This window comes from Loxodonta africana, chromosome 14 (genome assembly GCF_030014295.1).
Source record: "Loxodonta africana isolate mLoxAfr1 chromosome 14, mLoxAfr1.hap2, whole genome shotgun sequence".
NCBI lineage: Eukaryota > Metazoa > Chordata > Mammalia > Proboscidea > Elephantidae > Loxodonta > Loxodonta africana.
This window is the reverse complement of record NC_087355.1, coordinates 32,676,989-32,800,292: the sequence shown is the minus strand read 5'-3', so window position 1 is coordinate 32,800,292 and position 123,304 is coordinate 32,676,989. Positions and strand designations below refer to the sequence as shown.

At 39.1% G+C, this 123,304-nt stretch overlaps 2 protein-coding genes, 1 non-coding gene and 1 pseudogene across 8 annotated transcripts; 3 read left to right on the top strand and 1 right to left on the bottom strand.

The window, feature by feature from the left end:
• Positions 1–11,030: 11,030 nt before the first annotated feature.
• On the top strand, positions 11,031–11,130 carry LOC111750117 (U6 spliceosomal RNA; annotated as a pseudogene).
• Positions 11,131–22,776: 11,646 nt separating this feature from the next.
• On the top strand, positions 22,777–64,265 carry ZFAND1 (zinc finger AN1-type containing 1). Of its 6 annotated transcripts, none has more exons than XR_010317789.1 (9): positions 22,777–22,861; positions 25,990–26,032; positions 26,891–26,930; positions 31,363–31,490; positions 31,579–31,670; positions 32,596–32,717; positions 46,190–46,345; positions 46,440–46,664; positions 64,209–64,265. XR_010317789.1 is itself a non-coding variant. In XM_064267874.1 (9 exons), exons 1-9 carry the CDS (start codon positions 22,807–22,809, stop codon positions 50,516–50,518), a joined length of 816 nt encoding a protein of 271 aa, XP_064123944.1. In that variant the 5' UTR covers positions 22,777–22,806; the 3' UTR covers positions 50,519–50,631. The 6 variants fall into 6 exon arrangements, 3 of the variants coding, with proteins under 3 accessions (XP_064123944.1, XP_064123943.1, XP_064123942.1); XR_010317787.1 differs by lacking the exon at positions 64,209–64,265 and adding an exon at positions 50,228–50,271; XR_010317788.1 differs by lacking the exon at positions 64,209–64,265 and adding an exon at positions 48,570–48,681.
• Positions 59,095–82,702, top strand: IMPA1 (inositol monophosphatase 1). Its single transcript, XM_003408366.4, has 9 exons — positions 59,095–59,127; positions 64,209–64,284; positions 64,903–65,036; positions 66,919–67,023; positions 68,669–68,714; positions 71,093–71,201; positions 72,926–73,034; positions 79,708–79,859; positions 80,719–82,702. Exons 2-9 carry the CDS (start codon positions 64,222–64,224, stop codon positions 80,832–80,834), a joined length of 834 nt encoding a protein of 277 aa, XP_003408414.1. The 5' UTR covers positions 59,095–59,127; positions 64,209–64,221; the 3' UTR covers positions 80,835–82,702.
• A 25,206-nt stretch (positions 82,703–107,908) lies between these two features.
• On the bottom strand, positions 107,909–108,015 carry LOC111750110 (U6 spliceosomal RNA). The gene has a single exon (XR_002785267.1). It is a non-coding gene; the product is annotated as a U6 spliceosomal RNA (small nuclear RNA).
• Between the last annotated feature and the right edge of the window lie 15,289 nt (positions 108,016–123,304).

Here is a 123,304-nt window from a genome sequence, read left to right as displayed (position 1 = left end):
TACAACAGAATGAAACATTGCCCAGTCCTGTGTCATCCTCATAATCGTTGCTATGTTGGAACCCATTATTGCAGCCACTGTGTCAATCCATCCTGTCAGGGGTCTTCCTCTTTTTCAGTGACCCTCTACTTTACCAGGCTTGAAGGTCCTTCTCCAGGGCTGGTTCCTCCTGATAATATGTCTAAAGTACTTGAGAGAAGTTGCTATTCTCACTTCTAAGGACCATTTTGTCTGTAATTCTTCCAAGACAGGTGTGTTCGTTCTTCTGGCAGTCAATGGTATATTCAATATTCTTAGCCAACGCCATAATTCAAAGGCATCAATTCTTCTTTGGCCTTCCTTAGTCATTATCCTGGTTTCTCATGCATATGAGGCTACTGAAAATACCATGGCTTGAGTCAGGTGCACCATAGCCCTCAAAGTGGCATCTTTGCTTTTTAATACTTTAAAGAGGTCTTTTGCGGCAGATTTGCCCAGTGCAATATGTCGTTTGATTTCTTGTCTGCTGCTTCCATGGGTGTTGTTGGTGAATCTAAGTAAAATGAAATTCTTGACAACTTCAATATTGATATAGCCAGCATCAAATTTTGCTGAAGAAACTAAATGTTTTCATAGGAGGCTTATAGGTATTTATCACAGAAACACACACATGTTGATTTATCATTTCTCAGTAACTACAGCCAGAAACCTCATCATTTTCTGCTCGGCCATCCGTACCACTTATGGTCTGTAACATATTTTGCTTGAATTTTCTATGTATTATAAACTATAACAAATACTGTGTTTTGTTATCTAAATATTTTATGAATCTGTTTTGGAACTTATTTTCTTAACTAGATTTTAAGTCTCAAAAAGAAGTAGCACTTATTCTACTATGGTTCCCACTTCTGGTCAGTTTAACCAACCTCTATTGAGTGTATTCTATATATAGTACTGGGAATACAAGTGCAGTCTGTTTATCTCTAATGATGGTAGTAACAGCTTCCATCTTTTGAGCATCTACTATGTGGAAGGCATATTACATGCACTATCAATAATCCTTACAAACACCCTGCAAAGCAGGTATTGTTATTTCTATTTGATATATGAAGAACATGATATTCAATTGGTAACATGGCCAAGTTTGCACAAGAAGTAAAAGGGGAAGAGATCTTTCTGTTTTTTTAAAGCTCTTGATCTTTTCACTGTTCATGTCACCTACTTTCCACTACATGGATTGGTCCAGAAGAGAACCTCATTAAGTATTTATTTAACTAAACAACTTGAGATGAAGAGGTGGTTGTGAGGCGTTAACTTTAAGGGATTCTACAAGCATTATTGAATTCATGGAGGGACACATTGAAAGAGGAATCTCTCCAGTGTACTGAAACATTCCTTTGTGGTTCACTAAACACTAGATTTTGTTGGGAGAGCATGGAACAAATAGAACAGAGGTACTGAAAGTTATGGTGAAGAGTTGCTTATCTATCTACCCATCCATTTATCCATCCATGCATCCATCCATGCATCCATCCATGCATGCATCCGTCCATCTGACCGTCCGTCCATCCGTCCATCCATCCACCCATGTTTTCCATTTGACAGATATTTATTGAGCATCTCTATGTTCCAGGCATTGTGCTAGGTATTGAGAATATGGTTAAGACCAATATAGAGGTGGTTTTGTGTTCCACAACTTGGTGGGGAGGAGACAGAAATTAAACAAGTGATTTCAGAAATAATGGACTTAATAAAGTTCTAATAAGTACTATGGAGAAGGACAGGGAATTATGAGAATATAGAAAATCTGATCTTGTTTTAGAGGTCAAAAAAAGGTGACCTGAAAAAGTGACAGTTAACCTGGAATTTGAATGATGAGTAGGAGTTACCTAGATTTAGAGAAAAGGAAAAAGTATTCCAGGATAAGAAGTCATTCATTCCTTTTTCATTCATCATTTTTTTAAGTACATATTATATATCAACATAGTTCTAGATACTAGAATTTCAGCAATGAACAAAGAAAGGTAAAAGTCCATGTACTTGTGAAGACTACTTTCTATTTAGTGGAAGAGAGACAATTAATTAATTAATTACTGTATGTGGAAACCCTGGTCGCCTAGTGGTTAAGAGCTACGGCTGCTAACCAAAGGGTTGGCAGTTCAAATCCACCAGGCGTTCCTTGGAAACTCTATGGGGGCAGTTCTACTCTGTCCTATAGGGTCGCTATAAGTCAGAATCAACTCGATGGCAACAGGTTTTTTTTTGGTTTGGTTATGTGCTATCTGGAAAAAATAAAGCAGGGAGTGTTTGAGATTTAAAATTTTAAACAATATGTGCAACACTCCTGAGGTTGAAGGATTTGGTTTGAAGGAAGACTAGTATAGCTGAGGCTGGGAGACAGAAGAAGAGAGTGTAATGACATGACCTTTAAAGTAGGCAGAGTCCAGATCATATAACGTCCACACAATATGCTAAGGATCTTGTATGTTATTCTAAGAGCAGATAAGAATCAATCAGAAAATTAAAACAAAAAATCTAGTCATTAACTTATAATGCAGTGGAAAAAACAATCAATGTTACACAATTTATCGTGTGGATCACCTTCAGAAACACAGATGGTGTACAAAGCAAGATATGTTTAAATTAAAAACCATTCTCTTCCATTAATATGTAAACTCAGTAGGGAAAAGATAATACTTGCAAGCAAACAAACCATTCAAATATATATTAGTGTTGCATGCAGCAATGGGATACAGAAAATACATTTTTAAATCAATGATTTAGAAGCTGAAAATAACACATTAATCTTCATTCAATACTCATCCTACAAATGTGGTTTCATAAAGAGTTCTCAGCATCTAGTGTATTTTTCATTTTCTAATCTCAGTTGATCTCAGCTAATAAGGAGGCTGCTGTTCAAAAGAATGATCTTGTTCAGGGTGATTTACCGTGGTTTAAGATGGCAGAGGAAATTGGAAATTTATAGATCTGGTAAAAATACTTAGATGTCAGACTAATTGATACATTTTGGCCACCCCTTGAAATTACATCCATTTTTAGGATGCCAAATGAACTGTTTAAAGCAACAGAAGAAGAATTACCCTTTAAAGATATTGCAAAATCATCAGCAAATAGTTATTTATTAAGCAGCTAAACAAGCATGTACACATTCTTTTCATTAGCGGTTCTGTTTCTTAGAACCAAATATGCATTGTTTGTAATACTCAATCACAATAATGAGCACAGAAGTGGCCATTATGAAAAATAACAATTTCGCAACAATAAAAGTTATACTGCCCTAACTCATAAAGGAGAAATACGGGACCTGTGCCTGAATTTTGTCTTTGAAGCTCTTAATCCATATTTTCTCATATCTCTGTTCATCTCTGATCAGAAAGACGTTAAAGAATCTCAGATTTACCAGGTTTAAGTGTAAAATGTTTTCTATACCAACCACATGATAGATATAAAATGAGATGCAGCCCTCTACTTCAATGTCAGCCTTATTGTATAACCTCCATATACCAAACCCAAAACCAAACCCGGTGCCATCGAGTCGATTCTGACTCATAGCGACTCTATAGGACAGAGTAGAACTGCCCCATAGAGTTTCCAAGGAGCGCCTGGCGGATCTGAACTGCTGACCGTTTGGTTAGCAGCCGTAGCACTTAACCACTACACCACCAGGGTTTCATAACCTCCATAGCTCTTCCCAAAGCTGATTGTTACACCCTCACTTGCCTGAAGAATTACGTTATACCTGAATACAACTGCATGAGATTTTGTACCTAGTCAAAGAACACACACTCTCCTCAAACCAACTCCTTTTCCTCTCAATTAAGGATAATTCCAGCTTTTCTTTACTTGAGCCAAAAACCTTGAGCCATCTTTAGCTCCTCTCTTTTCACCCCACATCCAATCCATCAGTGATCCTATAAGCTCTAACTTCTACAAAAGCCCGACAACCTACCAACATCCTGCTCCAGGCTCTCTCACCTAAATTATCACAGTAGACTTCTAACCGACCTCCTCATAACCATCTTGTCATCACTACAGTCTACCTACAGAGTAGCCAGAGTAAGCCTGGGTCTAAACTTTCCAAGGGCTGCCCACCTCACTCCAATTAAAAGCCAAGGTCTTCACCAGTGTCTTCAAGCCCACTTCCATCCCCACCCAGTACCTCCATGTCCACATATCTTACCATTCATCCCTGGTCCACTCTGCTCCAACCACGTTGACCTTCCCACACAACCATTACTATGATAATATTGGTGATTGTAGTTTTGATGATGGGTTTTTCTTTGCTTCACTCCCTTCCCTATCTCTACCAATTAAGCCTCAAACATTATCAACGCTCATGTTTTTGCATCATCATCCTGTTCCTGTCTTTTAAGTGTACCCCAATTTGCTTCTTTCATGCTTGAAGTGTGAACCAAACACAATATTCCAGGTGTTTTTGACCACTCAAGCAGGGTGAAGCAAACTACCTTATTGATGTTTCATATTCTGAAGATTATATTTTTATTTATGCCAGTTTAGATTATAGCAGCTTTGGGGCAGCTGTATGTCAATGTTGACTTATTCAATCATTGATGCATTGGACAAATATTTTTTGAGACCTTGCCATGTGCAGAACATTGAACAATGAGCTGGTGTAATGGATTGAACTGTGTCCCCCCAAAATATGTGTCAACTTGGTTAGGCCATGTGTGGTTGTCCTCCATTTTGTGATTTTCCTGTGTGTTATAAATCATAATCTTTGGCTGTGGTTAAAAGGATTAGGGTGGGATGTAACACTCTTGCTCAGGTCACATCACTGATGCAATGTAAAGGGAGTTTCCCTGGGGTGTGGCCTGCACCACCTTTTATGTTACAAGAGTTAAAAGAAAAGAGACTCAAGCAGAGAGCTGGGAACTTCATACCACCAAGAAAGCAGCGTAGGGAGCAGAGAGTGTCCTTTGGGCCTGAGGTTCCTGTATTGAGCTGCTCCCAGACCAAGGCAAGACTGATGATAAGGACCTCCCTCCAGAGCTGACAGAGAGAGAAAGCCTTCCCCTGAAGATGATTACCTGAATTTGGACTTCTAGCCTACTAGACTGTGAGAAAATAAATTTCTCCTTGTTAAAGCCATCCACTTGTGGTACTTCTGGTATAGCAGCACTAGATGACTAAGACGGCTGGCAATATAATAGTAAGAGACAATCTTTGTCCTCAAAGGACAGAATGAAGATATTTCCCAATAATCCTGCAAATACAGACTTGCAAACTATGGTAAGTGTTATGAAAATTTCCAGGAAATATGTATTATATTATGTAGGTAGAGTAATGGTCCCCTGAAACCTGTGAATATATCATCTTACATGGCAAAAGAGATTTTTATGTCATTAAATTACAGAACTTGAAATGGGAAGATTATCTTGGATTATCCAAGTCAGCCCAACATAATCACAAGGGAAGTGGGGTGGGGTGGGGGGGTTCAGAGTCAGAAAAGGAGATGTGATGATGGAAGCAGAAGTCAGAGAGAGATGGAGGTAGATTTGAAGATGCTACCCTGCTGGCCTTGAAGATGGAAGAAGCCACAAGCAGGTCCCACAATGCAGGCAGTCTCTAGAAGCTGGAAAAGACAAACATGTGGCTTCTCTCCTAGAGCCTCCAGAAAGAACACAGCCTTGCTGATACCTTCATGTCAGGACTTCTGACTTCTAGATATGTAAGACAATGAATTTGTATTGTTTAAAGCCACCAAGTTTGTAGTTATTTGTTAAAGCTGCAATAGGAAACTAAAACATATAACAGAATCTGATCCAAGTTGAAGCAGGTCCCTAAAGCCTCTTTTGGGTAAGACACTTCTGAGCTGAGAGCTAAAGACAGCAGGAGATAACCAGGCAATTTTGGAAAGAGGAGGAAGTATACCATACTAAGGGGCTGGTCCATGAAGTCGGGAACATAGCTGGTAAGTACAAATAATTAAGAAGTCAGTAGTGAGAGTGAAAAGAAAGAGCAGTTCTAGATACTGGGGAGATGAAGGCAGGAGTTGAGTCACTTATGGCATTATAAACCAGTCTATAAAATGGGGATAAAAGCAGTATTTATCTTTTTATGTAATTTTATTTATTTTTTTATTGAGAATATATACAGCAAAATATACATGAGTTAAACAATCCAGTGACATTGATTACATTCAAGTTATACAACCATTCTCATTCTCCTTTTCTGAGTTTTTCCTCCCCCATTAATATCAACTCACTGCCCTTAAGTTTCCTATTTAAACTTTCCAGTTGTTGTCAGTTTAATCCCATATAGATAGATCTTGAAACAGCACAATGCTCAAGGCAGACATTCTTTTATAGTTAAGCTAAACTATTGTTTGCCTTTAAGGAGACTTCAGGGATATTTTTGGTTTAAGGTTTAAAGATTATCTCAAGGCAATAATTTCAGGAATTCATTTAGCTCCTGTGGCTCCAGAAGGTCTGGATTCCATGAGAATTTGAAATTCTATTCTGCATTTTCCCTCTTTTGATCAGGATTGTTCTATAGAATCTTTGATCAAAATGTTCAGTAATGGTAGCCTTGCCAAACAGAGACTTTCACACCAATGTTCATTGCAGCACTATTCACAATAGGCAAAAGTTGGAAACAATCTAAATGGATAAACAACCTAGATGAATGGTAAACAAAATGTGGTACATATATACGATGGAATATTATACAGCCAGTAGGAGAAATGAAGTCTTGATACATGTAACAATATGGATGGAGCTTGAAGGCATTATGCTGAGTGAAATAAGTCAATCACAAAAGGACAAATACTGTATGACCTCATTTACATAAAAATATCAGAAAAGGCAAATGTAGAGAGACCTAAGTTTATTAGTGGTTACAAAGTTTATTAGTGGGCAGGTGGAAGGGAGAAAGAAGGAGTTGATGGTGAAGGAAAAATCATATTGATTAAGGGTAGAATTGCATAGCTGATTATTGCAATAACTGTCAAAAAGTTTTACACCTGTAAAACGTTGAATTGGCAAAAGTTGTGTGATAGATATACTCACAACAAAGACAAAAGAAAAAAAAAAAAGAGTAGCTGCTGAGGCTATTTATTTTACATCCAAACACTTCATGGGATTTGTTTCCTTCTTTTGGAGGTTTAGGGTCATTTTCATGAGCCATCCCAGTTAATTGGCCTAATAATGTGCGTAGTGCTTCTGTCTTCCCTCCTAGTTCGTTGTGTAGGCCTAGGGTCTTAAAGCTTGCAAGCGGCTATCCAAGGCACAACTGGTCTCTATTCACCTGGAGCAATGGAAGAAAAAGGAGAATCAGGAATAGGAGGATAATATGGAATGTGTCCAATTGCCTCCATGAACAACTGCCTCCTTTGCCGTGAGACAGAAGAGCTGGATGGTGCCCGGCTACTATTAACAGTATATATCACAATGTGGTGTTATGAAAATCAAATTAAATAATCCATTTAAGTGCCTGGCACATAATAAGTACTCAAAGAATTTTAGTTGTTATTATTAAAGTTTGATTTAGAATGTTTTATATCTGATTCACAGCATAGTGAGCAAGATAAACTGATATTCAGAAAAGAGAAATATTTTTATTTGTCATGTAAATTATGGAATATCTCACTTTTTAGTTATTTTATTTATTCCCTATAAATTAGTCAGTTATTACCATGATGATGCTATGTCACAAGCCAACCCAAAACTCAAGGACTCACAACAATAACTATATGCACTCTCACAGACCTGCAGGTATATTGAGATTTGGCTGGGCTAAATTTTTCAGTCATAAATAAAAATTCTGAATGTTATTATTAAGTAATATGATTTCTTTTTTAAAAAGAGTTACCCTAAGGATAACTACAGTGACTAAGTTTATGTTTTTAATCATATCTTTTTATATTACCAGAAAATTCAAGCCAAATTTAATTCCAATTATAACCAGTTAAGAAGTAGAATAGGACATCATTACAACAAACAGATGTCATGAGTAAGATTTTAAAAATCTTACAAAATTGGATGGAGTAAAATTTAATTCCCCAGTGCCATACCTAATTGTACCACACTTTTATCTATTCTTTAGCACATTGCCTTTAAAGAAACATTTTCACTGCAAAATATTTAAAATTTATAGAAAAGTGCATAAACATACAGACAAATTAACAGAGGTGTAAAGAAAACATCTCAGGTCACAAAATAGGACACTGCCAACATCACAGAAGCCTTCCTACCACTCCAGGTATCCCTTCTCAATCAAAAAGCCCTCTTTATTCCCTCCTCAGGTAATCACTCTTCTAAATTTCACGGTAACTATTTTCTTGTTTTCCTTTATATGTACACCATTATGTATAGATCCCTAAACAATGTAATTACTTCTGCCTTTTTGAACTCTATAAATGGAATGGATGATATGTATTCTTTTGTGTTTTGTTTTTCTACACAGCATTGTATTTTTAAGATTCATCAATTAATGTTCATTCATTTTCATTGTGGTAAAATATGCCATTGTTGGACTATACCATAATTTGGTTATCTTTTCTACTATTGATAAGAATTTGGTTTGTTTTCCATCTGGGCTATAACAAGGAGCTCAGCTGTTAGCATTCTTGTATATTTGTCCTGTGTTCATATTCCCTCAGATATGCAGGAATATTATGCTTTCAGACGTTTAAATTGTGATCACATTTTCATTCTAAATTACTTTGTCTCATCAGATATGAAACAAAAATATAAATTACAGTCATTTGTCTCATACATTTTATCGAATGTCTATTATGAGGCCTAATGACATCATAGTAGATTGGAATAATTTACAGTGATGAATAAAACATTCACCAGCCAATAGAGTGCTTATAGCCCAGTAAGGGAGAGGAGAATGCTTAATAATAGTTATAATAAAAGTTAGAAATAATTAAGTTTAATAAAGAGGCACACGTAAAATGTAATGGGAGTCCAGGAGGGGTAACTCCTTTACAGCAGGAGAAATGAGGGCAAGCCCTGGGAGATGAAATTTGAATTTGAACTCAAGGATAAGAGGGAGTTTGATACCGCAAAGACACAGAGGTGAGGAAACCAGGGGCATGTATAGAAAACCTACAGTAATTCAACTTGACCAGTACATAGGAAAATTAAGACTTTTTTTCATTCATTAATTTAATAAATATTTGTTAAGCACCTGAAAAGTAGGCTCAAGGCAATTATAATACAATGGACAACAAAAACAGATATGGCTCCTGCCATCATGGAGCTTACAGCTTAGTGAGTGAGACAAACATTAATCAAAGAAGCATATAAACAAATACGAAATTGAATCTTAGACAAATGTTTTGAAGATAATACAGAGTTACCATAATAACAGCAGGATTTGTCCTAGTCAAGGAGAACAAAGAAGAATTTCCCAAGTAGTGAGAAGTTCAGTGTGGTCTGGAGAGTAGGGAGCCCGAGGAAAAGTGGTTATCGCTCAGGTTAGAGAGAAAAGTTGAGGCCAGACTGAAGAGCTTTACTGGGGAAGTTAAGGAATCCTGTGAATAATAGAGAATCAATGGAAAATCTATTGAATGCTAAATGCTAAAAAAAAACACAGAAATGAAATAGATCAAAAGGGGAGAGAAAAGTATTCCACATGTGCTATTGGGGGCTTAGAGTATGAAGAGGCCTCTGAGAGAGAGTAAGAGAAAGGTTGTTGTTTTTGTTAGTTGCCATCTAGTTTGGGTGGTGTAAATGGTTAAGCATTTGATTACTAGCTGAAAATTGGTGGTTTGAGCCCACCCAGAGAATCCTTGGGAGACAGGCCTGGCAATCTGCTTCTGAAAGTTCACAGCCTTGGAAACTCTATGGAGCATTTCTACTCCACACACTTGGGGTCACCATGAGAGAAAGGAAGGTGGGGCCAAGATACTGAAGGACTTAAATGCTAAACAGAGGCATTCCTACTTAGACTCTTTGAGTTCCTTTTGTTCAGGGACCTTGTCTTATTCAATTCTACATGAGACCAAGAATAGTGTCTAATATATAGTAGATGCTCAAACATTTGCTGAATTGACTTGAGTGAAGACTTAATTATGTAGCTAATAGAAATCACTGAATATTTTTTTGTCGGATAAATGATAATGCCACCTGGTTAGTGATACTAATAAAAGTATGTAACAAGTGCTACTAAAGCAGATGCCTGAAATTCTGGAGGACTAAATACTGCCTGGCATTCAGAGAAACGTTTCCCCATGAAAGGATAACAGAATTATACTCTGAAGGTAGAGTAAGAGAGAGATGGGTTTCTCAAACTTCCCTAATGAAGGAATAATGAATGTGAGGGCACTTGTTAAAATATGTAGCTTCCCAGGACCCATTGCAAACCAAACTCATTTGCTTCAAGTTTATTCTGACTCATAGCAACCCAACAGGACAGTAGAACTGCCCTATAGGTTTCCAAGGCTGTAATCTTTATGGGAGCAGATTGCCACGTTTTTCTCCCACAGAGTGACTGGTAGGTTTGAACCACTGATCTTTTGGTTAGCAGCCAAACACTTGAACCACTGAGCCAGGGCTCATTGGACCCATCCCAAACTGACTAAATCAGAGCCTGAGAGCAGTGTGGGCAGCTGTGCAACTGTATTGCTTAACAAACACTCCACCTGATTCTAATTATGAAAAAAGTTTGGAAAACCCTACTCTAGAGAACATTTGAGGGAAAAGGAAAGGCATATGCAAAAGAATGGCCGTATGAAGGGGCCAGAAGTAATTGTTAAAAAACATGAGAAGTTCAGTGTGGCTGGAGAATAGAGAGCAATAAAGTGGTTATTGCTCAGGGTGGAGAGAAAAGTTGAAGCCGGAATAAAAAGCTTTGTTGGGGAAGTTAAGGAATCTTGTGACTAATGGGGAATTAATGGAAAATCTTATGCAAGGAAGTGAGATTTTGGCAGGGGAGGGCAGAGGAGGAGGGAGAATAACTGGAGGAACTGGGGAGTATACATTTCAGAGACTCTTGGGGGGCAGAATTGACGATGTTTAATGACTACTTCCATGACAGCAGTAAGAGAAAAGAAGTTGAGCTTGCTTTGGCAGCACATACACTAAAATTGGAATGATACAAAGATTAGCATGGCCCCTGTGCAAGGATGACATGCAAATTTGTGAAGTATTCCATATTTTTAAAGGGCCACATAAACCAAAGACTAAATCAGCCTGAGACCAGAAGAACTAGATGGTGCCAGCTACAACCGATGACAGGGAAGACAACAAAGAACCCCTAAGGGAGCAGGAAAGCAGTGGGATGCAGACCCCAAATTCTCATAAAAAGACAAGACTTAATGGTCTGATTGAGACTAGAATGACCCTGGAGGTCATGATCGCCAGACCTTCTGTTAGCCCAAGACAGGAACCATTCCTAAAGCTAACTCTTGAGACAGGGATTGGACTAGACTATGGGATAGACAATGATATTGGTGAAGAATGAGCTTTTTGGATCAAGTAGACACATAAGACTATCTTGGCATCTCCTGTCTAAAGGGGAGATGAGAGGATAGAGAGGGTCAGAAGCTGGCCAAATGGACTCGAAAAAAATAGAGGAGGAAAGGAGTGTGCTGTCTCATTAGGGGGAGAGCAATTAGGAATATATAGCAAGGTGTTTATAAATTTTTTGTATGAGAGTCTGACTTGATTTGTAAGCTTTCACATAAAGCACAACAAAATTTTTTTTTTTTAAAAAGTACAAAATGAATTCAAGGTTTCTAACGAGTTAATGGAAACCCTGGTGGGGTAGTGGTTAAGTGCTATGGCTGCTAACCAAAGGGTCGGCAGTTCGAATCTGCCAGGTGCTCCTTGGAAACTCTATGGAGCAGTTCTACTCTGTCCTATATTGTCACTATGAGTCAGAATCGACTCGATGGCACTGGGTTTAATGTCTTAAACTGCCTTTATTAGGGAGGGAATAATGCTGTAAGAAAGCATTCCATTTTGGACTTAAATTTTATATGACAAATAGACAGCTCCACAATAACAGTAGGAGACTTCAATACACCATTTTAGAGGAAGGACAGAACATGCAGAAAGAAGCTCAGTAAAGACACGGAAGATCTAAATGCCACAATCCACACGTTGATCTCATAGTCATATACAGAACACTCCAGTAAACAGTGGCCAATTAGACTTTCTTTTGCAATGCACATGGAACATTCTGTAGAATGGATGACATATTAGGCCACAAAGCAAGCTTTAACAGAATCCAAAACATCAAACTATTACAAAGCATCTTTTCTGGCCACAAAGCCAAAAAAGTATAAATCGATAACAGAAAAAGCAACAAAAAAAATCAAATACATGGAAACTGAACAACACCTTGCTCGAAAACTACTAGGCCAGCAGAAATCAAAGATGGAATAAAGAAATTCATAGAATCAAATGGCAATGAAAACACATCCTACCAGAACGTTTGGGACACAGCAGAAGCAGTGCTCAGAGGTCAATTTATAGCAATAAATGCACCTACCTAAAAAGAGGAAAGGGTCAAAATCAAAACATTAAACCTACAGTTTGAACAAATAGAGAGTGGCAAAAGAAGTCCTTAGGCACCAGAAGAAAGGAAATAATAAAAATCAGAGCAGAAATAAGAATAGAAAAACAATTGAAAGAGTTAACAAAACCAAAATCTGGTTTTTGGAAAAAATCAACAAACCATTGACCAAACTGATGAATGAAAAACAGGAGAAGAAACAAATAATCTGAATAAGAAATGAGATGGGCAATATCACGATAGATCCAACTGAAATTAAAAGAATCAGAATACTACGAAAAATTGTATGCCAACACATTCGAAAACCTAGAGGAAATGGACAAATTTCTAGAAACACATTACCTACCTAAACTAACAAAAACAGAAGTAGAAAAGCTAAATAAACCTGTAACAAAAGAAGAGACTGAAGAGGTAATTAAAAAACTCCCAATAAAAAAAAAAAGCCCTGGCCCTGATGGCTTCACTGGAGAATTCTATCAAACTTTCAGAGAAGAGTTAACACTACCACTATTAAAAGTATTTCAGGGCATAGAAAGGATGGGATACTCCTGAACACATTCTATGAAGCCAGCATAACCCTGATACCAAAACCAGTAAAGACACCAGAATAAAAGAAAATTACAAACCGATATCCCTCATGAACATAGATGAAAAAATCCTCAACAAAATCCTAGCCAATAGAATTCAACAACATATCAAAAAAATAATTCAGCATGACCAAGTGGGATTCATACCAGGTATGCAGGGATAGTTCAACATTACAAAAACAAACAATGTAATCCATCTCATGAATGAAACAAAAGATAAGAACCACACGATCTTATCAATTGACACAGAAAAGGCATTTGACAAAGTTCAACACCCATTCATGATAAAAACTCTCAGCAAAATAGGAATAGAAGGGAAATCCCTGAACATAATAAAGTGCATTTATACAAAGTCAATAGCCAACATCATTCTAAATGGAGAGAGCCTGAAAGCATTCCCCTGGAGAATGGGAACCAGAGAAGGATGCCCTTTATCACCACTCTTATTCAACATTGTGCTGGAGGTCCTAGCTAGAGAAATTAGGCTAGAAAAAGAAATAAAGGGTATCCAAATTGGTAAGGAAGAAGTAAAGCATTCCTATTTGCAGATGATATGATTTTATACAGAGAAAATCCCAAAAAATCCATGAGAAAGCTACTGGAAGATTTCAGCAAAGTATCAAGTTACAAGATAAACATACAAAATGTGTTGGATTCTTCTACACCAACAAGAGAACTTTGAAGAGGAAATCACCAAATAAATACCATTTATAATAGCTCCCAAGAAGATAAAATACTTAGGAATAAATATAACCAGAGATATAAAAGACCCATACAAAGAAAACTACAAGACACTACTGCAAGGAACCAAAAGAGACCTACATAAGTGGAAAAACATATCTTGCTCATGGATAAGAAGACTCAACATTGTGAAAATGTCAATTCTGCCCAAAGTGATCTATAGATACAATGCAATCCCTATTCAAATTTCAATGACGTTTTTTAATGAGATGGAGAAACAAATCACCAACATCATATGGAAAGGGAAGAGGCCCCAGATAAGTAAGGCATTACTGAAGAAGAACAAAGTGCGAGGCCTCACACTACCTGATTTTAGAACTTATTATACTGCCACAGTGGTCAAAACAGCCTGCTCCTGGCACAAAAGATACACAGGTCGATGGAAGATAATTGAGAATACAGATCTAAATTCATCCACCGATGAGAAGATAATATTTGACAAAGACCCAAAGTCCGTTAAATGAGGAAAAGACCATCTCTTTAAGATATGTTGCTGGCATAACAGGATTTACATCTGCAAAAAAATGAAACAAAACCCATACCTCACAGCATGTACAAAAACTAACTCAAAATGGATCAAAGACCTAAATATAAAATCTAAAACAATGAAAATCATGGAAGAAAAAATTCGGACAACGCTAGGAGCCCTAATACATGGCATAAACAGAATACAAACCATAACTAACAATGAACAAACACCAGAAGAGAAACTAGAAAATTGGGAGCTCCTAAAAATCAAACACTTATGCTCATCAAAAGACTTCACCAAAAGAGTAAAAAGACAACCTACAGACTGGGAAAAAAATTTGACTACGACATATCCAATCAGGGTGAAATCTTTAAAATCTACAAAATACTGCAAAGCCTCAACAACAAAAGACAAAAAAAACAATTAAAAAATGGGCAAAGAATTGAACAGACATTTCAACAAAGAAGACATTGAGGTGGCTAACAGATAGATGAGGAAATGCTCATGACCATTAGCCATTAGAGAAATGCAAACCACAATTACAGTGAGATACCATCTCACCCCAATGAGGCTAGCACTAATCCGAAAACACAAAATAATAAATGTTGGAGAGGTTGTGGAGAGGCTGGAATGGTTACACACTGTTGGTTGGAATGTAAAATGGTACAACCACTTTGGAAATCAATTTGGCTTTCTTAAGAAGCTAGAAATGGGAGTACCATAGGATCTAGCAATTCCATTCCTTGGAATATATCCTAGAGAAATAAGAGCCCTCACACGAATAAATACATGCACACCCATGTTCACTGCAGCACTGTTCACAATAGCAAAAAGATGGAAACAACGTAGGTGCCCATCAACAGATGAATGAATAAACAAATTGTGGTATACACGTACAATGGAATACTACACAATGATAAAAAACAATGATGAATCCTCAAAATGTCTCACAACATGGATGAATCTGGAAGGCATTATGGTGAGTGAAATTAGTTGCAAAAGGACAAATATTGTATGAAACCACTATTATAAGAACTGAAGAAAAAGTTTAAACAGAAGAAAACATTCTTTGATGGTTATGAGGGTGGGGAGGGATTGAGAGGGGAATTCACTAACTAGATTGTTGTTGTTGTTGTTGTTGTTGTTGTTGTTGTTGTTGTTAGGTGCCGTCGAGTTGGTTCCGACTCATAGCGACCCTATGCACAACAGAACGAAACACTGCCTGGTCCTACGCCATCCTTACAAACGTTGTTATGCTTGAGCTCATTGTTGCAGCCACTGTGTCAATCCTCCTCATTGAGGGTCTTCCTCTTTTCGGCCGACCCTGTACTCTGCCAAGCATGATGTCCTTCTGGAGGGACTCATCCCTCCTGACAACATGCCTAAAGTATGTAAGACGCAATCTCGCCATCCTTGCTTCTAAGGAGTATTCTGGCCGCACTTCGTCCAAGACAGATTTGTTCTTTCTTTTGGCAGTCCATGGTATATTCAATATTCTTCGCCAACACCACAATTCAAAGGCGTCAACTCTTCTTCGGTCTTCCTTATTCGTTGTCCAGCTTTCACATGCATATGATGCAATTGAAAATACCATGGCTTGGGTCAGGCGCACCTTAGTCTTCAGGGTGACGTCTTTGCTCTTCAACACTTTGAAGAGGTCCTTTGCAGCAGATTTACCCAATGCAATGTGTCTTTTGATTTCTTGACTGCTGCTTCCATGGCTGTTGATTGTGGATCCAAGTGGAACGAAATCCTTGACAATTTCAATCTTTTCTCCGTTTATCATGATGTTGCTCATTGGCCCAGTTGTGAGGATTTTTGTTTTCTTTATGTTGAGGTGCAGTCTATACTGAAGGCTGTGGTCTTTGATCTTCATTTGTAAGTGCTTCAAGTCCTGTTCACTTTCAGCAAGCAAGGTTGTGTCATCTGCATAACGCAGTTTGTTAATGAGTCTTCCTCCAAACCTGATGCCCCGTTCTCCAGCTTCTTGGATTATTTGTTCATCATGTAGATTAAATAGGTATGGTGAAAGAATACAACCCTGACGCACACCTTTCCTGACTTTAAACCAATCGGTATCCCCTTGTTCTGTCCAAACAACTGCCTTTTGATCTATGTAAAGGTTCCTCATGAACACAATTAAGTGTTCTGGAATTCCCATTCTTTGCCATGTTATCCACAGTTTGTTATGATCCACACAGTCGAATGTCTTTGCATAGTCAATAAAACACAGGTAAACATCCTTCTGGTATTCTCTGCTTTCAGCCAGGATCCATCTGACATCAGCAATGATATCCCTGGTTCCATGTCCTCTTCTGAAACCGGCTTAAATTTCTGGCAGTTCCCTGTTGATATACTGCTGCAGCCGTTTTTGAATGATCTTCAGCAAAATTTTGCTTGCGTGTGATATTAATGGTATTGTTCTATAATTTCCACATTCAGTTGGGTCACCTTTCTTGGGAATAGGCATAAATATGGATCTTTTCCAGTCAATTGGCCAGGAAGCTGTCTTCCATATTTCTTGGCATAGATGAGTGAGCACCTCCAGCGCTTCATCTATTTGTTGAAACATCTAAATTGATATTCCATCAATTCCTGGAGCCTTGTTTTTCACCAATGCCTTCAGAGCAGCTTGGACTTCTACCTTCAGACCCATCAGTTCCTGATCATATGCCACCTCTTGAAATGGTTGAATAGCAACTAATTCTTTTTTGGTATAATGACTCCGTATATTCCTTCCATCTTCTTTTGATGCTTCCTGGGTCATTTAATATTTTCCCCATGGAATCCTTCACTACTGCAACTTGAGCCATGAATTTTTTCTTCAGTTCTTTCAGCTTGAGAAACGCCGAGCATGTTCTTCCCTTTTGGTTTTTCATCTCCAGCTCTTTGCACATGTCATTATAATATTTTACTTTGTCTTCTCAAGAGGCCTTTTGAAATCTTCTGTTCAGCTCTTTTACTTCATCAATTCTTCCTTTTGCTTTAGCTGTTCGATGCTCAAGAGCAAGTTTCAGAGTCTTCTCTGACATCCATCTTGGTCTTTTCTTTCTTTCCTGTCTTTTCAGTGACCTTTACTTTCTTCATGCAAGCTGTCCTTGATGTCATTCCACAGCTCACCTGGTCTTCGCTCATTAGTGTTCAATGCATCAAATCTGTTCTTGAGATGGTCTGTAAATTCAGGTGGGATATACTTAAGGTCATATTTTGGCTCTCATGGACTTGCTCTGATTTTCTTCAGTTTCGGCTTGAACTTGCATACAAGCAATTTATGGTCTGTTCCACAGTCAGCCCCAGCCTTGTTCTGACTGGTGATATTGAGTTTTCCATTGTCTCTTTCCACAGATGTAGTAAATTTGATTTCTGTGTGTTCCATCTGGAGAGGTCCATGTGTATAAAAATGTGTGTAGTCGCTGTTTATGTTGGTGAAAGAAGGTATTTCCAATGAAGAAGTCATTGGTCTTGCGAAATTCTATCATTCGATCTCCGGCATTGTTTCTATTACCAAGGGCATATTTTCCAACTACTGATCCTTCTTCTTTCTTTTCAACTTTCGCATTCCAATCGCCAATAATTATCAATGCATCTTGGTTGCATGTTTGATCAATTTCAGACTGTAGCAGCTGATAAAAATCTATTTCTTCATCTTTGGCCCTAGTAGTTGGTGTGTAAATTTGAATAACAGTCATATTAACTGGTCTTCCTTGTAGGAGTATGGATATTATCCTATCACTGACAGCGTTGTACTTCAGGATAGATCTTGAAACACTCTTTTTGACGATGAATGCAACACCATTCCTCTTCGAGTTGTCATTCCCAGCATAGTAGACTATATGATTGTGCTATTCAAAATGGCCAATACCAGTCCATTTCAGCTCACTAATGCCTAGGATATAGATGTTTGTGTGTTCCATTTCATTTTTGACGATTTCCAATTTTCCTAGATTCATACTTCATACAGTCCAGATTCCAATTATTAATGGATGTTTGTAGCTGTTTCTTCTCATTTCGAGTCATGCCATATGAGCAAATGAAGGTCCCGAAAGCTTTGCTCCATCCACGTCATTAAGGTCGACTCTACTTTGAGGAGGCAGCTCTTCCCCAGTCATCTTTTGAGTGCCTTCCAACCTGGGGGGCTCACCTTCCAGCACTATATCAGACAATGTTCCACTGCTATTCATAAGGTTTTCAGTGGCTAATGCATTTCAGATGTAGACTGCTGGTTCCTTCTTCCTAGTCTGTCTTAGTCTGGAAGCTCAGCTGAAACCTGTCCTCCATGGGTGACCCTGCTGGTATCTGAATACTGGTGGCATAGCTTCCAGCATCACAGCAACACGCAAGCCCCCACAGTAAGACAAGCTGACAGACACGTGGAGGAACTGGATAGTAGATAAGAATTATTTTAGGTGAAGGGAAGCACAACACACAATACAGGTGAAGTCAGCATAACTGGTCTAAACCAAAAGCTATTTCCTGAACACAGCCAAACCCTTTGAGGGACAGAGTAGTAGGGGTGGGGGTCCAGGGACCACGGTTTTGGGGGACATCTAGGTCAACTGGCATAACAAAGTTTATTAAGAAAATGTTCTGCATCCCACTTTGGTGAGTGGGATCTGGGGACAAGCTTACAAGTGGCCATCTAAGATGCATCAATTGGTCCCAATCCACCTGGAGTAAAGAAGGAGAAACACCAAAGATATAAAGAAAATATTAGCCCAAGAGACAAAAGGGCCACATAAACCAGAGACTCCATGAGCCTGAGACTGAAACAGACTACTCAGCCATATCTTGAACAGTACCTGAGCCAATTTTTTTCCCCTCCTTCTTTCTTCTTTCTCTCCTTTCCCTTCCCAGCCCATCCCTGCCTCCACGTAAGATCCTGATGTTAGCTCCCCAAATGGTTAAGTGTTAGCCAATGTTTCCTCTAAGACTGTGGAAAACAAGTGATATTGATCTAAGCCTGTCAAATAAGACGAAGGATGGCACCAGCTACCCCCTGAGCTGATGGCATAATGGCAGGAAAACATCAACATGTTTGAGATACAACCACCAAAACCAAACAGAAGAAAGAGAGCACACATTCCATAAGTTCCTAAAACTTATGGCCCCTTTTCCCTTAAAAACCCGAACGCATCAGTAGTCTGGTGAGACAGACGACTTTAGGAGGAGATCATTCCCCTCTGTCTCCATATACTGGTATATCTAATAAAGCTCTTGCTACCCACCTCACCCCTGTCTCAAGAACTGGGTATTTGCCGCAGGCGGCTCTAACTCATGAAATTGTGGTAACAAGACCAGAAGAACTAGATGGTGCCTGGCTACCACCAATGACTGCCCTGACAGGGAACAAAAGAGAAAGTCCGTGATAGACTAGGAGAAAAGTGTGGTGCAGAACTTAAATTCTAGTAAAAAGACCAGACTTAATGGTCTGACTTAGACTAGAGTAACCCTCGAAAGCATGGCCCACAGCCTCTCTGTTAACCCAGAACTAAAACCGTTCCTGAAACAAACTCTTTGGACAAAGATTAGACTGGACTGTAAAACATTAAAAAAAAAAAAAAACCTTCTACATGCCAAACCACAAATGTATATGTCTAAGAGACAGTTGGAGTTTGGGAGAAACTCGCACGGCTGGAAATACGCATGTGGGAGTTTTTGATGTTGAAGCCATGGGGATTTTACTTACGTTAAGGATAATGGACCAGTGACAAAACTCTGGGGAAACAGACATGCTTAAATAGCATGTAGAAGAGGAATCAGCACAGGAGACTAGAGAGATCAGGGAACTAGTAGCTGTAATCTTGGCTACTCTAATCATCTAATGCTCCTCTCATCCCCAGGCTAACTGAACTGAAAAAATAAAAATATTTCTATTATGCTTGGCCTTATAAAATATATATTTGCCACCTTATCTAGAACATTCCAAGAATTCTTAGTCAAGCTCTCTTGTTGTTAGGTGCTGTCAAGTCAGTTCCGACTCACAGTGACCCTACGTACAACAGAACGAAACACTGCCCAGTCCCGTGCCGTCCTCACGATCATTATGCGTGACCCTTTGGTTGCTGCCACTGCATCAGTCCATCTCATTGAGGGTCTTCCTCTTTTTTGCTGACTCTCCAGGTTACCAAGCGTGATGTCTTTCTCCAGGTACTGGTCCCTCCTAATAACATGTCCTAAGTATGTGAGACAAAGTCTCGCCTTCCTTGCTTCTAAGGAGCATACTGGCTGTACTTCTTCCAAGACAGATTTGCTTGTTCTTTGGGCAGACGATGGTATATTCAATATTCTTCACCAAAACCATAATTCAAAGTAATCAGTTCTTCTTCGGTCTTCCTTATTCATTGTCCAGCTTTTGCATGCATGTGGGGCAACTGAAAATATATCATGGCTTGGGTCGGGTGCACCTTAGTCCTTAAAGTGACATCTTTGCATTTTAACATTTTAAAGAGGTCTTCTGCAGCAGATTTGTCCAATGTAATGCGTCCTTTGCTTTCTTGACTGCTGCTGTCATGGGTGTTGATTGTGGATCCAAGTAACATGAAATCCTAGACATCTTCAATCTTTTCTCTGTTTATCATAATGTTGCTTGTTGGTCCAGTTGTGAGAATTTTTGTTTTCTTTGTTGAGGTGTAATCCATACTGAAGGCTGTAGTCTTTGATTTTCATCAGTAAGTGATTCAAATTCTCTTCGCTTTCAGCAAGCAAGGTTGTCATCTGCATCTCACAGGTTGTTCTTAATGAGTCTTCCTGCAATCCTGATGCCACATTCTTCTTCATATAGTTCAGCTTTTCAAATTATTTGCTCAGCATACAGATTGAACCCTGATGCACACCTTTCCTGATTTTAAGACACAAAGTATCCTCTTGTTCTGTCTGAAGGATTATTTTTGGTCTATGTACAGGTTCCTCATGAGTACAATGAAGTGTTCTGAAATTTCCACTCTTTACAATGTTACCTATAATTTGTTATGATCCACACAGTCAAATGCCTTTGCATAGTCAATAAAACACAGGTAAACATCTTTCTGGTATTCTCTATTTTCAGCCAAGATCCATCTACAAAACCTGATATTGATTGACCCAGTTGACTAAAATAAACACACAAAATCCAGGCAGGCCATGAATTCATAGATTCACGAATATCAGAAGTCTTTTATACTTGGATTTTAGTCCAGGCTCTTCCACTAATGGGGGCAAATCATCTAACTTTGATGAACCTGTTTCCTTGTCTTAAAAAAAGCTAAGGAGGTTGGAATAGCTAGATGACATCTGAGGTTGTTTCCAGACCTAAAACCTTAAGCTTCTCCCAAGAAATTCTGACATGGAAATCTTACATAGATTTTACTCAAGAGAAAATCTTGAAGTAATGATTCTTGTTTCCCAATCCCACCCCTCCCCTTCCTCAATGAATACTGATTTGGGAATACCCAAAATTATATATGAAGTATTAGATACTTCCCCAGTTTTTCTAATGAATACAGTTGATTGTCACTCATCCACTCTGAGGGGAGTCTCCTGTCTTGTCAATGGAATGGCATCCATTTGTACCCCACCTAGACAAGCCTCTCCTCCCTCAGTACCTTTGAAGTGGTTCAGCAAGCAAATGATACTTCCTTACACCCCAGTGGCATCACCATGAGAGTTTTTCAGGTACTTGTGATACATGAGTCCGGGATCTCTAAGCCAAGGAGCCCTGTGTGATTCAGGATGCATTCGGGAACTCAAGATTTAGGAACTTTTTAATATTTTCTATTAACCAAAAAAATTAAATTAACCAAAAAGGAAAAATGAAAGATATCTTTATTCTTTAAAAAGCCTAATAACTCCCTTGAAAGAGGAATTTATTTTAAACTATATAATGAACTAACATTGTTTTAGGGTGAATAAGGAATTAGAAAACTAGTACCCTTCTCTTTCACTTGATTCTTGCAATACTGTTAGTATTACTGTTTGTATTTACTACTGTTAGTAGCTCAGGCTGCTAACCAAAAGGTCGACAGTTCGAATCCACCACCCGGTCCTCGGAAATCCTACGAGGGCAGTTCTCCTCTGTCCTATAGGGTCACTATGAGTTGGATTGATTCCAGGGTAATGGGTTTTGGTTTTTAGTACAGTTAGTATTTTTTTTTTAGTATTACTAATTTACTCTTAGTAAATTAGTATAAAAATTAAACTAATTAAAAAATGAATAAATCCTTCTGGGGCCGTTCCGATTCTGTTCACAGCATGAAGGGAAGAGTGGAACTCGTTTTCCAGAAAGGGGGTTGACTAGGCAACGGGTCTCCCGCTCCAGGAAAAGGACTGCTCCGGCCGACACCCTCTTTGTTCGGCCACTTGGCTTAGTGCCTTCGGCCGGCTTTTCACAGGCTGTTCGCACTCAGCCGAGCCAGGCCACACCTCTGCACCGCCCCCACATGAGGGCTCCGCCCGTTGTCCGCCACAGTCCCAGCAGGCGCCGCGCGGGACGTCGCCGTCACCCCGCCCCTCCAGCTTCGCCCCGCCTCTTACGCCACTGGGGAGATGGCGGAGTTGGACATCGGGCAACACTGTCAGGCGGAGGATTGCCGGCTAAGAGGTGATCGGAGAGTACCCAGCCCCGTCCAGCGGGAAACCGGGGCACCACTCTGCTTCTGCGGAAGGTGGTGGCGCTTGAGGGGAGGCCGCTGGCCCGGGCAGGGTCTGAGTAGCAGGACGGGCATGCCCTTCCTGGGTCTGCCGTGAGATGTGTTGGTGCTTTTTGTGTTCCCCCGAGCCTTTGGAAGAGACTTGTGATCTTTTTGGAATGGTACTATGCATTTCCTGAACACATACTTTGCCACATTAACTTTTAGTGGGTCTTGTCCAGGAAGTCCGTGGAGTGCACACCTGGGTCCTGTAGCGCGCTCCCACTGAGTTGCGCGCGGAGAGGGAGGATGCTTACTTAGGTCGGGGATTGGGAAGGTTTGGCTTCCACTCTAACCCTGCCACTGTGAGCTTGGGAAAGCGCTTCAGTTTCCCAGACTTTTTTATTTGCACCTCAAACTTTTCCACCAGGGCTCCCAGCTCTGTTATTCTTTGATTCTGACCATCATTGAGTCAACAGGCATTTACCGAGCATCTATTCTACGTGTTGAGAATACATAAGGATATAAAATAAGATTTTTTTCTCACAAAAAAGCTTTCAGACCAGTAAGCTGAACTCTAGAAAGCATGGATAATAAGGCAATGGTCTCCCTCCATTGTGCTAGAGACCTTAGGATACACATAACCCAATCTGATAGCCAGTGTTAGTGTGGCACAGGCTTCGGGATGCCATACACCCGGAACAGACAAGTCCCTGAAGGTCTGTGGTGCTAGCATTATAGCCATACACTACTATTCGATCTTTGATACCTGAGTTTGACTCCAAATCTGTGCCATCACATTTACCACATACTATACAGACTGGCAAACAGGTTTCATCTCCCACTGCAGCTTCAGTCATTGATAGCGAGTGCCTGAGTCACTGTGTTGAGAAGGACTCTGAGGTTGAGCCTAAGCTTAGTAGAAGTGCCTTAATTGATTAGTGATACCTCATGCGGATGTGGGCTAAAGGACTGGTGACACAATCCCTCCTGGGCCCTCGTTACTTATCTTGTTGTGGTTGTGTGCCCTGTAGTCAGTTCTGAGTCACAGCAGCCCTATATGACAGAGTAGAACTGCCCATAGAGTTTCCTAGGCTGTCATATTTATGTGAGCAGATCGCTAGGTCTTCTCTTCCACTGAGCAGCTGGTGGGTCCCAAGCACCCACCTTCTGGTTAGTTGCTGAGAGCTAAGTTTAACCATTGTACCACCAGGGCTCCTTTTGTTAGTTATAGCACTCTGTATATGTATCTTTCACCACTGGCTATAAGCATCAGCTATTCAACAGGTAAGAACCTATGTTTCCTTGCAGACCTTTCATATGGAGACTCAGTCAATTGGATTTTGACTGTAAGTTATGCACATCTGGTGTGCCAGATTCCACATAATGAGTCCAGTGAACTTATATTCTTTCTGTGACCTAGTTTATCTTCCTTTCCGACTTGAGGTGTCTCTTAAAGTGTCAATATCTGAGGTGAGGCCAGGCTCTAGGTCTTTTGACTAGTGGAGAGAAGTTACGATTTCAGGTATGTTAAATGGGTGTCCTAAATTACATTTAGCTTCTGGACGGGTAGAGGGATGGTGTCAGATGCCAGGAAACTACCTTGATCATGACTCTTCCTCCTGATTTGCCTCTAACGTTTACTTGGTCACCAAAAACCTCCAAATATCAAGCATGTAAAATTTTTCCAGTTTGAAAGTGATACAAAAGTTTTGCAGAACATCACAATCTTTGTTTGCTTCTCTTATATTGACAAATGTATATATTATCTATTTGTATGAAACAGAAGCTCACAGTATTATGCTTAGGAACAGTAGTGACAGTTCATCAAGCTAACTTTTCAGATGAAGGAAGAACTGTCATCAGTCCCTCTTCTCCCACAAGCAGAATTATCCAGGGGTCCCTTTGGGTTACACTAGGACTTCTTTTCTGTTTTGGGTTAAGATATGCTATATGTTGAGATCTTTTGGGAGCAATTACAGCTTTTCCCAAACTGAGACTGAGCAATGCCTTCTCTTTCCACTTTGTAGAAGAGGTATGATTAGATATATCCAGCCTCACTTCGCTGTATGCTCCAATTTAGTATGAGGCACATTGAAAGCAGCTTAGAGAGTGATTGATTATATCAAGTGGTAATGGGTCAGTTTCCACATCTAGGAATGGATACTTTCGTGTGTTTTCCAGAAGTTCGGTTCTTAGTTGTTGGAGTAGCCCTAAATAGCAAGGAAAGAAACAATACAGGAGTAAATTTTGAGGTATTAATCAATCTGTCTGTTGAATTTCTTTGAAAAATCTCCATCCAGTCACCATGGTATTTTTCTCAGAATTAAGTATACATAAAATGAGTTAGTTGTTGTAATTATGTTTATTAATTATCTTTACTATGTCACTATTCTGACCTTTTACATATGGCTTTTTTGTTTTTTTTACAATTAGCCTGTGAGGTAGGTGTGGCATAAAGCATACTATAAATGTAGTTATATACACAGTATACATCACACAGACACTATGAGCTTATATCTGTGTATATATGTGTGTATTATCTAATAAAGATTTGGCTGTATGTGCATATTTTCACATTTATATGTATATTTATATATCTGCACACACACAGTATAGTGTATAGTATGTCATATATATATGTATATCAAAGCTCTGCTATTAAGTAACTGGCTTAGTGTTCCTAGGTTAGTAAGAAGTGAAATCAGAATTGAAATCCAGGTTTTTTACTCAAAATGCAGGACTTTTGCAGCACATAGTCCTCCAAAACAGTACCTGGTAAATGGGAAATGAAGCAAAACAAAACAAACAGCCTCCACCCCCATCCCCCCCCAAATAAAAACAAACCCTCCAGAACTTTTTTTTTCCTGGTTTAGCGTAGGTACCAGGAGCAACATTTATCTCCTGATAACTCCAATCCGGTTACTTTCTTCTACAGTGTTTGACATCGTGGTGACTTTTGTTTAACTTGCTACAATGGGATATTGATCAAAAAGGAAAGTTTTTCGATAGCAGTAGTTTAGTACTTTAAAATTCTTTTTGCTTAAGAAAACAAAATCACATATTGACCAGCACATATGATATTTTCCCTCAATTTTAGATTTTCTTCCGTTTGTATGTGATGGTTGCTCAGGAATATTTTGGTAAGTTTTTATGCAGAATTTTAGATTAATTTTAATGTTTGTAGTATTGAGGTTTATATCTGAAAAGCAGAATGATTTTAAATAGTTGTTACTTTAGCTCTTGATATTTAGTATTCAGTCCAGTAACCACTTGGAAAAAAAGAAACATAGATGTCATAGTTTCTGATTATTGTTCATATTTGTGGCTCACCTTAAAACTTCCAGGAATGGGCTTATATGTGTGAATTTTATGTTAAAGTTGTATTTGTGTCTTTTAATTACAAGAAAGAGTAATATCCAAATATAACGAATATGATAAACAACTGTTTGGATTATTACTGTTCTTTTAAGTAATAAAATGAAAAGTACCCAGCCTGTGAATTCTTTAAATTGGATGTCGCATGTCATTTGCACACATCACATACATTCCAAGTCTGAGAACTAACCAGGGATTTTGGAAAATGGATTTTCTTTGTGATTAATAGTCATTTAAATTTTTCAAATTTCATTAAGCATTTAATTTATTAAGTAGAGCCATGAAAAATGAATTGTTTTTGGAAGAAATTCAGAAAGATTTTTCAAGTAAGTAAATGTAATGCATATTTATAAATCTTTTATAACTAGAGCACTCCTTTGACATTTTATTATTAATGATCTTTGAGAAATAAAAGGAATCAAAAGATTATTTGTATTTTCAAGCACTTTAAAGTACTTAAGGAAGGGTAATTTAGAGTGATGAATTAATTTTACTCATATTGAAGTTGAACAGTTGTGTTTTAAATTCTTTTGGGACATTAAAATATGTAAAATTACTGTAGCCATCTTTGTTTAAGTATATTACTTGATTGCATTTAAATAATTTTTTTTTAATTATTTAAGCCTTGAACACAGAAGCAGGGAGTCACATAGCTGTTCTGAGGTAAGAATATTTCTCCTATCTAATAAAATGTGTTTGTATTCACGTGAAGCCCTGGTGGCGCAGTGATTGAGAGCTTGGCTGCTAACCAAAAGGTCAGCAATTCAAATCCATGAGCTGCTCCTTGGAAACCCTATGGGGCAGTTCTGCTCTGTCCTGTAGGGCCGCTATGAGTTGTAATCAGCTCCACGGCAACAGGTTTTGTATTCACGTACTTTTATTCAGAATTTGATTAGATTTTAAGCCACTGCACCTGTGGTGCAACGGAGTGGGTTTTCTAACCGTGATTGGGTGGGACTATGCACATAAGGTGCTTGTGGCCCACCAAAGTAATTGGACAGCTTGTTAATAATGCAAATATGTTGCATGGCACCCTTGTGAAGGTGGGACATGCAAATAAGGTATATGGAACCCTAACTAGGGAATTGGTCAGTTTTACCATGCTGGTAAGCATAAAATGAGTCATCCCGGAGGCAGAAAGGGGGGACCTCACTACCACCAAGAGAGAGGAGCTAGTAGTGGAACGTGTTCTTTGGACCTGGGATCCGTGTGCTGAGAACCTCCTAGGCCCAGAAGATAGAGAGAAAGCTGTAATCCCAGATACAGCGAGAAGCAGTGCCAGGGAAATGGCTGCAGCAGAGGCAGCAGAACCAGGAAACTGGCAGAAGATGGTAGATGGGCTTCCCAGCCCACAGAACAAGAAAGCTGAGCACCTTCAAGCAGGAGGTTTGCTGGCAGAGCGGGGTGCCTTAGGCTTACCAACGCAGGGAGCTAGAGAGCTGAGAACTTTTGGGTCAAAGTGTACTGGTGGAGCGGGTGCCTCTAATCACTTATTGGTAAAGCTAAAGAGCTTTATAATACTTGCCTGAGCAGGACAGAGGCTGGACCAAGTTGCTGAGGGTCAGAGAGAGGCCTGTCTGAGGGCATGGCTGAGAAGAGGCTGTCCTGATCGAAGAACTGTATTCTGAGTGGTTCCTCATCCTGAACTGTAACTGTTACTTCCCTAATAAACCCTATAGCTGTGATTATGGTCTTTGAGTTCTGTGTGGCCATTGCAACAAATTATCGAACACAGCAGAGAAGTAGAGAGTGCCATGGAAGGGACGGCTGGTGTCAGAATTGGTAAAAAGGTTAGAAGGGGGAGGTATGTCCGACCCCCGCCTCATGGGACTTGGTCTTCAGCTGTTGATCTTGATTCTTCTTCCCCCTTGTGAAGCTAGAAGGGGTCAGATGCCTCTACTGCCACACCGTTTTTACAGCACCCCAGATTAAAATTTGACATACTAAACTGATTTATGTAAAGAGGCTTTTACTTCATTTATATTATTTTTCTCAGTTTGTTTTAAAGAAAAATTGATCTACTTAGTATTTATAATTTTTTATCTTCATAATTCTTATTTTCATTTTAGCTCAGTTCTATATGAATAGTCTACTTACAGCTTTCATTTATGTATTTGCAAATATCAATGGCATTAACGTCCTCATTACATACTTGCAGTCTTCCTTCACTGTTGTGTGCGTTTTTACTGGTATCTGTGATAGGATTTTGTGGTCGTAAATTGTTCTGGCTCAGTCATCCTCAGGTCACCAGGAACAAACCTGTAGCCTAAAATAATACCCACCCAAATTCTAAAACAAATTGAGACATTAAAAAAGGGCTGGCTACAAGGTAGAAACCAAAGTATCACCTATGTTACTGTTAAAGGATAAGGTGAATGATTGAAGCTTAGTGTAGAGCTAAATGGGTCAGCAAGGGAAATCCAGAGGAGCCCTGGTGGCACAGTAGTTAAGTGCTTGTCTGCTAACCCAAAGGTCGGCAGTTGGAACCCACCAGCTGCTCCACAGGAGAAAGATGTGGCAGTCTGTTTCGGTAAAGATTATATCCTTGAAAACCTTATGGGGCAGTTCTCTGACCTATAGGGTCGCTATGAGTTGGAATCAACTTGATGGCAACGGCTTTTTACGAGTGCTCATCAGTCAAGGAACACTGGTGACACAGTGGATAAAGCGCTTGGCTACTAACTGAAAGGGTGGTTCAAACCCACCAGCCACTCCACAGGAGAAAGGTGTGGCAATCTGCTTCCATAAAGATTGCAGTCTTAGAAACCCAATGGGGCAGTTCTGCTCTGACCTATAAGGTCATTATGAGTTGGAAGTGACTTGATGGCAACGGGTTTTTACCTACCAGTCACAGCAGTGCTTGACTAAGTTAGGCCTCCTCCCTGTGGGCAGCTCAATTCCAAGAGGAAAAAAGGGGAGCTAAGCCTACTCTGCCTAATGTAATTTTCTCAAATTTGACAGATAAGTAGCTCCACTTCCCTTTGGGCAGAGATAGACAGGGAGTTAAAATGAATTCATGCCATTTAGAAAGAAACAGCAGGATTAGAGAAGAAGCATTCGCCACTAATGCTTTTCAGTTGATGTTTATTCATGTCCACCACTGACCAAGCATTGTACCCAACCCATGGCCATTGAGTTGATTCCAGCTCATGGCAACCCTGTAGGACAGAACAGAACTACCTCATAGGGTTTCCAAAGGTGAAATCTTTAAGGAAGCAGACTGCCACATCTTTTTCCCATGGAGCAAGTGGTAGGCTTGAACCACTAACCTATAGGTTAGTAACCAAGAGCGCTTAATCACTACTCCACCAGGGCTGTACCAAGCACTGTACCTAGTATTTTCATATCTGTTCTCTCCATTACAGAAAATTAAAGTTAAATGAGTGTCAGTCAAAATGTCCCTTTGAAGTTTAGGCGAGTTTTTTAAGGAAAACGAAAATTAACATGTTAGTACTATGCAGAATTAAGTGTAAAGAAATACTCATTTAGAGCCACACAGAAAATCTGACTGATATATCCTAAAAAACTTATAAATCATCCCTGTGCTTTCCTTTTTCTTATATTAACTTGACTTCTGTGCATGTCTCTCAGATTATTAGATTTCATTAATTAAATAATGAAATTAAAATTGCTTAGTTTTATACTAGTGGAACAAATTTGGATGCATAGTTAAAAAGTATCTTAGGCTAGGTTCTCTAGGGAAACAAAATCAGTTACGCATATGTATATATATATAGAGAGAGAGAGATTTATATAAAAGAAATTGCTCACGTGGTTTTTAGAGGCTGTACATCCTAAGTCCGTGGGGCAGGAAAGAGGATTCTCATGATTCACATAGCTACATGGGCTGGCAAACCGAAGATCAGCAGCCCGGAGAGCAGGGCTGTAGCAGGTTCTGAAGACTGATGAATCTCAAAATCATCAGGTAAGCTGCTAGCTCAAGTCCCAAGAGCTGGAGGTCAGATGAACGGGAGCCAGCTGCAGGCTCTATAACAAGCAAACGCCCCATCAAGGGGAGCAGGAAGGAACTAGGTGGAGGAGGGCAGAGAGATGAAGGCTGAGGGGGTAGTGAGCTGCCACAGGCCTCACCCCTGCCGGTTTCACTTAGCATGTTTCATCATGGGAGTGATCATGTATCAGATTTCAACAGGGAAGTGATCACAACATTATGCAACTGCCAAAACACTGAGAATCATGGCCCAGCCAAGTTGACACACAATCTTAAGTATCACAGGAAGTTAATTGTAAGATGTAATCAGCCAAAGGGTAGTACCCTTTGGTTGTACTTTTTAAGCAAATATTTCCCTAAATTCACTCAATTCTACAAACCTAGTTACTTAATGATCAGAATAGCCTGGTTTACCTGGGTTCTTTTTTGTTTTTTATCTTATAAAACATCATCTTCCTCTGATACAGTATTTGCTGATAATATAGTATTAAATACATCTTAGAGAATGATACATGGTTATGAAAATGATCTTTAGCCCATGTCAATAAATATGTAATTTTTAAGTGTTTTTAAATATATATTTAACCCCCTACAATAGGAGTCAGCAGTAGATATGACTTGCCATTTGAGGGTTGATGAGGTGATCACCTGAGTGTTATTTTGGGGCACCTTTGCCTCGGACTGTTACAGAACAATATTAAAAATTGTGAAGAATAACTGAATAGTAGTCACTTTAACTTGGCTTAGACGATAAGTAGGAGCCCTGGTAGCACAGTGGTTAAGAACTCAATAGCTAACCAAAAGGTCAGGAGTTCGAAACTACCAACTACTCCTTGGAAACCCTATGGGGCAGTTTTACTCTGTCCTATTTTATAGGATCACTATGGGTCAGAGTCAACTCAGTGGCAATGGTTTTTTTTTTTTTTTTTTTTGGTTTAGAGGATAAATACACTTCAGCAGGGACATTGTGAGAATTTAGAACATTCCGCACAATAAGCATTTCTTGTATAAATGCTTACATTCTATTACATGAGTGTGTTACTTCCTTTAATAAAGAGATTATATGAATGCTGCCTACCAAAATAGATTAATTGGTTTGCTATAAATGTGAAATATAATGCTGTTTCCTCCTTATCATATTTGCAGGTGAATATAATCAGTGAGAGACCGAAAACAGATAAACACACACCTTACCCATGCTCATTCAAGGACTGTACTGAAAAAGAGCTTGTGCCGGTTGTATGTCCTTATTGTGAGAAGAATTTTTGCCTGAGGTGATCACTTAGACCGTTCAAGCCCGGTATATCTGTTTAAGTTGTATGCAAACACATGAACTAATGTTACTCTTCTTGTTCCTCATAGACACCGTCATCAGTCAGATCATGAATGTGAAAAACTGGAAATCTCTAAACCTCGTATGGCTGCCACCCAGAAACTTGTTAAAGACATTATTGGCAAGTACCTAGAAAGCTTGTTTTATTATTTCCTTATTGCTGTATGGAAACCCTGGTGGTGTAGTGGTTAAGTGCACTGGCTGCTAACCAGGAGGTTGGCGGTTCAAATCCACCAGGCGCTCTTTGGAATCTCTATGGGGCAGTTCTACTCTGTCCTATAGAGTCACTATGAGTCGGAATTGACTCGACGGCAGTGGGTTTTGCTTTGTGTTATTGCTGTATACTCTTTTAATTCCAGAGTCTGCTGCTTTTTTCTACTTACCAGTTATGGAAATTGTTGTTAACAACCTCAGTGTTAATAATTTGCCATGGATTTTGATGATATTCAGTGACACTATTTCTCACAAGGCCTATCTGACCAGTAAAACTTTAGAAATTGTATGGAAGTATCCCACCACACAATCTCGTCTGTGGGCCACTTAGATCATCTAGTTAATCATCATGGCTGGAAATGGTATTCATGAGGTTAAGTGGTGCTTTGCATTCTCAAGACTAAACTCAAATCCTAGTCAGCTATCCTATGATTGCTGCTGATAATAGGAGGTACCAGGAAAGAATATGTGTGTAACTTAGAACAGTCTCTTGCCAATGTGTTACTTCAACAGAATTTCATTCTGTATTAAGGATAAAACTTTTATTAATATCTTCCATAACTAAATCTTAAAGTTCTCTGTAGAAATGTTAGTGGTTGCTTTGGATTAAATAGGCTTAAGATGGAAAGAAACATATAACAGTGAGTTTTGCGATATGGGGATTGCTTAGGTGAACTTGGATGGTATTTTTTCATTGATCATATAAATTCAGTACCTGTAAAATGAATGTGATTTCTTTATCTCAATTGCGTGTAACTTGTGGATGCCTCAGGGTTATAATTAATAAGTGTTTTATGATAAAATTCTTATGTGCTTATATGCTTATCTCTTAGATTCCAAGACAGGAGAGATAGTGAGCAAACGACGAAAAGGTGCAAAAAATAGTGAAACAGCTGCAAAAGTTGCATTAATGAAATTGAAGATGCATGCTAATGGGGATAAGTCATTGCCACAGGTTGGTCTTAAAGATTTAGAAAGAAAAAACCCCAAATATAGTTGAAACCGCCTTTTTACTCTTCTCTCCCCTCAGGTAACAGCTAACCTGAATCTGCTATGTATCATTCCTAATATTACATAGTATATATTTGCATAATATAATACATAATTTTGTGAGTTTTTGAACTTTACATTGGTACATTGAAATGGCAGTATACCACATGTGTCCTTCAACTTGCTTTTTTTTCACTTAGTGTTATGTTTGTAACATTTATCTATGCATATACGTTTGGTCTAGGTTATTCATTTTGGTAGTGCCTGTTATTTCATAGTGTGACTGTACCATACAATTTAGATTTTTTTCCTTCCAGTTTTTTGCTATTATAAATGCATCTATGGTGAATAACTTTGTGTATGTGTAGGAGAATTTCTCTAGGGCAGTATCAGTTACATTTTACATGTATACATGTATACACATACATACTTATACATACATAGCACAGTTTCATTAAATAATGTCTAGTCTTACTATGGAGTGCTGGTGGCACAGTGGCTAAGATCTTGGCTACTAACCAGAAAGTTAGCACTTCGAGCCCACCAGCCACTCCTTGGAAACCCTATGGGGCAGTTCTGCTCTGTCCTATAGGGTCGCTGTGAGTTGGAATTGACTTAATGGCAATGGGTTTAGTCTTACTATGGTGTTATATATTCTGATTTTTTTATTCTATTTTAATTCATTTTCTAAAATGCTGATCATAACCCACTACATTGATTTTACAATCCCCAATGGATTGAGACCATCAAAATGAAAAATGCTGCGCTAGGGAATATACCTAGAAATAGAAAAGCTGAGTCATGAGGTTTACTCCTCTTCAACTTTACTATGTATTGTCAGGTTCCTTTTGTCAATGGTTGTCCTGGCTTATCTCTGTCTTGCAGTGTCCAGAAGTTTAAGTGTTTTTTGCCAACATTTCATTGTTACCAATCTGATAGGTATGAAATATCTCACTGCGGTTTACAGTTGAATTTCCTATTACTAGTGAGATTGAGCTACTGTGCATTGTTCATTGGCAGCTTGATTTTCTTGAACTCTTTGTTCATATCCTTTGCCCAGTTTTTCTATTGGGTTGTTTGGCATTTTTAAATAAATTTATAGGATCTTTGTGTGTCCTGAATTCTAATCCTTTTTTGATTAAATGTGTTGTGAAATATCTTCTTCCAGTCTGGCTTATGTCTTTACTTTGTTCTGGAGATCTTTAATGGTACAGACTTTTTAAATTGTAATATACTTAACTCACATTTTTTAGTGATTTCCTTAAGACTTGTACTTTTTTTTATAAGTCATTCACAGAATTTTCTTTTGAAAGTTTTGTTTGCTTAGCTCTATTTCATCTCGAACTTAATTGTTAAGTATGGCCAGAGGTAGGGATTTACCTTTATTTATTTATTTTTTCTGTATAGGTTACCGTTTATTAACATGAGATATTGAAGAGTTCATCCTCTCTCTCTTGATTTGTAACTTGCAGTGACACCTCTGTCATAAATCAAGTTTCTGTGCATTTGCGGAGCCAGTTTGGGGACCTCAATTCAGTTCCTTTGTTCTGCGTGCCTATCTCTGTGTCAGCATCAAACTGTCATAATTATCATAGCTTTGTAATGAGTAGGGCAGGTCCCTCCACCTTATTCTTTGCCTGTGCTTGGCTGTTTACTGTCTCAAAAGTTTTAGGATCACTTTGTCCTTTTCTGTGACATTGCAATTTTGATAGGAATTGTACTGAGTTTAGATTGAGAGACAGTTGACATCTTCAGAATATTGACTCTTCTCATCCTTTTTTATGATCTATCCTTCTGATTTTTCTTGAATTCTTCTTTTATGTCTTTAAATAACGTTCTGTAATGTTATTTTTATACTGCTTCTATTTCATAAACACTGTAGAATTTCTTAGCTTTCTTTTGTTCTTAGGTTTTTCATAGCTTTTGCTGTGAAATGATCTAAATGATACTTTTTTTTTTTTTAACTGCTTTTTCCTAATTGGTTACCAGTGGTTTTTGTATGTTAACTTTATATCTAGCAAACTGACTCTTTTAATAGGTTCCATCATTTGTAGATTTTCTGGGATTATTTTGTACAGTCAGACATATCTTCTGAAAAATGGCAGATTTCTCTTTTTTTTTAATTTCCTTCTTCTCTTCCTCCTTGTTATTGCTATCATTATTGTTATTATTTGGTCCTAGTGTATTGGCTGAGATCTTCAGTACTATGTGAATAATATGAGTAATAGCAGGCATCTTCATCATGTTTCTAACTTTGATGCAAATGTGTCTAAAGTTTTACCGTTAAGCATTATTTGTTAGTTTTGATAGTAGCCTTTATCAGGTTAACAGTGTTTGTTTTCCTAGTTTATTAGGAATTTATATCATGAATGGATATTAAATTTTATTTATTTTTTTAACATATGTACTGAGATGATAATGTGTTTTATTTTTTGATCTGGAACTTAATTGTTAAATATGGCCACAGGTAGGGATTTACCTTTTCTCCCCCCATGTGGATTACCTTTGTCATAATGTTTGTTTTTTTTTTTTGTCAATGTGGGAATTGTATTAATCAGTTTTTCTGTTGTTGAATCATCCATATGTTTCTGGGATAAACCTTACTTAACTGTGTTATATACTTTTTAAAAAATGCACTATAAAATTTATCTGCTGATTGGTATTTAGTGTTGCTTAGTGAGATTAGTTTCAAGATTATACTCATAAAATTAGCTGAGTAACTTTCCTTCTTCTGTACTTTGAGATTGTTGTAGATGATTGTTCTTGAAGGTTGGTAACACTCATTTTTTATAACTTTCTGATCTGTTGTCTTTTTAAGGCAAGAATTTTGAATACCATTCCAGTGTCTCAAATAGTTTATGGTTTGTTTGAATAATCAGTTTCTTCTGAAGTCAATTTTGAATGTACTAAAAATATCTACTTGGTATAAATTTTCATATTGATAGTTCTAAAGTTGTTCATAGTATTCTCTTATGTTCCAAAATCCATTTCATTCATAACATTTTTTACTTTTCTTTGTTTACCCCTTTATTAGTCTTGCTAGAGGTTTGCCTTTATTTATTTATTTATTTATGTTAGTCTTTTCAAAGAACCAACTTTTGGTTTTATTGACCTCTCTGTTGCTTTATTTTTCATTTCATTAATACCTATTCTTATATTATTTTCACTTCTCTGCTTTGTTTAGATTTTCTCTGCTGTTCTTTTACCAGCTTCTCACATTGAATGGTTAACTAATTTATTTTCAGTCTTCCTTTTTTTTTTTAAGTAACATTTATTTTATTTTGGTATAATTTCAAACTTACAGGAAAATACAAGAAGAGTTCAAAGAGCTTTCTTCCATACCCTTTACCCAAATGCACCAAATATTTATATTTTGTCCTATTTGCTTATCATTTGTCGTTCCCTCTCTCTGTGTATATGTGTGTGTGTGCGCGCGTGTGTGTGCCTGCCCTTTGAAAGTTCTATGCATCATTCTCCTCCACCCCTAAATACATCAATGTCTTTTTCCTAAGAACAAAGATCTCTTCTTATAACAATAGTATAATTATCTAAATCAGGAACTTTCATGTTAGCTATTTCACAGTGCGTATTTGACAGCTGTTTCAATAATACACTTCATAGCTATTTATTTTCCCCTCCCCCCCCACCCGGACTGGATCCAATCCAAGTATTAAGTGTTTGATTTTCACGTCTCTTTTGTCTTCTTTTATTAGGAACTGTTTCTTGGTCTTTTTTCATCTTTTATGTCCTTGACATTTTTGATGGGCCCAGATCAGCTTTTTTGTAGCAAGTCCTGCAATTTGGATTTGTCTGGTGTTTCATCATAATTGGATTCAGGTAATGCTTGCTTTGTAGGAATACCACAAAAGTCATATTGTGACCCGCTCGAGTGCATCCTATCACAATTTGCATTTTTTAGTTTGTCCCGTTATTGGTGACGTTACCTTCGATTACGTAGTTAAAGTGGTATCTGCTGGATATCTCTGCTGTAAAGTTGCTGTTTTTCTTCTTGTAATGAAGATGTAATCTATCAGGAGATACTTTGAGACTAGATTTAGTATCTTTTTTGTTTTTTAGGAAATGCATTTAAGCCTGTACATTTTCCAGGAAGTAGTTCAATAGTCCGCTCAAGCTTTGATATTCATTTATTTACTTATCCGTAATAGATCATTTCTAGATATTTTGTTTTTTCCAATTTGATTTCTCTGTAACTCAAGTTATTTAGAAATATATTTTTAAATTTACAAATGTGGATTTTTTTATTACTGTTATTTTTATTAAAAAAAAAACTAATTGGATTGGCATCAGAATCTATATGGTCTCAATAATGTGAAACTTCTTTAGACTTCCTCTGTGGCCTAATTCATGATCAGTTTTTATACATTACATGTGTACTTTAAAAAAAAGGATAATTACTTTTTTCTTTAGTTCTGGGTTCTATGTAGATATTATCTGCCTATAAGCTTGTAGACAGATAATATCTATGTAGAACCCAGCACCAAAGAAATGAATAATTAACGATTGTGATGTAGAAGCAATTTGATTTTGGTCTGCTTTATCTGATAGCTTCTAAGACAGACATATTAAAATCTTCCACTATGACTGTGTTATCATTATTTATTTATTTATTTATTTTTTGTAATTCTAACAGTTTTTCTAGGTAGTAAAATATGAGTATATGAAAGTTCTTTATTGCACTATTTTCTTTATGAATTTCACCTTAAATTCTATTATGAACGATAATGTTTCACTAGCTTTCTTTTGGTGACTGTTGAACAATTATATCTTTTTATTTCATCCCCTTATATTTAGCTTTTCTGTGTCGTTTTGTTTTAGGGTATCTCTTGTAAGCAGCATATAGGTGAACTTTTTTTTTTTTCATCCAGTTTGGTAGTATCTCTCTATTATAGGTGAGCTGAATCCATTCATATTTATTGTGATCACTGATGTATGTGAACTTTTTTCACCTGTCTTGCGTTTTCTGCTCATCGTCCTTTTTCTTTGATTCTGTCTTTATCTTTCCTGTCATCTGTTGTATTGATTGAATGTTCTGTGTTCCCTGTTTGTTGTCCTTCTGGTTTAGAAACCATTGATTATAGTTTTCTTCTTTCAGTGACTATCCTTAATTTTTTTCCTTTTTGAAACTGTCTTTTTTTTTTAATTAACTTTTATTGAGCTTCAAGTGAACGTTTACAAATCAAGTCAGTCTGTCACATATAAGTTTATATACATCTTACTCCTTACTCCCACTTGCTCTCCCCCTAATGAGTCAGCCCTTCCAGTCTCTCCTTTCGTGACAATTTTGCCAGCTTCCAACTCTCTCTATCCTCCCATCCCCCCTCCAGACAGGAGATGCCAACACAGTCTCAAGTGTCCACCTGATATAATTAGCTCACTCTTCTTCAGCATCTCTCTCCTACCCACTGTCCAGTCCCTTTCATGTCTGATGAGTTGTCTTCAGGAATGGTTCCTGTCCTGTGCCAACAGAAGGTTTGGGGACCATGCCCGCCAGGATTCCTCTAGTCACAGTCAGACCATTAAGTATGGTATTTTTATGAGAATTTGGGGTCTGCATCCCACTGATCCTCTGCTCCCTCAGGGGTTCTCTATTGTGCTCCCCGTCAGGGCAGTCAATTTTTCGTAGTAATCTGAAATGATTCTTTTAATCTCATTTGGCTCTGTTGTGATGTGGTCCTTCTCGTTTCTTATTCGGGTTATTTGTTTCCTTTCCTGTATTTCTTTAGTCAGTCTAGCCAATGGTTTATCAATTTTGTTAATTTTTTCAAAGAACCAGCTTTTGGCTTTGTTAATTCTTTCAATTGTTTTTCTGTTCTCTAATTCATTTAGTTCAGCTCTAATTTTTATTATTTGTTTTCTTCTGGTGCCTGATGGATTCTTTTGTTGCTCACTTTCTATTTGTTCAAGTTGTAGGGACAGTTCTCTGATTTTGGCTCTTTCTTCTTTTTGTATGTGTGCATTTATCGATATAAATTGGCCTCTGAGCACTGTTTTTGCTGTGTTCCAGAGGTTTTGATAAGAAGTGTTTTCATTCTCGTTGCATTCTATGAATTTCCTTATTCCCTCCTTGATGTCTTCTATAACCCAGTCTTTTTTCAGGAGGGTATTGTTCAGTTTCCAAGTATTTGATTTCTTTTCCCTAGTTTTTCTGTTATTGATTTCTACTTTAATTGCCTTGTGGTCTGAGAAGATGCTTTGTAATATTTTGATGTTTTGGATTCTGCAAAGGTTTGTTTTATGACCTAATATGTGGTCTATTCTAGAGAACGTTCCATGTGCGCTAGAAAAAAAAGTATACTTTGCAGCAGTTGGGTGGAGAGTTCTGTATAAGTCAATGAGGTCAAGTTGGTTGATTGTTGTAATTAGGTCTTCCGTGTCTCTGTTGAGCTTCTTACTGGATGTCCTGTCCTTCTCCGAAGGTGGTGTGTTGAAGTCTCCTGCTATAACTGTGGAGGTGTCTATCTCACTTTTCAGTTCTGTTAAAATTTGATTTATGTATCTTGCAGCCCTGTCATTGGGTGCATAAATATTTAATATGGTTATATCTTCCTGATCAATTGTCCCTTTTATCATTATGTAGTGTCTGTCTTTATCCTTTGTAGTGGATTTAAGTTTAAAGTCTATTTTGTCAGAAAGTAGTATTGCTACTCCTCTTCTTTTTTGCTTTTTGTTTGCTTGATATATTTTTTTCCATCCTTTGAGTTTTAGTTTGTTTGTGTCTCTAAGTCTAAGGTGTGTCTCTCGTAGGCAGCATATAGACGGATCGTGTTTCTTTATCCAGTCCGAGACTCTCTGTCTCTTTATTGGTGCATTTAGTCCATTTACATTCAGCGTAATTATAGATAAGTAAGTATTTAGTGTTGTCGTTTTGATGCCTTTTTATGTGTGTTGTTGACAATTTCATTTTTCCACTTACTTTTTTGTGCTGAGACGTTTTTCTTAGTAAATTGTGAGATCCTCATTTTCATAGTATTTGACTTTATGTTTGTTGAGTCGTTACGTTTTTCTTGGCTTTTATCTTGAGTTATGGAGTTGTCATACCTCTTTGTGGTTACCTTAATATTTACCCCTATTTTTCTAAGTAAAAACCTAACTTGTATTGTTCTATATCGCCTTGTATCACTCTCCATATGGCAGTTCTATGCCACCTGTATTTAGTCCCTCTTTTTGATTATTGTGATCTTTTACATTTTGACTTCAGTGATTCCCTGTTATGAGCATTTTTTTTTTTAATTAATCTTAGTTTGTTTTTGTGATCTCCCTATTTGAGTTGATATCAGGATGTTCTGTTTTGTGACCTCGTGTTGTGCTGGTATCTGATATTATTGGTTTTCTGACCAAACAATATCCTTTAGTATTTCTTGTAGCTTTGGTTTGGTTTTTGCAAATTCTCTAAACTTGTGTTTATCTGTAAATATCTTAATTTCGCCTTGATATTTCAGAGAGAGTTTTGCTGGATATATGATCCTTGGCTGGCAGTTTTTCCCTTTCAGTGCTCTGTATATGTCGTCCCATTCCCTTCTTGCCTGCATGGTTTCTGCTGAGTAGTCTGAACTTATTCTTATTGATTCTCCCTTGAAGGTGACCTTTCTTTTCTCGCTGGCTGTTTTTAAAATTTTCTCTTTATCTTTGGCTTTGGCAAGTTTGATGATAATATGTCGTGGCGTTTTTCTTTTTGGATCAATCTTAAATGGGGTTCGATGAGCATCTTGGATAGATATCCTTTTGTCTTTCATGATGTCAGGGAAGTTTTCTGTCAGCAGATCTTCAGCTATTTTCTCTGTGTTTTCTGTCCTCCCTCCCTGTTCTGGGACTCCAATCACATGCAAGTTATCCTTCTTGATAGAGTCCCACATGATTCTTAGGGTTTCTTCATTTTTTTTAATTCTTTTATCTGTTTTTTTTTTCAGCTATGTTGATGTTAATTCCCTGGTCCTCCAGATGTCCCAGTCTGCATTCTAATTGCTCGAGTCTGCTTCTCTGACTTCTATTGCGTTGTCTAATTCTGTAATTTTATTGTTAATCTTTTGGATTTCTACATGCTGTCTCTCTATGGATTCTTGCAACTTATTAATTTTTCCACTATGTTCTTGAATAATCTTTTTGAGTTCTTCAACTGTTTTATCAGTGTGTTCCTTGGCTTTTTCTGCAGTTTGCCTTATTTCGTTTCTGATGTCTTTAAGCATTCTGTAAATTAGTTTTTTATATTCTGTATCTGATAATTCCTGGATTATATCTTCATTTGGGAAAGATTTTGATTCTTTTGTTTGGGGGGTTGTAGAAGCTGTCATGGTCTGCTTCTTTATGTGGTTTGATATCGACTGCTGTCTCCGAGCCATCACTGGGAAACTTGTTTTTCCAGAAATTCCGCTAAAAAAAAAAATGCAGTCAGATCCCTATCAGAACTGCCTTTGGTTTTTAGCTGCCACCTTGTTCCCTGTAAGGATGAAAGTCCGAGATTTGGATCATATATGCTTGGCTGTAGCTGGTTCTGTGTTTTTAGTCCAATTAGGGGTGGATTTTTGGTCCCTGGGTTTTTTGTGGTTCCTTTTCTCAGGCCGGGAGAGTGGGTTAGGAAAAGACCAAAAGAAAAAAAAAAAAGAGGAGGGGAAGCAAAGCCACCTCGGAGCCAGAGCTGTTCTCCCTCTGGCTCAGGAAATTCCAATGTCAATGAAGCCACCTGGGGAGGGTGGGGGAGGAATCAGAGAGATGGGAGAGTAGCACCTCGGAATATAGCCAGAGTTGCTTGTCTTGCTTGGAATGACTATTGTATCTGAGATTCCCGTGGGGCGTGTCGCCTATGTGTGTTGGCTGTGTGGAGATTGCCCCCGGGGGTGTGGCCAGCTGAAGCCACGGTCAGATCCTCCGGTGTCAGTCCAAATCCTAGCGTCAAGGTTCCCCTGCCGGGACGCTTTACTCCCGGCTCCAAAATCAGTCGCTGCCTCCCAGGGATTTCTCCTCCCGTGAGCCGCGTCACCGCGCCGCCTCCACGGACCGGCTGGGCCCCCTCCCAGGGTTAGTTCAGGGGAGTAGGGTTGCGCCCCGTGCTTGCGCCGTGACAGCGCCCAGTCAAATACCCGGCGCCAGGGTTCCCCAGCTGGGACGCAGCACTCCCGGTTCCAAAACCAGTCACTGCCTCCCGGGGAGTTCTCCCACCAGCCGCGTCGCCATGCTGCCCACGCAGACCGGCTGGGCCCCCTCCCGGGTTCAGTTCAGGGGGGTAGGGCTGCGCCCCTTGTTTGCGCCGTCACAAGATTTATGAGTTCAGCTCCCCTGGGCCCAGATGCCAGGCGCCAAGGTTACCTGACTGGGACGCTGGCTCCAGGCTCCGAAAACAGTCACTGCTTCCCCGTATTTGTTCGTTTTCCATCTCTAAATCTGTGTTTGTTGTTCAGGGTTCGTAGATTATTATGTATGTGATCGATTCACTTGTTTTTCCGATTCTTTGTTGCAAGAGGGATCTGGGGTAGCATCTACCTAGTCTACCATCTTGGCCCCGCCTCGAAACTCTCTTTTTTTTTTTATGTTTTTTAAAATTTCAAAGGTAGTACATCTTTTTAACAAGTGTAGCTATTAAAAGATGTATAAAGATAAAACAAGCACACCCTCTTGTGCCCCTCCTCCATTGCAGTGGTTCCCAACGGAGGGCAGTTTGTTCCCCAGGGGACATTTGGCAATGTGTAGGAACATTTTTTGGTCGGTACAACTTAGGGTGGACGATACTACTGGTATCTAGTGAGTATAGGCTAGGGATGCTGCTAAACATCCTACAATGTACAGGGCAACCCCCACAGAAAATAATTTTCTGGTCCAAAATGTCAGTGATGCTGAAGTTGAGAAAGCCTACCCTAAAGTATCCAGTTCACATTGGTTTGCAACTCTATTATTAAAGACTAATAGCAAAAACTTCTTCAGCACTTATTGTGTTCCAAGTATGCACATTTAATACATGCTTTTTTTTATGAGGCAAGTACTATTATCTTTATTTTACAAATGAGACACAAAAAGGTTAAGTAACTTGTTAATACCATAGCCAGTAATTGGAGAACTGGGCATTGAAACCAGGCAGTCTGGCTTTGGAGTCCATGTTTTTAACACACTTAACAGTATATCACAAAGCATTCCCCAGTCTGTAGGTTTAACTTTTTCCCTTGTATTTTTAATGTTTGTGTGTCTTTATATCTCATAAAGTAATTAAATATATATAATTATTAATACATAGGTATGCACATACATACATAAACACATGTATTTCTAGGTACTTATCGCTAATATAGAGTCAAAAAATCTTGACTTCTATACATCTTTTTCAGCTACACTACCAAATTTTTTATTAATTACAATTTTTCCCTACTAGTATCAGAGATTTTCTGGTATGTAATCAGATTAGCAAGTAGTGATAGATTTAACTGTTCCAATTATTATATCAATTATTTCATTTTCTTATATTACATTGGATCCCTGATGGTGCAGTGGTTAAGAGGTTGGCTGCTAACCAACAGGACAGCAGTTCGAATCCACCAGCTACTCCTCGGAAACCTTATGCTGCAGTTCTACTCTGTCCTGTAGGGTTGCTATGAGTTAGAATCAGCTCCATGCAACAGGTTTATCCTGCATTACCTAGAATCTCCAATACAATATGTAATAATACTGGTGATAGCAGCTGTGCACTTAAAGTTTTATATATATAGTTAAATATCTATTCTTCTCTCAAAGTCAGTTACTGATATTGTTATCCTCCTGACTAAGTCTATGAGCTTAACCCAATTGAATATCTCCCATCCTATCATCTGTTAAAACATAAAAATTAATTTTTAAGTCAATAGCCACTTAAGTCTACTAGCACAATTTTTTGAGTTTTTCCTTTCCTTAGGGGTTGCTTTTATTTTGCTAAAGTACATTCTTTAATAGTTAAGTAAGGGTCTTCTGTAGTAAATTCTATTAGTCTTTTTTGTCTGAAAATGCCTTTATTTTGCTCTCACCTTTAGCTGGATTCTCTATTAGATCCTTTCAACCCTTTTCATATACTGCTCAGTGGTCTCCGTTGTCTAATGTTGGGTAAATGTCTGCCGTCACTCTTATTCTTGTTGCTTACAGATAATCTTTTTTAGGGACTGTTAAGTTTTTTTTCTTTATCATGATATTTTCAATTTCAGTGCAGTGTTTTTAGGTGTGGATTTATTTTTATATATGCAGTTTAGCACTTGAGGTGCATTTTTAATTTTTACTGGTCGCTTCACTTTTGGAAAATTGTAATCATTTTCTCATTAGCTATTGTTTCTTCATCATTCCCTTTCTTCTAAAATTCCTATTAGACATATTTTTAGGAATCTTAATTTATCCTCTAAGATTCTTAACTGCTTATTCATAATTTCTACCTTTATGTCTCTCATGTATTCTAGGTGACTTCATCAAATCCATCTTCCAATTTGTTAACCCTTTTTGTTGACAATTACAGTAGTTTATCCTCTTTGAGTTTATTTCAGAAACTGTATTTTTTATTTTTTCTAATTGAATCTTTATATCTTTTCTTGTTTCATTTCTACATGGTTTAGTTTCATAATTTCTTGTTCTTTTTTATGGATATTATTTCTTAATTTATCTCATGCATCCTAAATAAACTTTTTTTAGTGCCTTTTTCAATTCAAATATTTTTGTTTCTTGTATAATGAGTTAGCCTTTAATTTGTTAAAAAATTTTTTTTGTCTTGAGTAGGTTTTTTTTTTTTTTTTTTATGTCTCTCACTTCCTCTACTCACTTCTTTCTGTCTAGTAATTTTGCATTTTCTTTCACCTGATCCACCCACCCAGGACCCCCATTCCATGCCAACTAAAAGCCTGATATCGGCAGTTTGAGCTTCTGGTGTACTCAGATTATTGTAGATTCATTTACTGAGCTGGGAGACCTTGGCTTTGGTTACTGTCAGAAGTTATTTATGTGCTTTTCTGTCTCCCTAAATATCTTTTTATATAAGCCATAGCCCAAGTCATCATTCACAGGTAACTCCTTTAGGCACATTTCCTAGAAGACGAGTCCCACAGCAGCCTCTGCTTCCAAGCAGTGAGCCTGACTCAGGGGCTTTATCTTCTTTGTGGTGCTGTTATTTCCCATAAAGCTGAATATCTGGCTACTTCTTTGTCTTTTGGAGCCCTGAAGGCTGTGGCTTTAGCCTGCTTGTCACTGTGAATTTCTGTTCCATTTCCAATCCTCAGGCATTTATCTCTTGAAAGTATTTTTCTTTCTTTTTTTTTATCTTTTTACTTTTCTCTTTTCATATTTATGCTCTCATTATTTTGTTTTTGGAGCAGGTATCACTAGGCCATAGAGTCGGCCCAAACCTTAAACTTCTAATGACTTATTGTTTTTTTTTTTTTAATGTGTTTTAGTAACAAACTTCATTGGTTCTTCAACAAATCTAAATTCTTTACAGCTCATAAAGGAATTGTGTCGAATCTATTATTTCTTAAAATAATTGTGAACTCTCTCCCATAAGGCAGAGATGATATAATTATGCCACAGTTTTTATTGTAGCAGGAATTTATCTGTAAAGCCAACAGTTTTTTTAGAGCAATTTTTAGGAATCAGGGAAGATCAGAGACCAAACACTTTTGCTACTATTCTTTCTTTCCTGCATTCATTAATTTAGCAAGAAAATGCAACATAAGAAAGCAGCTAAGATATGGAATACTAGAGGAACCATCCCTGAATCCCTCTCTTTTGTTGATAAGGTAGTTACCTAATTTTTTTTTTTTTCTTTTTTAGTTTGTTTGTTCACAAAAGTATTCCTGTCTCTAGATACGTAGTCAGGTCTTTCACGCACAAGGAAATTGTTATATGAGTTCAGGAACCCTTTAGTTGCAAGTAACAGAAACTCGATTCTAACTAGCTTAATCAAAATAAGAATTTTTTTCTCATGTGATGAGGAGTGACAGAGATTGATCTAGTCTCAGAGAATGACCAAATTCAGGGATTCAAATAATGTTGAAAGAGTCCATCTATTTTTTTCCTTCCCTGTGTGTTGGACTTATTTTCTCCCATGTAAGACGATGTTTTCCACATTGGTGCAGGGAAGGTGAGGGGCAGTGGGAGACAGCTGCAGGCAACTCAGACAAAAAGAGAGCTCCAATCACACACACACACACACACACACACACTTTGAATTTAAAATCTCAGGAAAAGCCCCTGATTGGCCTAACTTAGGTCACATGCCTGTCTTTGCACAAATCATAGTAGCGGGAGGCTTGGGTCATGTGCCCAAGTGGTGGATGCTGGGATACTGTGATTGGCATTCCCACCAAAAGTCTCGTCATTAGAGACTAATCATTCTCTTACCAGAAGAATAGAGGAAGGAATGTCACCAAATGAAACAGATGTCTATTTCATATATATAATTCATATCTTAACTTTTTATTTTTACAGACAGAAAGAGTTTATTTTCAGGTTTTCTTACCTAAGGGGAGCAAGGAGAAGAGCAAACCAATGTTTTTTTGCCACCGATGGAGCATTGGAAAAGTCATAGACTTTGCTGCTGCTTTAGCCAGCCTTAAAAATGACAATAACAAATCAACAGCTAAGGTAACGGCCTATAATAATTTTTACTCTAAAAGTTATAGGAAATTCTATACAACATGTTTATTTATTACAATAGGATTTATTTTTCTTTTAACAGAAATTAAGGTTATGTCACATTACTTCAGGAGAAGCCTTACCCTTGGATAGTATTTTGGAAACGTGGATTGCTAAGGAGGATTGTCCATTGTATAATGGTGGAAATATTATCTTGGAATATCTGAACGGTGAAGAACAATTTTTGAAAAATGTTGATTCTTACTTGGAATAGTCATTCAAGGATTCAAGCCAGAAATCGCAAGGAGAATTCTATGCACTTGTTTAAGTCAGTTTTTTAAATACAAATCCTATATATTTTATCTTTAAATTTGCTTTTTAATTTATGTCATAATTTATATTATCAATTTTTTAAATTAAACTTAGCTTGAGTTTTTGTGTTTTTAAAGTTTAACTCTGAACTGATATTCATTTATCAGCAAATTCTTATATGTAATCAGATTTTATTAGGTCATGCTGTAGTAACCACAGCAAAGGTGTGTTTTTCATTTGGTTAATGTCAAGTGTTGGATGGCTGTGGCTCTGTTTTATGTCATCTTCACTCCAGGATCTCGGCTGAAGGAACAGCCCCTTTTTGGTTCATTGCCATTTTTATGGCCGAGGGAGCAGGAGACGGTAGACATATGGGTTGGCTCTTAGAAGATACGTGTACCACTGTTACTTTAAACAGATCACATGGCCAAATTTAACATCATAAGGCCAGGAATATGTGAATCGTAGAAACTCATCTCATTCAACCTTCTCAGATTTTGGATGAGGAATCTGAGGCCTAGGAAGGAGAAATGATTTTCTTGGTGTTACCTAACTATTTCAGGGCATTTTTCTGACAAAGAGCCTCCCCCAGTAGAGTTCACCTTTTTGTTTGTGTGAATGTAATACAAGTGAGAAAAAGAATGAGGTAGGCCAGCTTAACTGCAGTCTCTTTATTGATACAAAAGCAAAATACATGCCAAAAGTAACTATATTTTATTAACAATTCAAATTACCGTTCCCGACCAGTATATTTCATCTAGACCCAACAAAATACTGCTATATAAAAGGAAAAGAAATTATTTCTATTCTTTGTCTCTTTTCTTTTGTAATTGTCATGGAGATGTATAGTGGCCTTAGCTTAATGAAAGAACAAACCCATTTGGTCATTTTATTTCTAATCTGCTTTCTCCACATTGTTTTCTTGTGAGGGGTGGAGATGACTTCCAACTCTTACCAGGCACTTACACATTCACACATTAACGTAGTTATGAGAGTACCTATTAAAGCAGGTATTCGTTTCTAATTGTTACGGTGGATACAACGAGGAGATGTATATACGTATAATATAATGCAAAGCAGTGTGACAAGTGCCAGTGAGTGGTACAGATAGTAAGTAAAGCTATGTTACAATAGCACTTTTATCAGAAACTATAAATCCAGAGGTAGAAATGAACCTTAAATACATTTCCATATACCAGAGAGTTTTAATACAAACTATGAGTATCTATCCCAATACCTTGCACTAGTAGGTAAAAAACACATTTCTCATGAATTGAACTAAAGCTAAATGTGTTAGGAAAAAATAACTATGGGGAAGGGACTGAGGGAGAGGAAAAAGCTGACAGGGACTGAGTTAGACCTAGAGAGAATGAAGAAGAGTTCCTTTTAATGATTCGACAGGAAAGAGAGAAGCATGAAGGGAAGGGAACATCCATGGGCGTACCTGTGGTAGGTTAGGGTGAGTCCCAGATAGTGGAGCATGATAGCGTGGAAGAGACACAGGTGCTAACGTCCTCTGAGCCTCTAGGGGCTGGGGCTCCCCTGGAACAGTCTTCTAAAGAAAAGGGGCTGTAGGTGAAAGAGACTATCAGTCCCTCTAGCTTTCCATTTCCAAATTAATCTGAGGTCAGACAACTTCCGCAGGCTTTCTTTTAGGACTTTTAGTTGAGTATACTTCATGAAATTTTAGGATCTCACTGTCCTACCTCACCCCAGTATCTTTCCACCTGCATGTAGAAACTTGAAATTATAAGTAGAAAACCTACAAGTAGAAAAAAAGGGTTTTAATTTTAGATATGTAGTTGAAATAACTAACACTATGACATAAATGAGCTTCAGTTTAAATGTAATTGGCCTGTAGATACATATGAATGATCGATTATCATATTTTTCCCTGAGATTTCTCAATTTTTACCCCCAGATAAGGAGAAGATTTGGAGAACTCGAAGGAAAAAGGTTGCAGACAAAGGAATCTGGGGGAAAAAAAATTTACATACTTCACATACATTTTACATACTTTACATACTTCACTTGGGCAGCAAAAATTTTACGTTAAGATATTTGGTCACAACTGTAAAGATAGCTTTGGTTTCATAAAGTTTTTATGTTTGTTTTTTTTAACCGGGAAAGTTCCCTGGGAATTTAATTGAAATATCACAGAAACAGATTAATTCCATTTCCTTATTCACAACATTGATACAATGTCTTGCTTTTCTTAGTGGAATACATGGAAATAAAACTTACAAAATCTATAGTCTATTGAGTTTGAAAGATTAGTCTGCATAAACACTACAAGTTTTAAAAATTTTCAAGATGAACAATAAAAGTAGCTTTGATAGTTTTTCAAGAGCAAATATTTTATGATCTAAAATACTAAAAACCAAACCCATCGCTGTTGAATCGATTCTGACTCATAACGACCCGATAGGACAGAGTAGAACTGCCCCATAGGGTTTCCAAGGAGCATCTGGTGGATTCGAATTGCCAACCTTTTGGTTAGCAGCCGTAGCACTTAACCACTATGCCACCAGGGTTTCCTAAAATACTTAATACAAGTTAAATATAACATAGATTGTGTTCTGATCACAGGAAGTGTCTGCTGAAATGATCATATGTTCAAGGACTAATGGATCCATGGGCCAAATAGTAGACAGTTGTAACTTTTTTTTTTTTGCTGCTTTGTCTTGGTACCCCTTCCACTTGTTTGGGAAATACATTGTTGTGTGAGTCTGTGGGCTAACATACAAAAAGCCTGATACTTTTTGATCCCTGCAGCTGAGGCACAGCCTATAAACTAAGTTGAGCCGATTGAATGTCCTTGCGTAGAGCTGTGAATAGGGAACAGTGTTACAAAGAAGGAATAAGAGGTTAGAATTAGTCCCAGTGGCTTTCCCTTGCCCTGTGGTGGCAGCACCCAAATGTCTGGCAGCATCAGTCCCTTAACCAGACTGTATCTTATGTTATAGTTCCAGCTGCCCAGGTTCCCAAGCTACCCAAAAACCATCCAGCAAACTATTTTTCTGTTGAAGAAGAACACCAAAAGCTGTTTCAGTGGTACTCTAGAATTGTAGAAAAATTATTCAGCAGCATAAGAATGTTGCCAAAGGCCAGCTGTCTGTGGGCCCTGCAATTTTCTAAGTAATGACGACAAGCCACTGGACTGAGCTCCTAGAGGGTGGAGACCTCATGTAGCTTGGCCACTATGGTATACCCTGCTCCTAGCTCAGTGCTGGACAAACCGATACTCAGCAAATACTTAATTTCGATGTGAATGAACAAAATAGTAACACCTACCTCAATGTGCCTCCTCATCTGTTTTAGATTTTTGAATGCTGATTGCTTTTAGTATAGCTTTTTCTTAGGAAGGGAGAGAATTCAAAAGTGATGACCCCAAGGGTTTAAGTTCAGGTAAATAAGAGACTGTTTTCTCATTGGCAGAAATGAGGAAGTTGGGAGGAAAGATTGCATTTCTGTTGTGATAACTTGAACCTGTTAAATACCAGGGTTTTAAAATATTCGTAAGTACAAGTTAAACAGGTTGTGTCACTTACTAGATTCCTTTGTATTTGTTTAAAAAAGTACAACAGCTCCTCCTACTGAACTTTGATCCAGAAAAACAACTGTTAACCAACTAAGGCAACATCAGAACGCCACTGGAATACCTGTGAGGAGAATGTTCTTTCCGTGTTTTTAAATTCGTTTTGCATATAAGATTTATTTAAGCTTTCAAAATGATTAGAAAACTTTTTACTTTCTTGGTTTTGTTGTTTGTGACTTTGGGAGAAGCAGAGAACTCATTTCTCAGTTTTTTGAACAGAGAAAAGACTGAAATACTACTTTTCACAAAGACTGAAGAAACTATCATTGTAACGTCAAGTTACAGAGAAAAACGGCCCAACTCCAGCTACCTCTTTGTGCTATTAGAAGATCCTAAAGTGCTTCGAGTGGTGAACGTGACCAAGACCTCATTGGATGTTACAAACTTTACCGTAAACCTAGTGACATATGAAGAAGGAGAGACAAATTTGACCATTCAACTATGGGATTCTGAAGGTAGGCAAGAAAGACTCATTGGAGAAATTAAGAATGTCAAAGTCAAGGTGCTCAAACAAAGAAAAAGTCCTTTCCAGGCATCAATACATTTTGATAGGAATATCCTCATGCTTATTCTGCCAATGATACTGTTAAATAAATGTGCATTTGGTTGCAAGATTGAACTGCAGGTGCTTCAAACAATATGGAAGAGACCTTTACCAGTAATTCTTGGGGCAGTTACACAGTTTTTTCTTATGCCATTTTGTGGATTTCTTTTGACCCAGATTTTGGCATTGCCTGAGGCACAGGCTTTTGGATTTGTAATGACTTGCACGTGCCCAGGAGGAGGTGGGGGCTATCTTTTTGCTCTGCTTCTGGAAGGAGATGTCACTTTGGCCATTTTAATGACTTGCGCCTCAACATTATTGGCCCTGATAATGATGCCTATCAATTCTTATATATATAGTAGGATGTTAGGGTTATCAGGTACATTTCATATTCCTCTTGCTAAAATTGTGTCAACACTCATTTTCATACTTATACCAGTATCTGTTGGGACCGTCATCAAGCTTAGAATACCTGAAAAAGCAAATTTCCTAGAGAGAATAATTAGACCTCTGAGTTTTACTTTAATGTCTATAGGGATTTATTTAACACACAAAATGGGATTAATGTTTTTAGAAACACTTAGCTTAGAGGTGCTTCTATTGGGTCTGTTAGTTCCTGCTTTGGGTTTGTTGTTTGGGTACTCCATTGCTAAGGTTTGTATGTTGCCTCTTCCTGTGTGTAAAACTGTTGCTATTGAAAGTGGGATACTAAATAGTTTCTTAGCCCTTGCCATTATTCAACTCTCTTTTTCACAGTCCAAAGCAGACATGGCTTCTGTGGCTCCTTTTACAGTAGCCATGTGTTCTGGATGTGAAATGTTACTAATCCTTCTGGTCTACAAGGCTAAGAAAAGATGGATCCTTATCGTAGATGATAGAAGAAAAAAAATTTCCCTAGTTTAACCATGAAAGCATTACTGAAATCCTACTATAGGAGATTAAAAGAATGAATAAAATGAAGCCTGCTCTTAAGCTTCTTATGATCTGGTTGAAAACTTGACATTAGGCAGAAAATCATACATGTAATCATACATGCTAAAGCCCCCGATGAGTACTACAAACAGTTAAATGTACATAAGTTCAGAGGAAGGAGACACCTTTGGAAATGTTTGATAGAATAAGATTCAAATATGATACTTTATTATCATCTCTTAAACAGGAAAGAGCAATTACAAAAAAAGAAAAAGAAACTCCTCCCTGTAGTGATTACAATATATCTTAAGTATTCAAGGAAGGGTGTCCACATAATGGGCATTCAGTAAATGCTCACTCAGTGAATGAATAGGTAAATTTCTATTTGGCTCTTTTAGTGTCTCATCGGAACTAGTATGTCTTAAACTAAATGTAGCATCTCTACTCTCATAGCTGTGCTTCCTCTCGTCTTCCATATCTCTCACTAGAGGTATTACCGTTTATGCTGAAACATAGGGTCATCTCTTTTCTCTCTTCTTTCTTCCTTTATATTCAACCTGTTTCCTACAGAAAATTCCCTGTAATATCTCTTCATCAGTCTTCTTTCCATTCCCACTACACTACCTTTGTTCTGTCCTATAATGCGTCTTCCCTAAGTCCTTCTAACCAGCGTTCGGTGTCTCATTCTACCCTACAACTACTGTCAGATTAATCTTCCTGAGGTCAAACTATGACCATGTAATCTCCCTGTTACAAAGCCTTTTGACCTTTTGAATAAAGTCTGTATTCCTTAGTGAATCATTTGTTAACAATCTACTGTCTGACCCCAATCTAACTTTCCAGTTTTATCTCCTCCCCCATTTCTTCACACAGAACCTTTACTCCAGTCAAACGCGACGACTTGATATGAGTATGTCCTCCTAGATGCCGTTCCTGCTCCCCAGTGGGCCCACTTCATCTCTTTTTCAATTTTAACCGTTTTAAGATCTGGCTCAAATATCACCCTTGCCATGAAGCTTTTGCTAATCTCCCTTAGCTACTTGTAAGTGAAATTTTAAATTCTCCTCACAAATTTTTGTAGTGTAAGAGAGAAATTTCCAGTAAGTCTTTGACCAGAGTAAATTGTAAAAAACTTAAATCCATGTTCCTACTGCTTTCAGCAGATTTAAAAACTGAAATTAGCAATGCCTGCATTTAGGCTTTTTACCTAGCATAGTAACCTTGGGTAGTTAGGGAGGTGTCTTCTTTGTGGACAAGTCAGGACGTGGAAGGCATGCACCGAAGAAGGGAAGTTGTGACACAACTGCGTTTGTGTAAAATGGTCTTAAAAAATATTTTCATTATAAGGATGTAGAAACTATTTCAGAAAAGACCTTGGGTACCAACATACTACCTAAATTCCCCAGGCAACCTGAAAGGTTTAGCTTGAGGGAGCAGGGGCCTAGGGGGAAATTTTTTATCACCAGCCCCTGCAATGGCACTTCCAAGATACGTTTTACATCAAAACTAGATGCTTTTACAAGGTATGCATTGTAAGCATCTCATGACTATATTGTAAGTCTTTACGCCCAAATGTACTTTGTAGCTGACCACTGTAATCTATCTTTGGGGCCTACCTATACATGCTTAAGCATATGTATACACTGGGAGTTTCTTCTCACTTTGCTTGCCCCTTCCTCTTCTGACCTCAATGAATGTTTAACCAATCAACAATTTTTGTTGTAATTTCCTTTTTCAGCCTTATAACGGTTCCTCCTTGGGACTGTCTCTGAGATTGCCATGTTTCCACTTCTGTGAGCTGGTGGTTTCCTGTATTTGAATAGATCTTTTGAAACCAAATCAATCCTCTGAATTCTCATTTAAGATGTGCATGGTTTTTCACCGCAACAGTACTTATAGTATTTATTACAACTTGGCTCATTTTACAGCTTTTTGTGTACCTGTTTTATCCTTCCTTTTTTTGCTATAAATCCTTGAGTTTGAGAATTGTTTATTCATTTTGATACTCCACATAATTTCTAGCACAGTATCATTTTTAAATTGTACTTTGGATGAAGGGTTACAGCGCAAATTAGTTTCTCATGAAACAATACATGTACTGTTTTGTGACATTGGTTGCCAACCCCATGACATGTCAACACTCTCCCCTTCTCACGATCTTGGGTTCCTCATTACCAGCTTTCCTGTCCCCTCCTGCCTTCTCGTCCTTGCTCTTAGGCTGATGTACCCATTTAATCTCATTTTGCTGTATGAGCCTGTCTAATCTTTAGCTGAAGAGTAAGCCTCAGGAGTGACTTCACTACTTAGTTAAAAAGGAGTCCAGGGACCATACTCTCAGGGTTTCTACAGTCTCTGTTAGATCAGTAAGTCTGTTCTTTTTTTGTGAGTTAGAATTTTGTTCTACATTTTTCTCCAGCTCTGGGACCTTCTGTTGTGATCCTTGTCAGAGCAGTTGGTGGTGGTAGCTGGGCACCATTTAGTTGTGCTGGGCTCAGTCTCATTCAAGCTGTTGTAGTTGTAGTCCATTAGTCCCTTTGGACTGATCTTTCCCTTGTGTCTTTGGTTTTATTCATTCTTTGTTGCTCCAGACAGGGTGAGACCAGTAGAGTATCTTAGATGGCCACTCATGAGCATTTAAGATCCCTAATGCTGCTCACCAAAGTAAGATGTAGAACAATTTCTTTATAAACTATGTTATGCCAGTTGAGCTAGAAGTCCCCTGAGACCATGGTCCCCAGCCCTTATCCCAGTAATTTGGTCCCTCAGGGAGTGTGGATGTGTCTATGAAGTTTCCATGACCTTGCCTTGGTCAAGCTGTGCTGACTTCCACAGTATAGTGTACTATCTTATCCTTCACCAAAGTTACAACTTATCTATTATCTGGTTAGCATTTTTTCCTGCCCCACCCCTTCCCTCCCTAGTAACCATCAAAGGTTTTTTCTTTCTGTGTGTAAACCTTTTCAAGAGTTTTTATAATAGTGGTCTTGTGCAGCATTTGTCCTTTTGTGATTGACTTGTTTTACTCAGCATAATGTTGTGAGATGTTTCGCAGATTCATCATTGTTCTTTATTGTTGCATAGTATTCAATGGCGTGTATGTACCATAGTTTGTTTATCCATTAATCTGTTGGTGGCACTTAGGTTGTTTTTGTCTTTTCGCTATTGTGAATAATGCTGCAGTGAACATGAGTGTGCATATGTCTATTCATGTGAGGGCTTTTATTTCTCTAGGATATATTCCTAGGAATGTAATTGCTGTATCAAAAGGTATTTCTATTTCTAGCTTTTTAAGGAAGTGCCATATCGTTTTCCAAAATTGTTGTACTGTTTCACATTCCCACCAGCAGTGCATAAGAGTTCCAGTCTTCCCACAGCCCCTCCAACATTTGTTATTTTCTGTTTTTTTGATTTCGTGCCAGTAATGTCAGGGTGAGATGGTATCTCATTGTAGTTTTGATTTGCATTTCTCTAATGTCTAGCACAGTATCTTCTAGAAGACTATTCAGATAAAGAGTGAAACATAGACTGGGACCCAAATTCATAGTATCCTTTTTTTTAATACCACTTTTGAATTTTCAATGGAAATTTTTAGCATCTAGTTCCAGTTTGCCATACTTTTTGGAAGAGAGTACAGGTATTAAGAATAGGAAATATCACAAGAACTGGAAATAGCACTGTAAATAATCCTGCTTCCCCCATTTCCTAGCCTTGTGACTTGAGGCAGATTATTTAATCTCCCTGAGGTCCAGTTTTCTCATCTAAAAAATAAAGATAATAGTGTCAATTCCATCAGGTTGTCTTATAGAATAAATGATGTCATGACATACAAGGTGCTTAGAGCAGTGCCTGGCACATAGTAAGTGCTCAGTAAGTATAGCTGCTATTATTATTCTGTCAGAGTTTAAACTTTTGACTTTGATACATCTGTTATTGAAATATTAATCTGATAACTAGGTATGGAGCCTAAAACATTTAACATTTTCCTGTGATTTTTATTCGCTATCTTACCCATAGTGTTAGAGAATTTTTGTTTTCTTTGCCAGCTGATAAGACAACCAGGGTTCTTTTTTTCTAGTTTCACCAAATCCAGTATAGAACACCAGGATTTCCACGACCTGGATTGGGGTGGTGGTGGGTGGTTATTATTCACTTTATAAAATGAGTATTGCTTATGTGAAATATTTACTACTGACTCCTTTAAACAGAAATCTGTGCTTGGGGGTTAAAATTTAAGTCAATATGTACACATTTAATTTACATACATTTGCATGAACACTGATTAGGAGGCAGGTGACCTGCCTTTCTAGTTGCACTTTTTCACTAGCCTGTGACCTCAAACAAGACACTTTCTACACTTCAGCTTTCAAATGTGCAAAATGAGAGGATTTGACTGAGATTTTAAGCCTTTGCTCAACTCTGTAATTGCAGTCTATGATTCTAGCATAAAACCCTAGCACCTAGCACCAAGGGCAGGATGACGGGGGTAAAATGAAGACAGTTTAGGTTTATGAGAATAACCTTACACACTGCTGTTGCTTTCTAGTTATAGCAACAACCACAGTATGAGCTTTCCAAGGGCAGGGACCACGTACTATTTTTTGAATTCCCTACAGTATTTAGCACAATGCATTGAACAGAGTAGGTGCTCATTAAACACTTATTGAATTAATCAAAAAGGCATATAAGGATCAAGATCATATACTTGAACCAGACTATGCCTGGATCTGTAATTCCAGCTCTGTCATTTACCAGTTGGGTGACCTTGGTCAAGTTATTTAATTTCTCTGTACCTAAATCTTACTGAAAAATGGGGATAATCATAGTACCTACCTCATAGTATTGTTGTGAGGGTTAATGAGTAAAGTGCTTAGAACAATACTTAACACATACATGTAAACTATTATTATTGTTTGTCTATGAATATTTAACAATATCTGGGTAGTACAACCCATTAATGCCCTTGGCTGCTAACCAAAAGGTTGGAGGTTGGAGTCCCCCCCAGAGGCACCTTGGAAGAAAGGCCTGGTGATCTTCCGAAAAATGAGCCATTGATAACTCTATGGAGCACAGTTCTACTCTGACACACACAGGGTCACAATGAGTTGGAATTGACTGGAAGACCACTGGTTTTAGGAATATATGAATGATCTTCCATCTTACAAAAGCCGTTGAAAGTACATGGATTGAACTTGGAATATTTATTTCTTATAATAGATGCATCATGGAAGACTGAGATTTTACATAGTAAAACCTGTCTGAAAATTTGGCTGGGAATGAACATACCGAAATAATTCTTTTTTTCTTTAAAGAATGAGTAGCATAAAGCAGTTTTGTCTAATAGGTTGAGTTCATACCAACTAGTTTACACAGCCATGATTGGTTATAGAAAAGATCCAAAAGGTAGAGAGGTTAGGCCAATTTTTTTTTTTTTTTTTAAGTTTCTTTTTGATCCTTAAAAACCAAAAAACAAACCTGTTGCTGTCGAGTCGATGTTGACTCATAGAGACCCTGTAAAGGTGGCATAGTGGTTAAGTGCTCGGCTGCTAGCCAAAAGGTTGGCAGTTTGAACCCGCCAGCAGTTCCGTGGGAGAAAGTTATGACAATCTGCTTCCGTAAAGATTACAGCCTTGGACACCCTGTGGGGCAGTTCTACTCTCTCCTGTAGGGTCATTACATGTCGGATGAAGTATGAGTTTCTAACCCTTCTGTGATACTGTATTCCAAGAATAACAATTCTGTGATACAAATTCTTATGTCTGGTGTCAAAAACCATATTAAGCCAAAAACAGAAATTGATTTAAGTTTATTTGATACACAGTTTATATGTCAGGTAACATTTTGACTTGAGAGTCAAAAATGTTCCAAAGAGGAAAGAACTTCCAAAGATTTTTATACCCTGTCTTATTGACATTACCATGGAAACAAGGCCAGAACAGTGTTTACATAATAACAACTTATCCTAAAACACAGCTTCTAGTCTGACTTTGGAGATTCTGTTTCTGACTCCACACATAGATAATTGTTCAGAAGCACAATGGCTAGGACAAAATGATCTGTACTAATTTATCTAGACCATTGCTTGACTCAGAGGTGATTTTAGGAAAACAGCTCTCCCAAGGCTCAAGGTCCAAATATCATCTCAGGGTGATAGCTTGGCTAGGTCACCCAACCCTCCATGGATCCCAGAAATCTGGATTCCAGGAAAATAAACTTGGTTCCTCACTGGGAAAGCTGTTGGCATTACAGGAGCATATCAGAAATCTTAACCAGTATCTGCAACTCCAGCCTATGTTGTATCAAAAGATGAAATCTTACTAGATATCCTGGTTATCTACCAGGAGCACTTGGACATTGCGTAAATTTGATTTTTTTTTTTTAATCAAAGTCCACTGAGCAATTAACTATTAACTAAAAAAGCCTTGATATGTGGAAAGTAGTTGTCATTTAAAAGTCATCAGCTCCAGAGACTAAGCAGTTGGCAAGACGCCCAAGATTGCTGGGTAATAATCACCCTGGTGGCCTCTCTTTATTGTACAAGGCAATCAGGTCCCTAGTGCTCAGGGGGAAGGGTGAAACCATTTTTCGGCTTGACAAAGGCCATCTGTCCTGTACAGTCAGGTCTTTAAGGAGGAAAGGCTTTGGATCTCACCTCTTCCATTGTGAGGTTTAACATAGTTAGAATCTTTCTCATGGTGGATGCCAGTTGGCGGGCGAGAATATCAAAAGCCCCCAGAAGGAACTCACCTTTATGGGAAGTCTGGAATGGTGACCTGGCAGCACACCTGGTACATTGTCCTAAGGCAGCACCCTGTCCACCCCCACCCCAAACCACCTTGACATGGCAGATGTTCTTTGGAATTGGGAACAGTGGCTGCAGATGTGATTGTAGTTTAAAAAACAGTGCTTTTGAGAATCCAGCAAGGATGCAGTGAGGCCTCTGCAGGCATCTAAACCACTTTCTCAGCACTGGACAAGAATCTTCTGGATTGCGTGGGACCGGTTAGCAACACGGCGACAAGACAATGTGAACACTAGACCTAGAAGGAAAAAAAAAAAAGGAAAAGGGGGAAAAATACAGAGGAAAAGAATTTTTAACAAATCTACAGAAGAAATGGCAAGAAGGAGAAAGGACATTAGAAGAGCCCGTAGTGAAAAGGAGAAGGACACATCTAGCACGTCGGAGCCAGCACCGTGCAGGCACGCAGAGAGCTTCTGGAGGAGGGTGCCTGCGTGTCTGTATGAGCGTGTGTGGGGGGGAGGGTACACGGGATGTCGCGGGCAGGGGCGGGCTCCCCAGTGGGCCACGCCCCTGTGGGCGGTGCCCCGGGGGCGGGACTTCCTGTCCCGAGCCGTCTCTCTCCCTGCGGAAGAGTGGAGCTACCCGTCCCGCCGGTCCTGGGCAAGCAGCTCGTCCTCTCACGCAAGGTGAGTCCTGAGTTCCCCGAACCCTGCATGGGCTCTCGGTGGGCTGGCCGGGGCGGCCCGGAGCGGCCCCTCCCCGCAGGCGTCTGGCGTGGGTGGACGCGGTCGGCGGTGCCGGGGTCGGCGCCGGGGGAGAGAGGTTGCAGCTGGGGCTACTTCAACTGGCCGGTGTGGTCCTGGGTCGCCGCCGAATGATTTGCAACGTTCGCAGAGAGGTTGCACCCACGCAGTCTCACTTAACCATTGCGGCAGCTTATGCAGAACGGTCCCCTCCCCCTATTTTTTTCATTTTGCCGACTCGGTAGAGGCTGAGAGACCCACACGTCCCTAGGATCTCCGTAGTCCCAGAGTAAGTGATGGGGCAGCGCCCTGGGTCCCGTTCAGTCCGCAGTCGTGCTGCTGGGAATAGGTGACTGGGAGGGAGGTGGCAGCATGGTACCCACCCCTTGGAAGGCTGTGACCAGGACAGAAACACTTAGAAACGTTTCAAGTGTTCATGGCTTTAGGAAAATGAAGGCGAATAAAGTATGATCTCTTCCATCAAGTAGTTTACAAACTGCTTGGGAAGATAAGGCATGCACACAAATGACTAAGATGCAGGGAAGACAAGAGTTTGATGGACCATTCCAGGCCAAGGCTCCCTCCTATCTTCTGTGTGTTCTCTCCTAAGAAATGTCATTTAGACTCACGACCTTAGTTGCTTCCTTCTCAGATGACTTTCGTATTTATATCTGCAAGCAATACCTCTCCTCTGAGCTCAGGGTCCTTCTATTAGCTGCCTAATTGATGTCTCCCCTTGCTCTTCCTATGCAAATCTCAAACTTGACTCTTTTCTGTTGCTTCTTGCTTCACTGTCTGTCACCATTGTCCATGCAGTTGCCAAAGACAGAAATCTGGCCTAAAATCACTAAACTCTTCCTCTCCCTCATACCCCGTATCCAGTCTGTTACTAAGTCCCCCCAACTTTACTTCCCAAAGCAAATATCTCTTGACTCTCTCACCTTCTCCTCCCCACCCCATTCCCCCCCACCGCCAGGTTTAAGGCAAACATCAGGACTACGGTATCCTAAATCTCTTAATGCCTCTGCCTGTACCCACTCTCCATTCTTCCTTCCACCCTCAGATTCTTGCTGTTCAGTAGTCACAGAGAAATGATTCCTCTGGAAATGAGAATCCTTATTGCTAAGGCCTTGTGGGGGATGATCCCTACTACCTCCCTCCCTCCCTGTTTCCCTTGATTCTGAACTCCCACACTTGGGCCTTTCAGTCACTGCTCATGTACTAGGCATCTTGCACTTGAGATGTTTATGCCCCTTCACTTTCCTCTCAGGTCTTAGTTTAATCATGACCTTACCTGATGCCTTAGACCACATTGACGCTCCCGTTATGTGCTTTCCATTTCACTTTTCCTTCTGAGCCTTTTGTATTTTTGATTTTGCATGTAATCTATGATTTTTTCTTTTATAATTTATTTTTGTTGTTGAGAGTATACACAGCAGGACATATACCAATTCAGCAATTTCTGCATGTACAATTCAGTGACATTGATTATATTTTTCGAGTTGTGTGACCATTCTCATCCGCCTTTTCTGAGTTGTTCCTCCCCAATTAACATAAACTCGCTGCTTCCTAAGTCCTATCTAATTCTTCCGGTTACTGTTGTCAATTTGATTCCATATAGATAGACCTTAAAAGAGTGCAATGCAGAAAAGCAAAGATACAAAGGCAAGATTAGTCTAAAGAACGAATAGATCACAACTACCACAGCTTGCACCAGACTGAGTCCAGCACAACTAGATGGTGCCTGGCTACCACCGCCAACTGCTCTGACAGGGATCGTAGTAGAGGGGCCCGGACAGAGCTGGAAAAAAATTTAAACAAAATTCCAACTCACAAAAAAAAGACCAGACTTGCTGGTCTGACAGAGACTGAAGAAACCAAAGGGTACGGCCCCCAGACACCTTTTTAAGTCATTACTGAAGTCACTCCTGAGGTTCACCCTTCAGCCAAAGATTAGACAGGCCCATAAAACAAAACGAGACTAAATGGGCACAGCAGCTCAGGGACAAGGACAAGAAGGCAGGAGGGGACAGGAAAGCTGGTAACTGAGAACGCAAGGTCAAAAAGGGGAGAGTGTTGACATGTTGTGGGGTTGGCAACCAATATCACAAAACAATATGTGTATTGTTTCATGAGAAACTAATTTGCTCTGTTAACTTTGATCTAAAGTACAATTAAAAAAAAAAAAGGCACAATGCTCAAGGCAGATATTTTTTACTAGTTGAGCTAAACTATTGTTTGATTTTAAGAAGACTTCCGGGCATATTTTTGGTTTAAGGGTTAAAGATTTTCTCAGGGCAATAGTTTCAGGGGTTCATCCAGACTCCATGGCTCCAGGAAGTCTGGATTCCATGAGAATCTGAAATCCAGTTCTGCATTTTCCCTCTTTTGATCAGATCTTCTATAGAATCTCTGATCAAAATGTTCAGAAATAGTAGCCGGGTACCATCCAGTTCTTCTGGTTTCATCGCAAAGGGGGCAGTTATTTACGGAGGCAGTTAGCCACACACATTTCGTTTCTTCCTCCCATTCCTGACTCTGCTTCTTCCTCGGCTGCTTCAGGCGAATAGAGACCAATGGTTGTGCTTTGGGTGGCCACTTACAAGTTTTAAAGACCACAGGCACTATGCAACAAACTAGGAGATGGAACAGAAGCAGTAAACATGATTATTAGGCCAGTTAACTGGGATGTCCCATGAAATCATGACCTTAAGAGCCTAAGCCTCCAAACCAAAGAACCAAATCCTATAAAGTATTTGGTTGTACATAAGCACCCTCAGCAGCTACTCACTCTCCCTTTTTTTTTTTTTTTTTGGTCATTTTTATAAATGTATCTAGCATACAACTTTTGCCAGTTCAACTCTTGATGGGTGTACAACTTATTGACAGCAGTTACATTAATTGGCTGATGTAACCTACTTTGTAATTTTTTGATTAATCTCTCACTCCCCCATTAGTAAGTGTGAATGGAACCTGTTATTCCTCACTGTGGTACAGTGCATGGCATATAATAGGCATTCAGTAAATTACCTGTTGAATGATTACATGAATATGACTTTTGGGTGGAGAATCCCTAGAAGAGAGGATACCTTTTGTAATGGCTCTTGAATAATTGTAAGGAGTTGTGCTAGTACTGCTAGAAGGTGGAGGTGTAAGGAGTTATGCTAGTACTGTTAGAAGGTGGAGGTGTAAGGAGTTATGCTAGTACTGTTAGAAGGTGGAGGTGTAAGGAGTTATGCTAGTACTGTTAGAAGGTGGAGTCGTAAGGAGTTATGCTAGTACTGTTAGAAGGTAGAGGTGTAAGGAGTTATGCTAGTACTGTTAGAAGGTGGAGGTGTAAGGAGTTATGCTAGTACTGTTAGAAGGTGGAAGTGTAAGGAGTTATGCTAGTACTGTTAGAAGGTGGAGGTGTAAGGAGTTATGCTAGTACTGTTAGAAGGTGGAGGTGTAAGGAGTTATGCTAGTACTGTTAGAAGGTGGAGGTGTAAGGAGTTATGCTAGTACTGTTAGAAGGTGGAGTCGTAAGGAGTTATGCTGGTACTGTTAGAAGGTGGAGGTGTAAGGAGTTACGCTGGTACTGTTAGAAGGTAGAGGTGTAAGGAGTTATGCTAGTACTGTTAGAAGGTGGAGGTGTAAGGAGTTATGCTAGTACTGTTAGAAGGTGGAGGTGTAAGTGGCTTGAACAAGGTTTCTGGAAAGAATACAGATCTATCCTGAGAACATCTAGTTCTGTAAGGAATTGGAACGGAGGGATGAGAGTAAGTAAGAATGGAAAAAAAAAGTTTGGAAACAATTCTTGAGGAACTCTAAGTGATTATTTACATAAGTAAAAGAGTGGCTTCCTTTTTTTAATTTTTTAAGTTCTTATATCAGGAAGAAAAAGCAGCTACAGAAACAGCTCACTGTATCTGCCCTTTGCCCTTCCCTTCCCTTCCCTCTCCTATGATGTGAGCACCGTTATGGGGATTTCTTAGTCATCTTGAAGATTAAACTCTCTCAGATATTCCCCCATAAACAGTTGTACAGACTCCAAATTAGGTCTGTTTTATAGAGGTTCCCACATATTTCTGTGTCTGACAGCTTAAAAGGCTTCTCTGTGCTCTGTAGTGATGATAGGGTGTGGTCAAGCCAGAAATCAGGGAAAGTGGATAGTTCAGCACACAAAACTATGTTGATGGTTTTTTTCTCTGAAATTCAGGGAAATACTTTTTTTTTTTTTTAATTCCTGGAATTTTCTTCCTGCAGAATGCCGTAATAGAAAGAGCAGTGTACTTTAAAGTCAGAATTGGGTTCACATTCTGACTGTGTCATCTGTCTATATAACCTTGAAAAAATTATCATCTCTGAGCCTTAAGTTCTTTATGTTTACAACCTCATTAAAAAAGAAAAAATTGCAAGTGTTAAGCACCTATCACTGCCTGGCCTTCAGTGAGTACATGTGCATTTTGTTCCTTCCCTTCAGACCTTCTTTTATTTCACTGTTCCAGTATCTTTCTAGTTTTCACTTTAATCCAAACATACACTTATCTTTTACAGTATTTCTCGTGAGCTTTTTTTTCCATTCCCCAAACCAGTGTGTGCGTGTGTGTTAATATGACATGGTATGAACACCTTGGGAGATACCCTGGTGGTGCAGTGGTTAAGTGCAAACCAAAAGGTTGGCAGTTTGAACCTACCAGCCGCTCTGCAGGAGCAAAATGTGGCAGTTTGGTCCTGTAAAGATTTACAGCCTTGGAAACTATAAGGCAGTTGTACTATGTCCTGTAGGGTTCCCATGAGTTGGAATTGACTTGATGGCAATGAGTTTTCATATTTTCTGTTATGAAAATGTTTCTACAGTAGAAATAGACTAGCTTGGCTTTTACTGGGATTTGGCATAAACCTTTTAAAAAATTGAATTCTGGAATGGGGAAATAAATGTTGAAATGAAAGTATGTTGCTTTATCGAGGTATTTTTTTTAACTAACTATTGTATAATTAAGATTTTTAGAGATTCATAATGGCTTTGTGCTAATATTTGTTAGATATATTCAGAAGATGGCTGACCCTTGGCAGGAATGCATGGATTATGCAGTAACTCTAGCAAGACAAGCCGGAGAGGTATGAACTAAATATCTTGCCAGCCTTAATAAAATAGATGTGCACAGTGTGCGGTTGTCTTGTTAAATACAACACTTATTTTGATTAATCCTCATTTGTTTTCATACTTTAAATGGAATGAATACTCCACAAAAATATTTAGCTATATGTCAATGAGGGAGTCTCTGGGTGGTGCACACAGTTAAGTACTCTGCTTCTAACTGAAATATTGGTGGTTCAGATCCACTTAGAGGTGTCTCAGAAGAAGGACCTGGTGATCTCTGCTTCCAGAAGGTCGCAGACTTGAAAACCCTGTGAAGTACAGTCCTACTCTGAAACATGTGCGATCAGCATGAGTCGGAATTGACTCTATAACAACTGTTTTTTTGTTTTTTTTAATGTCATTGGAAGCTTCTTGTGATGACAGTTGTGAATCTAAAATAAGGTGTAAGGCTATATAATTTGGTACCTAGGAGACCATAGCACTAAAGAATTATTTTATAGATATTGTGGCAAGACATTTTTTAGAATATTGTTTGAGACAGGTTCAGTGTTTTAAACCATTTCTATATTTCAGCTTTTAGTTTGATTTAAAATTATTTGTGTCTTTTCTATTTACTTACCCAAAAATCTTTCTAGGTGGTTCGTGACGCCCTGAAAAATGAAATGAACATTATGATTAAAAGTTCTCCAGCTGATTTGGTAACTGCAACTGACCAAAAAATTGAAAAAATGCTTTTCTCTGCCATAAAGGGAAAGTATCCATCTCACAGGTATTTATTACTTCAATTTCAAATTGATAAAATGAAACCTGGGTTGAAGCCAATGTTTTAGATAGTAATCTTATTCTATACACAGGAACTGGCTGTTGTTAATTGAAGCTGCAAAGAAATTTATTTGGAGGTGTGGGCAGCTCAGGAACCTTGAGAACCAGACTCAGGCAGGAATCATGGAAGAAAGACATGCTGATACCTGCTACTGAATCCATTGCATAGGAGGCCACTGGTGGCCCCATGGCCTCACTCTTGACTCTGTTGGCTTTGAGTATTTCCTCACTGTCCTTATACCTTACTTCACTGACTCAAGATTACAAACCCTTGATAGGAACATCTCCTTGCTGAGTTTCAGCTGTTTGCCCATGCTCAAGCTGCCAGGGAGCAGGGAAGAGGAAATGCTTGGATTCCTTCATAATAGGGGGAATGTTAGGATGCTGGGTGGCCAGGGTGACAAATGGCTGCCGTAGACACGATGCAGATGTTCGGTTTTATTCTTTATATTGCAAACGTCTAGATATGGTTGAGTGCTGGTTATTTTAGGAATTTAAGTGAAAATACTCAAATCACTGCTATTTTACAGGCACACAGAAACGTCATTACTTTAAAGCTTTGTTGTTGCTATTGAGTCGGCTCGGATTCATAGTGACCCCATGTAGAAAAGAACCACAGTCGTTGATATGCTTGAGTCCCTTGTTGTGGTCACTTTGAGTGCCATCTAGTCTAGGGGGATCATCTCACAGCACTATATCGGACAATATTATGTTGCTTGGAAACCCTGGTGGCGTAGTAGTAGTGGTTAAGTGCTACGGCTGCTAACCAAGAGGTCGGCAGTTCAGATCCACCAGGCGCTCCTTGGAAACTCTATGGGGCAGTTCTGCTCTGTCCTATAGGGTCGCTATGAGTCAGCATCGACTGGACAGCAGTGGGTTTTTTGGTTTTTTGGTTCCACTGGCTAATTTAGGAAGTAGATCATCAGGCTTTTCTTCCTAGACTGTGTTAGCCCCGAAGCTCTACTGAAACCTGTCCACCATGGGTGGCCCCGCTGGTATTTGAAATATAAGTGGCGTAGCTTCCAGCATCACAACAACACATAAGACACCAAGTACAACACAGTGACAGACAGATGGTGGTTTAAAGCTTTAACATTGTCATTTTCTACTTCCTCCTGGCATGCCCAGCTCTTTTTAGCCATTGAGAAGAAAAAATGTGTAAAGCTATGGCTAAATATACTTCCTTCCAATAAAAAAGTTTATAGCTAAGAGAAAAAGAGATAAAATAAGATCATGACAATAAATTATTACGACAGTTCAGTATTGAATAAAGTAAAGTAGAAAAGGAAAGGAAAAAACCCATGAACTCAGACAGCATTTATAAAATTTACTTAAGATTTAGCGCATAGTGTGTTTTAGGGAGGCACATGGAAGCAGAGCAACTTTGGTGAGAAATTTGCTTTCTCAGTCGACTTGTGTTTACATTTACTTGATGTTCTCTGTATTGTCTGTTGCTGCATAACAAATTACCCTAAAAACTTAGCAGCTTTAGATCGTATTTCTCATCTGCAGCAAAGGCTCTTTTAAGGGATGTGTGTGTGTGTGTGTGTGTGTGTGCACGCTCATGTCTGTTTTTGCTTACCCTGGTATTGCATTTAAGAATTTTGAATTCTATTGTTTTTCACATGATTTTGCTCTAGGGGACATAAAATAAAGCTTGCTCACTTTTAGGAATCTTTACAGGAAGAATATAAGGAGCAACGATAGAGAAGTGTAAAGTACAGACTTCTGTTATGTTTTATAGTTGACTGTGTAGTTAAGGAAACGTTATGGTTTGAAAATTGTTGAAAGCAATGTAAAGATTGAGAGTTTGTCATTCTTGCTTTCAGTTTCATTGGTGAGGAATCTGTAGCAGCTGGGGAAAAAAGTATCTTAACTGACAACCCCACATGGATCATTGACCCTATTGATGGAACAACTAACTTTGTACATAGGTATGTTTTTAAAATTTTAGTATTGTAATTACTGTTTGCATATTAACCAGATGGACCCTTAGAGTACCCTGTTCAGGAACATAAACATTTTAGAGAATTGTGTAATTTGTTTACCATATTTTTATGCACATAATGTGCACCTTCTCCTTCTGTTTGCCAACCATGCCCTCCATTTTTGTAAGTGCGCTACACTAATTTTTTTTTTTTGCTGTAAAAAAATTAGCATAGCATACAACGAAAATACCTCATGGGTGGAGGGCGCAATTGGCAAACAAACGTAGAAGGCACATGTTATGTGAGTAAAAATACAGTATGCTTCTTTAGTGTAAGAAAATGTATACAAAAAATGATAAAGCAAAATGTATTATGCAAAATTTCTACCAGACGTGGAGGAGGAAGACAACTAATATTGTCGAGCCATATCTTTTAAATGTGGAACAATGCTCATGTAATGTAAGAGAAGATTATCACAGTATGTGCAGTATGATCCCTTTTCGTTAAATTGAAAACTCAGTACTAAATATTTTTTAAAGCTCTTATTTTCAGTAGTTACGTTGAACCTATTTTGTCCATCTTCCTGACCTTGATTCTATTCTAAATCATAAATTACAATATATATATTTAGACTGCCATGTAGCCATAGCAGTTAACTGTGACTAACAGTTTACCTTTCAGATGTGAAGCTCCAAGTTATGTATTGGAGTAGAGACAGGTAATAACAATCTATTCTGTAAAATTCAGACCTGTGTTCATCATGGGCCTAGCCTGTGAGTGGAATGATCACAAAGGAAAAGAATTTTTTTTTTCCACTTTGCTCAATAGTATGAAATGAATTTAAATAAATTTTTTTTAAATTTATTTTTTGAAAAAAACCCATTGCAATTGAGTCAATAGTGACCCTATAGGACAGAGTAGAACTGCCCCATAGGCTGTAATTTTTACAGAAGCAGACTGCCACATCTTTCCCCCATGGAGCAGCTGGTGGGTATGAACCGCTGATCTTTTGGTTAGCAGCCGAGTGCTTAACCACCGCACTAGCAGTGCTCATTTTTCTTTTTTTTTTTAAAGTATTTTTAAATAGTGTATTCATGGGGTTCACATTCAAAAGATAGAGAAATAGTATGCAGTGCAGTGTCCTTCCCAATTCTGTCACCTGTTTCCTAGGGCCCATTTCTGGAGGCGACCATTGTCAGCTCCTTGTGTATCCTTTCAGAGATGTTCATGACAGAAGCAACCTGTATGTACATATGTGTGTGTGTAACCCAAAAAGAGTTGCCATCCAATCGACTCTGACTCATGGTGAGCCCATGTGTGCTAGAGTAGAACTATGCTCCATAGGGTGTTCAGTGGCTGATTTTTTGGAAGTAGATTGCCAGGCCTTTCTTCCAAGGCCCTTCTGAATGGACTTGGCCCATAAGCTTTTGGTTAGCAGCCGAGCACGTTAACCATTTGTATTAGCCAGGGACTCCACGTATGTATATGTCTGCCCTTCTTTGCACAGATGACCACATACTATACACACTGTTCTCTGTAATGATTTTTGAGGAGAGGAGAGTTGAGAATCTACATGCAGTTGTGAAAGGTTTGTAATAAATTTATTATGAAAAAATGTTTATTAAAACAATTTTTTTTTTTTTTTTTAAAGATTTCCTTTTGTAGCTGTTTCTATTGGCTTTGTTGTAAATAAACAGGTATGTTGTTTAAAACTTACGGTTGGTAAAATGCCTGGCTCTCATCTGTGAAACAGTAAATGTGTCTTCATAATAAATGTAGATTTGCCTCTATATTCAATTTATATAGCTGCATTATTTCAAATGTAAGTGATTGGACTGTTAAAATTATCATGACATTTTTTCTGAGAAACAGGAATTCTAAGGGGAAAATACTTAAGAGTAAGTGAAATACGAGTCAGTATTTAATCACCATTATGTAAGTGATAGAGTCAGATATTATGGTGCGATCTGAAAATACTTAATGGAAGTAATGGGATTTGAGCTGGAATGCATCTAGGAGACCGCTGAGACCAGGAAGTGGCAGGGACCAGAGCATGGTGGGAAAGGGCAGAAGATGTTCAGGAATCTACACGTAATTGTGCACTCATTATATCTAAAGCCCCTTGAAAAACCCATTGCTGTCGAGTCGATTCCGACTCATAGCAACACTGTGGAACAGAGTAGAAATCTTCTATAGCACTTCCAAGGCTGTAAATCTTTATGGAAAGAGACTGCCACATCTTTCTCTCACTGAGTGGCTGATGGGTTTGAACTGCCAACCTTTTGGTTAGCAGCCAAGCGCTTTAACCACCATACCACCAGGTCTCCTTATCTAAAACCCAGTAGACTAAAACCTGTAGCTATTGTTATTCCTTGCTGTTTGGCTGTTTTGTTCGTCATACAGTGAACAGTGTTCACTGACCTGTACCTGTCTTCAAGGAGCTTGTGATATATTTGATTACCACGTACACAAGACAGATAAGAAATCTGTGAAAGTAAAAACACAGATTAATACAGACGAAAGCTTAGCCATGGGGTGATGGTAAGTGGAAACTCCCTAAAGGAGATAGTTGAGCACTTAGCATATAGTCAGCCCTGGGCTGTGTGGTATCCCTGTCCTTAACCTCACAGTTGAGTGCAGAAGTTAGATGTGTAATCAGATAAATGAAAACATGTGGTGGAACTGTGAGAGAAAAATCTTCATAACATAATGGATCTTAGAGGATGGGTGTTGGAGCTGAGTCTTAGAAAAGTAGAGGTTTGCCAGATAAAGAAGAAAAGGAAAGCATTTTAATCAGAAGTTGGAGAGCCTGATACGCATAGGGAGGGGCGATGAAAGGACTGGAGGTGGCAGGAGCAGAGGTGGATGAGAAGTTAGTTGTGGCCATATCCTGAGGCATTGCAGCCTCCTCATGCCTTTAAAATTTAGACGTTGTTTTTAGGCAGTGGGAATACAGAAGAGATTTTTAAGTTGAGAGTGCCATATAATCTCTGGAATATAGAGATTGTACTGGAAGGGGTGGGGAAGCAGTGATGTTGAACTAAAATGGGGTAGTGAGTATAGCTGAGTGAGTGCCAGAATCAGGAAGTATTTGGGAGTGTAAAGGGAGAGACTTGTGGGGAGGAAATGAGGCAGGCACAGGCAGTGAGTGATTTTGATCTCTTTGGTTGAGATTTCTGCAAGACTGGTAGGTGGTCTGAAGCAGAGGTTCTCCCTATGATGATAGGGTTGATGGGAGCCAAAATTATAGGTGATAGTTGAATTTGTGGACTGGGAAGAACTAACACGTAAGAATATAGAGAGCTAAAAGGGAAATGGAAGAAGGAAAAAACCCTGAAGTACACAATTTAAAGGGATAGACAGAGAAGATTCTAAAAAAATGAGACCAAGATGGATTTAGTGAGTAAGGTAAAAGAACTAAGAAAATACTGCCTGAAACATGGAGGTACTGGATTAAGTATTGGAGAAGTAGACGACAGTGAGTTCCTCAGAGAGACATTCGGTCAGTAAGAGTTCATTGGAGATCTCCGTGAAGGAGTTTATACGAAATGAATGATCAAGGCAGAAGCCAAATTGTAATGTATTAAGAGAAAAATAGAGATGCAAAGTGTAGACTACTGTTTGGCAGTGAGGGGAAAGAGAGAAGATGGCATCTTGAAGGGATTAGAGTTAGGGGAAGATTGTGTAAGGGGAGGAGACATCTGAGGGGAAGGTACCAGAAGAGAAGAGGGATCAATTGCTGCAGCAGTTTTTCGGACAGTGTGTAGGAGGGGAGGGGTCATCACACAGGAGGAAGGGTTCAGTCTGGAGAATAGGAAAGCCCTGTTTTCACCTGAAGCATGGAGGGAGAGAGGTTTAGAAATGGATGGAAGGGAAGATGAGGATTGCAAGTCTGATGACCTCTTTGCTCTGATTAGGCTGGAAATTAGCATTTTCCGTATCGCACAGGTTAGCCATTTGAACACCTTAGTATTAGTCAGTGTACCAGATTTTCATGTTACTTTCTTAGAAAAAGTATTGGCTTAATGAAGAAAGATTCTGAGGTTTGGTAAAGGAACCTTGTTTCTTTCTGCAGATGGAATTTGGAGTTGTATACAGTTGTGTGGAGGATAAAATGTACACGGGCAGGAAAGGAAAAGGTGCCTTTTGTAATGGTCAGAAACTACAGGTCTCACAGCAAGAAGGTAGGCTTAACTAATACCTGGTGGGATTATTACTGTATACTCTTAACTGTGGTTCTTTTTTTTATGTTACCCTATGGAATTCTCTAAGTGTTAACTAGTTCATAAGTTGCGTTTATTTTCTCTTTGCTTCCTTATTTTGAGCTCCGCTTTGAATGTAGTTGTTAGTTGCCGTCAAGTTGGCTCTGATTCATGGCGACCTTATGTATAACAGAATGAAATGTTGCCCAGTCCGGTGCCATCTTCACAGATGTAGTAGAGGAAGCAAATGTAGCTCAGCAGACATTTCAAGCTCAGTACTGTGCTGGGGATAAGAAAGTGAGTAAGAATGGCTCCCTGCCCTTGTGGAGTTCGTGAAATATTGTTTCAGCCATTGCATTTCAAATTCTTCATAGAATTCCTTTTACCTGATGCCATTGGGACCAATTACAAGATAGTAAATTGAAAAAAAAAAAAAAAAGTTTGTGCAAGCTAGGAATTATTAAAAATTATTAAAAACCATACATACACATTTTTGGAAACCCTGGTGGTGTAGTGGTTAAGTGCTATGGCTGCTAATCAAAGGATCGGCAGTTCAAATCCACCAGCTGCTCCTTGGAAACTCTGTGGAGCAGTTCTGCTCTGTCCTATAGGGTCACTATGAGTCGGAATCGACTCGATGGCACCGGGTATACACATTTTTAATGAGCTAGATGATTGGAATTTTAAGCCTTCTTTCTATGTGACAGCTGACTGAAGTTTTGAGCCCCCTTTCTTGTATAAACCACATCGAACATTTTCTAGTTTACCCTTTCAGATTCTTTTAAGTGCCGCAAGGTTTCAAAGATAATTCCAAAACGATCTGTGTTCAGAAGCCTTTTAAAATTTTACATATCCCCCCTCATTCGTTTATAGTTGTCTTATCCGCCCTTAATTTGTGAGTAGATTTTTAGTTCATTACGTTTTTAATTGAACTCTAAGACCCTAATGGTTGGAAGATACATCCTAATTACAGAGATGTTAACTTGTAAGAAACGTGCATCTTTGAATTTAAAGAATGTGGTAGCATTCATTGAAACAATTCTTTCCCTCTTTATATATATTTTTTGTTTAACATAATATGTAATTAAATTGTGTAATCGTTAGAAGAAGTACAACAGTTATAAACATGTTTGGGAACAAACCCAGCTCATAAGCATACATTTTAATTGGTGAGAACAGTTGAAGTGTGGAGGTGTATGCTAGAGAGTAGCCTCTTGGCCAAGAGTGTCATGAACGTCAATCACAGTGTTTCAGAGGGAATGGAGAGCACTGAATAATCTGTCAGGTTTATAAATGGAGCTCAAATAAGAGGGCTTCCACTTAACTTTATTTGAATTGGTACTGCTGCTTTATTTCAAATCTACGTACAAATTCTTTATTGAATTTAATTTCTAAATTCTGCTTTTTTATATTTCAGGTGTTTGCTTGTTGCCTACTAAAGTGTTTATGTATGCTGGCAAGTCAGTTACATTCTGTATTTTTGAGGGATGGTCTAGGAAGCTAGACTCTGATGAATGTATAAATGATCACTTAGAGACAATACATTTATTAGTATCCTTGTATTTAAAGGCTTGGAAAGAAACAAATTTGATAAAACTAGGAAGAGGGATAAAAATGTTTTATTTTATTCTGATTACAAATGTAATAATTTCCCCCAGACTTCCAGTTATTAAAAGTTAGTGATTATTTAAAACATTTTCTTTTAGATATTACCAAATCCCTTTTGGTGACAGAGTTGGGCTCTTCCAGAACACCAGAGACCGTAAGGATTATCCTTTCTAATATGGAAAAGCTTCTTTGCATTCCTATTCATGGGTAAGCCCTTTTCATTTCCCACCTAAAGCTCCAGATAATTTAGTATTTTAGAGGGATAAATTTTTCTTTAGAAACAAATGTTTATAAACAGATGTGGGATGGGTAACAATTCTAATTTTATAATGTAACTTTTAAACTTTTTATTGAAAATCATTTAAAACTTATAAAAAATTGTGGAAATAAAACACGGCAAAGAATAACAGATTTATCTTTCACATATTGTTAACATTTTACCCCACTTGCTTTATCATTTTAGCGGGCGTTCGCATGCTCACTCTCTCTTGCTCTCTGTGTACATATGCACATTTTCCCCCTAAATCATAGCTTTTTACCCCCTAAATATTTCAGTTTTTTTATTTCCAAGGAATAGAAATATTCTCTTCCATAACCACAGTACAGTTACTGACTTCATAAATTTACTTTTATCTAATTTACCGTGTATATTCCAATTTTGTCAGTTGATCTAATTATATCCTTAATAGAATTTTTCCTCCTCTGGTACAGGATTCAATCTAGGGTCAGATATTGCATTGAGTTGTCGCATCTCTTTCACGTCCTTCAGTATGGAACATTTGCACAGCCTAAGACATTATGCATTGCCTCTGGATTTTCAAATTTATTTGTATAGAGACAGATACACAAGGTAGTCTCGTGATGTTTTTCAGAGTTCTCTGTATCAATAGTTACTTCCCCCTTGTCACTTCTTGGAAACCCTGGTGGCGTAGTGGTTAAGAGCTACAGCTGCTAACCAGAGAGTCAGCAGTTTACGTCTACCAGGAGTTCCTTGGAAACTGTCCTATATGGTTGCTATAGGTCGGAATCAACTCTGTGGCAATGGGTTTGGTTTTGTTGTTGTTGTTGTTAACTTATTGCACATACTTGTGTTTTTGTCTTTTTTTTTTTTCAATCTTGATTAAATTAGCCAGTGGTTTGTCTGTGTTTTTTTTTTTTTTTTTCCATAAATAACCGGGATTTTGATTTATTAATTAATTGATGTAATGTGGATTTATTTGTTGTTCACTTTGTTTCCTTTTTTTTCTTTTTGAGTGGAAAATTTATTTTCTTTCTTTGATTTTTATTGACATTAGTATTTAGGGCTATGAATTTTCATCTGATCACTGCTTTAAACGTATCCCATAGATTCTGATATATAGTATTTTGATTATCATTAGTTTTCATAAATTCTATAATTTCTGTTTGTATTTGCCCTTTAACCAAGTGTTGTACTCTTTAATTTCTGGGTAGATGGGCCTTTTTTTCCTCCTGTTTCATTTTTAAGATGTATTTGTATTACATTTTAATATTTCTACTTTATGGGACCTACCTTTGTTTTCTTTGTGCCCAAGTATATGATCAACTTTTGTGAAAGTTGCATATACATTGAAAAAAGGTAGTCTCTTACTGCCGGGATGTAATATTCATACATAACGAAAAGATTCACCTTTTCATTTGTTTATTTTTTTGGCTACTTGACCTGTTTCATATTGAGAACAGTGTGTTAAAATCTTCTATTATTAGTATATTTCTGTGTATTTCTCCTTACAATTCTTGTAGCTTTTATTTTAAATGTTGTTGTTGTGTGCCATGGAGTCGATTCTGATAGATGGGTATTATGTTGTTTGATGCTGATATGTTTCTAACTGTTAACTTTCATTATAAATTCTAACATTATAAAGCATCCTTTCTCTTGTTTAATGCTTTTTGTTTCCATCTACTTTGCTATCAGGATTGCAGTCCCTACTTTCTTACTATTTCCATTTGCCTGGCAAATCTTTATTTTCAGACTTTTTCAATCACTGTCTTTTAAATACCTTTTTTCACCAACATAAATGGTGACTATACACATAGACCTCGCCAGATGGAATTCATAGGAATCAAAGCGACTATATCTGTGGAAAGAGACAATGGAAAAGCTCAATATCATCAGTCAGAACAAGGCGAGGGGAAGACTGCAGAACAGACCATCAGTTGCTCATATGCAAGTTCAAGATGAAACTGAAGAAAACTAGAACAAGTCCACAAGAGGCAAAGTATGACCTTGAGTATATTCCACCTGAATTTAGAGACCATCTCAAGAATAGATTTGACATGTTGAACACTAATGACCAGATGAGTTGTGAAATGACATCAAGGGCACCATACATAAAGAAAGCAAGAAGTCATTAAAAAGACTGGCAAGAATGAAAAAACCAAAACGAATGTCAGAAGAGACTCTGAAACTTGCTGTTGTACATCGAGTAGCTAAAGCAAAAGGAAGAAAGATGAAGTAAAAGAGCTGAACAGAAAATTTCAAAGGGCGGCTCGAGAAAACAAAGTAGTATAATGAAATGCGCAAAGATCTGGAGATAGAAAACCAAAAGGGAAGTACATGCTCGGCATTTCTCAATCTGAAAGAACTGAAGAAAAAATTCAAGCCTTGAGTTGCAATATTGGAGGATTCCATGAGTAAAATATTGAATGATGCAGGAAGCATCAAAAGAAGATGGAAGGAATACAGAGTGTCACTGTGCCAAAATAACTGGTTGATGTTTAACCATTTCAGGAGGTAGCATATGATCAAGAACTGATGGCACTGAAGGAAGAAGTCCAAGCTGCACTGAAGGGAAGGATGAGAAGAAGGCTCCAAGAGTTGACAGAATACCAACTGAGATATTTCAGTAAACGGATGCTGGGCTGGAGGTGCTTATAGGGCTATGTGAAGAAATTTGGGAGATAGCTTCCTGGTCGGCTGACAGAATGAGATCCATATTTGTGCCCATTCCAAATAAAGGTGATTCAACAGAATGTGGAAATTATTGAACAATATCGTTAATATCACACACAAATAAAATTTTGCTGAAGATCATTGAAAAGTGGTTGTAGCAGTACATCAACAGGAAACTGCCCGAAGCTCAAGCCAGATTCAGAAGAGGCCATGCAAGGGGGATAGCATTGCTGATGTCAGATGGGTCCTGGCTAAAAACAGAATACTGGAAAGATGTTTACCTGTGTCGTATTGACCATGCAAAGGCATTCAGCGGTGGGGATCATAACAAATTATGCATAATGTTGTGAAGAATGGGAATTCCAGAACACTTAATTGTGCTCATGAGCAATCTGTACTCAGACCAAGAGACAGTTGTTCAGACAGAACAAGGGGATGCTGTGTGGTTTAAAGTCAGGATTGTATCCTTTCACCATATAACTCAGTCTGTATGCTGAGCAAATAATTCGAGAAGCTAGACTATATGAAGAGGAATAGGGCATCAGGATTGAAGGAAGGCTCTTTAACAACCTGCATTATGCAGATGACACAACCTTGCTTGCTGAAAGTGAAGAGGACTTGAAACACTTACTGATGAAGATTAAAGACCACAGTCTTCAGTATGGATTACACATCAACATGAAGAGAACAAAAATCCTCACAACTGGACCAGTAAGCCAACACCATGATAAATGGAGAAATTATTTAAGTTGTCAAGGATTTCATTTTACTCGAATCCACAATCAACACCCATGGAAGCAGAAGTCAAGAAATCAAAAGACATGTTGCATTGGGCAAACCTGCTGCAAAAAAAAAAAAAAAAAAGACCTCTTTAAAGTGATGAAAAGCAAAGATGTCACCTTGAAGACTGAGGTGCACCTGACCGAAGCCATGGTGTTTTCAGTTGTCTCATATGCATGTGAAAGCTGGACGATGAATAAGGAAGGCAGAAGAATTGATGCCTTTGAGTTGTGGTATTGGGGAGAATATTGAATATACTGTGGACTGCCAAAAGAACCAACAAATCTGTCTTCGAAGAAGTACAACCAGAATGCTGCTTAAAACCAAGGATGGCAAGACTACATCACCAACACTTGGGACATGTTATCAGGAGGGCTCAGTCCTTGGAGAAGGACATCATGCCTGGTAAAGTAGAGGGTCAGCAAAAAGAGGAAGACCCTTAATGGAATGGATTGACACAGTGGCTGCAAGAATGGGCTCAAGCATAACAGTGGTTTTGAAGATGGTGCACGTCCAGGCCATATTTCATTCTCCTTTACATAGGATCTCTATGAGTCAGAACTGACTCGAAGGCACCTAACAACAACAACATGTTTTATTAAGCATGTCGCTTGTATACAGTGTAGTTTTGCTTTATAAGCCAATTCTAAAGTTTCTTTTTTTTAATAGACAAGTTAGACCTATTTATTTATTGATGTAACTATTTTGTTTGGTCTAAATTCTATTATATCTTAATTTGTATTTACAGTGTATATTATAGTTACTATGTTTATTTGGTGAATCTTCTCTGTTGTTTTTTTATATTTCTTTTGGTGTTTATGAAAGTTTAAGTTTTATCCTAGCAGTTTTTTTGATTAAAACTTTTTCTTTTGCCCTTAATTATCTGTTTTCTTACTTTTTACTGTCTTAAGGTTCCAGAATTGTTTGACTTCCACCTATTGCCTGTATAACAATCAATGATCTTATTTTACTTCCCCTTTTTCTCTCCCTTTCATTCTATGTTTTTTTGTTGCATTCTTTCTGTGTTGTCAGAACATACCATTTTTACATACTATTACTCACATAAGCCCTTTGATCTTAGTCGTAATGCTCACAGCATTTTAGGTAGTCAGTTGTAAGTTTCCTAGTCACATTCTGATTGTATGAAGCTCATCCTCTACTAGATGCCTTGAGATACATATGTGTATAGTATTCCCTAAGCTGTGGTCCATTCCAAACTGTTACACTGTGCCTTGAAGCTTTAAGGACAGCTTGACAGTATATACTATCCTTAATGAAGGAAGAGAGGCTGAATAAAGTAAAAGAGAAGGGCTGCTCCCAAAATGATGTCCTTGAGAGAAGGGTATTATGATCAAAAAGGCCTGCTGCACCCAGCAGTGTGATGCTTTGAAGCAAGGACGTTAACCGTAGGCAAGAAAACAGTTATGTTAGCTATAAAAAAGCTGAAAGTGCTTTACAACTTCAGCCTTTCCCTGCCCCCCGCCCCAACCTTTGGCCATTGACTAAAGTAAAAAGTAAACAGTTACCTTTCATTTTAGGTCTTTTTTCAAAAATGTAATCAGGGAAATGTTACCAAGGAGAGATATTGTTTTCTTTTTATGATCTTTTGTACTCGGCTACTTCTTTAGTTTTTCCTTTGTTTTCAGAAGGGTTACTTACACAAAACAAAGTGAGACTAAAAAGAATCATAATATGAATGAATGCCCTAAACAAATGGAAAAAATTCTAACGCATTCTTCCTAACTAGGGAATGGCATTTATGAGGAACTGTAAATCATTGTGGATCCATTCCCTTAGTTTAATTTTTGGACGTTTATTTAAATTAAGTGTATTGTGTCTCTTTACTTATATGCAGACATAATCTCTTTCTTCTAAACATTTCAGTATGTATTTCCTTAAAGAAAGAAAGGGGGAGGGGGACATTCGCTAACATAACCATAATTATAAAAATTAGGAAACTAACATTGATACATTATCTAATATAGAGACTTTCTTCAAATTTTGAAAAAAATTCTGCTCCAGGATCCATACCAGGATCATACATCACATTTCATTGTAATTTCTCATTAGTGTCCTTTAATCTGGAGTTGTTGTTCAGTCTCTGTCCTTAACCTTGAAAGTTTTGAGGAGTACAGGCCAGTAATTTTGTGGAATGTCTCTTGATTTGTTTTCATTTGTTTGTTTCCTCATGATTAGATTTGGGTTATGCATTTTTGGCAGAATGACAGAAGTAAAGTTCTGTCTTCAGTGCCTCATGTCAGGAGGCACATGACACCTCCTTGTCACGTTGTTGGTGGTGGTAACTTGGACAGCTTGGCTACAGTAGACCATTGTAAAGATGCTATTTTTCCTGTGATAATTATTATGTATCTTGTGGGGAGATGCTTTGACAGTATGTAAAATGTTGTTTCTCATTAAACTTTTACCCAGTGGTTTTGGTATTTTTTAGTGATTCTTTCCGGAATCAATTACTACTGTGTTGTTGATGTTGTTAGGTGCCATTGGGAGTAGAACTGCCCCATGGGGTTTCCAAGGAATGGCTGGTGGATTTGAACTGCTGACCTTTTGGTTAGCAGCTGAGCTGTGCCACCAGGGCTCCAGTTATTGCTATAATGGCTACCAGATGATGTCCATATTTATCTTAAGTGGGTATATTTACAAGGAAAAAGTGCTGTGAGAAGGCAAACCTGAAATAATCTTCCCAGGCTGGGCTAGGTCTGTGCAGAGCCCAGGGGTGCTGTAATCCCATGTTCTGGGACACATGAAATAGGGAATGACCAGTAGCCTGATATTTTACCCCCTTAGACACTACTTGTGTGTGTGTGTGTGTGTAAAACAATACAAACCGTTATCCCAGGGTTTACACACATACGAATATACATGCCTGCCATTAGAGTAGAATTACAGCATTATGCGAGTTTTTTTTCTCAAAATTACATTACTGTTTTAAAGTTTGTCTTATTAAGTGATTGCTTTGTGAGAATTAATTTTGTCATTCGTAGCACCCTATGATAATTAGGCTTTTCATATTTTCATTACAAAATTATACCTTTTTTTTTTTTTACATTTATATTCTAGATAGTTTCAAGTTATCTCATTGAATACTTAACAATAAACTGAAGTTAAGGAGGAATACCTTATTTGAAAGGAATATCTTTTCCAACCCTGTTTTTAAATGTTACTTGTTAGGATCCGGGGTGTTGGAACAGCAGCTGTTAACATGTGCCTTGTGGCAACTGGAGGAGCAGATGCATATTACGAAATGGGAATTCACTGCTGGGATATGGCAGGAGCTGGCATTATTGTTACTGAAGCTGGTGGTGTGCTGATGGATGTAACAGGTAAAATTATGGGATAGTAAAGCACCTTTTCCTTCCCATCTGTTGTACTTTCTTCTATATGTGATTTTTTTAAAAAAAAGTTTGATGTATATTATACTTCAGCTCTTAAAGCAAAAAAAGCAAGCCATAAAATTTTCTGCAACATCAAAAGAACAAACATTGGGAGGTAGAGGCAAGGATAAGAAGCTGATGGTAGTGTGGGAATGAGTGAACAAAAAGTGACTGAGCCTTTTCACATGTGAGCGTTGGGAACTCTCAAGAAGCTGTAGAGAAGGTCTAGAAGGCCCCAGAGTCTGAGGCCCTTACAGAGAACCCTTTGAGTGTTGACTGTTGCGATAGTTGAGGACAGGCTTCCTCCATCATCACTTTTTGTCTTGGGTTTAGGTTAAATACTTGATTTGAACTGATGGTGAAATTTTTAAAACGAATGGTGAACTTGAGTTAAAGAATTCATAGGTGCACTGGGATAAAGGCAACAAAGAAATTAGGAAATGGGAAGGAGAATCCTATGAAAATTCACTGGAACCAGATTTCGTGCCTGTAGATTTTTGCACAAAAAAAGAGGTATTAAGAGTAATAAGAATGCGCAAAAGATGAAAATAAAAGAGAAAAGATGATTTTTTTCAGACTCATATGAGTTGAGACTTCCCAAGGGACGTTTACTCAAGAAGATGCTTAGAAACATCTGTATCTATTGCCAAAGCTGAAATATTGTGGTTATGTGACAAAGTAGGGTTTTTTTTTTTAAGTCACTGAAGTATTAAAATGTTATGATTGACTAAAAAAGTGCCATACTAGTTTTATATGAATTACTTTTATGCAAGACTTAATCTTGTTCCGTATTTGATTTGGTTTTTAGGTGGACCATTTGATTTGATGTCACGAAGAATAATTGCTGCAAGTAGTAGAACGTTAGCTGAAAGGATAGCCAAAGAAATTCAGATAGTACCTTTTCAGAGAGATGATGAAGATTAATTGCAACATCTTCCCATGTATTCAGTCACAGTTACTTTTCCCCGAATTTGCTGATGCATTGATAATGTTAGAAAATGTAGGACATTTGTTTCAGATGTATAATAAATGTTTAAATTGTTTTCGATGTCCATTTTAAAAAATTGGAACTTGTTCCATATTGTACTAAGTATTCAGGAAAAGATGAGATATTTGTTTCATTGTTTTAAAAAGTTTTGTGTGTAAGAATATACTTTGGGGAAAATGCCAAGGTGGTGGAGGTCACGAGATGGATAACACATCAACTGAAGAAGCCAGTAAGCAATTTTGAGTTATTAAGCATGTATGCTTTTCCTGAAATATTCACTTACTATTTATATACATAGTACTCTCAATTAGAAAGTCAACTTTTTGGGAAAAAAGTGTTCTCTTTAGTCCTCAAAGCCATGTTTAATTAAATTTGTAAGGGTATAATGAGAACTTCCTAGTCCAAGGTTTCTCTCTTTGCAGTGAACCTCATTTGTGCTGTTCATGATTATACATGTAGCTCCTAGCACAGTGCCTGTCCAACAGTAGGCTCTTCAAAAATAAGCATTAAAAGAATGAATATTTTGAAGGCAGCGATTCCTAGTTATAACAGGTACATAAAGTAATGAGCTCACCATTCTGTATTTTTGCTTCAGATTTTAAAGCAAAAAATTACGTAGTTATCCTTTTTTTTAACATTTCACATACCATTCCTTTTGACATTTCACATTACCATACCATTTCAAGTTACCACTCCAGATATCATTTCTTATGGGCATTTAATGAACATTTAATGGGCATTTCTACCATTAATATATTGTCCAAAGCACTGCATTTCAGTATGTTTTTGGATTCATTTTCAAGTGCTTGTATAAGAGAGAAGAAAGGATTTTATAAAAATGCCCGATATAGTAGATCATTTTACTAAATTCAAAATTCATGTTTTAAGATGTTTAGACCAATTTGGTTGTGAATAGGAAACCTAGAACCTGGCAAATAAACTGTTTTGTTAATATTAAAGTTTTAGTTTCTTCCCAGACTCCTTTTAACTTTGTTTCTACTGGATTTCATTCAGCCTTTCAATATTCCTTAAAAGTCTTCGGCTCAACCAAGTTCAAAAAGAAAATTGTACTGGTTGATATTAAAAATATTAATTTATCGTTTAGCCTTGTCTCAACATGAGAACAGACTATTAAGAAGTTTTGTTACAGGCTCCTCTGAGACTTGTACTGATAACATAAAATGTGCTTCCCTAAAGTTTTCAAAGTGGGGTTATTTTATTGTCAGGTACATCTAATACGTTAAATATATGATACTAAGATTGAGATCATTTGTACAGTTGAATGTATGCACTTAAAATATCGCATACAGGTTCTTTTTACAATTTACTCTAAGAGTATCATGAATAAAATTTTAAATAAACGTAATAGATACATTATTAAAAGTTTACAGTTTACTTCTAGGGATTTTGTGTTCGATTTTAAATCTTTGAAACTTGGAGTTGTGATTGAATATAGGTTCTTTATTTTTTACCTATAGTTTCTAAAACTTTTCTGAAGACTTTTCCCTCATTAGGTAACTTTTTCATCTTTTTATTCTAAATACAGTTTGGTATTTTGTGGCTGAAAGTTTTTTAGACATTTGAAGAAGGATGATAAGTGGATTATTCAACAGTAACTTGGAAATGTTTTCTGAGTAACAGGACTTCTTAGGCTTAACGTTTATAATATACAGGAAGGGTATACCATCTTCCTGTGTTTGTACACACACACGCCCATCCATACTTACATAAGATATACACATTTGAACACCTGTCCCACCCCCCCTTTTTTAAAAAAATAAAAATGAGCTTATTATATACTTAATTGTAAAGTGCTTGATGGCTTCATTTTGAATCACTAGCTATTTTTAGAAGTGGTTAGCAATGTTTAGGTCAGTAATGTGCCTATGATATATATCATTGTGACTCAATTGCCCTTAATTTCAACATCTAGCATAGAACCCCACCACTTGTCTCTCAATTTATCCTACTGTGGTGGCATGCATGTTGCTGTGATGCTACAAGGAATACCAGTTAATATGACTGTTACTCAAATTTGTGCAGCAGCCACTAATGCCAAAGATGAGGAAATTGAAGATTTTGACCAACTTTTGCAGTCTGAAATTGACCAAACATGCAGTCAAGATGCATTGATAATTACTGGTAATTAGAATACAAATGTTGGAAATGAAGAAGAATCAGTAGTTGGAAAACAAGGCCTTGGTGACAGAGATGACACTGGAGATCACATGATAGAATTTTGCAAGACCAATGACTTACTGGAAATACCTTTTTTCAGTACCATAAACTGCAACTATGTATGCGGACCTCACCAGATGGAATACACAGAAATCAAGTTGATTACATCTGTGAAAAGAGGGTGGCGAAGCTTAATATCATCAGTCAGAATAAGATGAAGGACTGACTGGAACAGATCATTGATTGCCCATATTCAAGTTGAAGCTGAAGAAAATTAAAACAAGTCCATGAGAGCCAGAGTACGACCTTGAGTATATCCCACTCAAATTTACAGTCCATCTCAAGAATAGACTTGATGCATTGAACACTATACTCATGACCAAAGACCAGATGAATTGTGGGATGACATCAAGGACATCATACATGAAGAACACAAAGGTCATTAAAAAGACAGGAAAGAAACAAAAGACCAAAATGGATGTCAGAAGAGACTCTGAAACTTGCTCGTGAAGGTAGAGTAGCTAAAGCAAATGGAAGAAATTGTGAAGTAAAAAGCTGAACAGAAGATTTCAAAGGACTACTCAAAAGACAAAGCATTGTAATGAAATGTTCAAAGACCTAGAGTTAGGAAACCAAAAGGGAAGACCACACTTGGCATTTCTCAAGCTGAAAGAACTGAAGAAAAAATTCAGCCTCGAGTTGCAATGTTGAAGAATTCTACAGGGAAAATATTAAATGATACAGGAAGTATCAAAAGAAGATGGAAGAAATACAGAGTCACTGTACAAAAATAATTCTTTGATATTCAGCCATTTCAGGAGGTAGCATATGATCAAGAATCAATGGTATGGAAGGAAGAACTCCAAGCTTCACTGAGGACATTGGTGAAAAGCAAGGTTCCAGGAATTGATGGAATACCAATTGACAACGTTTCAACAAACAAATGCAATGCTGGAAGTGCTGGCTTGTCTATGCCAAGAAATTTGGAGGAGAGTTACCTGGCCCACTGGCTGAAAGAGATCCATATATGTGCCTATTCCAAAAAAAGGTGATCCAAGGGAATGCAAAAGTGATCATTAATATCACAAACGGAACAAGGAGATATTGCACGGTTTAAAATCAGGACAGGTGTGTGTCAGGGTTGTATCCTTTCACCATACTTATTATGCAGTCTGTACACCGAGCAAATCATTCAAGAAGCCAAACTATATGAAGAACACAGCATCAGAATTGGAGGAAGACTCGCTAAAAACGTGCAATAGGCAGATGACACAACCTTCCTTGCTTAAAGTGAGGAGGACTTGAAGTGCTTACTGATGAAGATGAAAGATTACAACCTTCAGTATGGATCACACCTCAACATAAAGAAGACAAAAATCCTCAACTGGATCAGTAGGCAACATCATGATAAATGGAAAAAATACTGAATTTGTCAAGGATTTCATTTTACTTGGATCCATAATCAACGCTGATGGAAGCAGCAGTCAAGAAATCAAACGATGTATTGCATTGGGCAGTTATGCTTCAAAAGACCTTTAAAGTGTCAAAATGCAAAGGTGTCACCTTGAGGACTAAGGTGTGAAAATACCAACCCATGGTATTTTCAGTAGCCTCATATTCATGCCAAATCTGGACAATGAATAAAATAGAAGAAATGATGGCTTTGAACTATGATGTTGGTGAAGAATATCGACTATACCATGGACTGCCAGAAGAGTGGCGATCTGTCTTGGAAGAAGTACAGCCAGAATGTTCTTTATAAGAGAGTGGCAAGGCTTTGTCTCACATACTTTGGACATGTTATCAGAAGGGACCAGTCCCTGGAGAAGGACATCATACTTGGTAAAGTAGAGGGTCAACAAAAAAGAGGAACACTCAATAAGATGGATTGACACAGTGGCTGCCACAATGGGCTCAAACGTAGCAACAATTGAGAGGATAGCGCAGGACTGGGCAATGTTTCGTTCTGTTGTACATAGGTTTGCTGTGAGTTGGAACTGACTCGATGACACCTGACAACAACAGTATGGAGGTTAAGACATCATGTTTAAAGAAGGAAAAAATACTTGTTTCAAACTGTTTGCATTTTTCTCAAGCTTGTAGTCTGTCCCATCTTTACCTTGCTTTATTTAGAAAAACTATATGTTCTTTTTATTATGTAATTAATACATATGCATAGTTTAAAAGTTCAAACAATACTGGAAGGCTCAGAGTCAAAAACAGCATTTTCCTATCCTACCCTATCCCTGGAATGATCTCTCTAAGCTCTTTTAGCAATTTCATCCAGTATTTACCTATAATAATAGATAATCTGTTCTGTTAAGTCCTTAATTACTGATTTTACACATTGTCTCTTAACTTGTTAATATAGAATATGAGTGTTTTGTACTCTTAACTCATTCTATGTTCCCTTACTACCTCCTTTCTGTCCTTATCTGTAAAATAATGCCTAAAATTTTTGTTAAATCAATATTCAGTGCTTACCTTACAACTTTTATTCACTGGCTAGCTAACTAGTAATGTACTAGGATTATGTTTTCTTTCAATGGCTATGATCTTTTGGAACTAGATCACCAAGCCTTTCTTCTGAGGCACCTCTAGGTGGATTGGAACTGCCAACCTTTTGGTTAGTAGCTGAGAGCTTAACCATTTGTACCACCCAGGAATTCCAGTGGGTGTCCCCAGTGACATCCTGTTTACAGAAACCAAATGTTTTCTGCCTTCAGCTTGGCCCTTTCGTAGTTATTTCCTCTTACTTGATCTCTGTGTTTTTTTAAATCACACTTTTAAAACTCTCTTCTTGGTGTTCTTCTCAGTCTCCTTTGCTGGCTTTTCTTCCTCTGGTATGATGCTCTTCCACAGAGTCTCATCCTTGGTCATCTTGTCTTCTGATTCTGTCCAGTCACTCTGAGGGGACTCATGGCTGCCCATGACTTCAACTATCACATCCATTCTGTTGACTCACAGATCTTTATCCAGTGCGTATATTTTCTTTCTAAATTCTCAGTCTGAACTTCCAGCTCCTTTTCGGACATCACCTTCTGAATGTCCTCTACTTTTAATCAGCTCGACATACATCAAACCAAACTAATTTTCCTCTCAGAGATTTTTGCCAGTGTCTCTCTCACTAAATTAGAACCCCTATACTTGATTTTCCACTTGCCCTGGTCCCCCACATCCAATTTGTCTTATCCAAGTTTTTCGTAAGCTTGGCTGCCCTAACACTCCCATCCAATTCTCCAGCCAGACTGAAACGCATGCTCTTCACTGGGATCGTCTCATCTTTTCCATGAGATACTCTGTTCAGAATGCTGTACAGTAAGAACAGCGCATTTTTAAAAATGGTTATAACAGCTACCTCTAAGAGTGATCCCTCTTTCCCTGGGAACTGTCATCGACAAACAGGGCTGCGTCCCGGGCGGCCAGGCCTGTACACAGGCTCTGCCTCTGTTTAGCTCAGGAGCGGACATAAGACCCAAGCAGGACAAATGAAAGCTTCTGGGGAATAGGGAATTTTGAACCCAACAACGGACATTAGGAATGAATGGGAATAATCTATGAAGTGCTTTAGATCAGCACTGGATAAGAAACATCATGCTCCTCGGGGAGTGGCCGGCCCTCAGCCTGAACTGGGCCTCAGGGAAGCTGTGCTGGCAGCAAGCAAGAAAACCACAGGTCCACCTGTTTAAGATAAATAGAAATATACCACACATACCGTACCATGTAATATGTTCTGATTTCCAAGACTCAAACCTATCCATAGGTTGTTTATTCCCTTAAATGTCTCACAAATATTAATGTTTGGCATTTATTGAGCTCAGTGTACCAGGCATCATGCTAAGCACTTGACATTAATGACTATCTAATCCTCACAGTGATCTCAGGAGACGTTATAGTATATTCTTCATTTAATGAGGCACATAGATATTGTTCAATTAGCCCAATTTTCCTTCTCAAGGAGACACACCTAAGTGGTGAAACTCATGTAGAGACAGAATCCATGGTCTTAACCCACCAGACAATAGCTCTCAACCCCGGCGGCACATTAGAATCACTGGGAAGCTGTTAAAACACGCCAGGACTTGTGTCCCCTCTTCAATGAATCTGATTTACTAGGTCTGGGGTGTTGCCAGGGGCCCTGGTGGCGCAGTGGTTAAGAGCTCAGCTGCTAACCAAAAGAATGGCAGTTCAAATCCACCAGCTGCTCCTTGGAAACCCTATGGGGCACTTCTACTCTGTCCCGTTGGGTCGATATGAGTCAGAATCGACTTGGCAGCAACGGGGTTTTGGTTGGGGTGTTGCCTGGCCATCTGTATTTTTTAAAAAGTTCCTCAGGTGATACTGTTGGACAACCAGAATTGAGAAGCATTTTGCTACACTGTACTTGCTTCCCAGGGAGTCCCTGGGTAGTGTGAATGATTAATGTGCTCAGGAGCTAACTGAAAGGTTGCTGGTTCAAGTCCACCTAGAGGTGCCTTGGAAGAAAGGCCTGATGACCTACTTCTGAAAAATCAGCTATCGAAAACCCTATGGAGCCCAGTTCTACTCTGCCACACATGGGCCACCATGAGTTGGAATTGACTTACTGCCAATTGGTTAACTGGTAACTGCTTGTCAAAAGCAATTGATTTCTTAGATGTAGCCAACCCACCCACCCACCCACTTTTCTACTTCCACAGACCTAAGAGGATTTCACTGTATAATCTCATATCTTAAAATTGAAAAGTTGATGTGTATGTTTCCACCAGGAAAAAAAAAAAGAAAAAAGAAAAAATTGCAATGTTGCTTTGAGTCATCCATTTGCCACCTGGTGAGCCTGATTGGAATCTACCAGCAGGGTTTTTTATTCCCACAAATTAACACTAGATGGCAAACTATACATTGGGAATCATGGTATGTTAAGCATTTTCATTTTGGAAGCACTTTATTTTCCTTCAACTAGCCTCATTAGCTGATATTTGAGTCTAATAATGCAGTAATAAAACCACGGGAATTCTTTCATAAATTACTCTGTATTGTGGGTCAACTCACATCTCCTTAAGCTGAGCTGTAGGTAAGCTGTGATACAAACTATGATCTGTATTTTAGTGGTCTTCCAGTCTCAGCATCAAAAAGGGAGTTCATTAATCATATTTAAAAAACAAAAACAAAAAACTGTTGCCGTCGAGCTGATTCCTACTCATAGAGACGCTATAGGACAGAGTAGAACTGCCCCATAGGGTTTCCAAGGTGCAGCTTGGAAACTACCAACCTTTTGATTAACAACTGAGCACTTAACCACCGTGTCACCATGACTTCTTTCATTTGGCACAGTGCCTGGCAAATATCAGCTCCTCTATAAATATTTGTTGAATAGGTGAATGAGGTTTCGATACCTAATAGCATCCCTCTTAGACCATTTTGTGCCCAGGTTGGGCGATAATAATTTTATGCCTGAAAATAATAGATTGCCTAAAACCAGTGCAAACTATTCCTTTTACGAAAAAACAAGGGACAGATCTTAAATATGATGAAAGGTAAGATCCGAGAGATTTAGAGGTTCAAATAACCTTTCTAAGTGCAAGTAAATGATCACCAGCTTAATGGTTCCACATTTCTTTGGGGATAAACTCTAAATTCCTTAATATAGATTACAAGACTGTTCAAGATCTGCTCCCCCCCCCCTACCTTTTTGCCCTCAGCCCTATATACACCGTGCAGAGGTCTGACGATTCATTTCAGCTTCAGGAACACACCTTATTCTCTCTCGCAAATCTTCACGACCAGCCGTTCTCTCTTTTTGTAACCCTCTCCCGACTTCGTTTTGAATCCCATTGCAACCCATGCTTAACTCGCCTTGACCTGTTTAGCTTCTACCTATGTATTTATGTCTTAGCTTGGCTGTAACTTCCTTCAGGAGTACTTCCCTGACCTCCAAGTATGAATTTGTTCCCTCTCCAGTTGGTGTCCTCATTCAGACTACCTACCACACTATGTAATAATTGCCTCTTTTTTTGCCTGTAAAGACAAGGCAGAAAACTTCATGGAGGCAGTCTTTTGTTCACTCTTGTATTCTCATCATTTGGCACACACCAAAAAAAAAAAGAAAACCAAACCTGTTGCCATCAAGTTGATTCCAATTCACAGAGACCCTACAGGACAGAGTAGGTCTGTCCCATAAGGTTTCCAAGGCTGTGAATCTTTACAGAAGACCACCACATCTTTCTCCCGTGGAGAGGCTGGTAGGTTCAAACTGCCAAACTTTCGATTAACAGCCAAGCGCTTAACCACTGTGTCGTCATGGCTCCTTTCATTTGGCACAGTTCCTGGCAAATATCAGCTCCTCTATAAATATCTGTTAAATAGATGAATAAGGCCTGAATAGCATCCCTCTCAGACCATTTTGTGCCCAGGTTGGAGAATAGTAATTTTATGCCTGCAAATAATAGATTGCCTAAAACCAGTTCAAACTATTCCTTTTACGAAAAAACAAAGGACTATCCCTTCTACTTCTTGATTTATTAAAAACAAAAAACTACAAAACACCCCCGAAGTCTTACAGATTCACTTCACATTCAAAGTGGCAAGACGTGAGATGTGAAAAATAAAATGAAATTTGTGTCTTTTCTGCTACAAAATTGAAATGAATGACACATTACCTGATCATGCCAATTAATCAGTCTTTAACCATATTGAGAGCTTTACACGATTTTGGGGTGATTTTTTTTTTTTTTAAAGGAAGCTTAACCACTAATTGGAAGGTCGTTGGTTGAAATACACCCAGCGGTGCTTGGGAAGAATGGCCTGGCGATCTACTTCTATAAGATTATTATTGTTATTAGTTGCCATGGTGTCAAATCTGACTCTTGGTGACCCCATGTATGTCAGAGTTGAACTGCTCCATGGCATTTGCAAGGTTGTGACCTTTTGGACGCAGGTCACCAGACCTGTTTTCCAAGGAGCATCTGGGTGGGTTCAACTGCCAACCTTTTGGCTAGTAGTCAAGTGCTAACCTGTTCGCGTTACCCAGGGACGTCTTCCTTTAGAAAGATTACAGCTCGTGAAAACTGTGTATGGAGCACAGTTGTACTCTGAAACGCATGAAGTTGCCATGAATTGGAATGGATGCTATGGTAATTTTTTTTTTTTAAAAGCAGATTTAGGTCTTCAAAAAGAATAATTAGCCTAATGAGAACCAGCTCATTTCATTCCATCCCTCCTCTCTGCCCGCTCCCACAGTCACAACTCAAGCCCACAGGATAATAAAATTCCTTGGGAATAATCTTCAAAGATAAGATTAACTAGATAACATGCCTCTAAAACCGAATTATAGTTTGTAGACAAATATAAGTGCTGATAGGGCCCTGAAACTTGTACGCTTTTCGCTAACATATTTACTAAGGTTTCTTAATTTTTAGGTATAAAAATGAGGAGATTGAATAGATAAATAATCTTTTTCAGTGCCTATTCTGGGTCAAGCCAAACTGCCAAAACAAAAAAGACACAACTTCCTGGGGGCTTTATTACCCCCCTTCACCAAATTTTAGTATAACTACTATATGAAAGCCTGTTTTGATAGTTATTATAAGCAATAGCCCCTGGCCCTCTCATTCTCATATCTCTGTAAGAATTCCATTGTTTCTCAGACCATTTTCCTTCCCTACAGGAAAAGCCCCCATGATCTGAACATCAAAAATAATTGTTTTTGTCCTGAGCACTGGGTTTGTTTTTATTTGAGAGATCAGTGATTTCCAAAATTTTGACTGCCTTAGAATAATCTAGGATCTTGCTAAAAATGTAAATTCCAAGATGTGGCCCCAGATCTACAGAATTAAAATTCTGCAGATAAGGCCTGAGTATTCTAAATTTATAAGCTCTTCAGGTAATTTGGATGCACACAAAAATGTACGAATTCCTTTATAGATGAGAATTATATAATTGAGTATCTTTCTCTTCAGACATGGCCACTAGAAAATCTGAGGTATATTTGTGGTTCACTAGTAGCACGTGTGCAGATTATCATATTATGCTTTTTAGTGCTCTTTCTGTCTCCTCGTGTGTCCATCTTTGTTTTTATTTCTTCTCTCACCTCACTTCTAGATTAGGTACTTGTCATATTATACATCACATAAGCCATCTTCAATCCTCTTTTGAGACATAGCAAGAAAAAAAAATTTTTTTTTTTTTTGAGCAAGAAAGAGGCAGGTAAATAGACAAATGTATAAATTATTACACACAGCTTCTATAGAGAAAAAATATTCTTGGCAATTGGTGCAGAGTAAGAAGAAGTTGAAGTTGTCCACGATTTCATTCTACTTGGATCAACGATCAATATCCATGGAAGTAGCAGTCAAGAAATAAAGTGACATACTGCATTGGGCAAATCTGCTTCAAAAGATCTCTTTAATGATTTAAAAAGCAAAGTTGTTATTTGATCACTTAGGTATGTCTGCCTTAGATGTACATGAAAGATGGATAATGAAAAAGAAAGACAGAAGAAAAAGTTGATGCATTCAAACTGCAACGTTGGTGAAGAACACTGGATTGTCAAAAGAATGGACAAATCAGTCTTAAAAGAAATACAAACAGAATGTTCCTTAGAAGAGAGGATGGTGAGGTTTTGGCTCACTTATTTTGACATCATCAGTAAAGACCAGTCACTAGAAAAGGACAACATGTTTGGTAAAGCAGAGGGTTAATGAAAATGAAGGAAATCCTCAATGAGATGTATTGCCAGAATAGCCACAACAAAGGAGTCAAACATACCGAAGATCATGAGATGGTGCAGGACTGGGCAATGTTTTATCCTGTTTTACAAAAGGTTACCATGAGTTGGAGCCAACTTGACAGCAATTAACAAAACAAAAGCATTCTTGGCAGACCTGGAGAATTGTGTGTGTGTGTGTGTGTGTCGGGAGAAAAAGTAAATGACTATACTACCAAGAAAAAGAAAATAAGGAAGTATGTGGGAGTAAGACCAACAATGTGCTATAAAGATTTGAAAGAAAAACTCTCAGTTATGGGGATTAGGAAAGACTTTGTGGAAAAGTTGGCTTTGGAATTGAGCAAAAGATCTTTCAGAATGGATGGAATCTTGAAAGATGGAGTTGAGACTGGTGAAGGAACAGTTTGAGAAAATACTTAGAGACAGGAAAGTACTGGTTAGTTTAGATTTGTTGCGATCAAGTCAATTCCAATTCATAATGACCCTATAGGACAAAGTAGACATGCCCCATAGGGTTTCCAAGGCTGTAATCTTTACAGAAGCAGACTGCTATATCTTTCTCCTGTGGACCAGCTGAAGGATTTGAACTGACATTTTGCTTAGAAGCCGAGCACTTAGCCACTGCACCATGAGGGCTCTCTGGTTAGCTTAGGGAAGGAATGAAAATTCTAATTTGGTGAGAGCCTCGTGTATGTCTAAGGATCTGTGGGGTGGGACCATCCTGTGGAAGACCCTGGACTACAGGCTGGGCCAAGAAGTTTCTACCTAATTCTCTAACAGGCTACTCAAGGTTGTTGGGCAGCAGAAAAATTGACTACAGTTGCGCTTAAGAGGATGAATAGCAGCTTGTATATTTGAGTAAGAGATATAAAGCATGAAAACCCAAAAAACCCAAAACCACTGCCATTGAGTCGACTCTGGCTCATAGTGACCCTATAGGACAGAGTAGAACCGCCCCATAGAGTTTCCAAGGAGCACCTGGCAGATTCGAACTGCCAACCTTTTGGTTAGCAGCTGTAGCACTTAACCACTATGCCACCAGGGTTTCCAGAAAGCATGAAGTCCAGTTAAAAGCATTTTAAAGTAGTACAAGAAAGGAAGAGTGAGGGCTACTTGATCATGAGCAGCAGGATCTCAGAGGAGGAAGACAGATCCAAAACCCATTGTAAAGATACAATAGATAGGACTTTGGCAATGATTAGGAAGATGGTGACATAGGAGCAGATTTGGGATTGGTTCAGTTTAGGACATATTGAGCTTCAAGCGGGGAAGGGAAATCCAGGCAGAGATGCCCAGAGAGCAGTTGGAAGAGCTGACTAAAGTTTGAGAAGAATTAGGAATACATGGGGATAATCTGCTTGGAGGTGAGAGTTGACACTGTAGGTAAAGAAGCTCAGAAAGGAAGAAAGAAGAGATTAGGGATAAGAGATCCTCCTTAGAGAATCTTCGTAGAGTGTGGAGCCATCCGCTTGGAGACAGGTTTAGCAAGGAAGTTGGTATGTGTAAAATATAAGTAATGACCAAGAGTAATTTAACCGTATCAGAAACTGGTACCTTGGCTTCTCAGAATAGGATGTTTGTTATTAAATTGTGCTATAAGTCCAACTATAAGCACAATTTGACTATGGAGAAAAAATCTGGGAGCAATGAAGGAAGAATTGTATAGAACCAATTGGCAAACTTACCATTACAGAACTCCATATATACGAACTTATCAAGAAGGGAAGAACCACCCCTATAACTTAAATAAATGCTGAATAACAGGCTAAACCTCTTGATTTGTGATATTCAGGAATCTCCTGGGTAGTTTTTTAGTAACAGCTGGCCCAAAATAAACTCTTTCTGGTTTTTTCCTTTTGGTTTGTTTTATTATATCTCTTGTAATAGAAGAAGATGCTGGTAATACCCCATTAAAATATGAACCTAAGGGGTAGATTGAGATAGAGCCATTCTAAAAGCTGTTACTGCACTTAGCAGTTTTTCCTGCTGGCCCCAGCACTGGAGGGTGATCCTGCCGCATCATCTAGTAACTACTTGAGCAATGCTGCAACCTGAACAAACATTTATTCAAGCCAGAAGTACTTCAAATGGCAAGATTACTGTTTCAATATTTACCGTTTTGCAATTGGCAACCTAGGCCATGAAAGCTAATGACTTTCAAACACACAGAAAGGTTAATAGATTTGAATGACAGCCATCATTCTCTTAAAGCCCTTGTTGTTGTTGTTCTTAGGTACCGTCGAGTCAGTTCTGACTCATAGCGACCCCATGTACAACAGAACGAAATACTGCCTGGTCCTGTGCCATCCTCACAGTCATTATTTTGAGCCCATTGTTGCAGCCACTGTGTCAGCCCATCTCATTGAGGGTCTTCCTCTTCTTCGCTGACCTATATTTTACCAAGCTCAGTGTCCTTCTCCAGGGACTGATCCCCCATGTCTAAAGTATGTGAGATGAAGCCTCGCCCTCCTTGCTTTTAAGGAGCATTCTGGTTGTACTCCTTCCAAGACAGATTTGTTCTTTTTTTTTGGCAGTCCATGGTATATTCAATATTCTTCACCAACGCCATAATTCAAAGGCATCAATTCTTTTTCCATCTTCCTTATTCATCATCCAGCTTTCCTCAAGGTGACGTCTTTGCTTTTTAGCACTTTAAAGGCATCTTTTGCAGCAGATTTGCCCAATGCAATGTCTTTTGACTTCTTGACAGCTGCTTCCATGGGTGCTGATTGTGGATCCAAGTAAAATGAAACCCTTGACAACTTCAATGTTTTCTGCATTTATCATGATGCTGTTTATTGGTCCAGTTGTGAGAATTTTTGTTTTCTTTATATTGAGGTGTAATCCGCACTGAAGACTGTGGTCTTTAATCTTCATGTTTCAAGTCCTCTTCACTTTCAGCAAGCAAGGTTATGCCATCTGCATAAAGCAGGTTGTTAATGAGTCTTCCTCCAATCCTCACGCCCCATTCTTCTTCATGTAGTCCAGCTTCTTGGATTATTTGCTCAGCATACAGGTTGAATAAGTATGGTGAAAGGATATAACCCTGAAGTACACCTTTCCTGACTTTAAACCACGCAGTATTCTCTTGTTCTATTCGAATGACTGCTTCTTGATCTATGTGCAGTTTCCTCATGAGCAGAATTAAGTGTTCTGGAATTCCCATTCTTTGCAATGGTATCCATAATTTGTTACGATCTGTACATAAAGCCTTTGATTAGTGACAAATGATAGTATAGGACAACTAATGATTGAAATAAATAACAAAATAATATCAAGGAAATGGATCCCTGTATACTGGCATTAGGTGCTACTCCCAATAACATTTGGCAGCATGTATAAAGGCAGACTTGCCTGTATCTATACACCACTCTCCACCCCAAAGCATGAATGGCCCTACAAGGGGAAAGGAATCATCAGAGAGTGAGCGTCACTTTGGACTCTCCCTGTCTCCTCTAGTTGTAGAATTCAGGAGAGGTGGTAAGTGAGAATCTGTTTAACGGTTTTGAATCTTCTAAAGAATCAGATCTTGTTCATTTTAAGCTCCCTTTCCTTCACCTAAAAAAAACAATTGCTGTCCAGTTGACTCTGACTCATGGTGACCACAAGTGTGTCAGAGTGGAACTCTGATCCATGGGGTGTTCAATGACTCATTTTCCAGAAGTAGATCACTAGGCCCTTCTTCCAAGGCACCTTTGGGTGGATTTGAACCTTCAGCCTTTCAGTTAGCAGCTAAGCATGTTAACCACTTGTACCATCCAGGGTCACCTACTCTTCAAGAAAATGGAGAGGATATATAACTCTAAAATAATTCAATTGAGCCAACCAGTTAGGCGTCGCTTGGTATTTTTTAATCTTTTGCTCACTCTTGGAGGCAGTAGAGTACATTGGAGAGGAGGGTCCTTGACCCCTTGTTCATTGCCATAACTCCAGCACATACTCGTAACCCTAGCACTTTAACAATTGTGCCGCCAGGGCTCCTGCTGCAGCTGGGCCTCCAGAAATACTCGTCGTTTAAATGACTGAAAAATAATGAATGAGCAGAGAATTGAGCTCAGGACTATTTGACTCCAAAGTACTCCATGGAGTGTACATTTTAGATGGAAGAGACAGACAATTATAAAATGAATACCATACAGAAAATCAAAACAGGGCCACAGATTCAGAACGACTGGGTGAGCTATAACAGATTGTATGGTCAGGGAAGCTCTCACTATCTGCACGGTCTTCAGCAGATTTCTTAGCTTCTCAGTTTCCTCACAGGTTGTTGTGGGGGTTCAGCTGCATAATGATTGCAAATACACTAAGTACAGCGTCTGGCAGGTAGGAAGGACACAAATGAACATTAATTGTGGAATTGTTTATGTTCCCTGACAGTAGATTTTGAATTGTTTTGTTCTCTGCTATATCCCCAGTGCCCAGAGCCATGTCTGATACAAGGCAGACGATGAATATTTGTTAGCTGAACGATTTAATGATGATGAGAATCAGAACTAGAGACAAAAAAAAAAGACAACAGTGTAGATAAAGTACAAAAATGAGTCACAGAATGCTTGGTGAAGCCTTAGTAAATTGGATCTAAAAAAAGGAAAGTATAGCTTTCTAGGGAGAATCCAAGTCAAAGTACAGACAGGGCTCAGAAATCAGAGTTGTAACTGATCCCAAGCAAAGGAATCAAATACATTCTTCCCTCTTTCTTCATCCACTAGAGGGGGTACGTTACTGTAACACAAGCCTTTCCACGCACAAAGGACCCTGTAGCCCTTTTAAAATGATGATGAGTTTATGGAACAATGACTAGAGCTAACCCCATATTAGGTACATTTCGATTTAGTGGGTGGTTAAAAAAACTCTCTAATCAAGCAGTAGCAAACAAGAAGTGATCCAACTGTGATTCATATGGTCTTTTAAACTTTGTAACAAGAATAAAAATTGAAGGAATCAAATTATTTTTATTTCATTAAGAACAAAAAGAAGAAAGCATAAACAAGGTGACCAGCTGATTCTTTTTTAGTCTTAGGGCACTCACCAGGAGTCAAGATCGACTCAATGGCAGCTGGTTCTAGTTTTTTAAAAATTATTATGGAAATGTCATCACTTGATTGTTTTAGAAGTCGAAGTTTTCCAAATACTCATTTTTGCTTTGAAGCATTCTTTTTGCATGTTTGACTCAGTTTGAAAATCTTAATATTTTGCTTTTCATGAAAACTTCTTTCATTCTGTTTGTCTCATACTCAGGGGTAGAGTTTGTAAAGTGTAAACGTTCACTACAAAACCAGTGTTGAACATACGTTGAAATGATGAGACAAAGTTTATAAATAGAGCAGTAATCCTCTAGCAAAGCCTGGTAATCCCCTAACGTTGGGAGATTGGTTGGCAAGTGCTACCTCTGCAAAAATGTGCAGGTAAAAGTCCCACGTTCCTTCCTCAGATGACCATTATGAGACTTTCTGGCATTCTCAGGTAAGGCATATTACTGCATAAATGCAGATTATTTTATTCTATTAAGAATAACTTTAGAAATACCATTAGCATTGTATTATATATGTATCAGTAATAGAATGTTGACTGGAATTTTTCATGTTGTTTGGAGTTTCAGTGGCTGAAAGCTATGAATGAAAGTCATACTGTAGTTCAAATTCCAAATTCAAGGAGGCACCAGTGTTAAAACCAACTACCTCCCTGAAAGGCCAATTAGAAAACATTTCAGAGCTCAGTCGTTCATCAGGCAATACTGGATGACTAGTAAGAGGGGAGAAAGTGGCAGGACTTAGAAAGCGCCAAGTGCAGTTTTCTGGAAGAGAGGAATGCTTCTGCTCCCAGAAACCCAAAGAGTGGAAATGCCAAGAGAATCCCACACATGGCTTGAGCATACCTGACAGAAAGGGCAAAGGGCAATGGGTGCTTTTTTCCTTAATTAGATGTCTGTTTAGTCAGGAGACTTGCTGATCTGACCTGTTCTTCAGCAGGGAGTAATGATGGGAATGATTGGCTCCCTGAGCAAGGCGGCCCAGTTGGGAATGTACCTACTAGCTGGGGCAGAGGCAGACCCTTTTCATAATCACACAAGCTAATATGAATTTCTGTCCTGAGACTTGTGCTATTACACAGAGCTAAAAGAGGGCATAAAAGACAAACCAGACCTCACATAGGACAAACTATTTAATGCTGAAAGCTTCAACAAAACAATGGGGGTATCTTTGGCTGGGTGACTGTTTTCCGACTTAGGTAGACTCAGCCCTTGGACCAGACCACAATGATCTCTGTCCTCTCTGGATTTCTGTTACCACCCTGTGGTTCTGCTTTATTATTTTTTCTCTAGAAATTTCAAGTACAATATTTCTGACACACCACTCAGGGCAAAGGCTTCCACTTATAAGCCTTTTGTAGTTTCCATAGGGGATAGCAGGGCTAGGGTCATACTGAATGTGCAAAAAATGATCGTTACTGATGGAAGTATCTGTTTAACATTCCAATTTTTGATGACAACTTTTCACACACAGACCATTTTGAAGGCAGAAGTGGAGTCAGCTTCCTAATATGAATCCCTCATATCCCAAGTTCAGGGCTGTGCACCAAGTAGATACTGACATCCAAGGGGCTTGTCAAGGTTCTTACACATGGGAGCATCTACTCTGGGAATGCCTAAGACAGGGAAAGAGAAGGGTCAGCTAGATTGTTATGGTTGTTGACAGCCATTTCTAATTACAGCTAGGCACTGCTCCATAACAAAAGGACCACTTATGAATGAAGTGTTTGCTATGGTTAAGGACACCAGGTAAGACTAATCAGGAAAGGCTTCATGAAAGCGTATTTAAAAAAAATAAACAAATAGGAGTGTAAATAACATGGAAAATCTGGAAGGCATTATGCTGAGTGAAATTAATCAGTCACAAAAGCACAAATATTGTATGAGACCACTATTATAAGAGCTCAAGAAAACGTTTAAACGCAGAAGAAAACATTCTTTGACGGTTACAAGGGTGGGGAGGGAGGGAGAGGTGAATTCACTAACTAGATATTAGACAAGAGTTATTTTAGGTGAAGGGAAGAGAAACACACAATACAGGGGAAGTCAGCACAACTGAACTAAACCGAAAGCTAAGAAATTTCCTGAATACAATCAAACACTTCGAGGGACAGAGTAGAGGATGTAGGGATCTGAGGATCATGGTTTCAGGGGACATGTAGGTCAATTGGCCTAACAAAATGTATTAAGAAAATTTTCTGAATCCCATTTGGTGGGCGGCGTCTGGGGTCTTAAAAGCTAACAAGCAGCCATCTAAGATGCATCAATTGGTCCCAACCCACCTGGAGCAAAGGAGAATGAAGAACACCAAAGACACAAGGAAAATATAAGCCCAAGAGACAGAAAGGGCCACATAAACCAAAGACTCCATCAGCCTGAGACCGGAAGAACTAGATTATGTTTGGCTACCACCAATGACCGCCCTGACAGGGAACACAACAGAGAGTCCCTGAGGGAGCAGGAGAAAAGTGGGATGCAGAACTCAAATTCTAGTAAAAAGACCAGACTTCATGGAGGGACCTCAGAAGACATGTCCCCCAGACTCTCTGTTAGCCCAGAACTAAAACCATTCCCGAAGCCAACTCTTCAGACAAAGATTAGACTGGGCTATAAGATATAAAATGATACTGGTGAAGAGCGTGTTTCTTGGCTCAAGTAGATAAAAAAAAAAAAAAAAGTAGATACATGAGACTAAATGGGCAGCTCCTATCCGGACGTGAAATGAGAAGGCAGAGGGAAACAGAAGCTGGCTGAATGGACAGGAGAAATACGGGGTGGAAAGTAGGAGTGCTGTCATATTGTAGGGAGAGCAACTAGGGTCATATAACAATGTGTGTATAAGTATTTGTATGAGAAACTGACTTGAATTGTAAATTTTCACTTAAAGCACAATTAAAAAAAAATAAGGCAGGTGCAAAGAGACGAGAAGCACATGGAAAAATTTGGTGGTAGAAGTGAGCAAGTTAGTTTGAAGGAAAGCTGACTGCAGTAGGGTTAAGGGAAGACAGTGGTTGGGTAATGGGTGGCTAAAGACCAGTTGCTGTCTAGTCAACCCCGACTCATGGCAACTCCATGTGTGTTGAGGTAGAACTGTTCCCCACAGGGTTTTCAATGGCAGATTTTTCAGAATCTTTCTTCCAAGATGCCTCTGGGTAGACTTCATCTTCCAACCTTTGGCTTAGCAGCTGAGTGTGTTAACTGTTTGCAACACCTAGGGACTCCAATTGGTAGCTAAGGGATTTATAATCTGAGATTTTATGATTGCATTTGAAAATGATTTATTTGGTGACTTAGAAAAGAAAGCATGCAAGGAGGTTCAGGGAAGAGAGAGCCAGCTTACAAGTTTGAGGAATTAAATAGCAAAATGTGGTTGATAGCTTGGAAACCCTGGAGGTGTAGTTATTAAGTGCTACAGCTGTTAACCAAAAGGTTGGCATTTCAAATCCACCAGGTACTCCTTGGAAACTCTATGGGGCAGTTCTACTCTGTCCTATAGGGTCACTATGAGTCAGAATAGACTGGACAGCAATGGGTTAGGTTGATAGTTTGGGGGAGGAAGGGTGAAGAAAGGAGATTCACTTAGTTTTGACTAAAATTAGAATTAAAGTGGGCTATTCAAGTAGAAAAAGAGCTCTGGTAGTGCAATGGTTATCCACTCTGCTGGTAGCCAAAATGTCGGTGGTTCAAACCCAATGGCCCCACATGAGAAAAGACGTGGTTATTTGCTTCGGTAAAGATTACAGCCAAGAAAAACTTATGGGGCAGTTTTACCCTGTCCAAAAGCTGGCGTAGTGGTTAAGTGCTACAGCTGCTAACTGAAAGGTTGGCAGTTCCAACCCACCAGGCGCTTCTTGGAAACTCTATGGGGGCAGTTCTGCTTTGTCCTATAGGGTTGCTATGAGTCAGAATTGACTAGACAGCAACAGGTTTTATAGTTGCTGTGAGTCGGAATTGACTCGATTTTTTTATGAGTCGGAATTGACTCGATGGCACACAGCAACAACAATTCAAGTAGAAAGAGTCTCTTGAAAAGAGCCGCAGCAGAGTAAAAACAACTGCTGGTGTATTTACTTTGGAATTAAAATGGTTCTTATACAGTCCTTAAACTACTGAGGGGCAGGTGCCCTGGGAGTTGACAGGGCAAACAGAGATAAAAACCTAGAGAGGAGGTCACAAGCCAGGCTTAGGGGCAGGTCTTGAAACTCCATTCATATGTCCAAGGAAGAGGTCATAGAAATAGATATGCTAAGTTCAAATTTCTTTCCCTCTCCTAAAACTCCTGGTAGTTAAAAAAAAAATGTACTAATCTTAAATACGATATTCATGGTGAGTAGCAACTCCTACACAAAATGAACTACTGTACTAGGGGTAAACATTAATTGTTTAAAGCCATTAATAGAAAACATCCAAAAATATTTTCCTAAGGCAAAAAAGAAAAATAACAAGCTAACAACAAACAAAAATGTCTACGTATTTTAAGAGGATTATTTTAGTAGAGGAGTCTCTGGGTGGTATAAACATTTAATACATTCAGCTGCTAACTAAAAGGTTAGAGGTTTGAGTTCACTAAGGGGACCTTGGAAGAAAGGCCTGGTGATCTGTTTCTGAAAAACTGAAAACCCTATGGAGCACCGTTTTACTCTGACATATGAGGTGTCATCAGTCAGAGCTGAGTAACTGCACCTGTTTTTTTTTTTTTTTTCCTAGTAGAACTTATAAAAGGCACAGCTAAATTGTCCTTCCTTCCTTTTAGAGAGCCCATCTTCATTTCAGACAATATGAAAGGTGTTTTTCTAGTGCCACTTTTAGGGACTTCCCTCAGCCCCCTTTGCCAGCACTATGCCGGTCCCAGCTATGATTTATCAGTCCAGTTTCTTCCTGAATTTTTAGTGTATACATTTGTGTGTGTGCATGTGTTTAGATAAATATCTTTTGCCGTTTGATTAGTGTCCAGCTGACTAAGTCTTCTTAAGGAGACCCCCTTCTCAGAAGTGGAGAAGAATGGTCCTCAACTATAACATCGCTTGGTGACGGTCCGACACGCCCCAGTGGGTCTGCTCCTTGTGTCTCCTACCTTGTGCTGCTATCACCTGTTTGGAGACCTTGAAGTCATAGCTCACAGCTTACTCTCAAATCAGAAACCAAACCAAACCCCGAAGTGCACAGCAACACAGATCCCAGCCCCAAGGGTCCCTCTGTGTTGCAAGTGGATTTCTGTGGGTGCTGGAGCCTTGACCTCTGAGGTTTTCTGGTGCCAGAAAGTCTGCCGTGTCAGGATTTCAGGAGCTTCTGTCCCAGGAGCTGATTATCCTCCTCTGCCAAACCGTTGTTATTATGTGCTAAAGAGAAGCCATGGGATGGCTTCATATCAGGCAGGACACTCGCGAGCCTAAATCAGAGGAAACAACGGCTCATCTGCCCTGGAGCTTTGAAGATTACTGAACTGTGTAAAAATTGCAAAAATCAGTAACCAAGAACTCTGCAGCTTGGCCTTGAAATCATTATCGTGGCTAAAGACTCAGTCCCCATTGAAGAAAACTGTGGAGTTAGTTTAATCACGAAGGTTAAAGTTCAGGTAAGAAAAGGGCAGGTCCACACATTGTCTTTCTCTGGTGAACCTGAAGATGGCCAGCTTCTGAAGCTCCAAAAGGAGAGCTGCTCGGACTAAAACAGACACTTCAAGATTAATTGCCAGACTTCTGTTACTTAATATATCCCCTTGTTCTCCTTTCTTTTTTGCTGCATTCCAACAAAACATCTCTGCCGTTGTATAAATAACACGACATAATGGTATAACATGCTGTTGTGACAAAGATGAAGAAATACACCTTTTATAACAATACCCCCTCTAACACCCGCCCCCCCAACACACACACGCAAAGAAAGTGACTTCACTGCAAGGATAAGGAAAATGTATACCTATGGGGAAAACTACACGGAAAATTGTATAGTCTCCAAAATAATTAAAGAACTTATTTTTCCTCTTTGAAAGGCCTCCTTAATCTAACCTTTTTGTTTAGTCCTGGATCTACCTTTCTTAGTTATAGGATCTTGGACAAGTTTCTTAACCTTTCTGGATTTCAGTTTCCTCATCTGTAAAGTAAGAGTTATAATAGTATTTGCCTCACAGGCTGTAGTTCAGATTGGTGCTTGGTTTATAGAAGCCTCTCACTGTCATTAGTTGTTAATATTACTTTCTTATAATATCCAAAACCGAACCCATTGTTATCAAGTTGGTTCTGACTCATAGTGATTCTATAGGATAGAGTAGAACTGCCCCATAGGGTTTCCAAGGCTGTAACCTTTACTTGCTCAATCTGTATGCTGAGCAAATAAATCCTAGAAGTTGGACTATAGGAAGATGAACAGGGCATCAGGATTAGAGGAAGGCTTATTAACAACCCGGGATATGCAGATGGCACAATCTTGCTTGCGGCAAATGAAGACTTGAAGCATTTTCTTACGAAGATAAAGAATCCATACAGCATTCAGTATAGATTACATCTCAACATAAAGAAAACAAAACTCCTCACAACTGGACCAATATGCAACATCACGATAAACAGAAAAGACTGAAGTTGCCAAGGATTTCATTTCATTTAGATCCATAATCAACACCCACAGAAGCAGAAGTCAAGAAATCAAACGACGTGTTACATCGGGTGAATTTGCTGCAAAAGACTTCTTTAAAGTGTTAAAAAGCAAAGATGTCACCTTGAGGACTAAGGTTTGACTGACCAAAGCCATGATATTTTCAATTGCCTCATGTGCATGTGAAAGAAGACTGAAGAATTAATGTTTTCGAATTGTGGTGTTGGTGAAGAATATTGAATGGACTGCCAGAAGAACAAACGAATCTATCTTGGAGGTGCAGCCAGAATGCTCCTTAAAAGCAAGGATGGCAAGACTTTGTCTCGCATACTTTGGATATGTTATCAGGAGGGACCAGTCCCTGGAGAAGGACACCTTGCTTGGTAAAGCAGAGAGTCAGTGAAAGAGAGGAAGACCCTCAATGAGATGAATTCACATAGTGTCTATGACGATGGGCTGAAGCATAGCCACAATTATGAGGATGGTGCAGGACCGGGCAGTGTTTCGTTCTGGTCTACATAAGGTGTTGCTGTGAGTCAGAACCAACTCATTGACACATAACAACAATCTTTTTGGAAGCAACAATGTTCTCTTGCAGAGTGGGTGGTTTGTTGGAACCACTGACCTTTAGATTAGCCACTGAGCTCTTAACCACTGTGCTACCACAGCTCTTCTTGTTTTAATCTACAATGTAATTTGTCTTAATTAGACTCATTTATGTTTGTCTTTATTTCTCCCATTAAGCTCCTGAAAAAAAGGGACAGGACTATGTCTTCTTCATCTTTTTATCTTTCTCCTTGTCTAGCACAGTGCATTCACTGTACATGGTAGAAACCTCGTAAGTATTTGAAGTATCTATGAACTTAATCATAGTTGCAAGTAATGATAATAAGTCCAATTTTTTTCAAAAGCCTATTTCAAAGGTAAAAATATCACTTTGAAGACCACATTTTAATCGTTTCCTCCCTCCTATGGTCCTTTTTTTGTCTGCAGGCTTCACCTTAAGCCAGGCTTCACTTATCTGGTGTTTGGATATTTAGTCTCCAGACACAACGCTGTCCTGATAGTGCCAGAGCTGATTCTCTATTGAGGCTCAGACCACGTCCTATCTTCCTTTGTGAGGTGTGGAATATTTCAAACCAGCCTACCGCTTAGGTTCTTATAGTTAAACAATTTATAACATCCCAGCTCTCTCTGAGAACCTGGTTTCTGTCTAATGTCCGTGTAAAGTGCGATTTGCAAGGTTTAAATCTATTGAGTCCCGTACTACTAATCATGTAAACAAACAATAAATTATATGATGTCATCAGACAAGTCTGAAAGCTCTTCTAACTCTCCATTTTAAGCAGTAACCTTTGCTAAAACACCTTTTTTTTTTTTTTTTTTAAATAACTTTCTCTTCTGGAAGCCTCTGGGTTAAATGACTGAATGGCTAGAACAAGTGAAGCTGGGTGTGTTTAGTGAGAATGCTTTTTTGCTCCAGAACACTTGGGTCCAAGAACTGTCACATTCTTTTATTTGTTCAAAATAAAATTAAATCTGGTTCTGAGCTTTATCTCCCCCATGGTGCTAAGAAATTCAATCTCAGGTTTGGGGGAACTCCTTCCCCTTCCTGAGGATTATATCAAACTCTTAAAAGCAGGAGGGTGTTTCCACAGTTTAGGATATTAGGGAAGGGGCATGTCTGATCGCGGAGAACTGGCTGTCCAGGTCTTGAGGGTGGGAGCTTCGGCCTTCCAGACACAACAGCTCTGACTTCATGCCTGGTACCAGCCTTCACAGGCTTCCGTGTTGGCACCCCACCAGGGTTCAGCGTGTTTATTCTGTAACAGACTCTGGGCTCTCCCATTCTTGAAAACGAACCCCTTCTCAGTTTGTCCCCTTCCCCTCGGCTTCCACTTGTCCCAGTCTTAGAGATTTGCTCCAGGACCTTCAGCCCAGAGGGAAAATTCTTACTCTCCCCTCATACCATAGGAGAAATAAGATACAATTTAATGTCGGTATAAATCTTTTTTTATATAAATCATTCTGTTGTGTATTTTACTAAAGCCCTTCTCCTCAGCACAGCATCCTTTTCAGGCCAGCCTCAGAAATGTCGGCAGGAAGTCCTGTCCCAAGGAGACAACGGGCTGGGCAGGAGCAACCTGGACACATGCTCCGCCTGCAGCTGAAGGAGTGGACAGAACCTAGCTTTTTTGGGACAGTGGAAAACTTCAAGGGACTAGATTGTGATCGAGATCTGGATTCTCATTTGGAAAATATGTGTTTCATCTCTGAGGTGTTTTCTAGAGCAACCAAGGAAGAACTGATGCTGGTCCTTCTTAGCTTCTTTGTGATAAGTCTGTTTTAGCTGATATTGAATGATAGCCTGCTCTGTACAGGGGATGGCAAAGCAGTTTCTTGCATAGAAAGAAACTGTGCCCTCTTGAATTAAATGCACAGCTTAACTTAATAGACTCATTTTGTTTATATTTAGAGAAAGCGTTTTAAGTTTTAGAGTAAAATTTTACAGTTTTGGGTAAAGCTCAGAAATTACTGTGAATTTTTAAAAAGTAAGCTAGGGATTATTTAAATATGTAGAATTATATTAGCTCAATCTCAAGTAGTAAAAAATTAGACTAATAAATGAATAATAAGTAATAAAATGCACCAAATAGGCCAGGTTTTAGCTGCAGCATATCAGGTCTCAGTTCTTTTCTGCTATTTCCTTGCTTCTCCCATCTTCCCTGTGAATTCATGAATATCGACTTATTATTATTTTTAAACTGAATAGAGGTCCACTCTCAAGCATGTTCTTCACATCCTTCGATCAGGGGTCAATGACCTATCACCTGCAGGCAAAACCTGGTAAGTTGTCCTTTTTTTTTTTTTTGGAAATAAAGTTTTATTGGAACATAGCCACACCTATCCACTTATGTGTTATCTATGGAGGCTTTCAATCTGCAATGACAGACAGAGTTGAGTAGTCATGACAGAGACAGTATAGTCTGCAAATCCTAAAATATTTCCTATCTGGCCCTTTACAGAAAAAAATTTGCCAAACCTTGCCTTAAATACATAACAATGAAAAATTAGTGCATAGCTCTTATTTAAAATAGGGAAATGGACACAAGCATTTATTTATCCTTCCCTCTATTATCCCAACAAAACGGTGGAAAAGTGAGTAGACTGGGACTGGAAGGGAGACTACACAAAGATGAGAGAGTTCAATAAGCTTCTGAAAGTTGGAAAGGAGGTAGAAGCTTAACAACAGAAAAGAGTTTTATTTATGTATTTATTTATTTTTATATGGGCAAATGAAAGTTTACGGTTCAAGTCAGTTTCTCATACAAAAACTTATACACACATTGTTATGTGACCCTAGTCAATGTGACAGCACACTCCTTCCTCCACCCTGTATTTCCTGTGTCCATTCAACCAGCTCTTGTCACCTTCTGCCTTCTCATCTCGCCCCAGACAGGAACTGGCCACATAGTCTCATGTGTCTACTTGAGCAAAGAAACTCACTTCTCACCAGTATCATTTTATGTCTCATAGTCCAGTCTATCTTCTTTTGAAGAGTTGGTTTTAGGAATGGTTTTAGTTCTGGGCCGACAGAGAGTCTGGGGACCATGCCCTTGGGGTCCCTTCATCCTCAGTCAGACCATTAAGTCTGGTCTTTTTACCAGAATTTGAGTTCTGCATCCCACTTTTCTCCTGTTCCATCAGGGAATCTCTGTTGTGTTCCCTGTCAGGGCAGTCATTGGTGGTAGCCAGGCACCATCTAGTTCTTCTGATCTCAGGCGGAGAGAGTCTCTGGTTTATGTGGCTTTTTCTGTCTCTTGGACTCATATTTTCCTCATGTCTTTGGTGTTCTTCATTGTCCTTTGCTCCAGGTGGGTTGAGACCAACTGATGCATCTTCGATGGCCGCTTGCTGGCTTTTAAAATCCCGGACGCCACTCACCAAAGAGGGAAGCAGGATGTTTTCTTAATATGCTTTGTTATGCCATTTGACCTAGATGTCCCCTGAAACCGTGGTCCCCAGGCGCCCATCCCTACTACTCTGTCCCTCAAAGTCTTTGGTTGTATTCAGGAAATTTCTTAGCTTTTGGTTTAGTCCATTGTGCTGACTTCCCCTGTATTGTATGTTGTCCTTCCCTTCACCTAAAATAATTCTTGTCTACTATCTAGTTAGTGAATACCCCTGTCCCTCCCTCCCTACCCTAGTAACCATCAAAGAATATTTTCTTCTGTGTTTAAACCTTTTCTTGAGTTCTTATAATAGTGGTCTTATACAATATTTGTCCTTTTGTGGCTGACTAATTTCACTCAGCATAATGCCGTCCAGATTCATCCATGTTATGAGATGTTTCATGGATTCATCCTGGTTCTTTATCATTGTGTAGTATTCCATTGTGTGAATATACCATAAATTTGTTTATCCATTCATCTGTTGATGGACACCTTGGTTGTTTCCATCTTTTTGCTATTGTAAACAGTGCTGCAATGAACATGGGTATGCATGTAAAAAATATGGAGTGCTTCACGAATTTGCATGTCATCCTAGAGCAAGAGCCATGCTAATCTTCTTTGTATTGTTCCAATTTTAGTATATGTGCTGCTGAAGGGAGCACCAGAATAAAATTTTAAAAAGCTCAATATCAGAATGTACCTGGCAAAACTCAGGAAGTTACCAGAGTCAGGGTTTTCAGATATAATGTAGGGCACAAACAAGATGGGGCAGGAGGAGCTTAAAATATGGTGTCAAGAGCATAATCCACTAAAGGAAAAAAAATTCAATAAAATGTACTTTATAATTTTTTTTTTAAATTTTATTCTGGAAAGGAAAGACCCTGCTAAAAAGGAGAAAATATTTGCAAATCACATATCTGTCAAATGACATGTATTAAAGAACTCTAATAAGAGTAAGAAAACAAACACTTCAACTAGAAAATGGAGAAAAGACATTCCCAAAAAGGATATCCAAACCAAACACAACCCATTGCCGTCGAGTTAATTCTGACAGAGGAGAACTGCCCCCACAGGGTTTCCAAGGAGCACTTGGTGGATTTAAGCCACTGACCTTTTGGTTAGGAGTCTAACTCTTAACCACTACAAAGAGGATATACATATGGCAAATAAGCACATGAAAAGATGTTCAGCATCAACAGCTATTAAACCTGTACTAAACCTGTTGCCCTTGAGTAAATTCTGACTCACGGCAACCCTATAGGACAGAGTAGAACTGCCTCATAGGGTTTCCAAGGCTGTAATCTTTATGGAAGTAAACTACCACATCTTTCTCCTTTGGAGCTGCTTATAGTTTCAAACCTCAGACCTTTCACTTAGCATCTGAGCACTGACCCACGGCACCACCAGGGCTCCTTCATTAGCTATTAGGGAAGTGCAAATTAAATCCACTGCATAGCATATCTATCTATTAGAATGGTTCAAATAAAAAATAAGAACAATACAAAGTGCTGAGAAGGATACAGCACAACTGGATATTTCATACATTGCTTGTAGGGATGTAACATGTACAGCCACTCTGGAAGGGAGTGTGGCATTTTCTTCAAGTTAAGCATAAAGTTACGATATGACCCAGTGATCACTTCCATGGGTATTCATCTTAGAGAAATGAAATTTACATTCATACAAAAACCTGTACATGAACGTTTATAACATCTTTATTTGTAGAAGCCAAAAATTGGAAACAACCCAAATGCCCTTTACCTGGTGAATGAATAAGCAAACTGTGGTAGTCCATACAATGGGACAGCAGAAATTATCAATAATTTACTGATAATTTCAGAAGAAATTATTGATACACACAACTTAGATGAATCTTAAGAGCATTATGGTGAATGAGAAAAGGCAATCTCAAAATGTTACATTCTATATGATTCCATTTCCACAACATTCTAGAAATGAGGAGGCAGTTGTGAGGACCACTTCACCTTGGGGGTCAGGTCTGTAGGAACCTGCATGGATTCACTAGAGGCCCCAAACCCCTCTCCCCTCCAGTGCTTTAATAGTGTATAAACCCCCTACTACCTGTTCTCTATCCCTCCCTGCAACCCAACCCTGGGAAAGGAAGAAGGTGCACAAACTCGACATATTGTTTCCTCAACACTGGTGAAGCAAGGGCAGGGAATAGACATAGAAAATAAATTATTATTTTAAAGTTAAATTATTCAAGTTAAATTAAACCCACTTGGGAGCACTCAATGCTTAACTACTTAAGCAAAAACCTACTTGCTGGGGCAAAGTATTTATTTGGTATAGTGTGGCCCTTCTGGTTTTTGCCACTCCTTGGTCTAAGGGCGGAATGTCTTATACCTACCTAGGGCACTTCAGGTATTTTCAATGCAGTAAAAGACAGACCTGTTGAAAGATCTTCTCCAGATCAAATCAGATAAGTAGGCCTGCAGTTGCTTGTCTTGAGGACCTCCTGCAAGACTAGTGTCACTTTCGAACTTGTCTTTTGGCTGGTCAGGAAACAGCAATCGCAATGACCCCACCTATGTGACTTGGCAGGAAGTTCATGCCCTCGATCCTCTACTCATTAATATCTGTGCTGGTGTACAGCCCAAGTTGATTCAGCTGCTTTTTGGGCTGTGGGCAGGTTGTAGGTCAGGGCACAATTGGCCAATTTGCCTGTCATTCCTTATCAAACATGCCCTGCTCTTTGTCATGTTTATCTGAATGGAAACTTTGGAATATCTTTGACCTATTTCCTAAGCACAATTAATTTGCCTACTATAGATATCTCAGGTATAATTAGACAAGAATCACCTAGTATTTTACAAATACCATTCAAATCATGGCATACGTAAGTTTAAAACATGGTACTACTTGAATTACTAGCAAAACACAAATAGAAGAAATAATGAAAACAAGAAGTCAGGCACTGGAGTCCCCAGGTGGTGCAGACGGTTAACATGCTCAGCTGTTAACTGAAAGGTTGGACGTTCAAATCTACCTAGAGGCACCTTGGAAGAAAGGCCTGGAGATCTACTTCTGAAAAATCAGCCATTGAAAACCCTACGGAGTACAGTTCTACTTCGACACACATGGGGTTGCCATAAGTGGCAAATGACTGGATAGCAACTTGTAGTGGTCCTTAGAGGTCTTATGTTCTAGGTCAGAGACAGTGAGTGCACAGCTAAGTTGTAGTACTTAAAGACAATGGTGGAGTTGTTTAGAATTTTTTGAGCAGATTTTTTTGAAAATATATTCTGACGGGTTTAAGAATTGTTAGAGGACAACAGAAATAAAATTTTAAATAGGGGTTATCCTGTAATATCTGGAATAATTGGTTTTTGTAAATTAACCATGCTGCCCCGTATTTGTTAGTTGCTTCACTGCATACAAAGCCGTGGCTTTACGTGACCCCAGCATTTTGCCAACGAATTGTAAAAGGACTGGAGCGTAGAAAAAAAAGTTTATGATATTTTGAAACAGACGGTTTAGGTTCGAGTTTGGCCTCTGTCAGTTACGAGCTACAGGACTTAGCCTCTGCAAAATTTAGTTTCTTCATCTGTGGAAAGCACTTTGTAACCGTAAAGAAAATACAAGTTACTATCTGGAAGGGTTTTTCTGTGATTAGCAAGTGGTTGTTGTTCTTTCTTATGAAGGACTAAAGGTGAATATGTTATTCTAAAAACTCCTTGGTATAAATTGGACACTGAGTGACTGTCATAGTTCAGAACTGCTTAATCAACCTTGAAGTTGGCACCTGCTGGTTTGGAGTCCCTCCAGTTTGGTATCCTTACTCTGATGGGTATTTTAAGGAGGCAGAACCCAGCTTTTTCTTTCTTTCAATGCTAAATTCACACAAAGAGGGAATTAAAACAGAATTGCTAAATCACCTGCTCCCTTCAGAAAACTGCTGAATGAGACTTCACCTTCTAGATGCCAGCTTTTGCGGCTCCAAGGCTTAATACAGTGCGTCTCTGTTTGATCTCACGATTGTTTAATCTGGCTAAACCCCAGAACCACACAATAGAAAACCAATATGGTGAAAACCTGTTTGACAACCATATTGGTTTCTACAAAAAATCTCTCTTGTTGAATCAGCATTTTAAAGACCAATGATTTTTAGAATCTTACCCACGATACCAGCAAAGGAAACAAAATGAGTTTATGCAATTTTATTGTTTGCCAGTGAGGGATCATGACAAACACATTGATGTGACTTTTTAAATTTAAGCTTGTACTGGCTTATCATGTAGTCTATGTTTCCCATTTATGAGATCATTTCATATACACTATCATCATATGACTTTTTTTTTTTTTTTCAGAAAGAGTAGGAGATAGTTACTCTATTTTAGAGATTTGGGTTTTCCATCCATTGGTTTTTTTAAAGGTAGATTAGGAGCCTGAATAGAGCAAGCAGTTTGTGACCCACTGCTAACCTACAGGTGGCAATCTGAACCCACCCAGCGGCTCTGGAGAAGCAAGGCCAGGTGATCTGCTTCCATAAAGATGACAGCCAAGAAAACCCTATGGAGAAGTTCTACTGGGGTCACCACGCTCAGGAGCTGACTCAAGAGCAGCTAACAACAACAACAACAACAAAGGTAGACTGGGACTAGAAACCTCCCTGTTTCTAGGGAGGGGGGAAGGATCATGAAGGCTCTCAGAAAAAATTACACTCCCAGACATCTGATCCAACCACGGAGTGGGATGGAAAGAATGACGCTCTGGGAAGAGTGGCCAGGACTTCTTTCCTACCACAGCTCCAACAGTAAGGACACTCCCAGAAGCTGAGCTCCTCCAGTCCAGGGTAACACCCTTAAGATGCAGCAGACAAGGTTCAGTTCAGCAAGGAGGGTTACCATTGCTTTCTTTACTTGTTGCACGGAAGCAGCATAGCATAATCATTAAGACCATGGACTTTAATGTCACAGCGTCCCAACTCTGCCACCTGCTAGCTTGTGTGCTGCTTGGGGAAGTCTATTAATCTTTTAAAGCCTCTGCTTCTGTAACATGGGGATAATAATATCTCCATTATTGCGTTGCTGAAAGGATTAAACGAAATAATGACCTTAATAAAATCTGGCACAAGGTCTGCTGTAGAGTTCTTGAGGAGCATGAGAGGAATAGAAGATGGAATGGAAGAAATCTGTGATATACTGCTTGCAACATACTGCATGTACAGCTGATGGTTTGAATCTGCAAGGTCGTGTTTCTCTGGCTGAATGAGCCAACGGATGTGTTTTGCTTTCCTGACAGAAATGTAGCCCACCGAGTATCTGGGATGTAAAACAACTTTTCTGAGGCAAACACAAGGCCAGGAATGCCTTGTTTATGATTGAAAGGAGATGTTTCATTTAATTTTTTTTATCCAGTTTGTTAGTTTGGGGCTTCATTCTCGTGTCTTCTCTTAGCTGAGCAGTATGATGGGTCCCTCCAAATCTTGTCACCTCATCACAAACAAGATAAAAGGGAGATAGAGAATAAATCATAACAAAAATGTAAGGATGAGTTTTCTAAATTGGTTCTCAAGGATGACTAGTCTTAAAGGTGTTGATGACTCTGCTTCCAGCAGAAAAGATGGCACTGCTAATCCATGGCATGAGGTGACAATAGACATATGCAAAATATAACCACCAATAGGTCAAGTATTGGTGAGAAGTGAGGTTCTGGGCAATTGCATGTTTGATACTTTCCTACAATTTTGTCATAATCAGAAGTAAAAGGAAGCTGGTTAGTTGGTCCTACTTTCGCTAGATGAAGTACTGAAAGAAAGAGATGACCTTAGGGCTTCAGAGTCATAGTTTAGGCACTACATACAAGACCTGAAAGTTTCCACTTGTGCCCTGAAAGAAAGCCTTATATCTTACACTAACAGAGCTGATACTGCCAAAAACCAAAACCGAGAGTCTTATTGTAAGAGTGGCTGAATTACACCACCAACTGAATTCCCAAACTCAAATGATGTCTGAAGTTAAAGTGAGAGCATTGACTGGGAAGAAATGGGATCCTGAAACTTGGGATGGGGGCATAAGGGCAGATAATCAGGAAGCTGGAGACATCGAGCTCCTAAATTCCATTGGATCATACCTGCTAACAGTACCAGCCTTTTTACTCCCATCTGAACAGATCACTCATTCTTTGTCCACTAAGCCACCCTCCTCAGTAAAATTATTACCTCCTTCACCCGCATCTGATGAGATTAACCCAGCTATGTCTGAAGAGTCTTTTTCTGAGATATCACCTAGGATGGCATCTTAATCAGTGCCTAAGACATAACCTGGAGTAGATGCCTTATAAGACATTGCTAAATGTTCCCAGGACCCACTCCCACCACTTTTGCTTCTAGACTTATAACTAGACTTGGGTCCCTGTGAGTCCCAAAAGGTGAAGTACAAAGTATGACCCAGGAGGAGGTATGCTACACTCCAAAAGAACTGGTTAACTTTCCTGATATGTACAAACAGAAACCTGGAGAGTGTCTGTGGGAATGGCTATAAAGAGTGTGGGGTAATCGTCCACTACTCCACTGCTGTTGAGTTGATTCCTACTCATAGTGACCCCATCAGACAGAGTAGAACTGCCCCATAGAGTTTCCAAGGAGCGCCTGGTGAATTCGAACTGCGGACCTTTTGGTTAGCAACCGTAGCACTTAACCACTACACCACTAGGGTTTCCGGAATAATGGTACAAGAATCATAAAGCTGAATCAGTCTGAGTTTATGGACGTGGGACCACTAAGCATAGATTCTTCATTCAGTGTTTCAGCTCGAGAGGTTAGGAAAGGATCTAAGTTTATTTGGTTGGTACGCTGATGCATGGGTTATGGTGTGGCTTATACTAAATCAAGTTAAAGTACCAGACTCCGCTTGGTTTACTGTAGAAGAAGGTATCCAAAGGCTTAGGGAAATTGGCATGTTAGAGTGAATTTATCAGGTTAAACTCACAGACCCACACAGGAATGCCCAGAGGATGCACTTTTTTTTTTTTTTAATTTTTATTGTGCTTTAAGTGAAAGTTTATGAATCAACTCAGTCTCTCATACAAAAATTTATATACACCTTTTTGCTATATACTGCTAGTTGCTTTCCCCCTAATAAGAGAGCACACTCCTTCTCTCTACCCTGTATTTCTGTGTTCATTCAGCCGGTTTCTATCCCCCTCTGCCTCCTCATCTCCCCTCCAGGCGGGAGCTGCCCACATAGTCTCATGTGTCTACTTGAGCTAAGAAGCTCACTCCTTACCACTATCATTTTCTATCTTATAGTCCAGTCCAATCCCTGTCTGAAGAGTTGGCTTCGGGAATGGTTCCTTTCTTGGGCTAACAGAAGGTCTGGGGACCATGACCTTCAGTGTCCTAGTCTCAGTCAGACCATTAAGTCTGGTCTTTTTACAAGAATTTGAGGGTTTTTTTTATCCCACTGCTCTCCTGCTCCCTCAGGGATTCTCTGTTGTGTTCCCTGTCAGGGAAGTCATCAGTTGTAGCCAGGCACCATGTAGTTCTTCTGGTCTCAGGCTGATGTAGTCTCTGGTTTATGTGGCCCTTTCTGTCTCTTAGGCTCATAATTACCTTGTGTCTTTGGTGTTCTTCATTCTCCTTTGCTCCAGGTGGGTTGAGACCAATTGATGCATTTAGATGGCTGCTTGCTAGCTTTTAAGACCCCAGACTCCACTCTCCAAAATGGGATGCAGAATGTTTTCTTAATAGATTTTATTATGCCAATTGACTAAGATGTCCCCTGAAACCATGGTCCCCAAACCCCTGCCCCTAGAAGATGCATCTTTTACCACAACATTGAGGAACAAATTTGTGAAGGGAGTGCCAACATCCTTGAATACTGCTGTGATTGCTATTTTATGTAAGTCAGATTCGACAGTGAAAACTACTCAAACTGAATTGAGACACTTAACTACAATGGGGATAATTGGACCCTGTGGTGGTAGGGGTCAAGTGGAGGCACTCAATTGAGAAAGACAAGGTAGGTGTGCTTACTGTAATGGACAACAGCGTCAAAGCAGTAATCAGAATAGTCTAACTCATATGTCCTTATGGCACTGGTTACTTAGGGTGCCCTTAGGAGTGAAATAGATGGTAAATCTACTAAATATTTACTTGATCTATATAAGCAAAAGAATTCTAGGTCAAGTGAATGGCAGTCTAATTCTAATAGCCTGAATAGAGATTCACAGCCTCCCAATCAATTCCCAGACTTGAGCCAATTTGCAGACTCACAACCTCTTGAATGAAGGGGAGCCCGGGTCCCCTACACTGCCAAATATTTATACTGTTAATCTTTCTCCCAGCCTTCCTCAAGGAGATCTATGGCCTTTTATGTTCATTGGGGAAAAGGAAATAATCATACTTTTCAGGATTTCTAGATACTGACTTTGAACTGACACTAATTCCAGGAGACACAAAACATCACTGTGGCCCACCAGTTAGGTTATTAAAGGAGTCTTAGCTCAGGTTCATCTCGCAATGGCTCCAGCATCTCTCTGGTCCCATCCTGTAGTGATTTCCCCAGTTCCAGAGTGCATAACTGGAATAGATATACTCAGCAACCGGCAGAACCCCCACATTGGATCCCTGACAAGTGGAGTAAGGGCTATTATAGTAGGAAAAGCCAAGTGAAAGCCTTTAAAACTGTCCTTACCTAGGAAAATAGTAAAAGAAAAGCAATATCACATTCCTGGGGGGATTGCAGAGATTACTGCCACCATCAAGGACTTGAAGGATGCAGGGTTGGCAATTCCGACCACAACCCCATTCAATTGGTCTATTTGGCCTGTGCAGTAAACAAATTGATCTTGGAGAATGATAGTGGATTATCATAAACTTAACCAGGTAGTGAATTCAATTGCAGCTGCTGTTCCAGATGTAGTTTCATTGCTTGGGCAATACATCTCCTGGTACCTGGTATGCAGCTATTGATCTGACCAGTGCTTTTTTTTCTCAATATGGTTTTGAAGGAACACCAGAAGCAGTTTGCCTTCAGCTGTCAAGGCCAGCAATACATTTTCACTGTCCTACTTCATAGCTATATCAACTCTCCAACCTTATGTCACAATTTAGTTCACAGGGACCTTGATCACATTTCCCTTCCATAAGATGTCACACAGGTCTAGGATTATTTTGATTGGACCTAGAAAGGAAAAAGTGTCAATAGCTCTCTACTTATTGGTAAAAATTTGTGTGCTAAAAAAACAAAATTTGTGTGCTAGAGGGTGGGAAATTAATCCCACAAAAATTCAGGCACCTTCCACCCCAGTGAAATTTTGAGGAATCCGGTGGTGTGGGGCATGTCAAGATATTCCTTCTAAAGTGAAGGATAAGTTGTTACATCTGGCCCTCCTACAACTAAAAAGGAGGTACAATGCCTGCTGGGCCTCTTTGAGCTTGGGAGGCAACATATTCCTCATTTGGTTGTGCTACTCTGGACTATTTGTCAAGTGACTAAAAAAGCTGCTAGTTTTGAGTGGGGCCCAGAATACGAGAAGGCTTTGCAATAGGTTTCAGGTGGCTGTGAAAGCCGCACTGCCACTTGGGCCATATTATCTGAAGGAGTCAACGGTGCTTGAAATGTCAGTAGCAGATAGAGATGTTGTTAGGAATCTTTGGCAGGCCTCTACTAGTGAATCACATTAGAAGTTTGGAGCGAAGCCTTACCAATCTCTGCCAATAAGTACTCTCCTTTTGAGAAACAGATTTTGGCTTGTTACTGGGACTTAGTAGATACTGAACACTTAATTATGGGCCTCCAAGTCACCATGCAACCTGAGCCACCCATCATGAACTGGGTGTTGTCTGACCCATAAAGTTGGATGTGCACAGCAGCATTCCATCATTAAATGAAAGTGGTATATACGAGATCTGGCCTAAGCAGGATCTGCAGTTACAAGTAAGTTGCATAAGGAAGTGGCCCAAATGCCCATGGCTTACACTTTTGGCACATAACTTCCCCTCTCCCAGTCTGCACCTATGGCATTATGGGGAGTTTGTTATGATCAGTTGACTGAGGAAGAGAAAGCTCATGCCCGTTTTAAAGATGCTTCTTCATGATATACAGGCACCACCTGAAAATGGACAGCAGCAGCACTACACCCCTTTCTGGGGTCTCTCTGAAGAACTGCCATGCAGAGAAATCTTCTCAATGGGCAGAACTTGAAGCAGTGCATCTGGTTGTTCATTTTGTTTGTTAGGAGGAATGGCCACGTGTGTGATTGTATGCTGACTCATGGGCTGTGGTTAATGGTTTGTCTGGACAGTCAGGGACTTAGAAGGAACATGAGTGGAAAATTGGTGACAAGGAGATATGGGGAAGAGGTATGCCGGTAGACCTTTCTGAATGGGCCAGAGAAGTGAAGGTATTTGTGTCTCATGTGAATGATCACCAAAGGGTGACCTCAGTAGAGGAGGGTTTTAACAATCAAGTGGATAGGAAGACACATTTTGTGGAAGCTGATCATGTCTTTCCCCAGCCACTCCTGCCATTGCCCAATGGGCTCAAGAACAAAGTGGCCATGGTGGCAGGGACAGAGTTTATGCATGGGCTGAGCAAACATGGACTTCCACTTACCAAGCTGACTTGGCTACAGCCACTGCTGAGTGCTCAATCTTCCACTAGCAGACGCCAACACTGAGTCTTCAGTATGGCACCATTCCTTGAGGTGATCAGCCAGCAACCCAGTGACAGATTGTTCACATCGGACTTCTTCCCTCATGGTAATAGCAGTGTTTCATTCCTACTAGGACACCTGCTCTGGATACAGATTTGTCTTCCCTGCATGCAACGCCTCTACCAAAACTATCCACTGTCACGGTATCCCATACAGCATGGCCTCAGATCAAGGGATTCACTTCATAGTAAATGAAACATGGCAATGGGCCCATGCTCATGGAATTCACAGGTCTTTCCATGTTCCCTATCATCCTGAAGCAGCTGGCTTGATAGAGCGATGGAATGGCCTTCCAAAGACACAATTATAGCACCAGCTAGGTGGCAACACTTTACAGGTTTGGGGCATTGTTCTCCAGGATCTTGTATATGCTCTGAACCAACGTGCAATATATCGTGCTGTTTCTCCCATAGCCAGGATTCATGGTTCCAGGAATCAAGGGTGGAAATGAGAGTGGTATCACACACTATTACCCCTAGTGACCCACTCACAAAATTTCTGCTTCCTGTCCCTATGACCCTATGCTGTTTTTGTCTGAAGATCTTAGTCTCAAGGGGAGTGTCTTAGTCATCTAGTGCTGCTATAATAGAAATATCACAAGTGGGTGGTTTTAACAAACAGAAATTTATTTCCTTACAGTAACCCCACCCCAGAGCTGTGTTGAGTCGATTTGGACTCATGGCGACCCTATAGGATAGAGTAGAACTGCCCCATAGAGTTTCCAAGGAGCGCCTGGTGGATTTGAACTGCCGACCCTTTCGTTAACAGCCATAGCACTTAACTATTATGCCACCAGGGTTTCCACACAGTAAAGTAGGCTAAAAGCCAAATTCAGGGTGTAAGCTCCAGGGAAAGGCTTTCTGTCTCTGTCGGCTCTGAAGGAAGGTTCTTGCCCTCAATCTTTCCATGGTCGAGGAGCTTCTCAGGCACAGAGACCCCAGGTCCAAAGGACGCACTCTGCTCCCAGTGCTGCTTTCTTGGTGGTACGACGTCCTCAACTCTCTGCTTGCTTCCCTTTCCTTTTATCTCCTGAGAGATAGAAGGTGGTACAGGCCACACCCCAGGGAAAATCTCTTTGTGTTGGATCAGAGGTATGGCCTGAGCAGTGGTGTTACGTCCCACCCTAACCCTCTTTAACCACAAGCAGAGATTATGATTTACAATACATAGGAAAATTACAAAATGGAGGGCAACCACACATGGCCTAACCAAGTTGACACATATTTTTGGGGGACAAAATTCAATCCCTTACAGAGAGGGATGCTTCCAACTGGACACGCAACACAGATTCCATTGAACTAGAAGTTAAGAATGTCATCTGGCAACTTTGGGCTCCTCATGCCTCTGGATCAACAGGCAAAGGAGGGAGTTACCATATCGGCTGGTGTGATTGATCTTGACTACCAATGGAAAATTGGATTGGTGTTGCATAATGGAGGTAAAAAAAGAATGTCTGAAACACAGGAGATCTCTTCAGGAGTCTTAGCATTGCCATGCTGTGTGATTAAAGTCAGTGGAAAACTATAACAATCCACTTCAGACATGACTACTAATGGCCAAAACCCTTTAGAAATGAAGGTTTGGATCGTCTCATCAGGCAAAGAACCACGGCCAGCTGAGGTGCTTGCTGAGGGTAAAGGGAATATGGAATGGGTGGTTAAAGAAGGTAGTTCTAAATACCAGTTATGACGATGTGATCAGTGAAAAAATGAGGACTGTAATTGTTATGAGTATTTCTGTGTATCAAATATTTTTGTCTTGTTTACTTATAAAATATAAGATGCAAATGGGACTAGTGCATGTTCAGTTGTAGATATGTTAGTTGTATCATGTTGGGTACAAGTATGACTTGTATTTGCCTTTATTTAAAGATTGTGTATGGTGTAGGGAAATGTGTACAGGTGCCAAGTTGATGGTTAAGGTTGTGTGCCAACTTGGCTGTTGCGTAATTCTCAGTGGTTTGGCAGTTATGTGATGATGCAGTTTGGCCATCATGTAATGATGTAATCATCCTCCATGATGTGATCATCCAATCAGTTGTAAGGGGAGTTTTCTCTGGGGTGTGGCCTTCATCCAAAATGTTGTTTTTGTTATTGTTAGGGCCATTAGATCGATTCTGACTCATAGCAACCCTATGTATAACAGAACGAAGCACTACCTGGTCCTGTGCCATCCTCACAATCCTTGTTGTGCTTGAGTCCACTGTTGCAGCCATGTGTCAGTCCATCTCCCTGAGGGTCTTTCTCTTTTTTGTTGACCTTCTACCAAGCATGATGTCCTTCTCCAGGGACTGATCCCTCCTGGTAACACTTCCAAAGTATGTGAGCAGCCAATATATACATATGTGTAGACTTTCTGGCAAAGCTTGCTTGCTTGCTCTGTATTCTGCTTCTGGCTGTTCATCCTCTGACTTCTGGTTCTTAAAACTTGAGCCAGAGCCCTGCTGTACTGCCTGATGATCTTGGGATTTGTTGACTTTCACAGCCTATGAGCCAGCAGCCTTCTTCTGATCTGCCAATCTTGAATTTGTCAGCATCTGCAGCCTGTGAGCTAGCGGCCTGCCATCGAACCTGCTGATCTTGGGTTCCTCAGCCCCTGTAGTTAAGTGCGTCAGGAGAAGCCTCCAGCCTGATGTATGACCCATGGACTTGGGTCTTGCCAGCCTCTGCAACTGCATGAGCCATTGCATTGTGATAAATCTCTCTCTCCCTCTCTCTCTCTATATGTATATAAGCTTCTCTGGTTTTGCTTCTCTAGAGAACCTAGATTAAGACAATTGGCATGACTACCTTCACTGTAGCAGGCTTATGGCATGTGGCAGCCTGTAATGATAATTGGGCAGCTGGTGCTGGCTTACTGTGATGCAGAAAAGGTAGAGGAGGAGGGCTCATGGAAATGTGGTCTTGGTCTTCCCATCTTCTACTGTTATCCTTCCAAGAGTTTCAAATAGTTCAAATCCAAGTTACTGAAGAATTGACAGAATTATTATTCTAGTCTCTATGTACCCTCTTTGGTATATGTATGCAGGAAAGACCCCCCCTCTGACTTATATTCCAATCTAGTGTGTGAGGAGGGCTGGTAAGGATGTGTCCTCAAGTGCCTTTATGACCATTTATTCTCTTTCTCCTTCTAGGGGAGAATCCTATCATACTCTTTCATTTCAGAGGCATAGGGTACAGCAACAAGGAGCACGTCATAGGCACTGGTTCTCTGTATGCCAGTAGTAACATTCATGCAACCCTGATGTCCAATTAGCCTAAAGGAACTTGGGCAACCTTGTTCTACTCTGCTCCAGTAACTTCTTACTTACTTGGCTTCTCAGGCTTCCCAGGCTTTCCTTACTGATTTCCCCCCATGGTGACTGTCTTAGGCTGAGTTCTCTAGAGAAGCAAACCCAGGAAAGTGTATATGTACATACAGAGAGAGAGAGAGAAAAAAAGAGATTTATATCAAGGAAACAGATCATGTGCTAATAGAGGCTAGAACATTCCAAGTCTGTTTGTGGATCAATACTGAGGCCTCTCCTGATTCGAATAGCTGCAAGGGCTGGCAAACCCAAGATTGTAGAGCACGGCTGTTGCTCACAGGCTGTGAAGATCAACAAATCCCAAGATTGGAAGGCAAAACCACAAGGTTTCTCCTGATTTATGTAGCTGCAAGGGCTGTAAACTCAGGATCGGTAGGTCGGAGAGCAGGACTCTTGCTCATAGGCTGTGAAGATCAATGAATCCCAAGACTGGCAAGTAAGCTGTTAGCTCAAGTCCCAAGAATCAGAGGTCAGATGAACATGAGGCAGCTGCAGGATCCAGAGAGGGCAAAAGACAGAACGTCCACTTATATTTATATGTAGGCTACATGCCCAAGGAAACTCCCTTTCAACTGATTGGCTACTCACAGCAGATCCCATCATGGGGATAATGAACACTGAGAATCATGGCCCAGCCAAGCTGACACACAATCTTAACCATCCCAGTGACCTACAGTCCCCACAGGCTTCCTGCCTGGGGAAGCCCTATGTCATGAGTAGCAGGGTATAGCTTTTAGGGAACACAACTGAGCACAGAAAACAAGTGTTTCTCTGATTAGGCCTGTACAAGATTACAAAATTAAAATTAAATGATTTTAGATTAAACGCCTCATTTTATCCTTTGGCTACTAAAATAAAAGGTCTGCTGTAGGATATAAAATAGAAAATACAATTTGATTTTGGAAAAAAAATTTTTTTTTACATGTTTCACCCAGAAGTCAATAGGACTTCTCTTTTTTTTTGAGAAAATACTTAAAGATTTTGATTTCAGGCTCAACTGAGTTAATTCTTTTCTCTATTGCTCTGTTTCAGAAAGCTAATCTAATCTTACAATAATGTGGTATGGCATTCAGACCAAGTACCATCTGGAGATTGTTTAATTCAGGGCACGATATTTTAAGGGACTCTTTGAAAACCTGAGGCACATTCAGAAGAGAGTGATCAGAATGACTAAGGGATAGGAAAACATGTTATATGAAGGAAGTTCAGGAAATTAGTTACTTTCTGCCTAGAGAAGATAAATACTTAAAGGGAAAAATGTTAGCTGTATTCAAATGTCTGGATGATGACTAGATGGATTTTGTTGAAATCAAGACAGTAGAATTATATTTAGTGAGTTATGGAAAAATGGGTTAGACTTGGTAGAAAGAAGACCATTCCAGCAACTGGTATCCTCTGGAATTGAAATAGGGTTGCTATGAGTCGGAATCAACTCGAAGGCAATGGTTTTTTTTTTGTTTTTTTTTTTGAAGAATTGAAATGTATTATCTAAGAAAGGGGTGAGTTTCTCTTCACTAAAATCATTTGTGAATCAACAAATATTTTTTGAGTGACTATTAGTGCCAGGAACTTTTTTAGGCACTGAACTGTAGCAATGAATAAACTTAGAAAAAAAAAAAGCCTTGATAGCCATTTATCTGGGATATTATAGGATAACTTTGTACTTGAAGAGGAAAGTTATAGTGTTATTTCCATGGTTTATTATTATTTTTTTTGTACTTAAGATTGTATGCTTTTATTCATTTAAGGAAACATGAATGAAAACAGCAAGATCAAAAAGTCTTTTTATCATTTACAGTTAAAGTAAGTTCCTTTGGGACAATGACCTAGCTTACTATTTTCCCCTGGTGCTAATAAATCGCTGTATAAAAATAGGTGCTCAGTTAATTCTTTATCTGCCCTAGCAAACCCAAGAGAAAGGTAACAATGGTGATGAGTTTTTAATCACTTTAGCCAAATTA

Excerpts from the sequence above, each read along its gene's own strand:
- ZFAND1 (XM_064267872.1), top strand. The coding sequence starts at position 22,807 with ATGGCGGAGTTGGACATCGGGCAACACTGTCAGGCGGAGGATTGCCGG. Across the intron at positions 22,862-25,989 it reads GGAGGATTGCCGGCTAAGAG|ATTTTCTTCCGTTTGTATGT; the intron begins GTGATCGGAGAG and ends CCTCAATTTTAG. Across the intron at positions 46,346-46,439 it reads ATAACAAATCAACAGCTAAG|AAATTAAGGTTATGTCACAT; the intron begins GTAACGGCCTAT and ends TTCTTTTAACAG.
- IMPA1 (XM_003408366.4), top strand. The coding sequence starts at position 64,222 with ATGGCTGACCCTTGGCAGGAATGCATGGATTATGCAGTAACTCTAGCA. Across the intron at positions 65,037-66,918 it reads GGAAAGTATCCATCTCACAG|TTTCATTGGTGAGGAATCTG; the intron begins GTATTTATTACT and ends TCTTGCTTTCAG. Across the intron at positions 68,715-71,092 it reads GCTTTGTTGTAAATAAACAG|ATGGAATTTGGAGTTGTATA; the intron begins GTATGTTGTTTA and ends TTCTTTCTGCAG.